This window comes from Theropithecus gelada, chromosome X (assembly GCF_003255815.1).
Source record: "Theropithecus gelada isolate Dixy chromosome X, Tgel_1.0, whole genome shotgun sequence".
NCBI classification, from domain to species: domain Eukaryota; kingdom Metazoa; phylum Chordata; class Mammalia; order Primates; family Cercopithecidae; genus Theropithecus; species Theropithecus gelada.
The window spans coordinates 99,090,558-99,234,736 of NC_037689.1; the positions used below are offsets into that span (position 1 = coordinate 99,090,558).

The following is a 144,179-nucleotide window of genomic DNA, read 5'->3' on the forward strand; positions in this document are numbered from 1 at the left end:
GTAACCTAGAGGATGATGACATAGGTGCTGCAATATTTAGCCTATACACCATTTTGTATGATTACAAAGTACTAAAGAAAGTGACTGTCATAGCATGTGATATTCGGGGGGATTTCAAACTTTTTACAGAATATATTTAAGCTGGCCCAGAGTTCACGTGTTAATGATAGCACCCTCCACTCAACACCCCCCCATCAAGAGGCAACAAGACAGTACAGTTAAGAACACGGGCTTTGGAGCCATGTTCTTTCTTTCAAAAAAAAAAAAAAAAAAGGAAGAGTCTTACTTTGTCGCCCGACTGGAGTGCAGTGGCACATTCTTGGCTCACTGCAACCTCCACTTCCTGTGTCAAGCCATTCTCCTGCCTCAGCCTCCCAAGCAGCTGGGATTATAGGCACCTCCCACTGCACCCAGCTAATTTTTGTATTTTTAGTAGAGACGGGGTTTCATCACGTTGGCCACCCTGGTCTCAAACTCCTGACCTCAAGTGACCCATCTACCTCGGCCTCCCAAAGTGCTGGCATTACAGGCATGAGCCACCGCATTCAGCTGAAGCCACGTTCCAATCCCAGCTCTACTTCTCACTGGCTACGCGGTTTTACGCAAGATATTACTACTTAAGCACTATGAATCTCAGTGTCACTGTCTATACAAATAGGACTAAGAACACCTATCTTTACGGTTTTGGTGAGAATTAAAAGCGTTCATATATATGACATGTTCAGGACTGTGCTTAAGACAGCCAGTGCTCCAAGACAGGGATGCCCTCTCTCACCGCTCCTATTCAACATAGTGTTGGAAGTTCTGGCTAGGGCAATCAGGCAAGAGAAAGAAATCAAGGTATTCAGTTAGGAAAAGAAGAAGTAAAATTGTCCCTCTTTGCAGATTACATGATTGTATATTTAGAAAACCCCATTGTCTCAGCCCAAAATCTCCTTAAGCTGATAAGCAACTTCAGCAAAGTCTCAGGATACAAAATTAATGTGCAAAAATCACAAGCATTCTTATACACCAATAATAGACAAACAGAGAGCCAAATCATGAAAGAACTTCCATTCACAATTGCTTCAAAGAGAATAAAATACCTAGGAATCCAACTTACAAGGGATGTAAAGGACCTCTTCAAGGAGAACTACAAACCACTGCTCAGTGAAATAAAAGAGGACACAAACAAATGGAAGAACATACCATGCTCATGGATAGGAAGAATCAATATCGTGAAAATGGCCATACTGCCCAAGGTTATTTATAGATTCAATGCCATCCCCATCAAGCTACCAATGAGTTTCTTCACAGAATTGGAAAAAACTGCTTTAAAGTTCCTATGGAACCAAAAAAGAGCCCGCATCTCCAAGACAATTCTAAGTCAAAAGAACAAAGCTGGAGGCATCACGCTACCTGACTTCAAACTATACTACAAGGCTACAGTAACCAAAACAGCATGGGACTGGTACCAAAACAGAGATATAGACCAATGGAACAGAACAGAGTCCTCAGAAATAATACCACACATCTACAGCCATCTGATCTTTGACAAACCTGAGAGAAACAAGAAATGGGGAAAGGATTCCCTATTTAATAAATGGTGCTGGGAAAATTGGCTAGCCATAAGTAGAAAGCTGAAACTGGATCCTTTCCTTACTCCTTATACGAAAATTAATTCAAGATGGATTAGAGACTTAAATGTTAGACCTAATACCATAAAAATCCTAGAGGAAAACCTAGGTAGTACCATTCAGGACATAGGCATGGGCAAAGACTTCATGTCTAAAACACCAAAAGCAACGGCAGCAAAAGCTAAAATTGACAAATGGGATCTAATTAAACTAAAGAGCTTCTGCACAGCAAAAGAAACTACCATCAGAGTGAACAGGCAACCTACAGAATGGGAGAAAATTTTTGCAATCTACTCATCTGACAAAGGGCTAATATCCAGAACCTACAAAGAACTCAAACAAATTTACAAGAAAAAAACAAACAACCCCATCAAAAAGTGGGCAAAGGATATGAACAGACATTTCTCAAAAGAAGACATTCATACAGCCAACAGACACATGAAAAAATGCTCATCATCACTGGCCATCAGAGAAATGCAAATTAAAACCACAATGAGATACCATCTCACACCAGTTAGAATGGCGATCATTAAAAAGTCAGGAAACAACAGATGCTGGAGAGGATGTGGAGAAATAGGAACACTTTTACACTGTTGGTGGGATTGTAAACTAGTTCAACCATTATGGAAAACAGTATGGCGATTCCTCAAGGATCTAGAACTAGATGTACCATATGACCCAGCCATCCCATTACTGGGTATATACCCAAAGGATTATAAATCATGCTGCTATAAAGACACATGCACACGTATGTTGATTGCGGCACTATTCACAATAGCAAAGACTTGGAATCAACCCAAATGTCCATCAGTGACAGACTGGATCAAGAAAATGTGGCACATATACACCATGGAATACTATGCAGCCATAAAAAAGGATGAGTTTGTGTCCTTTGTAGGGACATGGATGCAGCTGGAAACCATCATTCTTAGCAAACTATCACAAGAACACAAAACCAAACACCGCATGTTCTCACTCATAGGTGGGAACTGAACAATGAGATCACTTGGTCTCGGGAAGGGGAACATCACACACCGGGGCCTATCATGGGGAGGGGGGAGGGGTGAGGGATTGCATTGGGAGTTATACCTGATGTAAATGACGAGTTGATGGGTGCAGCACAGCAACATGGCACAAGTATACATATGTAACAAACCTGCACGTTATGCACATGTACCCTAGAACTTAAAGTATAATAATAATAAATAAATTTAAAAAAAAAAAAAAGACAGCCAGTGCTCAGCATGTGTCACTGCCCTTCCTTAGGCTCTGATTCAAAGCATATTACTTGGTTTCTTCATGCCTCAACATCTCCAACCTGCAAAACTGACAAGATGTAATAATGCATGCAAGTGCTGTGAGGATGAGTACAGTTATGTGGGAAATTTAAAAAACACCACACACACATACACACATAAGTTTTCTGACCCTCTACATGAGTGCCTGCTGGAGTGTAGTGAGGTTATGGCCTATGCTGGACTACCTGTTAATACAATCAAAAGTGTGTGGCAGCCGGGCGCAGTGGCTTACAACCATAACTCCCAGTACTTTGGGAGACCAAGGCAGGAGGATTGCTTAAGGCCAGGAGTTTGAGATCAGTCTGGGCAACACAGCGAGATCCGGTCTCTACAAAAAAATTTAAAAATTAGCCAGGTGTGGTGGCACACACCTGTGGTCCTAGCTACTTAGGAGGCTGAGGCAGAAGGATCACTTAAGTCCAGCAGTTTAAGGCTGCAGTGAGCTATGACTGTGCCACTGCATTCCAGCCTGGGAGGGAGACCTTGTCTAAAAAAAAAAAGCCAGGGTGGCTCACGCCTGTAATCCCAGCACTTTGGGAGGCCGAGATGGGCAGATCACTTGAGATTAAGAGTTTGAGACCAGCCTGGCCAACATGGTGAAACCTCGTCTCCACCAAAAATATACAAAATTAGCCGAGTGTGGTGGCACATGCCTGTAATCCGAGCTACTCAGATGGCTGAGGCAGGAGAATTGCTTGAACCCGGGAGGCAGAGGTTCAAGTGAACCAAGATCATGCCACTGCACTCCAGCCTGAGCAACAGAGACTCCTTCTCAAAAAAAAAAAAGTGTGTGGCCTATGAGAGAATGTATGTGTTTGATATGGAGAATGGCAAAAGCCAGACAAAGGAAATGAATGAAGAGGCAAGAGATATAAGGAATGACTTGGTGGGTCTGAGGAGGCCAGGGTCCTTGAAGCCCAGACTACAGGGGAAGGGAGTAGAGCTGATCCAGGAGAGGGGTCCTGTCCCTCCAGTCAGCAGGAAAGTCAGGAGGAAGGAAACTGCAGGCCCATTTGAGGATTTGCAGAGGAGGGACAAGCGAGCTGAGGAATTTGAAGACAGTTATTCCCACCCCAACGACATTTAGACTTTTTTGTGAATGTGTGGGTCCTCTGACTGGTGACTCCGCCATGACTGTAGTTCATTTGCTCTATACCCCAGCAGGAGGGTCCTTGTCCATCTAGGTCTCTTCCAAATTATCAAGTATGGTCTAAAACAGGACCTTATTATTTCAAGGTGCCAACTAGCCATCATTCTAGGTAAAAGCCTGTCATATTTAGTAACTTCTGTGGTGAAATTTCTTTTTCAAGGCAGCACACTCATACCAGTCAAGGTGAGTTCTGTTTCTTTGTTTCTTAATGTCAGGCGAGGCATTTGTTCACAGAAGATACTATTTCCTTTTTATATCTTGTCCTGTTTTAAATAAATGCTTGGGGCCGGGTGCGGTGGCTCACGCCTGTAGTCCCAGCACTTTGGGAGGCCAAGGAGGACGGATCACCTGAGCTCAGGAGTTCGAGACCAGACCGACCAACATGGAGAAACCCTGTCTCTACTAAAAATACAAAATTAGCCAGGTGTGGTGGCGCACGCCTGTAATCCCAGCTACTCGGGAGGCTGAGGCAGGAGAATTGCTTGAACCTGGGAGGCAGAGGTTGCAGTGAGGCGAGATCCCACCATTGCACTCCAGCCTGGGCAACAAGAGTGAAACTCCATCTCAAAAAAATAAAAAATACAATAAATAAACGCTTGCAGGCCAGGTGCAGTGGCTCAGGCTTGTAATCCCAGCACTTTGGGAGGCCGAGGCGGTGGATCACGAGGTCAGGAGTTCGAGACCAGCCTGACCAACACAGTGAAACCCAGTCTCTACTAAAAATACAAAAATTAGCTGGGCGTGGTGGCGGGCGCCGTAATCCCAGCAACTCCGGAGGCTGAGGCAGGAGAATCACTTGAACCTGGGAGGCGGAGGTTGCAGTGAGCTGAGATCGCGCCACTGCACTCCAGCCTGGGCGACAGAGCTAGACTCCGTCTCAAAAAAAAAATTAAAAATAAAAACAATAAATGCTTGGGCGTTTTTTTCCTTAGCAAAAGAAAAAAAAAGGTGTGTGAGCGGTTGTGCTCGACTGTTCTATACCTGCCTCAGGAATTGATCAGGAAGAGCCATGGAGTCCAGAGTAGCCCAGATAGGAAGGCAGGCTAACTCACCTGTGTTCAGAGAGGTTTAAATCAAAGAGACTATGTGGTAGGTCTGACCGCGCAGGGCCAAGGATCCCTTTTGGAGCAAAATGTTCACCCACCGACAAGGGTCCTGCTTGCACTCTCTGCTCACCCTTCCTTCAGTTGGACCGGCCCCAAACACTATTCCTTGCTAAACCAAACGAGCAAATGGGTTCTCTGCTGTATCCCAACTGCAGTCCACAGGCAGTTAGGTCCTTGTCTCCCCAACAAGACTCCACTAGCCCTTCCATTCCTTTCTTCTTTAGGCAAGTTCTGCCCACTGTGTCTGCAGGAAGGGTTAACAAAGAGGAGACGCTAGGAAAGGACACCACTAAATTTGGCCGGACTGCAGGGCCCCGGAAGGACGGAAAGTAAGGGAGTGGGAGGAGTTAGGGCACAGGCCCACGCTAGGCTGGACACGACCTTGCGCAGTCACCGTCGGGTCCCGTCCCCAGCCCCGCCTGCCGCCTCCATTCCCCGCCCCGCGGACAGTTTGGCATAGTAGGGAGTTTTCTGTAACGCAAGGGTTAAATCAGGTTTTCCGGGCTATTTATCCACCTTACCTTCCTTCGTAACCAGTAAATCCTCTTACAAACCCGAGGCGGCAAACTAAAAGGCCAGCGGATGGCCTGGTTTGCTGCGGCGGGGAAACAGTCACTTCCTGGTGCGCAAGGCGCCTCTACTCCCGCCGCAAGCGCAGCCAACCCTTGGCAAGCGCGGCGGGACGCGGGGCTCCTCCCAGCGTCGGCGAGGCAGCAGGCCCCGGCACCTCGACTCCTCTCGGGGAGTGCCCCTCCCTACTTTGCTGGGGGAACCTTCTATGGAGACCTTCCTTAAAAGCACTCATAGCCCTGATACCCGCCGCCTTCCTTCTCTAAGTTCTCCTCCCCTCCCCGCGGCCCCGCCCACCACCTGCTCTTTTCTCACCGTCCCATTGGTGGATCTACATAAGAGACTCACGAAGAAACTCAGACTACAGTGTTAACTGCGTTACCCATCCCAGGGGTGCTTGCAGTTTAAGTCTTCCAACTCAAGGAATAGTTTTCTGGTAGACTTGCAGACATCAGATCCATAATAGGTTGGAAGATTGGGAAATGAGGAGCAGGGTGGTTTCCTGAAATGGCATCCTTTGGTAAAAGTCAGACCTATTTTGAGCCGTGGGGTTTTTCAGGCATTCATTCTCTATTTTACACTGCATCAGAAAAATACTTTATAGTTTTTTCACTGGATCCCACTCAAGACTATTAAATCCTAAGCCCTCAGAAATAATTTTTTTCTTCAACTACAGAACTCAAAAAGAAGACAGATGTCTCTTTTTGCTTGATTCACTACCTCCTGGACTACATTCAGTAGCCCAGCCACATAAGTAAGAAAACTTGAGGTATACACACATCTGTGTGCTGTAAAATATTGTTGCTTTAACAAAGTAAAATTTACAGCAAAGTGGACATACCAGGCTGGGCATAGTGGCTCACACCTGTAATCCCAGCACTTTGGGAGGCTGAGGAGGAAGGATCAGCTGAGGTCAGGAGTTCGAGACCAGCCTGACTAACATGGTGAAACCCCGTCTCTACTAAAAATACAAAAATTAGCTGGGCATGGTGGCGCACACCTGTAATCCCAGCTACTTGGGAGGCTGAGACAGGAGAGTCACTTGAACCCAGGAGGTGGAGGTTGCAGTGAGCGATCACACCACTGCACTCCAGCATGGGCAAAAAGAGCGAAACTCCGTTTCAAAAAAAAAAAAAGTGAACGTACATTTAATGATACTTTATGCTTAATAATTGTGCTTAAGTGGAAAACACTTTGTAGTCAACATTTCATTTATTAATATTTATTCAAAGCATAACATGCCTATTATGTGTAAGGCAATGCGTTAGCCTTAGTGAGTACAGTAGTAAATTAAACAAGGCCCAATAGTTCAAATAGTAGCAAACATTGAGTCAGTCAGAATAGAATTAAAAGCCCAGATCTGCCACTTATTTTTTATTTTTCTGTTTTTTTGAGACGGAGCTTTGCTCTTGTTGCCAAGGCTAGAGTGCAATGGTGCGATCTCGGCTCACCGCAACCTCCATCTCCCGGGTTCAAGCGATTCTCCTGCCTCAGCCTCTCGAGTAGCTGGGATTACAGGAGTGTACCACCAAGCCCAGCTAATTTTTGTATTTTTAGTAGAAACGGGGTTTCACCATGTTGGTCAGGCTGGTCTCGATCTCCTGACCTCAGGTGATCCGCCTGCCTCAGCCTCCCAAAGTGCTAGGATTACAGGCATAAGCCACTGTCCCCAGCAGCTCTGCCACTTATAAGCTGTGTCCACTTGAGCAAGTTATTTAATTGCTCAGTGCCTCAGTTTCATCATCTGAAAAAAATGTCCAAATAATTGTACCTATTTCACAGGGTTGTGACAACGATTAAATTAGTTAATACGCACAAAGTGCTTAGAATACAGTAAGTACACAAAAAAGTTAGCTGTTATCATTCAAAATAAGTTGATACACTGTGTGTTCATACATTCTGAAGGAAATCAAAATATTTTACCCCAAAATAAATGTATTTGCCATATTTTTGAAATGGCTGCCTCAGGACCAGAGGACTGAGATGGGGGAAATTTGCGTCTGTAGAGAACCTCCTTGAATGCAGCCAAGCTTCCCATTTCTATGCCTTACCTGGATCCAGGAGAGATTCAGTCTGACATCTTTAAAAGTTTGGAAAGAAGCATTTACCACCTATTCTTTCTGAAGGAGGCTTCCTCTACATAACAAGGCCACCTTCACAAACCAAGTCCCTTCCTTTCTTCCATAACCTATCTTGCTACTAAAACCTGTTTTTGTATATACTCTGAGTCCATCCACATTCTTTCTGTAATTTCTTACTTTTTTATTTTTTATTTTTTTGAGACGGAGTCTAGCTCTGTCACCCAGGCTGGAGTGCAGTGGCGCGATCTCAGCTCACTGCAACCTCTGCCTCCCTACTAGCTGTACTACAGGCATGCACCACCACACCCAGCTAATTTTTGTATTTTTAGTAGAGACGGAGTTTCACCATGTTGGCCAGGATGGTCTCGATCTCTTGACCTCGTGATCTGCCCACCTCGGCCTCCCAAAGTGCTGGGATTACAGGCATGAGCAACCGCCCAGCCTCTTTCTGTAATTTCAAGATGATATATAAGCTTCTGTTAATTATTAGGAAGTTGGGTCTCCATGATGAAGGCTCCCATGTGTACATGTTAAATGAATTTGTATGCCTTTTCTCCTATAAATCAACCTCGTATCAGTGATATTTTAGTGAACCTTCAGGGGGCCAATGGCTGTGGCCCCCACAACACACACACACGCCCGTGCACGTATATATTTCTTGTTTTTTAAAGAGAGATTTCACTTCCATCCTAAACCCTTGAGGATGTAAATGTTTGACTCAAATTGCTACTATCCTAACTGCTCTCATGGCTCATAAACAAAATTTGAGCTCAAACCACTGCTTCAGCTTTCTAGGCCCATACAGGGCTACAAAGTGAGACCAGGCCAGAGAATTTACCTTTGGCTCTATTTTCCCTTTCTCATCTATTATCCCCTCTTATATGGATAGATAGCTCCACACCTTTTATCACCTCCTCTTCCCCTTTCTTTGCCTTCCCAAGCCCTTCTGCTCCTCTATCACTTCTCATTTTGGCCTTCTGTGTTGTGCCTAGCACAGAGTCAGGTGTCCAATATGAGCTCAATAAATATTAATATTTGATTAATTAAACTGAATTCCATCTTGTCTGCTGAAAGAGAGAAGGCATTTCCTCCCTCACCCCCACCTATTTTGAGCATCCAGGCAAATTCATTTAAAGCAGGCCTGTCATTCAAGGAGGCAAAACCCTGATGGGTAGAGAGAGAAAAGAGATTAAAGAAGCTAAAATGTAATTATTTAGCCATTAACCCCTTTATATTTATTTAATCTGGCAAAGCATGTTCTTCTATAAAAGTGAAATCATTACATTTGTAAGAGGGGAAATAAATACCCCATATTATAGGAAAGGTTAGACCCTTCAGCCAGAAAGTCAGTAAGTGGATATGTGATAGATGATAAGGAATATTGTTAACTCAAATAAGAGCTGGAACCAAGATAACCTTTTACTTAATTTTGTTATTAGCCAACCAAATCACAGCAAAGTGAAATCTCTAGGAATTTGTCAAACATTCTCATTTTGGTGCAAGGAAAAGATAGCTGAGAGGTTACAGCATTCGCTCTCAGAAATAACATGTATTAAAATTGACCGAGCAGGAGCATCACCTTCTTGGACAAGCACCGCCATTCTAAAGTTCCCCTTGATCAAAAACTTCCTGAGGCTGGGCGAGGTGGCTCACGCCTGTAATCCAAGCACTTTGGGAGGCCAAGGCGGGTGGATCACCTGAGGTCAGGAGTTCAAGACTAAACTGGCTAACATGGGGAAACCCCGTCTCTACTAAAAATACAAAAATTAAGTGGGTATAGTGGCAGGTGCCTGTAATCCCAGCTGCTTGGGAGGCTGAGGCAGGAGAATCACTTGAATCCAGCAAGCGGAGGTTGCAGTGAGCCCAGATCATGCCACTGTACTCCAGTCTGGGTGACAGAGCAAAACTCCATTTCGAATTAAAAAAAAAAAAAAAAAGTTTACTTGATGAGAGCTCAGCCACAACATGTGGGAGATGGAGTTATTACTCACATCAATCTCCCTGAAAATTTGGAGGCTAGAATTTTTCAAAGATAGTTTGGTAGGCAGTTATAGTTATATGTATAGACAACTCTATACCTTTCATCACCTCCTCTTCCCCTTTGGTTGAGGACGCAATCATAGGGGTATGGAAAATGGTCCTCTTGGACAGAGTCTGCTCCTGGGTCGGAACCACAGTAGGTGTGGGGTGGAACAATTCAGTAAGTGTGGAGTGGGGCTCAGAATCCATATGTGTTACAATCATCCAAGCGGATTATGTTGCAGATGTGCCCCTGACCATATTTTGAGAAACATTTGCAGTATGCAGTATAGCTTGCCTTAGCACAGAACCTTATGACCTCCCATCTGAATGTATGCAGCAGTCTCCCTCAGCTTCCAGGTCACTGAAACTGCCTTTGCAAAATGATGACATTAAGAGAAATCTGACATTGTTGACTCCATCTTGCCTTTAACTTCCAAGCTGTCCTTGGCCGTTCATGGGCATGGGCCACGCTAACTTTGGGAGAAAGTTAGTTTATAGTTTAAATAACAGCCTTTCCGAAAAACTAAACCACCCTTGTAAAACTAATGAAAGGGCACCAACCAGGTTAGGAGGATGAGAGGGGCCTGCATTCTACTAAGATGTAGGCATAGTTAAATGATTGCCAGCCACTATTCCAGAGGTCACAAAATATGCAACTATTCCAATTACTCCTGCAGGTAACATGACTATTGTAGAACCTAAGATTGGCCTTTTGAGATGTCTCCAGGTCTTTTGGGTGTCTGACACCCATGGCTCCACCTGTACCCACCAACCACTCCTGTGGTCCCACCCAGAAGTGACTCAGTGCAAGAGGCGAGCTTCCAATCCCTATGATTTCGTTTTCAACCCAAGCAATTAGCACCCATTGCTTAGCCACCCCTGTCCCTTCCCCCAGACTATCTTCGAAAAACCCCTAACCTTTGATACTTTGATACTTTGATACTTTGAGGAGATGGTTTGGCCGGCCTTGCGTCAATTAAACTCTTTCTCTACTGCAATGCCATGGTCTATTTTGTTTGTGCAGTGGGCAGGAAGAACCCATGGGGCAGTTATAGGGCTCAGGAATATCTAGGTTTGTAACAAGCATACCAGGTGATGTCCATTAAAATCTGAGCTCCGACTACCACACACCAACTGAAATTTCAGATGAATTAGTTGGAGATCAAAAAAATCAAACCATAGGCCAGGTGCAATGGCTCACGCCTGTAATCCCAGCACTCTGGGAGGCCGAGGCAGGCAGATCATCTGAGGTCAGGAGTTCAAGACCAGCCAGGAGTGGTGGCACGTGCCTGTAATCCCAGCTACTCAGGAGGTTGAGGCACGAGAATCGCTTAAACCTAGGAGGCAGAGGTTGCAGTGAGCCGAGATGGCACCACTGTGCTCCAGCCTGGGCAACCATCAAATCAAACCCTAAAAGCCCTAGAATAAGACGCAGATGATTATGCATCTGAACTGTGGATGGGAGAGGACATCATAAACTTAAAAGCAGCAGAAAAAAAAAAACACTAAGTAGGTAGATTTTACTACTTAACCTTAAGAACTTGACATGACAAAAATATAATTAACAAAATGAAATCATAAAAAAGAAGCAGAAAAATATATACAAGTATAGCAAAGAGTCATTATCTTTCTTGATAAAAAGCTTACATAAACTTACAAGAAGAACACGATGTCCTCAATAAAGACTTTGACAAAGGCATGGAGAGAGAATTTCCAGGAAAAGAAATCTGATTGCTCAGTAGGGTGTTTTGTTCTAACTCACTAGTAATCACAGAACATGCAAAGTATACAAACTAGATAATACTATTTTACCTGTGAAGTTAATGAAGATTTACAAAGAACTGTGCCAGGCACAATGGCTCACGCCTGTAATCCCAGCACTTTGGGAGGCCGAGGCAAGAGGATCACTTGAGCCCAGGAGTTTGAGACCAGCTTAGAGACCAAAACTCTACAAAAAGTTAAAAAATTAGCCAGGCATGGTGGTGTACGCATGTGGTCCCAGCTAGCAGGAGACTGAGGTGGGAGGATTGCTTGAGCCCAGGAGGTCAAGGCTACAGTGAGCCGTGACAGTGCTAGTGCACTCTAGCCTGGGTGACAGACAGCGAGACTCTGTCACCAAAAAAAAAAAAAAAAAAAAAAAAAAGGAACACATATTTCTCAAAGTAGACCATGAGCAGTGAGGCAGAAACCTTCATACACTGCCAGTGGGATTGTAAATTGATGCTTCCTAGAAAGCAAATAGAATCACGAGTCTTAAAAAATTCCATAGCATTTGCCCCCGAAATTCTCCCTCTAGGAATCTGTTCTACGAAAATAGAGATATGGGCCAGGTGCAGTGGCTCACGCCTGTAATCCTTACACTTTGGGAGGCTGAGGAGGGTGGATCACTCAAGGTCAGTAGTTCCACACCAGCTTGGCCAAGATGGCGAAATCTCTTCTCTACTAAAAATTTTTTTAAAAATTAGCCGGGGGTGACGGCACACACCTGTAATCCCAGCTACTCGGGAGACTGAGGTGGGAGAATTGCTTGAACCCCGAAAGTGGAGGTTACAATGAGCCGAGATCACACCACTGCACTCCAGCCTGGGTGACAGAGTGACTCCATCTGAATAAAAAGAAAAATAATAAAAGGCCCAGGCACAGTGGCTCACGCCTATAATCCCAGCACTTTGGGAGGCCAAGGCAGGTGGATCACCTGAAGTTGGGAGTTCAAGACCAGCCTGACCAACATGATGAAACCCTGTCTCTACCAAAAATACAAAGTTAGCTGGGCTTGGTGGCACATGCCTGTAATCCCAGCTACTCGGGAGGCTGAGACAGGAGAATCAGTTGAACCTAGGAGGCAGAGGTTGTGGTGAGCCGAGATAGCACCATTGCACTCCAGCCTGGGCAACAAGAGTGAAACTCTGTCTCAAAATAATAATAATAATAATAATAATAATAATAATAATAAGATATTGGCTTACAAGTCAAATAAATGCCAGTGACAAATATAGTTTCCAGTGACAGGAATTGTCTTCTCTATTATTTAGGGTCATACCTACCAGCTATTAATATACCTGAGAAACCAAACTAGTAATCAGATGGTCACTTGTAACTTGAACAAATGGAGCTGAAGGTTTTTTTTTTTTTTTTTTTTTTTTTTTTGGTTTCACTCTTGTTGCCTAGGCTATAGTGCAATGGTGCAGTCTAGTCTCACTGCAACCTCCACCTCCTGGGTTCAAGCAAGTCTTCTGCCTCAGCCTCCCAAGTAGCTGGGATTACAGGCTAGTGCCACCATGCCTGGCTAATTTTTGTATTTTTAGTAGAGATGGGGTTTTGCCATGTTGGCCAAGCTGGCCTCTAACTCCTGACCTCATGTAATCCACCCATCTCCGCCTCCCAAAGTGCTGGGATTATAGGCATGAGCCACGGTGCCTGGCCGGCCGAATGGTTTTAAGGGAGGTCTTTGACTGGGTTATTTATAACATGTGTACCAGACCAGTGTTCCTGTCACTTGAATAGTAGTGCATAAACACTTACTCTCCAATGTTCTTTATTTCACCATCTGTAATTAGTTATCAGAATCTTCTGTCATTACAATATTACCTGCCTCCTGTTCTCATTACATGTCACAGTTTCCAAGGTAACAGCTGTCTTACATGAATTACGCTCTAGGTTGGTAGCTCCCAGGTGAGATACTGGGAAGCATCTTAATCTTATTTGCATATATCTACAAATTATATTTACCAGAAGTCGCTTCTGGGAAGAGTCACAACTGGCTAGTTTCATCCACTGTGAGCCTTTTTTTTCTTTTTTAATTTTTTCAGTTGAAGAGTTTATCATTTCCCAAATTATGTGTCTGATTTTTCTCTAAACTGTGTCTCTTAAGTTTGGAGATACACATTACTTTGGGGTCCCTTCAGTTCACTGATAAACATCTAGGGTTTCTGACAACAGTATTTAGGAGAATGGCACTGCCACTAACGAAAACAGGGAAATCAGAGAGGGAGTCTTTTGGGAGAGGGAGGAAATAGTGGAATTGAGTGAAGGTCCAGTGGGCATGCAGAGAAAAAGTTAACATAACAGGAAAGCTCTTATGTTGTATGTGGCAGGAATTACCCTGGAAACTGTCACCAAACTACCTAGCTACCTTTATACTTCTGGTTTCTAGGGTAACACAGATATTTACTACCTTACATTTAAATGGCTGGTGCTGATGTTCATTTTCTCACTTTTTACAGTCCCAACGCTTTGATTTTTATAGTGTTGAAATTTGCAATTCAATGTTAATAACATTCCAGTACTGGTGGCTTATTCCTCAAAGCTAGATGTAGGGAACTATCCTGGGTCCTGCTCCACACTGGAATGTCATCAGTACATGAACCTGGGTTTCATGCCTGGGACTCAACACCAAGGGCACAAATTCTACAACTACCCAGAGGCTATAATTTCCATCCTCTCCAAATAATCATCAGTAAACTCTTAATAAAGACACTACTTTCTACTTTTCTTCCTTGTTTTCTCCCTCCTTAGACAAGTCAAGCGAAGAAGTGGGAGTAGAGAAGTATACTTACTTTCTTTTTTTTGAAACAGGATCTCCTTCTGTCACCCAGGCTGGAGTGCAGTGGTGTGATCACAGTTCATTGTAGCCTCGACCTCATGAACTCAAGTGGTCCTCTCACCTCAGCCTCCCAAGTAGCTGAGACCACAGGCACATACCACCACACCCAGCTAATTTTTTTTTTTTTTTTTTGAGACGGAGTCTCTCTCTGTCACCTAGGCTGGAGTACAGTGGCATGATCTCGGCTCACTGCAACCTCCATCTCCAAGGATCAAGCAATTCTCCCTGGCTCAGCCTCCCGAGTAGCTGGGTTTATAGGCATGCACCACCATGCCTGGCTAATTTTTGTATTTTTAGTAGAGGTGGGGTTTCACCATGTTGGCCAAGCTGGTCTTGAACTCCTGATCTCAGGTGATCCACCCACCTCGGCCCCACAAAGTGCTGGGATTACAGGCGTGAGCCACTGCACCCGGCCCCAGCTAATTTTTAAAAAAATTTTGGTAGAGACACCAAATTTGCTATGTTGCCCAGACTGGTCTCAAACTCCAGGGCTCGAGCGGTTCTCCCAGCTCGGCCTCCCAAAGTACTGGGATTACAGGCATGAACCACTTCACCTGGCCTTTTTACATTTTTTTTTAACATTTATTTTAGGTTCAGGGGTACATGTGCAGGTTTGTTATATAGATAAATTGCATGTCTCAGGGGTTTGGCGTACAGATTATTTCATCCCCCAGGTAGTAAGCATAGTCCCTGATAGGTAGTTTTCCTTTTTTCTTTTCTTTTTTTTTTGAGACGGAGTCTCGCTCTGTTGCCCAGGCTGGAATGCAGTGGCCGGATCTCAGTTCACTGCAAGCTCCGCCTCCTGGGTTTATGCCATTCTCCTGCCTCAGCCTCCTGAGTAGCTGGGACTACAGACGCTCGCCACCTCGCCTGGCTAGTTTTTTGTATTTTTTAGTAGAGACGGGGTTTCACCGTGTTAGCCAGGATGGTCTCGATCTCCTGACCTCGTGATCCGCCCGTCTCGGCCTCCCAAAGTGCTGGGATTACAGGCTTGAGCCACTGCACCCGGCCCTCTTTTTTCTTTTTTAAAATAGGATCTCCCTCTGTTGCCCAAACTGGAGTGCAATCACACAATCTCGGCTCACTACAGCCTCTGCCTCCCAAGTTCAAGAGATTCTCCTGCCTCAGCCTCCTGAGTAGCTGGGACTACAGGCACATGCTACCACGCCCGGATAATTTTTCTATTTTTGGTGGAGATGGGGTTTTACTATGTTGGCCAGGCTGGTCTCGAACTCCTGACCTCAAGTGATCTGCCTGCCTCAGCCTCCCAGAGTGCTGGGATTACAGGCATGAGCCATCGTGCCCAGCCCCACTAGGTAGTTTTTCAATCCTCCTCCCACCCTCCACCCTCTACCACCAGACCCTGGTGTTTATTGTTCCCCTCTTTGTGTCCATGTGTACTCAATGTTTAGCTCCCACTTGTAAGTAAGAACATGTGGTATTTGGTTTCCTGCATTAATTCGCTTAGGACATGATCTCGTTCTTTTTTATGGCTGCATAGAATATCATGGTGTATATGTACCACATTTTCTTGATCCAGTCTATCGTTGATGGGTATTTAGGTTTACTCTATATCTTTGCTATTATCCTCACTTTTATGTTCCATGATTCTGTAAAGAAACTGGTAGATGAGGCCGGGCTCAATGGCTCACGCTTGTAATCCCAACACTTTGGGAGGCCGAGGTGGACGGTTCACCTGAGGTCGGGAGTTCTAGATCAGCCTGACCAACATGGAGAAATCCCGTCTCTACTAAAAATACAAAATTACCTGGGCGTGGTGGCACATGCCTGTAATCCCAGCTATTCAGGAGGCTGAGGCAGGAGAATTGCTTGAACCCAGGAGGTGGCGGTTGCGGTGAGCCGAGACCGTGCCATTGCACTCCAGCCTAGGCAACAAGAGCGAAACTCCGTCTGAAAAAAAAAAAAAAAGAAAAGAAAGAAAGAAAGAAGGAAACTGGTAGATGAAATACTTTCTGCCCCATCCCCATTGCATTATTAAGATGTGTTATTTGGTTTCTGAACTTTTTTTTTTTCTTTGATACAGAGTCTCATTGTGTTGCCAGGCTGGAGTGCAGTGGTGTGATCTCAGCTCACTGCAACCTCCAACTCCTGAGTTCAAGCGATTCTCCTGCCTCAGCCTCCCGAGTAGCTGAGATTACAGGCATGTGCTAGCATGCCCAGCTAATTTTTCTGTTTTTAGAAGAGCCAGGGTTTTGCCATGTTGGCCCGGTTGGTCTTGAACCCCTGACCTCAAGTGACCCACCCCTCTCGACCTCCTAAAGTGCTAGATTAAAGGCGTGAGCCACTGCGTCTGGCTGGTTTCTGAACTTATAATTAGGACATTTGCCAAAGAAAAACAATTATGTTGGAAATGAAAATGATTATCCAGAACTACACTTGTAATAATAACGAATATTCAGTATGTATTGAATCCTTACTCTGTGCTTCACACCGTGCTAAGTGCAAAACGTGCATTATCTCATGTGGGTCCTTATTTTACACGTGAGAAAAGTTTTACCTGTATTTTACAGAGGAGGTAGCTGAGACTTAGAGAAGGATAACTAACTTGTTCAAGGCCACACAGTAATTGGTGGAACCAAAACTTGAATTCAGCTATCTGATGTCCATATCTCCACTTTTTTTTTTTTTTTTCTTCAAGACAGAGTATTGCTCTGTCGCCCAGGCTGGAGTGCAGTGGTACAATCTCAGCTCACTGCAACCTCCGCCTCCCAGGTTCAAGTGATTCTCCTGCCTCAGCCTCCCGAGTAGCTGGGATTACAGGCACACACCACCAGGCCTGGCTAATTTTTATATTCTTGGTAGAGATGGGGTTTCACCATGTTAGCCAAGCTGGTCTCGAACACTTAACCTTGTGATCTGCCCGCTTCGGCCTCCCAAAGTGCTGGGATTACAGGCGTGAGCCACCATGCCCAGCCCCATGTCTCCACTTTTTATCTTTCAACTTTTAACCAGTGATTCTCAAGCATTAGCGTGCATCAGAATTCTCTGGAGGGATAGTTAAAACACAGATTGCTGGGTCCCATCTCCAGAGTTTCCTGATTCAGTAGACCTGAGAATATGCATTTCTAAAAAATTCCCAAGTGATGCTGATATTGCTGCACTGGAGAGTACACTCAGAGGACCTCTGCTTTGTACTCCAGTGCCTCCCATCACGGACAGAAGAGCCTACCACTGTAATGAAGCTAAGAAGGAACTTGTGTGCAATAGGGAGCTTGCGCTTTTCTTAGGGCTCCATGTTCAGGGATCCTGGGGGATGTTCAGGTTTGTCTCTATCTCTCCAGGAAGACCAGACAATAGGCGAGAGATTCCACTCTGGAGGAGAACACAATACAAAGGCTGTGCTCACAGAACACAGTATTTCTGCAAAAAGCTGGGCATATCCCAGGTTTGGCTCAGTTTCTTAGTCTTGACTGCTACCAAAAGCTGATGCATGTACAATGTGATCTTAGTTCTCTTTTGGAAGAAACTCAAAGAGTTAAAATCGAAGAGCAGTATTTGCCAAGTATAGCTACCTGTCAGTTGAGATTTTTGATATATCTGACACATTCAGCCTGATCCTGTGGAGGGTCTCGATTAGCACTATCTTGTGAAGCTGAGGAAAGAGCCATTACCGTGCAAGCTCTTCTGAGAGCTGCTGTTCACACCTACCTTATAAAGAACATATATTGCCTACAGTAGACAGAGAGAGGCACATGTTGATGATAATACTCACACTACCATAACCTTGTTTCTCTTTTTATTTCAATTTTTCCACCTTATGCCTTGTATTTCCCTGAGGTACAGCTAAGGTCACTGACTTTTTAGGCAATGAAGCAAAGATCAGTGTTCATTAGGGTGACTGCACATCAGGTCATTGGGAAGCTTTTTTTTTTTTTTTTTTTTTTTTTTTTTTTTTTTGAGACGGAGTTTCATTCTTGTTGCCCAGTATAGAGTGCAGTGGCACAATCTCAGCTCACTGCAACCTCTGCCTTCCGGGTTCAAGTGATTCTCCTACCTCAGGCCTCCCATGTAGCTGGGATTATAGGAACCTGCCACCACGCTGGGCTATTTTTTGTATTTTTAGAAGACATGGGGTTTCATCATGTTGACCAGGTTGGTCTCAAACTCCTGACCTCAGGTGATCCACCCGCCTCAGCCTCCCAAAGTACAGGGATTATAGAGCCACCACGCCCGGCCGGGAAGCTTTTTCAAAATACCTGTACCAGGGACCCTACCTTAGACCAATTAAACACAAATCTTTGTGGGCAGGCCTCAGATATATGCATTAAAAACAAATTTCCAGGTGATGCTAATGCCAGTAAAGGTTAAGAACCTATAGTGGTCAAGAAAATAGGCTCTGCTCCATAAAAAAGGATGAGTTCATGTCCTTTGCAGGGACATGGATGCAGCTGGAAACCATCATTTTCAGCAAATTATCACAAGGACAGAAAACCAAACACCGCATGTTCTGACTTATAGGTGGGAATTGAACAATGAGATCACTTGGACAAAGGGCAGGGAACATCACACACCGGGGCCTGTCGTGGGGTGGGGGGTAGGGGGAGGGATAGCATTAGGAGAAATACCTAATGTAAATGACGAGTTAATGGGTGCAGCAAACCACCATGGCACATGTATACCTATGTAACAAACCTCCACATTGTGCACACGTACCCTAGAATTTAAAGTGTAATTTAAAAAAAATAGGCTCTGCTGTTGTGCAGATTTCATTTCTAGCTCTGCTACTTATGAGAAGATGACCTTGGGCAAATGGTCAAACCACCCTAAGCCCCAATTTTCCCATCTATACAAATTGGCATACTAATAGAACCCACTGGGCTTTGTTTCATGGGCTATCATGAAGGATTGAATGTACTGGCGTATGTAATGGACTGTAATTGTACAATGCCTAGCACAGAGTGATTACTCCCTAGATGATAGCTAGTGATAAAATTAAGGCATCCCGGCCAGGCACAGTGGCTCACACCTGTAATCCCAACACTTTGGGAGGCCGAGGCAGGTGGATCACCTGAGATCAGGAGTTCAAAACTACCCTGGCCAACATGGTGAAACCCTGTCTCTACTAAAAATACAAAAACTAAACAGGCATGGTGGCATGCACCTGTAAACCCAGCTACTTGGGAGGGTGAGGCAGGAGAATTGCTTGAACACGGGAGGCAGAGGTTGCAGTGAGCCGAGATGGCGCCACTGCACTCCAGCCTGGGCAACAGAGAGAGACTCCACCTCAAAAAGGAAAAAAAAAAAAAATTAAGGCATCTCCTTTCATCCTGCAGAGCAAGTCATGAAGTGACCCTATGGGAGATGTGGGTATGTTATTCTGCTATGGATCACATGGTCTTTCAATAGGGACCACCTGTGAGAAGGTAAAAGGCTATGCAGACCATCTACCTGGTACATGTCATAGGAAACCTATTTCATAACAAAAGGGGAAGACTGGGCACGATGGCTCACACCTGTAATCGCAGCACTTTGGGAGGCCAAGGCGGGTAGATCACCTGAGGTCGGGAGTTTGAGACCAGCCTGACAAACATGGAGAAACTCCATCTCTACTAAAAATACAAAATTAGCCGGGCATGGTGGTTAATCCCAGCCTGTAATCCCAGCTACTCGGGAAGGCTGAGGCAGGATAATCGCTTGAACCTGGGAGGCTGAGGTTGCGGTGAGCTGAGATTGTGCCATTGCACTCCAGCCTGGGCAACAAGAGCAAAACTCCGTCTCAAAAAAAAAAAAAGATTGGGGGGAATGATGCTTCTTTGGATAAAACACCAAGTAAAAGCAAAACAGAAATAAAGTAACACTAATATTCTTAGAGATCAGCCTATTAATTACCTTGAGGAAATAATAGACCACTTGGGGTTCTCAGACCACATTCTGAGAACCACTGAAGAGTACAGGATGGTCTGCACTATAACCGGTGGCCTAATTAGTGGTCAACCCAGAATTTCCAGAGTATTCAGGAGTCACAATCCAAAAAACTTAATATCTATTGCCCAATGTCTCACCAGATTTATGCATTTATTCCTCACCCCTTGTAGGCATGTGAATTGGTGACCCCTGGTGCACTCACCACCCAGAGACCTTTACAGTTCAAGCAAAAAACTACAAGAATCTACGCATTAAGATGTAAGGAATGAGATAGAACACAGCAGAATTTCTTAGGCCTTAACAGGCAACAAAGAAGGCCGCCCCTTTGTGGGAACCAAGTATTGGATCTCACTTCAGTTCCAAGATAAAGTAAAAACTCCAGTTCCGGCAGGGCATGGTGGCTCATGCCTGTAATCCCAGCACTTTGGGAGGCCAAGGTGGGTGGATCACCTGAGGTCAGGAGTTCAAGACCAGCCTGGCCAACATGGTGAAACCCCATCTCTACTAAAAATACAAAAATTAGCCAGGAATGGTGGTGGGTGCCTGTAATCCCAGCTATTTGGGAGGCTGAGGCAGGAGAATTGGTTGAACCAGGGAGGTGGAGGTTGCAGTGGGCCAAGATTGTGCCACTGCATTCCAGCCTGGGCAACAGAGCAAGACTCCATCTCAAAAAAAAATCCAGTATTCTACACTTGATCTTAACCAAAAGGCCGAGAAGTGATAAAAAAAAAAAAAAATCTGGTATTCTATTTTGCCTCTAGAGCCAAGTAAAGATAAAGCATATCCATCTCAAACCAATAACCAACATTACGATAAATGAGAAAAAGTAAGTTAGGAAAAATGTGGTAGTTAATAAAATGGGCTTTTGGTTTCAGACGAACCTGGGTTTAAAATCTCAGTTTATGTGTGTGTGAGGTGGCTCACACCTGTAATCCCAGCACTTTGGGAGACCCAGGTGGGAGGATCCTCCGAGCCCAGGAGTTCAAGACAAGCCTGGGCAACATGGTGAGACCCTGTCTCTATTTTTATTTAAAAAAATAAAAATCCCAGCTGAGGAATACATAGGCATGTGACTTTGAGCAAGTTACATAATAAATCAAAACCTAATAATAATAGTTCCTACTTTTGGGGGTTGCTGTATTGAATGAATGAGATTATGTAGGCAAAACACTTAGCACTTGATACATGATAAACTCTCAATAATGCTTTTTTTTTTTTTTTTTTTTTTTGAGACAGAGCCTCACTCTGTTGCCTAGGCTGGAGTATGGTGGCGTGATCTCGGCTCACTGCAACCTCTGCCTCCCGGGTTCGAGCGATTCTTCTGCCTCAGCCTCCCATGTAGTTATGATTACAGATGCCCACCACCATGCCCAGTTAATTTTTTTTTTTTTTTGTAGTTTTAGTAGAGATGGAGTTTTACCGTGTTGGAAAGTGTGGTCTCAAACTCCTGACCTCAGGTGATCCGCCTGCCTCGGCCTCCCAAAGTGCTGGAATTAAAGGCGTGAGCCACCGCACCTGGCCAAACCCTCTGTAAATTATAGCTTCCTTCTAACTAAAAGCATTCTCACTGGAGTCAAGGACGAAGCTAGGCTGCTGCCATTTACAAGTGCTTAATAGTGTTTTGAATAACCAGTATCATCCTTAGACCTGGACAAAAGGGGCTTCTGCCCTGGGGCTCATGCTTTAAAGGATATCTCATATTGTAAATACTCAAATTTATTTAAAAAGACACAGGCGCTTGTGTCACTTGGGATCTAGTACTTAGTGTTGGTACAGCTCACCACATAATGCTAAACCTCCACTCTCATGATTAACATCATCCAAACTCAAGGGGAATACTTCCTATCTCTCAATCTATATACTTGAAACAAAAGGCAAATCCATCCATAAGCCATGAAGTTTTGTGAGTTATGCTGCTGCTGATATCAGACACTGCTTAGAAGTACAAGGAAGATCTTTTTTTATTATTATTATACTTTAAGTTCTGGGGTACATGTGCACAGCATGCAGGTTTGTTACATATGTATACATGTGCCATGTTGGTGTGCTGCACCCATCAACTCGTCATTTACATTAGGTATATCTCCTAATGCTATCCCTCCCCCCTCCCCCTACGCACGACAGGCCCTGGTGTGTGATGTTCTCCTTCCTGTGTCCAAGTGATCTCACTGTTCAATTCCCACCTGTGAGTGAGAACATGCGGTGTTTGGTTTTTTGTCCTTGCAATAGTTTGCTGAGAATGATGGTTTCCAGCTGCATCCATGTCCCTACAAGGGACACGAATTCATCCTTTTTTATGGCTGCATAGTATTCCATGGTGTTTATGTGCCACTTTTTTTTTTTTTTTTTTTTTGAGACAGAGTCTCGCTCTGTCCCCCTGGCTGGAGGGCAGTGGCGCGATCTCAGCTCACTGCAAGCTCCGCCTCCCGGGTTCCTGCCATTCTCCTGGCTCAGCCTCCCGAGTAGCTGGGACTACAGGCGCCCGCAACCGCACCCCGCTAATTTTTAGTATTTTTAGTAGAGACGGGGTTTCACCGTGGTCTCGATCTCCTGACCTTGTGATCCGTCCGCCTCGGCCTCCCAAAGTGCTGGGATTACAGGCGTGAGCCACCGCGCCCGGCCAATGCCACATTTTCTTTATCCAATCTATCATTGATGGACATTTGGGTTGGTTCCAAGTCTTTGCTGTTGTGAATAGTGCCGCAATCAACATACGTGTGCATGTGTCTTTATAGCAGCATGATTTACAATCCTTTGGGTATATACCCAGTAATGGAATGGCTGGGTCAAATGGTATTTCTAGTTCTAGATCCTTGAGGAATCACCACACTGTCTTCCACAATGGTTGAACTAGTTTACAGTCCCACCAACAGTGTAAAAGTGTTCCTATTTCTCCACATCCTCTCCAGCACCTGTTATTTCCTGACTTTTTAATGATTGCCAATCTAACTGGTGTGAGATGGTATCTCATTGTGGTTTTGATTTGCATTTCTCTGATGACCACTGATGATGAGCATTTTTTCATGTGTCTGTTGGCTGCATAAATGTCTTCTTTTGAGAAATGTCTGTTCATATCCTTTGCCCATTTTTTGATGGGGTTGTTTGATTTTTTCTTGTAAATTTGTTTAAGTTCTTTGTAGATTCTGAATATTAGCCCTTTGTCAGATGAGTAGATCACAAAAATTTTCTCCCATTCTGTAGGCTGCCTGTTCACTCTGATGGTAGTTTCTTTTGCTGTGCAGAAGCTCTTTAGTTTAATTAGATTCCATTTGTCTATTTGGCTTTTGTTGCCATTGCTTGTTGTGTTTTAGACATTAAGTCCTTGCCCATGCTTATGTCCTGAATGGTATTACCTAGGTTTTCTTCTAGGGTTTTTATGGTTTTAGGTCTAACATTTAAGTCTTTAATCCATCTTGAATTAATTTTTGTATAAGGTGTAAGAAAGGGATCCAGTTTCAGCTTTCTACATATGGCTAGCCAGTTTTCCCAGCACCATTTATTAAATAGGGAATCCTTTCCCCATTTCTTGTTTTTGTCAGGTTTGTCAAAGACCAGATGGTTGTAGATGTGCAGTATTATTTCTGAGGGCTCTGTTCTGTTCCATTGGTCTATATGTCTGTTTTGGTACCAGTACCGTGTTGTTTTGGTTACTGTAGCCTTGTAGTAGAAGTACAAGGAAAATCTTAGTAGCAGATGTGCTTGGTTAGAGAAAAGACAAATTAACTAGTCAAATCCTTTCTGTCTCAATAACAATAGATTCTTCCATAACAATGATTGTTTCCCAATAGTAACAAGCATAGGTTTTCTTGCTTCTCTTTGTGTTCCAATTCATGGTTCCTTGATGTGTGGTAAGTAGGCCACCAATCGTACTCTTGGCCCAGGCCAAGTAAATATTAAAAGCTGGCTTGTAGTTAATACCATAAGATTTGAAAAAGAAATTAGGAATAACTATTGGAAGGGATACAGAAATTACCATTATTTCCAGTTCATTTGTTTATCAAGAGAACACCCAAGGGAATCAATTGAAACACTCATAAATTAAAGAAGAGAGTTCAGAAAAGTGGCCAAATAACAATCAATAGTTTTCCTGTAAGCCAGCAACAACCAGCTAGAAGATATAATGGAATAAAAATGCATTAATGATGACAAAAATGGCATGACACTCCTAAGAATAACTCGTTTGAACTCTTGGGCTCAAGGGATCCTCCCGCTTCCACCTCCCAAGTAGCTGGGACTATGAGCACATGCCCACACACCCAGCTAATTTTTCAAAATTTCATTGTAGAGACGGGGTCTCACTATGTTGCCAGGCTGGTCTGGAACTCCTGGGCTCAAGTGGTCCTCCTGCCTTGGCCTCCTAAAGTGTTGGAATTACAGGCGTGAGCCACCAGACCCAGCCAGGAATAACTCTTTAAAAAATGTATAGAGACTGGGTGCGGTGGCTCTTACAAGTGCCGAATCTTCTGTCTGTATTTATATGCAGTGTGTGTGTGTGTGTGTGTGTGTGATGTTTACATATAAAAGAACTCTGATTGCCGGGTGTTGTGGCTCATGCCTGTAATCCCTGCACTTTGGGAGGCCGAGGTGGGGGGAATCACCTGAGGTCAGGAGTTTGAGACCAGCCTGGCCAACGTGGTGAAACCCATCTCTAAGAAAAATATAAAAATTAGCCAGGCATGGTGGTGCATGCTTGTAATCCCAGCTACTCAGGAGGCTGAGGCAGGAGACTCGCTTGAACCAGGGAGGTGGAGGTTGCAGTGAGCCAAGATCGTGCCACTGCACTCCAGCCTGGGTGATGAGTGAAACTTCGTCTCAAACGAACAAACAAACAAACAAAAAACCAAGAACAACAACAAAACAAACAAAAAACCTTCTGATTAATTGACTTAGAAAAATAAGCACTTAAATATTTTGTCAGAAAAATAGGAACTTTAATGCTTTTTTGTTCACATGACTTTAGTAATCTTTTGGAAATAAAAACAGTTTTAAAGATTATTGGTAAAATCAAATGTCTTGAAAATGTAGACATTTTTCTAAATTAAGGTCAGATATCAGATGTGCTAAATGCCTTAAGGTCAAACTTTCTTTAACTTTTGAAAATTGTTCGATTTACCTACTTTGGAGCATTGGATTATAGATAAGGCCTGGAGACATATGGAGAGCTATGCCAGCTAGCTGTGCTAAAAAGAGTCAGACCTTATCTTCATTTCCGTGTGTCCTAGACTCCACCCCTAGCATCTAATTAAAATTACTTACTTATCAGGTTTTTCACTAAAAATAAAAGTTGCTAAGAGTTAACATTGTAACATGTAATTGAAAACACTGGAGAAACAGTTTTACATTCATGTAAAGAAAGGCATTGGGAATATGGCTTTTGTTAAAGGGAATGTAATTTTGTCTAGTTCAGAGGGTTTTAAAGATTGTCTTTTTTTTTTTTTTTTTGAGACAGAGTCTCCCTCTGTCTCCAGGCTGGAGTGCAGTGACACGATCTCGGCTCAAGCCTCCCGGGTTCAAGCAATTCTTCTGCCTCTGCCTCTGCCTCTGCCTCAGCCTCCGGAGTAGCTGGGACTACAGGCATGTGCCGCCATGCCCAGCTAATGTTTTGTATTTTTAGTAGAGACGGGATTTCACCATGTTGGCCAGGATGGTCTAGGTCTCTTGACCTCGTGATCCACCCACCTCAGCCTCCCAAAGTGCTGGGATTACAGGCATGAGCCACCGCGCCCGGTCTTAAGGATTGTTTTAACCTAAAAGAGTAACAGAACACGACCGAAAGTTTAAGCAAAGTGAAAAGGGTCAGCCTTATAAAAAAATTCTGTGGATATAAACAAGATGGCTAAGCTTTAAAAGAAATTATTTAGCTTTTTTCCACAGGTTAAAACATGGAAATGATACTGTTGTGGGGCCAGAATCCAGGCCCATCAATTTTCTAATTTTCTTAGAGCAGGATTTTCTTAGAAAATGGATCTATCTGATGGAAAATTGTAGAGTATTCTAAACAGTTTATGAAAACCTTACCTTATGGTCAAACTAATTAAAACTGGATAGAGATATAAAATGTTATTTAAAAAACTAGCCTTAACATTAGAGATGCACTAATGCAAACATTAAATTTGGTTTTCTCCTTTGAAGACGATTTTTATGTAATGTTAAAAGATGATGAAAGTGTTTTATTTCTTCCTTTGAGTAAACTGCAGGGAAAAAAGGGAAGAGAGAGAAGAGACTAATTTCGTTAGCCTCATGCTATCTTTATTGGGTCTTGTTTGGAAAGTTAAGTCTCCTCCATCAGAGCAAAGGTCTTCTTTTCTTTTCTTTTTTTTTGAGATGGAGTCTCCCTCTGTCACCCAGGCTGGAGTGTGGTTGTGCGATCTCAGCTCACTGCAACCTCCACCTCACTAGTTCAAGCGATTCTCCTGCCTCATCCTCCTGAGTAGCTGGGATCACAGGCGTGCACCACCACGCTTGCCTAATTTTTTGTATTTTTAGTAGAGACAGGGTTTCGCCATGTTAGCCAGGCTGGTCTCAAACTCCTGACCTCAGGTAATCCACCTGCCTCGGCTACCCAAAGTACTGGGATTACACGTGTGAGCCACCGCACCTGGCCAAGGTTTTCTTTTTTAAAAAATATTTTGGAGTTACCATTTTGGTCAAATGAATGACTTATAGTGACCTGGGATTCTATTTTGTGATATCCAGTGCTTTAAATCTTTGACAAACTTTCCAAAATCAAATTATAAATTATGTCTCTTTCTAACCTAATATTTTAGATATTAGGTCCTCTAAAGTCCAAAAATGACATTTGGCTTATTTGGTACAAAAACCATACAGGAAGTATTGTCAAATATGAAATGGTGTTTGGCTTTCTTTGGTCTGTATTTGTGTAAATGTGTCATTGGTATATATTCCAAAATTATGTAAAACTGCTGTAATTCTTTCTCTTTCTTTCTTTTTTTTTTTTTTTTTTTTTTAGAGACGGAGTCTTGCTCTGTCGCCCAGGCTGGAGTGCAGTGGCCGGATCTCAGCTCACTGCAAGCTCCGCCTCCCGGGTTTACGCCATTCTCCTGCCTCAGCCTCCGGAGTAGCTGGGACTACAGGTGCCCGCCACCACGCCCGGCTAGTTTTTTGTATATATTTTTAGTAGAGATGGGGTTTCACCGTGCTAGCCAGGATGGTCTCGATCTCCTGAACTCGTGATCCACCCATCTCGGCCTCCCAAAGTGCTGGGATTACAGGCTTGAGCCACTTAAGCCTGGCCAATTCTTTCTCTCTCTTTCTTTCTTTCTTTCTTTCTTTCTTTCTTTCTTTCTTTCTTTCTTTCTTTCTTTCTTTCTTTTTCTTTCTTTCTTTCTTTCTTTCTTTCTTTTTTTTTTTTTTGAGACAGAGTCTAGCTCTGTCACCAGGCTGGAGTGCAGTGGCGCAATCTAGGCTCACTGCAACCTCTGCCTCTCGGGTTCAAGCGAGTCTCCTGCCTCAGCCTCCCAAGTAGCTGGGATTACAGGCACATGCCGCCATGCCCAGCTAATTTTTGTATTTTCAGTAGAGACAGGGTTTCACCATGTTGGCCAGGATGGTCTCAATCTCCTGACCTTGTGATCTGCCCACCTCAGCCTCCCAAAGTGTTGGAATTATAGGCATGAGCCACCGCACCCGGCCAAAAACTGCTATAATTCTAAAATGACTTAGTATATGTTATCAGTAATAATTATAATTATTATGTTAAATGACTGTGTGCCACAGAGGTAAATTTCTTTGTCAATTGTGCCTTTAACTGTGGCTGCCCTAAAATGTTTTTGTCATCCACAGACAACTGTTGTCTCACTTTGGTCCTCTTTAAAAGATGATTTTATAATCAGCTATAAAATTTAAGAGGTGCTCCTAAATGTGAGTTTCTGATTAATTACTCTGGGAGATTGTAAAATTAGAATTGAAAAATACTTTCAAATAGAAGAGTGAATGGTGTTTGGTTTTCTTTGGACTGTATTTGTATAAATATGTTATTGGTATGTGTTCCAAAATTATGGGAAACTTCTATAATGTTGATATAATTTAGTGTACATTATCAATAATTATAATTGTTACATAAAATTATTGTATGCCACAGAAGTAACCAAAATTCCTAGTCAATTGTAGCTTTAATAGTGGTTATAGAATTTTGTCATCCACAAACATTTTGTCTTCCTTTGGTCCTTTTCAAAAGGCAGTTTATAATCAGATATAGGACTCTGAGTGCAGGTCTCAGGTAACTTTAAAAATTGAGCTATTGCAATAGAGGAAAATCCAATCTTCTAGTACTCTCATGGAGAGCTAATGTATTAAACGTTGCTAGACCCTTTGTTTTCAGAGTCAAGAGAACTTATTTCTTTAGAGCCATTTGCAACTGTTAAAGTGAGTAAAATATAGTGCTGTGAACAAATGGAGCATATTTATTCCTCTCTACCTGATTTCTCCAGAATTTGGAAACTGTGAGTATTCTCAATTTCTGGCAGTACAGTTAATTGCATAAATTCAATAAGAATTTGTTTTCTTTTGTAACAGAACACAATTGGAGAAATTGGTTATTTTACCAAGGCTTTGACTGGAATGGCATGCTTCCTTTAAATAATCAAAGTTGACTTATAGAGCAAATTAAAGCCCATTGAGGCATCTGGCCTCATACCTTGTCCACACAGAGTCCCTGTGCAAGGTTCCTGTCCTGTGGTAAGTAAAGAATGTCACTTTCTAACAGGCCCAGGAACCCCAAGTTATCTTGGGACCTCAAAAGGAAAGGAATTTGCCCAACCCATAGGTATTTGAGGATACAAACCCATGGTTGGGCTCAGCTTTTAAAACATCTTATCTGAGATTCTTCATGGAACAGAGTTGTAGCAAAGCCTATTTAAAAAGCCTAAGTGAAAAATACTCTTGCTGCACTTTATGTAAATAATCAGGCCATGGACAGTAAGACTAAAGCTTATTTTGTAAACAAATCAGTTCTATCATGATTTGCTTTTAATAAAAATGGGAACTGGAGAGAGAAAAATTATGCTTCAAAAGAAAAACTATAGTACACTGTTGTTAGCTGTTCTTGAGGTTTTTTCTGCAGTTTAGACTAAATTCTAAATTCTTTGTGGGTTAGAAGTCCCCAAACTAATGCTTTCAAATCTTTGCTTTTAAAATTGGGAATTGTACTCCTCATCCTAGGACTCATCACTTAAACACTGTAGTAAAACTATAGATGAGAGTACTAACGTTTTTGCCATACAAACCTTGGAAGCTCAACCAGGCCTGCATGAATATGCTCAGACAGTTAATTGCAAAGCAGTTCCACTCTTCTCAGCTTGGGGTTCACTCCTGTTCCCACTACATCCCCTGTCAGCAGGAAGAAGCCAGAGCGATTGATGGACTTTTCCCATCTTTATAGCGTATACCTTAAGTTTAAGGTATTATAAAACCCAAAGGGAGGGATTGAAACCGCCTTTGTAAAATTATGACTGAGACAGTGAAAGAGATCTAACTTAGCTAACTCCATCTTGCTTCTAACCTCCAAGCTGTTCTTGTTCATTCCTGGGCATAGGCTGAACTAACTTCGGGAGAAACCTAGTTTATAGTTTATAGTTTAAAAAAATATGGTAGCAGCCCTTTACCAAAGCAGAACTCCTTCCCGCCTGGGGACTAGATTGCCTTTGACAGACTAACATTAGCCACAAGATTAGAAATTATGGCTTAGGAGTCATGCAGCTGGAGGCTACAAGATTCTGAGCCTCTCTAAACTGCTCCAAAGATCAGTGTTTGAGATATTTTGCAGACCCTGCACTTGATAAATCAGCTGGGACCACCCAGATCAATAAACTGGCTCATGTGACCTTGTGGCCCCCACCCAGGAACTGACCCAGCACAAGAAAACAGCGTTGACTCTCTATGATTTCATCCTTGGCCAATCAGCACTCCTGGCTCACTGGCTTTCCCTGACCTACCAAGCTATCCTTAAAAACTCTGCTCCCTGGCCAGGCATGGTGGCTCACACCTGTAATCCCAGTACTTTGGGAGGCCGAGGCAGGCAAATCACCTGAGGTCAGGAGTTCGAGACCAGCCTGGCCAATATGGTGAAACCCTGTCTCTACTATAAATACAAAAATTAGCTAGGTGTGGTGGCACATGCCTGTAATTCCAGCTACTGGGGAGGCTGAGGCAGGAGAATCACTTGAACCCAGGAGGTGGAGGTTGCAGCGAGCCTAGATTGCACCACTGCACTCCAGCCTGGGTGACAGAGCAAGACTTTGTCTCAAAAAAACACAAACAAAACAAGCAAAAAACTCTGCTCCCTGAATGCTCAGGGAGACTGATTTAAGTAATAAAACTCTGGTCTCCCGCATAGTGGGCTCTGCATGAATTACTCTTTCTCTGTTGCAATTCCCCTGTCTTGGTGAATGGGATCTGTCTAGGCAGCGGGCAAGGTGAACCCCTTGGAAGGTTACAGTTTCACCATGTTGGTCAGGCTGGTCTTGAACTCCTGACTTCAGGTGATCCGCCTGCCTCAGCCTCCCAAAGTGCTGAGATTACAGGTATGAGCCACCACGCCGGGCCATGCATCACATTTTTATTTGTAAAAGTAAAAACCATGGAAACAACATCAATATCTAGCAATAGGATGCTAAATGAATGCGAACTATAGTACATTCAAGTGATGCTAAAGTTTTATACAATCATTAAAAATGATTCTGTAGGGCTGAGCATAGTGGCTCATGCCTATAATCTCAACGCTTTGGTAGGCCAAGGCAGGAGGATCACTGGACCCCTGGAGTTCAAGACCAGCCTGGTCGACCTAAGGTAACCCCACATCCACAGAAAACAAAAAATAAATTATCTGGGCGTGGTGACACATGACTGTAGTCCCAGCTACTTGAGAGGCTGAGGTGTGAAGACCACTTAAAGCTGCAGAAGGAGACCCTCTGCATCTCAAAAAAAAAAAAAAAAAAAAAAAAAAGGCCAGGCGCGGTGGCTCACGTCTGTAATCCCAGCACTTTGGGAGGCCAAGGCGGGCGGATCACGAGGTCAGGAGATCGAGATCATCCTGGCTAACACGGTGAAAACCCGTCTCTACTAAAAATGCAAAAAATTAGCCGGGGAGGTGGCAGGCGCTTGTAGTCCCAGCTACTTGGGAGGCTGAGGCAGGAGAATGGCATGAACCCGGGAGGCGGAGCTTGCAGTGAGCCGAGATCGTGCCACTGCACTCCAGCCTGGGCCACAGAGCAAGACTGCCTTAAAAAAAAAATGTGTCGGGCTGGGCTCCGTGGCTCATGCCTGTAATCTCAACACTTTGGGTGGCCGAGGCGGAAGGATCCCTTGAATCCAGGAGTTAGAGATCAGCCTGGACAACATCACAAGGCTCCGACTTCCCAAAAAATAAAAAAATTAGCTGGGCATGGTGGCATGTGCTTGTGATCCCAGCTACTCTGGAGGCTGAGATGGAGGATCACTTCAGTGAGACCTTGTCTCTAAACAAAACAAAACTCTGTATGTGCATGTGTGTGCGTGCACACTTACAGTGCTAAACAACTTTAAGTGCCACACTAATAGTGAAAAATATTACAGGAGAGGCAGCAGAGCAATTGTTAAGAGCCTGGGCTCTAGAAATGACTGCCTAGGTTTGAAGCCTGGCTCTCCACTTACTAGCTGTATACTCTTGGGCAAGTTACTTACCTTCCCAGCCCCTCAGTGTGCCCATTAATAACATGGGGACTCATACTTAGTCCATAGTGTTGCTGTAAAGATTAAATTAGTTAAAACAAGTAGAGGGCAGCGTCTAGCATCTAGTAAACAGTTAACAATTATTGGATATTGTTATAGAAAATTGGAGGAGGGAGAAATCATATCTAACTGAGAATGAATCAGGAAAGGCTTTATGGAGGGGGTGACATTGAAGAAAAGGTTTAATGCTAATGGAAGAGTGATGGCGGGGGGCGGGGTCAAAAGATGGGGAGTTAAAGGTAGAGGAGGTGGGAAGGCTTAGGTTGTATGAGGCCATGAGTAGATAGGTGAGTGGTGGCATGTGGCAGTGGGAGCCATTGAAAACTAAATCTCCAAAGAGAGACAGGGGTTAAAATGTGGAGGGCCTTGAATTCTAAATTTAAAACTGGAGTTAACCACTGGCTATGAGAGTCATTAAAGGTTTCTGAGCAAGAGAAAGCCTTCTTTGGCAGCATTGAAGACTGACAGCTTTGCAGTTTTAAACTTGAGTGTTACCAACTTCAGAAACAACTCTCTGAGGACCAACATTTTGATTTAGGGAAAGGAAAGGGGGACAGAAAGGAAGAGATGGAAAAAGGGAGTGAATAACTGAAGGATGATAAGTGGGAGGGGGAGATGAAAAGTGAGCCCAGTGGGAAGGTGGCAGCAAAGCCTGTCTTCCCTAATTCCTCATTCCTGGGGTCACCCGGTGACCGAACTCATACATAACCTCCCTTCTCCCCATTTAAGATTTGAAGTTTCCGTTTTTCGTTTAGGGCTTCATTTAACTTCGAGACTGTCCTTTTGGCCTGTGAGCACACGTAGGGCATTAGGACCCAGAGATTGTTGTAGTGAGAGTGGTTGAATCTCGATCTCTCAATTTTTCTCTCGAGCTCCCTCCTCTCCCTTTGTCATTCTAGCTGCCTGCTGCCTCCGCAGCGTCCCCCCAGCTCTCCCTGTGCTAACTGCCTGCGCCTTGGACAGAGCGGGTGCGCAAATCAGAAGGATTAGTTGGGACCTGCCTTGGCGGCCACATGGCATCCCCCAGAACCGTAACTATTGTGGCCCTCTCAGTGGCCCTGGGACTCTTCTTTGTTTTCATGGGGACTATCAAGTTGACCCCCAGGCTCAGCAAGGATGCCTACAGTGAGATGGTAAGTGAAGCATACGGGTGATGAGGAGCGCACTCCCATGGGATTGCGAGGACCTCTCCCCTTTTTTCCTTCTCAGTTTCTGGTACCACCCCCTTAGCCCCTATCCCCACCTGGACCCTCCCTTCTCAACAACTTTGCAGCTCGGAAGGAAGGAGCAGCTGGGCAAGAGCGATTTCTTTTGTGGGCTATGCTGTACTGGAGCCACTGAATGCCAGTTGGGGGAGGGGTTGCCCAGCAAATACCCCCCATCCCAAGTAAACCAGAAGGCTGAGACCTGCATAGTACCTGTCATTGGCAGGAGCCCTTCCCTCCTTCCAGCACACACCCAAAGTCCGGGCAACCAGTCTACAAGTCTGATTCCCTCCCTGTGAGCTAAGAGTTTAGCAAGCAGAGAGTTTATTTATTTTAGAGCAGAACAAAGAGAAAAGAGGGAAAGAGCTGGGAAAAATGGGCTACTAAAACAAGCAATTTTTAGGGACTGGCTGGTATTCCTCATCCCAGGCAGACAGCTGATAGTATTCCTCCAGCCACCTGGGTATGTATCTGGATCCTTGAGACAAAGCATTCTTGGCCCAAATAAAGGTCACTAAGCTCTTGTTTCTTCCCCTTCTCTCAAGGGAGAGCTAGATATTTTGTTTTATTTTGTTTTGTGTGTGAGGTAATCTACAAAATCTGCAAAATCTGCTTTTTCTCTCCTGCAAAACAGTCCGTAATCCCCACCTTGCCTTCTGTGGATGACCAGAGCCTGGCCCTCTGCAGGTTTTCCCCTCTGCAGAGTTGGAATCACGGAAGGTGACTGGCCAAAACATCTCCTCTGCAACCTGGGGGCTGGGCTGCTTTCCCCAGTTGGGCGTGATGAGGACTTGCTCTTATGCTGTGGAGTACTAGGAGATGGCAGGGAATGTTTCCAGCACTTTCGGATCTCTCCCCTCTTCCCCTGTCACTTTGCCTCTTCTTTTCCCCACCCCAGCTAAAGGGACCCTGCTTCTTGTCGCCTTTGCCAGACTGCCCGTAATGGGAGGGAGCACATTACTGGGCTCTCAAGGTCAAGAGAGAAAGGAGCTTAGGGGAGGAACAGAAGGGGAAAGAGAAAAGAGGCAAGCCCTGTTAGGGCTGAGGCAGGGAGGAACAGTCTCACACATTGCGAGGAATTCATAGCTCTCCTGAACCCACTGCAGAGCTTTCCAGGGCCCCTTAACGTGAGCTGCAAATGGATGGAGACTGGCAAATTATATTAATAGATGCTCAGAAAATGTTTGCAGGCAGCTCTGGCTTCTGTCTCAGGGTTTAAGCTGGAGCTTTCCATTTCTTCCTCACCGCAGGATCACCCTAGGGTGGGGGAGGGTGGCTAGGACTCAAGGGTTTAGGTCTAGCCCCAGTGGCAAATCCTTACATGCTTCTCCTTCTCCCCTCCCCTCCTCCCAGCATGTTTGACCAGATGGAATTGAAATCAGGTCAAAATGAGTACCCGAGGCAGCCTGCACTGGGAGAAGAGGGATGGGGTGGGGTAGCAGAAGCCACCAAATGACTTGAAGAGGTTGGGACAGAGGGATAGGGTGGAGGAGAAATGCCACTATATTTCTGTCTTGGTGGTAGTAGTTTGGTGTTAGATTATGAATAAATGAACATGCTCTTGCTTTACTTTTCATATGTACATATATTTATATATTTGTGCGTATGCATCATAGGTATTTGTAAGCTTTCCCTAGCCTTAGGGACACACTACCTTTTTTCAGTATGCTCCCTGCCCTCCAGACCCTAGTCAGCTGCTTCAGAGGCCCCCCAAGCTGCACCTTAAGTACAGTGTTAGGCTCTGCAGGCAATCCAACTAAGATGGAGTCACCGGGAAGCTTCCTACCAGCTTGGCAGGAGCTCACAAGGAGGACCAGCCACAAATGGGTTTACAGTATGTTTCTTCCTAGAAATGGAGCTGTCTAGCGCAGCCTAATGAAAGGCAGAAGAAACAAATATGAAGATTTCATATCATACATAGGAACATATTTAAATAGATATAGCGTAACACAGCAATATAGAACCATTGTGTGTGGGTGTGTATGCACACTTCTGCGCTTCTGTGCTAGGGGCATCTAGAGGGAATGGAAAGATTGTATCTAACTGAGAAGTAGACGTCACAATAGTTTGAAGAGGATTTTCAGACTGCCCTTTGCTGGGGTCCTCTCCTGCATTGAGCATCGTGCCATAGACTGGAGATTGCTCTCTGGCATAAAGCTTACTGCATAGTGCCTAGGCTTGGCCCAGCTTTATTCTCGTTCCCATAGGAAAGGGAGGGAAATTCAGTTCTAGTACAGAGAAGGTGCTCAATATGTATTTGTGGAGTGGATGGGTGAATGAATGAGTCATTGTAGCATTGCCTTGGCTTGTTACCACCCTTCAGATTTCTCTGGTTGGCTCTTGATTATGCAGTTCAGGAGCCATTTCTTGCCTCTTAGAGGGACTCTCTAAGAAGCCCCTGTCTCTCGGAAGGAGAGTCTCTCAGAACCCCAACCCTAGATCAGTTGGGATGATTATCCGGGATTTTTTGTTTTCCATTAAGGAGTGATTCCTCTGCATCGAGGAGGTTAGTCATGTATTGACTGCAGTGGCATTTCTTATAAGATCTCAAAGCGTTGTTGCTGCTGTTGTTGTTTTAAGATTATTTGTTCTTTAGAACATCTCTGTGAGGTAGATTTAGTGTATTCGTTATTTTTACTTTACTGATGGATAAACTGAAGCAGAACAAGTTTAATGACATATCCAAGGCAAGGAAGGTAAGCTGTTGTTGGAGCAGAGATGAGAAACCAAGTCCATGACTCAATACTCCCAATAGAAGGATCATTAATGGTTAAAACTATTGGGTTTTTATGGATGCCAGAACTGACAACCGATTCTTGAGAATACCCGGCACAGTCTTCCTCCTTTTATTGTACCAGTTTAACTGCCCAATCCATATTTTCAATTTTGTTTTACTTCAAAATCAATTTTTAAAATTTAGATTTTTGATTTGATTTGATTTGATTTCTTTTTATTTCTTTTTTTTTCTTTTTTTTTCCCTTTTTTTTTTGCTTTTCTGCCAACTATTTTTTTATTTGTTTGTTTTGCTTTAAAATTGTTTGTGTAATTCTTAGGTGTTATCTTCTCCAGGGAGAATCATTGCTAAAAAACAAACAAATAACTGTGAAATTTTCTCCTGTTTGTGCTGGAGAAGCCAGCAAGGGTTAGTGGAAAGAGTGCAGGCTTTATAGTCACACAGGCTTGGGTTCAGGTCCTGCTACTCTTGGCGTCTCAGTTTCTTTGTTCATAAAATGGGGATAAGAATGCCTACCACTTAAGAAACAAACCATCCTAAGGAAAAAAAAAAAAAAAAAAAAAAGGAATGCCTACCTCAGAAGGCTGTAAATATTAACTGAGATTATGTATAAAAGTGTCTGGTACAGTGTTTGCTATAGTGTGTGTTTGAGAAATGCTTTGGGTGAGGTGATTAAAAGAGATTCTATTTTATGCAGTGGTTTCCTAACTGATTTAAATAGCCAGTTTAAGGGACTGAAATCAAGCAAGTATTTATTTATTTATTTATTTATTTATGAGACGGAGTTTCGCTCTTGTTGCCCAGGCTGCAGTGCAATGGTGTGATCTCGGCTCACTGCAACCTCTGCCTCCTGGATTCAAGCGATTCTCCTGCCTCAGCCTCCGGAGTAGATGGGATTATAGGTGTGTGCCACCACGCCTGACTAATTTTTGTATTTTTAGTAGAGATGGGGTTTCACTGTGTTGGCCAGTCTGGTCGTGAACTCCTGACCTCAGGTGATCCACCCATCTTGGCCTCTCAAAGTGCTGGGATTACAGGCATGAGCCACCACCCCCAGCCTGAAATCAAGCATTTAGAAGAACAAGATGCTATTTTCATGTGCCCTTGTGGACAGACCTTTATGCAATCAGTTAATATTGAAAAATCCACACTTGCCGCTGTGTAATGTACAGTGGATCTCATGCAGAACTTCCAGATGCATCTCTGAATAGCCCATTTGGCATGTGTTGTCCCATACCTCCTCCAGATTTAGCAAGTATCATTATAGAGTACTCTAAATCCCACGTGAATTCAACATGACTGGCCATTCCCTTGACTAAATGCCTTTATTAGTTCACTTGAAAATGGGAGACAGCCCTTAAAAGTGCTGGGACGCAGTTTCCTGTGCAGTGACTGGGAACATATAAATAGTTGGCTTGCTTTAAATCTGGTGTTCAGCTTTTTGTAGTAGTGGCTTCATCCTGTAAGCACAGGGGACCACATATGAAAAGGTAAGAAAACACCAAAATCCTGGTGACAATAAAGCCAAGAGATTTTGGTCCTGAGGATGACTGGGCAAGTCCCTGGTTCTTTGCATCCCCTCATAGTAAAGGTTTGTTGATTTGATTTATTTGTTTATGTGTAGTTAAATGCCCTTCTGTTTATGTAATCCTGAGGAAACACTCCCAATATGTTTGGGCAGTTTATTTAATGTCCATAGGTAATCTTTTAAGCTCCCAATCACTGCTATTGTTTTCCAACTAGGTAATAAGATAGTAATTTACTGATGCTTAGACCACTCTCTGAGGTGGTACAGTACGTTTATTTTCAGAGAGGAAACAGACCCTGAGATGCGAAGCAGCTTTGCTTAGTTCACACAGTCTGCCATCACAAGCTAAACTATGTGTTAGAGTTTATGTTGGGGAGCTTGTAGCCTCTCAGTATGGACAAAAGCAGAGTTTGTTTCAGAGAGATCTTTGACTGACAGCAGGAGTCAGTCTTCTGCCCTAAGATGCAATCTGGGAAGCGTCCACTTTGACTGGTAGGATCAAGCTTGCCAGCTTCCTCTTTAGGTGGGCATTATATGACAATGGAAAGTAGAATAGGTCGGGAGTTCAAGACCAGCCTGACTAACATGGAGAAGCCCCATCTCTACTAAAAATACAAAATTAGCTGGGCGTGGTGGTGCATGACTGTAATCCCAGCTACTCTGGTGGCTGAGGCAAGAGAATCGCTTGAACCTGGGAGGCAGAGGGTGTGGTGAGCCGAGATCGCACCATTTCACTCCAGCCTGGGCAACAAGAGTGAAACTCCATCTAAAAAAAAAAAAAAAAAAAAAGATGTTTATCATTCATGTGGCAATTTGGCAATTAAATATGTAATGGCTTTTTATTACATTTAAACAATGATCTGTGATTCACACGGGCTTTATTTCTTACAGAGATTCAGAAAAATCACACATGAGTCAGTACATTTTGCAGCACTTATGTAGGCTTTATGGTTTAAGATAGCAACCAGGCTGAGATTTTTTGCCAAAATATATTTTTATCAGTGCTTTCTTCTGCTTTCATATAGTTTTTTTTTCCTTGTAAATCTTATTGAAGTATAACATATATACTGAAACATGCACATAGCATAAGTATGCAGCTCAAGGAATTTTCAGAACATTCCCGTGTAACCAAGCATTCATTTTAAGAAAAAGCACATTGCCATGTGCTGTGGCTCATGTCTGTAATCTCAGCACTTTGGGAGGCCGAGGTGGGTGGATCACCTGAGGTCAGGAGTTCGAGACCAGCCTGGGCAACACGGCAAAACCCCGTCTCTACTAAAAATACAAAAATTAGCTGGGCTTAGTGGTGGGCACCTGTAATCCCAGCTACTTGGGAGGCTGAAGCAGGATAATTGCTTAAACCCAGGAGGCAGAGGTTGCAATGAGCCAAGATTGTGCTACTGCACTATAGCCTGGGTGACAGAGTGAGACTCTATCTCAAAAAAAAAAAAAAAAAAAAGCCACAAAAAACACCACATGACCAGCACCCCAGAAACCTTCCTCATGGCCCCTTCCAGTTACTACCCCCCTCAAGGGTAATTACTATCCTGACTTCTAACAACATAAGTCAATTGTACCTGATTTTGAACTTTATATAAATGGAATTCTACAGTATATTAGCCAATTTATCTTTTCCTTTTACCTAATTGGCATGAGTGAACTGAACTGGACACTACTTGCTCAGTGTTCTCATTTTGTATTTTGTCCTGTTAGCTGGCTTGGGCTGGTTATTAATTGTAATCAAAGATTAATATTATTTGACAGTTTTGAGCTATTCAAATTTAATGTCATTAATATGAGATCATGGATCTTGCTGTGTGGTGAAGAATAAATGACAAAAAGGAAAAAAAAAAGGTATGACTAAAGAAAGGCTCTGGCTGGGCACGGTCGCTCACGCCTGTAATCCCAGCACTTTGGGAAGCTGAGTTGGGTGGATCACCCGAGGCCAGGAGTTCTAGACCAGCCTGGCCAACATGGTGAAACCCCATCTCTACTGAAAATACAAAAATTAGCTGGGCACGTCAGCGGGCGCCTGTAGTCCCAGCTGTTTGGGAGGCTGAGGCAGGAGAATTGCTTGAACCCGGGAGGTGGAGGCTACAGTGAGCTGAGATCACACAGCTGCACTCTAGCGTGGGTGACAGAATAAGAATTCATCTCAAAAAAAAGAAAAAAATAATAAATTAAAAAAATTAAAAGGCTCTACAGGCCGGGCACGTTGGCTCACGCCTGTAATCCCAGCACTTTGGGAGGCTGAGGCGGGTGGATCACGAGGTCAAGAGATCGAGACCATCCTGGCCAACATGGTGAAACCCTGTCTCTAGTAAAAATACAAAAAAAAAAAAAATTAGCTGCGCATGGTGGCACACGCCTGTAATCTCAGCTACTCAGGAGGCTGAGGCTGGAGAATCGCTTGAACCCGGGAGGCAGAGGTTGCAGTGAGCCAAGATCGCACAACTGCACTCCAGCCTGGCGAGAGTGAGACTTTGTCTCAAAAATAAAAATAAATAAAATAACAAAATAACAAAAAATAAAAGGTTCCATATGTTTTTGACTCATGTCTGAATCAGAATGTCCTCATACCACAAGAATGGACCTGCTTGATTCATCAATGATTTTGTTATTAAATTACTGTGGCTTGCAAACATATGGATTTCTAATTGTGTGGGGGGTTTTTTTGGTTTTTTTGTTTGTTTGTTTTTGACAGCGTCTGGCTCTATCACCCAGGCTGGAGTGAAGTGGCGTGGTCTCGGCTCACCGTAACCTCTACCTCCCAGGTTCAAATGATTCTCCTGCCTCAGCCTCCCAAGTAGTTGGGACTACAGACGTGTGACACCACGCTTGGCTAATTTTTGTATTTTTAGTAGAGATGGGGTTTTGCCATGTTGGCCAGGCTGGTCTCAAACTCCTGACCTCAGGTGATCCACCCGTTTTGGCCTCCCAAAGTACTGGAGTTATAGGTGTGAGCCACTGCACCCGGCCTAATTGTGTGGCTCGTTAATGATCAAATGTGTGTGTGTTGTCCTCAGCTGATGCTATGACACTTTGATTATTTACCTAAATCTCCAAAATGCTCATTTGATTTACTGAATCTGAGGGGAAACTAAGGTAATAAAATACTTAGTAATTTTCTCCAAGCAATTTAATGGCAAAACTAAAATTGGAATTCAGCTTAAGAATCCCAGTCCAAGGATATTGCTAGATGATTGCCTTTGATTGCAGGGGCTTGAAACATTTAACTAAACCCGTCTTTTTCCTGTTTTTCCTCCCCCTATATGGAAACTATGGTTTCAGAGCCTGGGTTATTGCAATGGAAAGAATACAGACCTAACAAACTGAATTGCAAGAGCCTTTTAAGAAAGTGAATCTGTCAACTCTCTTTATTATTACTATCCGTACAATTAAAGTCTTTAGAGACCTAGTTACTATAGACTCAAGACATGTGACCCTTCTATTGTTTAACTTGAGGTGGCCTGGACCAAGCATAATGAGGGGGCTCGCAATAATAGGATTCTTTATTTTTTTTTCTTTTTTGAGAAGGAGTTTTGCTCTTGTTGCACAGGCTAGAGTGCAATGGCATGGCCTCGGCTCACTGCAACCTCTGCCTCTCGGGTTCAAGCAATTCTCCTGCCTCAGCCTCCTGAGTAGCTGGGATTACAGGCATGCGCCACTACGCCCAGCTTATGTTGTACTTTTAGTAGAGATGGGGTTCCTCTATGTTTGTCAGGCTGGTTTCGAACTCCCAACCTCAGGTGATCTGCCCGCCTCAGCCTCCCAAAGTGCTGGGATTACAGGCGTGAACCACTGCGCCCGGCCAATAGGATTCTTTTGATGTCACTATCCTACTCCACAGGAGAAAGATTGATGGCTTCCTATAATGTCAAGACCCATCCAAGCTTAGTCCCATCTCCAATAAACTAAACATTCCCTCTTTGGAGTCCTAGAAAATAAATCCTATCTGTACCTACTCAGCTTTCAATGAAAGATTTGATAAAATGGCTTATCCACATGCAGTTTCCTCTTGAGAAACAGAGGAAAGAAAGAAGCAACAGTTACATAAAAATATCCACAGCTGCAGTTTAAGAGGTTAGCTAAAATAAAAAAGTAATATGCAGTTCTACTAAATGGAGAGAAAAAAGATTACTGAAGTTATAGGAACTTGATTTAAAACATGGAGTTTGGCCCCAGGCTACAGATTGCACTATAGTATAGATAAGAATTTATACCTGAATGATGGGTGGTTAAGCCCTAGTCAAAAAAGAAGTGTTTCCAGAACCCACTCAGCCAGCATCCAGAAGTCTTGGCTCCTAACTGACTATAAGAAACTCATCCTGGGCTGGGCACATCACGAGGTCAGGAGTTCAAGACCAGCCTGGCCAACATAGTGAAACCCCATCTCTACTAAAAATACAAAAATTAGCCAGGCATGGTGGCAGGCACCTCTAATCCCAGCTACTTAGGAGCCTGAGGTAGAAGAATCGCTTGAACCTAGGAGGCGGAGGTTGTGGTGAGCCGAGATCGTGCCAATGCACTCCAGCCTGGGCGACAGAGTGAGACTCCATCTCAAAATAAATAAATAAATAAATAAATAATAAAAATACAAAAATTAGCCGGGTGTGGTGGTGTGCGCCTGTAGTCGCAGCTACTTGGGAGGCTGAGGCAGAAGAATCGCTTGAACCCAGGAGGCAGAGGTTGCAGTGAGCTGAGATCATGCCACTGCACTCCAGCCTGGGTGACAGAGCGAGACTCGTCTCAAAAAACAAACAAACAAACAAAAAACTCATCCTGTCTTTTGTGTTTATCACATCAGAAGTTTACACTTAGGATTTAGGAATTGCCTCTTGAGAACCTTTGTGTTGCTAATTAGAAATGGCCCTTACTGGCCAAGCGTGGTGGCTCATGCCTGTAATCCCAACACTTTGGGAGGCTGAGGCAGGAGGATCACTTGAGCGCTGGAGTTTGAGACAGGCCTAGACAACATAGTGAGACCCAGTCTCTATAAAAAAATTTAAAAGAGATTAGCCAGGCATGGTGGCACAAGCCTGTAGGCCCAGCTACTCAGGAGGCTGAGGCGGGAGGATCACTTGAGCCTGGGAGGTCGAGGCTGCAGTGAGCCCTGATGGTGCCGCTGTACTCCCACCTGGGTGACAGCGAGACCCTCAGAAGTGTTAAGAGGCCGGGCATGGTGGCTGACGCCTGTAATCCTAACACCTGAAGTCAGGAGTTCGAGAAGAGCCTGGCCAACATGGTGAAAACCCGTCTCTACTAAAAATATAAAAATTAGCTGGACGTGGGGGTGCAGGCCTGTAATCACAGCTACTTAGGAGGCTGAGACAGGAGAATCGCTTGAGCTTGGGAAGCAGAGTTTGCAGTGAGCTGAGCCACTGTACTCCAGTCTGGGTGACAGAGTGGGACTCTGCCTCAAAAAAAAAAAAAAAGTATTATGGAAGCCTCTGGGGGCTACATTTTTTCCCCGTAACGTCCCCCTGCTACCATCACCAGAGTGCAAAGGGCAAAGGATAAGGCAGGTGGCATGTATTTAGGTTAATGAGAGGAAAGGGGTGGGCTTCTCACCACCACCAGGTACCCTAAACCTCAGCTCAGCTCTGCCCCACATAGGTCTGGCTCCTTTCAGCCCAAGGTTTTACTCTGCCTACTGGTCAACCTCTCTCCTAATTTCTCTATGAAAAATCCTTGATTTAATCTAAGATGGGAAGAGAGAGGAAGAATGACTAACACTTTGTATTTCCATATAGGCTCAGGAACAGGGTAGGGACTAGGGTGAGGTAGAATTTTAAATAAGGACAGTCTCTGACAAGGCAGGTTTAGGGAGAAGTGAGTGAAGCAGGGTCGTGCAAGTGTAACGTCAGAGCCTATTTTTATTTAAAAGTTTCATATTGTGTTCATCATGGATATTGTTTACCTTGATTAGTGAGTGTTTTTGGTGCCCCCTTAAATTTTCCACCCAAAGTAAGTAGCCTTGCTGACTTTACCCTAGTCCAGGCTTGTTCAGGACCTTTCAAATAATTTGCTCAGAGACACCCAACTAGAAAGCGGCAGGAGCACTTTGGAAAGTTAAGGCAGGCTACATAGCCAGGCGCTGTCTCTAAAAACAGCAACAACAACAAACAAAACAAAGCAAAAGAATTAGCCGGGCATGATGGTGCATACCCTGTAGTCCCAGCAACTCAGGAGGCTGAGGCAAGGTGGGAGAATTGCTTTTGAGCGCCAGAGGTAGAGGCCGCAGTGAGCTCTGATCCCACCACTGCACTCCAGCCTCAGTGACAGAGTGACAGTCCATGTAAAAAAAAAAAAAAGACTAGAAAGTGGCAGAGCTGGGATTTGACGCCAAGTCTGTTTGCATCCAAACCATGCTTTTTTCTAAACCATTAGTCTTTTAAGAGTCCTCATAGGCAATTATCTGGGGCCACTCATAATTAATCCATTACGTAAAGGTGCATTTGCTTGTTAATATTTGTTCTAAATCTAGAGTGTGTGAACACTAGTTTAAGTGCCAGATGCTTCTGAGAGGTCAAGTTGGCTTTCTGCCTCATTCTTACACTTGTCTAGCATTTGGCACTTTTGACTATTCTCTTCTTAAAACTTATCTTGGTGTCCATGACCTGATCTCTCCTGGTTTTCCTCCTGCTTTTCTGACCATACTTTCTTCTATCTGCTTTATGGACTCTCTCTTTCCATTTCTTTTCTTTCTTTCTTGTTTTTTTTTTTTTTTTTTTTTAGAGACAGAGTCTTGCTTTGTTGCCCAGGCTTGCGTCATTTTGACTCACTGAAACCTCTGCCTCCTGGGCTCAAGTGATTCTCGTGCCTCAGCCTCCCAGGTAGCTGGGATTACAGGTATGTGCCACCATGCCCAGCTAATTTTTGTATTTTTTTTTTTTTTTTAAGTATTAACAGGGTTTCGCCATATTGGCCAGGCTGGTCTTGAACTCCTGGCCTCAGGTGATCTGCCCGCCTCGGCCTCCCAAAGTGCTGAGATTACAGGCATGAGCCACCACGCCCAGCCTCACCTGCTCTACTTTTAAGATTCCACTCCAAATTTTCTGTCACTATGTAGGGAGATTTGACCACTCCCTCTGGTGTGCCTATACTGTTCCTGCTACATAATTGTATCCAGCACTTATAACACTTTATTGCACTTGTGTATTTACATATCTGCTCTTCCCCTTATAAACCTCAAACTTCAGGAAGACAGGACCTTTGAATAATTGACACTTATATCCAGAGAACCCAGTACAGTGCCTAGCACAAGGAGGCACTTAATAAATATTGAACTCAGATGAGAGCACCTCCTGGAAAGCAAAAAAAAAAAAAAAAAAAAAGAAAGAAAAAAAGAAAGAAAGAAAGAAAGAAAATAAACATTGAATGGATGAATGGATACTAAATGCAAACAAAGCAGTGGACCAACCCAATAAGACACTTGATAAAATCTCATCAATTTACTCCAAAATGGGGAACACGTTAAAATGGATAGTGAAAAATATGAATGATCTATAACTCGAAGGTCAATATAATTCTGTTACTTTGTGATCTTATATAGATCTCTATTTATGTACCACTAACTGTGCTGCTTTATGTTGTTTACATATCTGTTTCCCCCTACTAGTCTGAAAGCTTCATTACCCTGTCTTATTTATCTCTGCATCATTGATGCAAAACCCATAACAGGTGTGCAATAAATAGTTCTTGAATCAAAATTAAGGAATGAGGCCAGGCACAATGGCTCACATCTGTAATTCCAGCACTTTGGGAGGCCAAGGTGGGCGGATCACCTGAGTCAGGAGTTTGAGCCCAGCCTGGCCAATATGGCGAAACCCCATCTCTACTAAAAATACAAGAAAAAAAAAAATCAGCCAGGCGTGGTGGTGCACGCCTGTAAACCCAGCTATGCGGGAGGCTGCGGCAGGAGAATCGCTTGAACCCGGGAGGCAGAGGTTGCAGTGAGCCAAGATTCCACCACTGCACTCCAGCCTGGGCGACAGAGTGAGACTCCGTCTCAAAAGAATGAAAAATAAAATAAAATAAAAATTAAGGAATGAAGCCAGCCAAAGTAGCTTCTTATAAAGGTTTGGGGATTTATCTCAATGAAATGAGACTGATTTTGTCTTACTATACTTTAAAGATATATAAAGGGCTGACATTTGCATACATTTTTATTTTTCTATTTTCTCAGCAAACACTTTCATTTTTATAGATTCTACAAATATAAACTCCAGATTCTCTCTTTTCTGAAATATCACAGATTCCAATTTAGGGAAGTTCAAATTAGTGAAGCTTTACCATACTGTGCCTTGCCTTGTTTCATTTTGCTTAGTATTCATATGCACCTGGGTTTTGACAAAGCAGGCACTAGAAAATATGGATGTGGCTAACATGTACCAATTTTTATGGGCCTAGTGAATTTTTAAAAAATTCTTTTAATTTAATTTAATTTATTTATTTATTTATTTATTTATTTAGAGATAGAGTCTTGCTCTGTCACCCAGGCTGGAGCACAGTGGCATGATCTTGGCTCACTGCAACCTCTGCCTCATGGGTTCAAGTGATTCTCCTGCCTCAGCCTCCCGAGTAGCTGGGATTACAGGCATGCCCCACCACACCCGGCTAATTTTTGTATTTTTAGTAGAGATGAGGTTTCACCATGTTGGCCAGGCTGTTCTAGACCTCCTGACCTGAGGTGATCCGCCCGCCTTGGCCTCCCAAAATGTTGGGATTACAGGCGTGAGCCACTGTGCCTGGCTAAAAAAAATTCTTAATGCTATTTATGATTTATAATCATAAATGTTTTTAAACTATAAAATCAAATTATCCGCCCTATTACCTTTGGTGCTTGTCTTAGTCCATTCAGACTGGTATAATAAAATAGCATAAACTGGGTAGCTTATAAACAACAGAAATTTATTTCTCACAGTTCTGTAGGCTGAGAAGTCCAAGATCAAGGCAGCAGCAGTTTGGCGTCTATTGAGGACCCACTTTCTCTTCATAGATGGTGCCTTCTAACTGTGTCCTCACATGGCAGAAGGGGCAAGTCAGCTCTCTGAGGCCTCTTTTATAAAGGAATTAATCTCATTTAGGAACACTCCATCCTCATGGACATAATCATTTCCCAAAGCCCCACCTACTAATACCATCATCTTGGGGGTTATGATTTCAACATATGATTTTTGTTGGGGACACAAACATTCAGACCATAGCAAAGATGCTACTAAGGTTTAAATCATAGGGATTCCAGCAGATTGCTTGGTGTCTTTCTTCCTTTCTTCCTTTCTTCCTTCCTTCCTTCCTTCCTTCCTTCCTTCCTTCCTTCCTTCCTTCCTTCCTTCCTTCCTTCCTTCCTTTCTTTCCTTCTTTCCTTCTTTCCTTCTTTCCTTCTTTCTCTCTTTCTCTCTTTCTCTCTCTCTCTTTCTCTCTTTCTTTCTTTCTCTTTTTTTAGATGGAGTCTCACTCTGTCACCCAGGCTGGAGTGCAGTGGTGAAATCTCGGCTCATTGCAATCTCCACCTCCTGAGTTCAAACCATTCTTGTGTCTCAGACTCCCAAGTAGCTGGGATTACAGGTGTCCACCACCACTCCTGGCTAATTTTTGTATTTTTAGTAGAGATGGGGTTTCACCATGTTGGCCAGGCTGTCTCCAATTCCCGGCCTCAGGTGATCTGCCCGCCTCGGCCTCCCAAAGTGCTGGGATTACAGGTGTGAGTCACTGTGCCTGGTCTCTAAGTTTAATTACATATAATTAAGATATGAAAAATTATATATAATGGGACACCAGTGGCTAGTGTGAAAGGGGAATGGAGGTAAGGAAGGAGGACTCTGCTTGTGTTTTCTTCATTCTAATGTTAAAATCATGGTTAATGCAGTAATTTCCTTACAATATTTTCCACTCTAGAAACGTGCTTACAAGAGCTATGTTCGAGCCCTCCCTCTGCTGAAGAAAATGGGGATCAATTCCATTCTCCTCCGAAAAAGCATTGGTGCCCTTGAGGTGGCCTGTGGCATCGTCATGACCCTTGTGCCCGGGCGTCCCAAAGATGTAGCCAACTTCTTCCTACTCTTGCTGGTGTTGGCTGTGCTCTTCTTCCACCAGCTGGTCGGTGATCCTCTCAAACGCTACGCCCATGCTCTGGTGTTTGGAATCCTGCTCACCTGCCGCCTGCTGATTGCCCGCAAGCCTGAAGACCGGTCTTCTGAGAAGAAGCCTTTGCCAGGGAATGCTGAGGAGCAACCCTCCTTATATGAGAAGGCCCCTCAGGGCAAAGTGAAGGTGTCATAGGAAAGTGGAAGTACAAAGAGTGGACCTTCCAGGCAGTTGTGTCCATGACACCAAGAAGATGTCAGTGTGTGTTTTTCATTTGATTTATTTATCTTGGGGAAAGGGAAAAATGTAATCTGCAAGTTAATGACCCTATTGGCTTGTGTACATCTATATGCTAAAATGACTTCCCCACATTGACATTTGTGCACCACCTTTAATCACTCTGGGGCAACTCTCACATCTTGCTGCATGTACATGTATATGGCTACTATTGAAGTGTAATTGTGAGATGGACTCCAACAAGCATTGTGTGTGGGAAAATGTATTTAACTACTGTGTGTGTGTGTGCGCGCCCATGCATACACACACGAGCAGAGAAATCTCTGATCTTGAACTAATCCTGCACAGGCATCCTTCCCTTTATAGATTGATTCCAGCAAAGGCAGAATAAAACAAATTTCCTATAAAGAGAATTCTGATATAAAACAAGTCATGTAGTCCCATGGCCGGGAATCTCTCCATAGATGCTGAAAACTTAAACTTACTACTTTAGGAAAAAAAAAAAAATTCAATTTCGGACACTGAGTTCTATATGAAATTAATTAGGCTCTATTCCAACAGTTGTTTAAATTTTAAATAGTCCATATTGAGTTTAATTAAAACAAGGGATGCATGCAGTCAAATTGATAATTTAATTCTTCAAGTGATAATATAGGAAGTTTCACCTTGCCTTTGTCCGAGCCCCACCTATTAAACCCCTTTACTCACAGTTTGAAACTGAAGCAGTAAACTTGTTTCCAGACATCTTTTACAGATTGTCTTAAGCCCAAAGTTGCCTCACTTCCACTATTCTCAGCAGCCAACCACGATTTGGCAGCTGCTCCACTGTTAGGGTTGAGGGAACAGGGATCAGTCCTATTAGAAGTCTGTGAGTCTCAAACTCTACCTGTTCTCTGCAATCATCCAAAATTTGAAAAGGAAGCTATATCCAGTGTTTCATTACCAAACAGATTCACTACTCTTACTGATTCTTCACTGAGCTTTGCTAGTATAAGCAGAGTTCCAAGTCCCCCCTAGGGGTTGTCTCTACACTTCTTTATCATTCCAGTGGGTGGAGTTTAGCTGAGGGAAGGACATTTCATAAGGGTTAGTTGGACTGAGCAGTATGGACATTTGCTTTTTTCATTACGTACTGTTGTTTTTCCTTGTTAGATGTGCTTTGGTGGTTTTAATATTGTGCCAGGGATGGGGAAATGGGTGGGGGTTGTGTGTGTGGGAAGAGTACTTATTATTGTGTTTTCTTCAGTGTAATTGTTCTTGGTAATTGATACCTCTCTGTTTTATTTCTCTCATTCTTTCAAAATAAAACTTTTTGAAATTTGGAGGAAACTGTCTGGACAAATACTGAAAATCTGGAAAGTAAGGATCATATCAAAGGATTTAGCCTCTCTTTTTCTGAGTCTGGATGAAGGAGGAGAGGAAAGAGAAGAGGGAGTTTAATCACTTAATATGCTAATGAGGTTGCCAAATTTCCAATTTCTTTTTTTTCTTTTTCTTATTTTTTTTGAGACATGGTCTTGCTCTGTTGCCCAGGCTGTAGTGCAGTGGTGTGATCACAGTTCACTGCAGCCTCAATTTACCAGGTTCAAGTGATCCTTCCACCTCAGCCTCCCGAATAGCTGGGGCTACAGGCATACACCACCATGCCTGGCTAATTTTTTTTTGTAGAGACGGGATTTTGCCATGGTGCCCGGTCTGACCTCGGACCCCTGGGCTCAAGCAGTCTGCTTGGCCCGGTCTTCCACAGTGCTAGGATTACAGGTGTGAGCCACCTCGCCTGGCCCAACTTTCCAATTTTATTTACGTTTCCCCACACTTTTGTGATGTTAGCACGCAAGACAGAAAGCCACGTAATTAGGATCTCAATACAATTTCCAGGTTTGGGAGTTTTGCTTAATTAGGTGATGCCAAGAGAAGTTCGAAAAATGATTTCGGAGAAAATTGAAGGTGGCCGGGCGCGGTGGCTCAAGCCTGTAATCCCAGCACTTTGGGAGGCCGAGACGGGCGGATCACGAGGTCAGGAGATCGAGACCATCCTGGCTAACACGGTGAAACCCCGTCTCTACTAAAAATACAAAAACTTAGCCGGGCGTGGCGGCGGGCGCCTGTAGTCCCAGCTACTCGGGAGGCTGAGGCAGGAGAATGGCGTGAACCCAGGAGGCGGAGCTTGCAGTGAGCTGAGATCCGGCCACTGCACTCCAGCCTGGGTGACAGAGCGAGACTCCGTCTCAAAAAAAAAAAAAAAAAAAAAGAAAATTGAAGGTGTATCAAAGGTGAATCACTATCTTTCACTATATATATACACACACACACACACACATATACACATATCTATATACACACACATATATACATATATACACATATCTATATAGATACACACACATGTACACATATATCTCCACAAAGTGGTACAAGTTGCACTGCCACGGACTTTTCACATTAGGCAAGATATTTCACCACTCAGGGCTCCAGTTTCACCATCTACAAAAAGAAGGTTGTCGAAACCTTAAATTTCCTTCCAATTTGCATTTCTTTGAGCCTATGAAACATGATTAAAAACATGAAAAATTATTCAAGAAATTTTCAATTTTATTAAAGAACAGCATCTATCAGAAAAAATTGAAGAGCCTCAGTTGTCATGCATGATTAAGTAAGAGTTGGTGAAACTATTCTGAAAACCATATATGATGTGGTAAAGTTATTTTTGCTGTATCCTTTCCCAAATACATAAACTTTGATTATTCATCTCTAAGATTGCAGTCCCCCCCGCCAAGTTTGCCTAAAGTTTATAGGTATGTTTTGGTCTCAACAACTCAGTGAGAGTCATTAAATTTGTCTTTTCTCTTTTATTCCTACTCTAGTTAAGAGATTAAATTAGGGACTAAGCTGAGAGCTTAGACTAAACCCTTGTTGCTGTTTTAAAGCCAGTTTCTTTAAGGTCAATTAACTCCTCTTTGTTAGGAATAGTTACATGTTGACAGCCGGTTTCTAGAAAACTTTGGAGGATATCCATACCCATCCTCGGTAAAAGGAGGGCAGATCCAGCCTTTCTTTCCTCCCACGCCCTAGGTTCACATGGGGAAAGCGACAGGCCCTTTAACTTAAGTCTCGGCCAGGGAGAAGCCACCTTTATTGTGATATTTACGGTTTCACATTTCCTACAAAGTCCCGACATCTTGGGTCAGCCTAGGCAAAATAATCACTATAATTGATCATGTTAAATTCAAGAACCCAGACACGAATTGTCCCGCTATACGCAAAATTACGAACATGAATATTCTTAGCTCAGTGGGAACGCCAGCCAATCAGCTGACACCAGCAGCAACGGCCCACTCGCTGCGCTCCCCACAGGCTCAGGTGGGTGGGGCAAGCCGCTCTCCGTAATTGGGTCTACGTTAGCGTCATCGCGCGCGCCACCTCCCGCCACCGAGCCACCCGCCACCTCTAGCCAGTCAGGCTTCAGCTGAGTGCTTTACTCCGCCCAGCCGCCGCCTGGGTCTGCGCGGAAGCGCATGCGTGGGGTGGAGTCAGCTTCTTTGAATTCCGGAGGCGGCATTCGGTCGTCAGAGGCCTGTGCGGGTACAGGTAAAGTGTCAGGTGAGGAGGTACTGTTAAGCACCGCGCGAAATGGGAGCGAAGATAATTTTTTAACTTTTGAGGGTGGGACTATCCTGCAAGGTGTGACTGCGGTCGGGTTTTCCGTAGCCAGTTTCCCTCCAGGGATCCTTGGGAAGCCCTGGGATGGTTCAACTGGGTGGGGTCAGAAGCTGCTCCCTTGCCCTTCTTTCCTAGGAACCTAGGAAATAACTCGGAACCTGTACCTTCCCACTGGTTTGGACATATTCCTTTCCTGATCTGGCCTCATCTGTTCCAGGGAGGTGGGATTGAGTAAGTGTCATTCCGACCGTTCCTTTCGTTTTTCCTATTTGCAGCCAGAAACTTAGAAGTCATTCTTGGTTCCTCTTCCCTTTTCCCTACATCCAATTCTTTTATCACAGCCTGCTCTATCTAACTCCAAAACATTGCACGAATCCAATCATTTTCCACCTCTACACCCTAGGCCTACAGTCATCCTTCTTTTGGACTTCTGCAACAGCTTTTTATTTGGTTTCTTTTCTCTCCTTGACCTCTAACGTTTTCGTCTCTGCACTGCAACTAACATGATCTTCAAACACAAATCAGGTGGTATTGCTCCACTCTCTAACCTTTCCCCCTTCCCCAATGTTTTCCCATGACACTTAAAATCCAAACTCCTTACTCTGGCCTGCAAATCCCAATATGATCTTAGTCACTGGCTACGTTCTGATTTCATCGCTCATTACCTTTTACCTCTTTCATTCCACTCCCTCTAGACTAATGTTACTACTCTTTCTTTTCTTTCTTTCTTTCCTTCTTTCTTTCTGTCTGTCTCTGTCTCTCCCTCCCTTCCTTTCTTCCTTTCCATTCCATTCCTTTCCTTTCTTTCCTTTTCTTCTTCTTTCTTTTGACAGAGTTGGGCCAGCGTGGTGGCTCACGCCTGTAATCCCAGCACTTTGGGAGGCCGAGGCGGGTGTGGATCACTTGAGGTCAAGAGTTCGAGGCCAGCCTGGCTAACATGGTGAAACCCAGTCTCTACTAAAATACAACAATTAGTCAGGTGTGGTGGTGTGCGCCTGTAATTCCAGCTACTCGGGAGGCTGAGACAGGAGAATTGCTTGAACCCGGGAGGTGGAGGTTGTGGTGAGCCAAGATAGAGATCATTCCACTGCATTCCTGCCTGGGTGACAGAGTGAGACTGTCTCAAAAAAAAGAAACAATGTCTCACTATGTTGCCCTCAGCTTCCCAAAGTGCTGGGATTATAGGTGTGACCCACCTTGCCCTGTCAAGCTGCTGTTTCTTTGACACATAAAGCTCTTTTTGCTTTAAAGTCTTAAAGGTCTTAGCATGTCTTCCTCTTTTCCATGAAATACTGTTCCACCAGATCTTCTCATGGCTGGTTCCTTCTTGGCATTCAAATCTCAGTTCAAAGGTCACCTCAGAGAGGTTTTCTCTGAACACTTATTACAAAGTTACAATGTAGCTTCCCATCCCCAGTTCATTTCTGTCACATCACTGTGTATTATATTCATTATTGCTTACTTTTCTTCCTTTTACTTTTTATTTTTTTCAGACAAAGTCTTGCTCTGTCAACCAGGCTGGAGTGCAGTGGCGCAATCACGGCTCTTTGCAGCCTCGACCTCCCGGGCTCAAGCGAGTCTCCTGCCTCAGCCTCCTGAGTAGATAGGACTACAGGCGCGTGCCACTATGCCTAGCTAATTTTTTAAATCTTTAGTAGAGACGTCTCACTGTGTTGCCCAGACTGGTCTTGAACTCCTAGGCTGAAGGAATCTTCCAGCCTCGGCCTCCCGAAGTGCTGGTATTACAGGCGTGAACTACCATGCCCGGTCTTAGTTGTATACTTATTTATTGACTCTCACCTCGCCTTTCAGTGTAAGTGTCATGAGAGCAGGGACCTTGATTGTTTTATTATTTTATCCCTGGTAACTAGACTTGTGCTTGGCAGATAGATGACATTTAGTAATTATTTATTAAGTGAATGAATGGGAATATTTGTCTCCTGAAAGTGCGTAGTTTGGCCACCAGTTTGGCTTTTGAACTATGCAGCTTTGACTTAGCACTGACAAATTTAGGAGCATAAAGATTAAAAGCAAAATCAAGGAGAAGTGGGGAAAATAGGAGTGGAGAAAGTAAGATTGAGTTATTGAGATGGATTAGTTTTTTTGTTTGTTTTGAGACAGGGTCTCGCTCTGTCACTCAGGCTGGAGTGCAGCAGTGCAGTCTCTGCTCACTGCAACCTTCACCTCCTGGGTTCAAGCGATTCTCCTGCCTCAGCCTCCTGAGTAGCTGGGATTACAGGTGTGTGCCACCATGCCCAACTAGTTTTTGTATTTTTAGCAGGGACAGGGTTTCCTCATATTGACCAGGCTGATCTCAAACTCCTGTATGCCTGACCTCAAGTCAGGCCCACCTTAGCCTCCCAGAGTGCTGGGATTACAGGTGTGAGCCACCACGCCCGGCCGAGATGGATTAGTTTTGGACCCATTTATATGACATAGCCATTCTAAGAGAGAACTTGCATATGTTGCCTGTACTCTTACTGTTTTTTTCCACTGGAAAGCTAGTTCAGCTGATGAATGTTCCTTGGCAGGTTGTTTCTATTTCTATTTAGGGCAAGGACTTTCTGAGAAAGTCAACCTCTAGATTTTGTTTCCTGAATTGTTGTCAACTTATTTATTGCATGCCTGTTGTATGCTAGCTATTGTATACTAAATACTGGAAACACACCCTCTCTCTGTGGATAAAAAAGGACTGTTTGGCTGATTAATGATAACACTTGTTTTCTGTGTAGAACATATGCAGTAATGTCACCTCAAAAGAGAGTTAAGAACGTCAAGGCACAAAACAGGATTTCACAAGGTAGTAATAGTTTTCAGACCACGCTTTCAGCCTGGAAAGTAAAACAGGGTCCAAGCAACTCAAAGAACATCTCAAAACATGGACAAAACAATCCAGTGGGAGATTATGAGCATGCTGATGATCAAGCTGAAGATGCTTTGCAAATGGCAGTGGAATATTTTGAGAAAGGTAAAGGTGGATTGTTTTCCTTATGAAAGTCCTATTTCTGTAATAGTCTAGTCTTTTTTTCTGAAGAGTTTTTAAAGGAAAGCATAATTTTGCTCATTCATGCTTTTGTTTATTTAATAGACATTGAGCAGTTACTACATATCAGTATGCTGGGCACTAGGGACACAACAACAAAACTTACTAGTAGAGTGGTTCCCAAACTGCTGCATATTGGGATCACTTGAGAATCTTTTTTTCTTTTCTTTCTTTTCCTCCCTTTCTACCCCTTTGGCTCTGAGAATCTTTAACAAACAAACTGACGTCAGGCATCCACTCTTAGACTTTCTGATTTTATTGGTATGGAATGCAACCTGGCATAGGGATTTTTTTAAAGGCTTTGGGTGGTTCCAATGTATGGCAAAGTTTGGGAACCACTGTCCTAGTATTGAAACAGGTTGTAGTCTAAGTTCAATGCTTTTAGTTAGTTTAGAATAGAAATGTCAGGGCATAATCCAGCTTTCCTCACTGAAGGTGCTATCACTGTTAAATATTCTTTAGTTAAAAACATCTCTGAATGGTTTTTGTGAAGACACGTCTTACATAAACTCCTTTATTTATTTTTGGAGACAGGGTTTTGCTCTGTTGCCCAGGCTGGAGTGCAGTGGCATGGTCATTGTACGTTTGACCTTTCGGGCACAAGTGAGCCTCCCATCTCAGCCTCCTGAAGAGCTGGGACCACAGGCGCGTGCCAGCATGCCCAGCTAGTTTTTAATTCTTTTGTAGAGAAAGAGTCTTGTCATGTTGCCCAGGCTGGTGTCAAACTCCTGGCCTCAAGTGATCCTCTTGCTTTGGCCTCCCAAAATGCTGGAATTACAGATGTGGGTCACCACGCCTGGTCATTAAGCTATTCCTTTAAAGAGTTTCAAATTGTTATTATTGAGGCTGAAGACTGAAATAATTTTAAAGGTCTCACTATTTAATATTGTTTCTTTTTTCAGGTCCCGTTAAAACTTCACAGAATAAAGATAAAACTTTGGAAAAACACTTGAAAACTGTGGAAAATGTGGCTTGGAAGAATGGGTTAGCTTCAGAAGAAATTGACGTTCTATTAAATATTGCACTCAGTGGCAAATTTGGTATGTTGAGGAGATGCTTTTTTTTGTTCTTTTAACGCACCTAGCACCTATATTTTTTTCTTTTAAAAATATGTATATATACACATATATATATATACACACACACACACACATATATATATAGATAGGTATACACACACATTTTTTATAATAGAGACAGTGTCTGACTATATTGCCCAGGCTGGTCTGGAACTCCTAGACTCAAGTGATCCTCCCGCCTTGGCCTCCCAAATTGCTGGGATTACAGGCTTGAGCCACCGCACCTGGCTCGAGGGGGATGTTGTTTTGTTTTTTGTTTTGAGATGGAGTCTTGCTCTGTCACCCAGGCTGGAGTGCAGTGGCACGATCTCAGCTCGCTGCTACCTCTGTCTCCTGAGTTCAAGCAATTCTCCTGCCTCAGCCTCCCGAGTTCCTGGGACTATAGGCACGTGCCACGTAACCTGGCTAATTTTTTGTATTTTTGTATTTTATTTTGCTGTGTTAGCCAAGATGGTCTCCATCTCCTGACCTCGTGAGCCTCCTGCATTGGCCTCCCAAAGTGCTGGGATTACAGGTGTGAGCCACCGTGCCTGGCCAAGGGCATTTTTTTTTTTTTTTTTTTTTTTTTTTTTTGGGAGACTGGGTCTCACTCCATCGCCCGGGCTAGAGTGTAGTGGTGCAATCTCAGCTCACTACAACCTCCACCTCCCGGGTTCCACCTCTCTGCCTCAGCCTCCCGAGTAGCTGGGATTACATTGGCCTCCCAAAGTGCTGGGATTACAGGTGCCTTCCACCACGCCTGGCTAATGTTTTTGTATTTTTAGTAGAGACGGAGTTTCACCATCTTGGGCAGACTGGTCTTGAACTCCTGACCTCGTGATCCACCTGCCTCGGCCTCCCAAAGTGCTGGGATTACAGGCGTGAGCCACTGTGCCCGATCTTGGATGTTTTTGTCATCACTTTTCTATTAGTTTTTCCTTTTAGACTTTGTTTATTTATTTTTTTGAGATTGAGTTTTGCACTTGTTGCCCAGGCTAGAGTGCAATGGTGCGATCTTGGCTCACTGCAACCTCCACCTCCTGGGTTCAAGCAATTCTCCTGCCTCAGCCTCCCGAGTAGCTGGGATTACAGGCACGTGTCACCATGCCCGACTAATTTTGTATTTTTAGTAGAGATGAGGTTTCTCCATGTTGGTCAAGCTGGTCTCGAACTCCCGACCTCAGGTGATCCGCCCTCCTTGGCCTTCCAAAGCATTGGGATTACAGGCGTGACCCACTGTGCCCGATCTTCCTTTTAGACTTTGAATTAGATTGTTCATTGGAATTAGTTGCAGTTTTTTATGTTTACTGTTCTCTTCATAAGACCAATCTGTTAAGATTATACAATGGGCTTTTTTGTGTGTTTAGGCCAAAAGTTTCTGTGTGCATATGCTGAAAATGACCAGTTACCATATATCATTACAAATAAAATGCAAAATACATACTTTTGTCACCAAATACATGAGAACTGTTTTTTAGTATTTATCTTAAGCATACGTAGTAATTTCAACAATGTTGCTGGAAGGCATCTTAAAAGATCACTTAGTCTACTTCATTACCTTCATTTTCTTTATTTTATTTATTTATTTTTTGAGATGGAGTTTCGCTCTTTCACCCAGGCTGGAGTGCAATGGCGTGATCTCGGCTCACTGCAACCTCTGCTTCCCGGGTTCAAGCAATTCTCCTGCCTCAGCTTCCTGAGTAGCTGGGATTATGGACATGTGCCACCACACCCGGCTGATTTTTGTATTTTTAGTAGAGACGGGGTTTCGTCATGTTGGCCAGGCTAGTCTCAAACTTCTGACCTCAGATGATCCGCCTGCCTCAGCCTCCCAAAGTGCTGGGATTACAGGCATGAGCCACCGTGCCCAGCTAAGATGCTTTTTCTTTTGTGCAAGTGCATCTTTTCCTGTTCTAAATTCATTGGTGATGGTTGGGATGGTTGGAAGAGGTTCTTAGAAATAATACCTGGTCAATATTTTATTTACTTGAACCTTTTAACTTTTTCTCATTTAAATTCAGACTTGGAAGGTATTTTAGACTCTAAACACTCTCATTTAAAGGTGAGGAAAAAGAGGCTCAGAGTAAAGAGACTTGCTTAATGTCAGAGGTAGAACTGGGGAAATAAGATGTCCAAACTCCCATTCTAGTGCTTATACTGTACCACATTGCTGCTTTTTTTTCTACTTAAAAAAAGTTAAGGCTGGGTATAGTGGCTCATGCCTGTAATCTCAGCACTTTGGAGGGCCAAGGCAGGATGATTGCTTGAAGCCAGATTTGAGACCAGCCTGGGCAACAAAGCGAAACCTTGTCTACAAAAATGTTAAAAAAAAAAAAATAGCTAGGTGCAGTAGCATGTGCATGTAGTCCCAGCTACTTGGGAGTCTGAGGCAAGAGAATCACTTGAGCCCAGGAGTTTGAGGCTGCAATGAGCTATGATGGTGCCACTGTACTCCAGTGTGGGCCACAGAGCAAGACTCTGTCTCTGGGGAAAAAAAAGAAAGATTAAGACAGCTCTCAAAACCAAATGCTTTATATACTAAGTGTTTCTTGGCTGTCGCATGTTAGATTCCTTTGTTTATATCCTAGCAGCATATTTGCAGGGGTATGTGTATTTATTTTAAAGTAACAACACATTACTAACCGAATTCAACATATGACTGTCAGGTATTTTATTTCTCCATTTTTATCTGATTAGTTCTCTGTGTTTCCCTAGAAAGTTAAATGAGACCTAATAAAATTGTTTTTTTTCTTGTAGATGGTTTTAGATTGTTTGGTTCTAATATCTTTCCAGGAATCCGTGTTTAACTGAACAATGTCTGTCAAGATCAATTCACCCACTCCCATCTCACTTTAAAACATATATGGAGTAGGGGCTGGGCGCAATGGCTCACGCCTGTAACCCCAACACTTTGGGAGGCTGAGGTGGGTGGATCACGAGGTCAGGAGATCAAGACCACCCTGGCTAACATGGTGAAACCCCATCTCTACTAAAAATACAAAAAATTAGCCGGGCGTGGTGGTGGGCGCCTGTAGTCCCAGCTACTTGAGAGGCTGAGGCAGGAGAATGACGTGAACCCAGGAGGCAGAGCTTGCAGTGAGCGGAGATCATGCCACTGCACTCCAGCCTGGGTGACAGAGCGCGACTCCATCTCAAACAAAACAAAACAAAAAAACAACATGTGGAGTATACAGATGTTTTCTGTTTTAGAAATTTTTTTTTCGTGACAGAGTCTCACTCTGTTGTCCAGACTGCAGTGCAGTGATATGATCACGGTTCACTGCAGCCTCGACCTTCTAGATTCAAGCAGTCCTCCCATCTCAGACTCCCAAGTAGATGGGACTACAGGTGCGTGCCACTGCACCCAGCCTCCTTTCTTTATCTCAGAAATTAATGATTAGGTTATCTTGATGTCTGCCAGGACTTGAGGTGTCTCAAAATGCATGCCTCAGACTTGGGAAACTTATATAGCAATTTAAAAAATAATCTCTGGCTTTCTATTGTTACTTTTCATTTTTTTTTTTTTTCTGCTAAGCTGGAATTTGCTGAGGTCAAATGTGGCCTCCTTAATTCCTTTTCTCCCTTTTATTATAGTTATTTCTGTTATGTCCCCCATCCCTACTAAATCTTTACATGCAGCTCTTTTGGTAAGCTTCAATGCATATTCAGAGGCAAGTATGCTAGAAATGTCATCATAATTAGGTACAAAGGGACTTTAGAGTCTTTAAAAATTAAGTCACTTGGAAGTAAAAATAGAATCAGTATTGAATTCTCCCTTTGAATTTGGTGCACGTGTAATGTGTTAGTGGTGAGACTATTTTAAATTTCGAAGAGTTAGTGGATGGGAGTGAGAAAGAAAACAAGAAAAGAAACCACAAGAGTGGAAAGCAGAGATTTTTATTTTTGTGATTCATTACCTATCATCACTGCTTCCTTTCTTCTCCACAGAATGATAGTGTACAAAGTGATGAGATATATTCTAATTCTTGAAGGCTTAATTAACAGAAGTTGAGATAGGATGTATTCAAAGCCAGCCTCTGTGACTTTTTTTTTTTTTTTTTGAGACGATCTTGGCTCACTGCAAACTCCACCTCCCAGGTTCAAGCGATTCTCCTGCCTCACCCTCCTGAGTAGCTGGGATTACAGGCGCCCGCCACCATGCCTGGCTAAGTTTTGTATTTTTAGTAGAGATGGGGTTTCAGCACGTTGGCCAGGCTGGTCTCGAACTCTTGCCCTCAGGTGATCTCTGTGACATCATTTCTATTACCAGATGGGAGAACACCATAGAGGCCTGAGATCAAGTGGAAAGATTGGACTAGTGTAGAATGGTATTACTGCTAGTCAATTCCAAGAATGTCTTGTTCTAGGCCAGTCACGGTGGCTCATGCCTGTAATCCCAGCACTTTGGGAGGCCAAAGTGGGCAGATCCCTTGAGTCCAGGAGTGCGAGACCAGCCTGGGCAACATAGTGAGACCGTGTCTTTGCTAGAAATAAAAAACGTAAGCAGGTATGGTGACACATGCCTGTAGTCTCAGCTACCCTGGAGGCTGAGGTGGGAGGATTGCTTGAGCCCAGGAATTTGAGGTTGTTGTGAGCTATGATTGCACCACTGCACTCCGGCCTGGGTGACAGAGTCAGACCCTGTCTCAAAAAAAAAAAAAGAATATCTGTTCCATTCTGCTACTCTTCCTGCTTTTTTGGGGCGAGCGGATGATACAAATATATACATTTTAATTTTATATGTATGTTTTTATTTCTGGCTCACATTCTCTCATGAACAAATACATTCTTAAATGTAACACCTCATGCAAAGTGTCCATCAGTAGCTTTAAATAAATCAGTCTATGAGGCCATTAAAAAAAAATCTTTGAAATTTTCCTGTGATTGAAAGCTTTTTTGGAGATATAACTCACATACCATAAAATTCATTGTTTTTTCCTTTTGTTTTCTTTTTTTTTTTGAAACGGAGTTTCACTCTTATTGCCCAGGCTGGAGTGCAATGGTGTGATCTCGGCTCACTGCAACCTCTGCCTCCCGGTTTCAAGCGATGCTCCTGCCTCAGCCTCCTAAGTAGCTGGGATTACAGGCGCCCACCACCACGCCCAGCTAATTTTTGTATTTTTAGTAGAGATGGGGGTTTCACCATGTTGCCCAGGCTGGTCTTGAATTCCTGACCTCAGATGATCTGCCTGCTTTGGCCTTCCAAAGTGCTGGGATTACAGTTGTGAGCCACCGTGCCCTCATAACATTCATTATTTTTTTATTTTTTACTTTTTTATTTTTGAGATGGAGTTTCACTCTGGTAGCCCAGGGTGCAGTGCAATGGCGTGATCTCGGCTCACTGCAACCTCCACCTCCCATGTTCAAGTGATTCTCCTGCCTCAGCCTCCTGAGTGGCTGGGATTACAGGCGCCTACCATGACACTCGGCTAATTTTTTTTTTTTTTTTTTTTTGAGATGGAGTTTCCCTCTTGTCACCCAGCCTGGATTACAGGCGTGAGTCACCACGCCTGGCCTAATTTTGTATTTTTTAAATTAGAGATGGAGTTTCATCACCTTGGCCAAGCTGGTCTCGAACTCCTGATCTCAGGTGATCTGCCTGCCTCGGCCTCCCAAAGTGCTGGAATTACAGGCATGAGCTACCGCTCCTGGCAAAATTCACTGTTTTAAAAATTCAGCATTTTTGTTTTTGGAGACAGAGTCTCACTCTGTCACCCAGGCTGGAGTCTAGTGGTGTGATCTCAGCTCACTGCAACCTCCACCTTCTAGGTTCAAGTGATCCTCCCACCTCAGCCTACCAAGTAGCTGGGACTATAGGCATGTGCTACCACATCTGGCTAATTTTTGTATTTTTTGTAGAGATTGGGGTCTCACTATATTGCCTAGGCTAATCTCAAACTCCTAGGCTCAAGCAGTCCTCCGGCCTCAGCCGCCCAGGAGGCGCCACCATGCCCAGCTATTTTTTTTTTTTTTTTTTTTTACATAGAGACGGGGTCCTGCTATGTTGTCCAGGCTGGTCTCAAACTCCTGGGCTCAAGCAATCCATCCACCTCAGCCTCCCAAAGTGCTTAGATTATAGGCATGTGTCACCACGTTCGGCTCCAAATTCAGCATTTCTTTAAAGCATAGTCAGAGTTGTGTAATCATCACCACTATCTAATTCTTGAACATTTTCATCACCCCAAGAAGAAACCCTGTACTCATTTATATTTTTTAAATAGAAATATTTGAGCCAAATAATTTGCCTTATAGTTTTTTTTTTGTTTTTTTTTTTTTTTAGAGAGGGTCTCACTTTGTCATCCAGGCTGGAGTGCAGTGACATGATCACAGCTCACTGCAGCCTCGACCTCCCTGGGCTCGGGTGTTTCCCCCACATCAGCCTCCCAAGTTGCCGGGACTAAAGGCTTACCCCACCACCCCTGACTAATTTTTGTATTTTTAGTAGATATGGGGTTTTGGCATGTTGCCCAGGCTAGTCTTGACCTCCTGGGCTCAAGTGATCCACCTGCCTCGGCCTCCCAAAGTGTTAGGATTATAGGCATGAGCCACTGTGCCTGACCATTGCCTTATAGTTTACATCAGTAGTTAAAGGTACATTTTTGTTTTGAACAATTTATTAATAATGATAAGAGATACTGAATTTTACACACTGTTGGTTTTTATTGCCTTCAATATAATGTGAGTTTTTTTTTTTTTTTGAGATGGAGTTTTGGTCTTGTTGCCTAGGCTGGAGTGTAATGGCACGATCTCGGCTCACCATAACCTCCGCCTCCTGGGTTCAAGCGATTCTCCTGCCTTAGCCTCCCGAGTAGCTGGGCTTACAGGCATGCTCCATCACGCCTGGCTAATTTTTGTGTTTTTAGTAGAGATGGGGTTTCTCCATATTGGTCAGGCTGGTCTCGAACTCCCAACCTCAGGTGATCCACCCACCATGACCTCCCAAAGTGCTGGGATTACAGGCATGAGCCATCATGCCCAGCCTAATGTGAGATTTTTAGATCCGAGAGTGAATAATAGTAAAAGAACAATTGAGACATTAAAATGTAGTTTAATTTAGCTTGTCTCCTTTCCAGGAAATGCTGTAAACACACGGATATTGAAGTGCATGATCCCAGCAACAGTAATATCACAGGATTCTGTGGTTAAGGCAGTCTCCTGGCTTTGTGTTGACAAGTGTTCTGGTAGCACCAAGGTAATCTTTTTAAACTCTTTGATTGTAAGTCCTTCAGAACCACTTAAGGACTGACAAGGAAGAGCCACTTATCAAGTAATGGCATTGGCCTTTTGTGCAAAGCCTGTAGTTTTGGAATAATATATCTTGATGCAAGGGCTATGTTCAAACAGAAATTTTTACTGAGAAATAAAATCTATTATTCTACTTTGTGCCTGAAGCCTCTAAAATAGCCCTGGCGACGGGGGACGGGGGTGGAATTAAACTCTTCTGTACCAGTTGTATTTCTTTAAAGATAAGTATTTTGTCTCTTCAATAGGTACTTTTTTATCGTTGGCTGGTTGCAATGTTTGACTTCATTGATCGTAAGGAGCAAATTAACTTGCTCTACGGCTTCTTTTTTGCTTCATTGCAAGATGATGCACTGGTAAGTAAAAACTGGACAGCATTAGGCATCAATCAAATAGTACATGAGTGTATATTGATGCACCATATATCCTTCAGCATGCTATGCAATGTGTTTTTCCTTATTTTAAAAATATATCAGACATACAGAAATGTACCAAGATAACGTAGACATATCAAATATACAGAAAAGGGCAAATAATAACATTCTATTTTGCTCCTGTCTCTCAGATTAACAAATAGAAAGTTTTTATCATATTTACTTTATATCTTATTTTAAGGAAATAAAAATGTTACAGATAAAGTTGATTTCACATTGGAGTCTTGTTTGCTGATCTAGAGCACTTATTGCCATCTTTTCCCTTTTAAACCACTTCAACAGGGTCCTTTGAGTCATTTACTCTACATTTTCTTGATTAACACTGCAAAAGCCTCATCAAAATTAATGAGAAGGAGAGGATTACTTTTCATGAGTGCCAATGGAGTGATTTTTATTAAATAGCATAATTATTTCCCTTAAAAACATTAATAACTTTAAGAAATCAATCTACTGTCCACCTGGAAGACTTTCAAGGACCATCAGTAGTTCACAGACCGTGTGAATCACTCGTCTAACTGTATTTCTCTTGCCTTTGGGAAGGGAATTCATTTATTGATTTTATTTTTTAAAATGATGTTTCCAGTGTGTTCATTGCATTGTTCTAGGCACTGTAGAAGATTCAAAGTTTAGCATAGGGTTTCTATACTCCAGGAACTTGAAATCTAGTTGGGGAATTAAGGAAATAACATAAATTATCAAAAACAGCATATGATAGTTTGAAGATAATAATTGCTATAATATTTCCAGGAAGGAAGAAAGCACTGTAACTCAAAATGATTAGTTAAGAGCACCATAAAGTATGTGGGTGTTGAGCTAGGCCTCACAGGTTGAATAGGATTTGGGATTTGGTGACAGAAAATGATATTTGATATGATGGGAATATTTCAAGCAAAGTCGTGAGGTGTGTAAATTGTGTTTTAGGAGACCTTAAATAGACCAGCCTGTCTTAATTGGCGATGGTGTTAGGTGGTAAGGCTGAAAAAGTTGGGTGAAGACAGATTGTAGAGGTCTTCCAATGTGATGCTAAGGAATTTGAACTTTATTCAGTGGGTAAATCACTGAATATTTTTGGCTGGAATATGTTGAAAGCAGCTCTGTAGGAAGCTGTATCTAGTAGTGCCCAACAATGTGAATTAAGAGAGAGGCCGAAGGCAGGAATACTAGTTAGGAAGCTGACATGATAATCTAGGTATAACATGATGTCGTAGACAAGAAATTCTCAAATATGGTCTGTGGACCCCCTGGGGCTTCCTAAGACCCTTTTGGGAAGTCCAAGAGGTCAAAATTATTTTCATAATAAAGCCAAGGTATTATTTGCCATTTTCACTTTGTTGACCTTAGCACTGATGGTGCTAAAGCAATTCTGGGTAAAACTACTGGCCATTTAACATGAATCAAGGCAGTGGCACCAAACTGTACTAGCATGTTCTTTATTATGTTCTTCATTGTGGTAAAAAAACAAAAATGCTAATTTCACTTAAGAATGTCAAGTGAAGCATAAAAATTAACTCAATAGTTTTATTAAATCTCTGCGTCTTTAATATTCTGTGTAATGAAATGGCAAGTACAAACAAAGTCCTGCATACTAAAGTACAATGGTTATTCTGAGGAAAAGCATTTGTGTGATTGAGTTGTGAGCCAAACTAGCTCCATTTTTATTTGAAAGAATGACTGATGGCCGGGCGCAGTGGTTCACACCTGTAATCCCAGCACTTTGAGAGGCTGAGGCAGGCGGATCACAAGGTCAAGAGATTGAGACCATCCTGGCCAACATGGTGAAACCCCGTCTCTACTAAAAATAGGAAAATTAGCTGGGCATGTTGGCGCACACCTGTAGTCCCAGCTACTTGGGAGGCTGAGGCAGGAGAATTGCTTGAACCCAGGAGGCAGAGGTTGCAGTGAGACGAGATCACGCCACTGCACTCCAGCCTGGTGACAGAGTGAGACTCTGTCTCAAAAAAAAAGAATGACTGACATACGAACCATAGTTATACAGACTTGGGTACTTGGAAGATGTTTTCTTGAAAATGAACAAAACAAGCCTGTTATTCAAAGAAAACAACTGGCCGTATCTGTTGCCAGTGATAACATTTGAGCATTCAAGTGAAAAATTAAAGTTTAGAAAATTTGTATCTGCCACTATGAACCTGACAGCTTTCAGATACCTGAAAGACTTTTGTAATAATTGGTGATGGTATTAATGTTGTGATTTTTAGTTACCATATAATGAAATGTGTCAGCATTTGGAAGCTCAGTATAACTCAGTGAGCCAATATTTTCCTGATGAACAAGTATGATGTTCTAAATTCATAAATGGGTAAAAGAACCCTTTAAAATACAAGATACATCAACGAATTTTAATGAAACAGAGTACAGAGCTTTTATTGAGAGTGTTTCAGATTCCACATTACAGCTACCCCTTAAGAAACTACCACTTGTCAAGTTTTGGTGTAGTAGCAAAGACTAATATCCATAATTTTCTGAAAAGCCTTTTAAACTGTTCCTACCTTTTCCAACTATATATCTGTGTGAGGCTGGATTTTCTTCATGCAATTCAATCAAAACATAATAGAATTAATATAGAAGCACAGATTCCAACTGTATTCTCTTAAGCCAGAGACATTAAAAAGATTTGTAGAAATGGGCTGGGCGTGGTGGCTCATGCCTGTAATTCCAGCACTTTGAGGAGGCCGAGGCAGGCAGATCACTTGAGCTCAGGAGTTCGAGACCAACTTGGACAACATGGTGAAACCCCATCTCTACAAAATATACAAAAATTAGCTAGGTGTGGTGGTATGTGCCTATCGTCCCAGCTACTTAGGAGGCTGAGGCAGGAGGATCGCTTGAGTCCAGGAGGCAGAGGTTGCAGTGAGTTGAGATCATGCCATTGCATTCCAGCCTAGTGAGACCTCATCTTTACTGGGGGGGGAAAAAAAAAAGCTGGGTGTGGTGGCATGCACTTGTAGTCCCAACTGCTTGGGAGGCTGGGGGCGGGGGGCAGAAATCATTTGATCGTTTGAGCCTGGGAGTTGGAGGCAGCAGTGAGCTGTGATGGTGCCATTGTATTCCAGCATGGGTGACAGAGCAAGAACCTGTCTCAAAAAAAAATATTCTCAGTATTATTTCTAACCTGGTGAGTGTTGACAGACATTACCTAGAAAAACAAAAAGCAATTTTGGGGTCCTCTAATTTTTTTTTTTTTTTTGAAACAGAATTTTGCTCTTTTGGCCCAGGCTAGAGTACAATGGCGTGATCTCAGCTCACAGCAACCTCCACCTTCTGGGTTCAAGAGATTCTCCTGCCTCAGCCTCCCAAGTAGCTGGGATTACAGGCACCTGTCAGCACGCCTGGCTAATTTGTTTGTATTTTTAGTAAAGATGGGGTTTCACCATGTTGGCCAGGCTGGTCTTTAACTCCTGACCTCAGGTGATCCACCAGCCTCGGGCTCTCAAAGTGCTGGGATTACAGGTGTGAGCTACCACACCAGCCAAGGGGTCTTCTAATTTTTTTTTTTTTTTTTTTTTTTGAGACGGAGTCTCACTCTGTTGCCGTGCCTGGCTGATAATTAGTTTATTTACCTCGGTGTAGTGATTATAGTAGAAATAAATTCAGATATCTTATTTTGAGATATTCTAAATGAGCTTTTTTTTTTTTTTTGACCCTAGTTTTTTTCCTATTCTTGTTTGGAAGTCACCTAAGTGTTTTTGTACCTACTTAACATGTATACTTTAAGTCTAAAGGTAACTGGCATCTGTACCTTTATCTTACAGGATACAAAAACCTCAGGATGCTTTAACTCTCTTTTTCTTGTTCTTTTTTTTCTCTTCGTGTCATATGGTGCAGAAGAATGCTTTAGCTCTCATCACACTGCTCCTGGCTTATATGCTGTTGTTGTCTGGTTTTAGTTTTACCTTGTTTTTCTCCATCCCTTTACACACACACACACACACACACACACACACACACACATACACACACACACACACACAGAGTAGGTGTTTTTTTTTCCTTTTGAGACAGAGTTTCACGCTTGTTGCCCAGGCTGGAGTGCAATGGTGCGATTTTTTGTATTTTTAGTAGAGACAGGGTTTCTCTATGTTGGTCAGGCGCAGTGGCTCACGCCTGTAATCCCAACACTTTGGGAGGCCGAGGCAGGTGGATCACCTGAGTTTGAGACCAGCCTGACCAATATTATTTTTACAGTTGATAATTGTTTAGATTTGCCCACATATCTCCCAGTATCTTTGCTCATCATTTGTTTTTGCATCTCACACCTTCAAGATGAGATTATTTTCCTTTGGCTAAAAGTGTATTTTTTATTCTTTCATTGAAAATCTTTTGATGGCAAACTCTTTGTCTGAAAATGTCTCTACTTTGCCCTTGTTCTTGAAAACTGGTATTGGTGTATGTAGAATTCTAGAATGACAGTTAAATTTTTTCAGGATACTGACAATATTATTCCACTGGCTCCTTGCTTCCATCGTGTTATTGAATCAGTCTGATTGTAATCCTTTTTTTTCTTTTCTCTCTAGCTACTTTTAAAAAGCAGCTTTAGGCCAGGCGTGGTGGCTAACACCTGTAATCCCAGCACTTTGGGAGGCTGAGGGGGGCGGATCACCTGAGGTCAGGAGTTTGAGAACAGCCTGGCCAACATGGCGAAACCCCGTCTCTACTAAAAATACAAAAATTAGCCAGGCATGGTGGCAGGCACCTCTAATCCCAGCTACTTGGGAGGCTGAGGCAGGAGAATCGTGTGAACCGGAGAGGCGGAGATTGCAGTGAGCCGAGATTGCACCACTGCACCCTCCAGCCTGGGTGACGAGCGAGACTCTGTCTCAAAAAAAAAAAAAAAAAAAAAAAAAAGACAAACACAGCTTTATTGAGATTTAATTCACATACTCCACAATTCACCCATTTAAAGTATTCAATTTACTGATTTTAAGTATAGTCACAGGTATGTACAACCATTTCAGCATAGTCAATTTTAGAACATTTTCATCATTTCAGAAAGAAAAAAAAGAAACCCCATACCCTTTGCTATCACTCCCATCTCTCTATTAACCCCCTAGCTCTAAGCAACCCCTAATCTAATTTTCTGTCTTTATAAGTTTGCCTATTTTGGACATTTTATATAAATGAACTAATGTAATAATGTGGTCTTTTATGACTTGCCTCTTAGCAAAATGTTTTCAAGTTTCATCTGTGTTATAGCATGTATTAGTACTTTTTTTTTTTCCCCTCCCGAGATGGAGTTTCACTCTTGTTGCCCAGGCTGGAGTGCAGTGGCGCCATCTTGGCTCAGTGCAACCTCCGTCTCCCGGGTTCAAGCTATTCTCCTGCCTCAGCCTCCTGAGTAGCTGGGATTACAGACATGTGCTGCCACGCCTGGCTAATTTTTGGTATTTTTAGTAGAGATGAGGTTTCTCCATGTTGGTCAGACTGATCTTGAACTCCCGACCTCAGGTGATTTGCCTGCCTTGGCCTCCCAAAGTGCTGGAGTTACAGGCATGAGCCACCGTGCCTGGTGTATTAGTACTTAAATTTTTTTTTTTTTAATTTATTTTTTGAGACAGAGTTTCACTCTTGTTGCCCAGGCTGGAGTGCGATGGTGCGATCTCAGCTTACTGCAACCTCCGCCTCCCAGGTTCAAGTGATTCTCCTGCCTCATCCTCCCGAGTAGCTGGGATTATAGGCATGCGCCACCATGCCTGGCTAATTTTTGTATTTTTAGTAGAGACGGGGTTTCACCATGTCGGCCAGGCTGGTCTCAAATCCCTGACCTCAGGTGATCTGCCTTCCTTGGCCTCCCAAGGTGTTAGTATTACAGGCTTGAGCCACCAAGCCCGGCCATTTATTTTTTTTCATTATTTCTATTTTTTTTTTTTTTAATTTGGGATGGGGTCTCACTCTTGTGCAGGCTGGAGTGCAGTGGCACTATCATGGCTCTCTGCAACCTCGATTGATCAGCCTGGGTGACGAGCGAGACTCTGTCTCAAAAAAAAAAAAAAAAAAACCCAAAGACAAACACAGCTTTATTGAGATTTATTTCGCATACCATACAATGAGTCATCCACTTCATCATTCAAAGTAGCTGGGACCACAGGCATGCACTACCATGCCCAACTAATTTTTAAAGTTTTTCTAGAGACAGAGTCTCACTATGTTGCCCAGGCTGGCCTTGAACTTCTGGCCTTAAGCAATCCTCCTGCCTCGGCCTCCCAAAGTGCTGGGATTATAGATGTGAGGCACTGTGCCTGACCCTCACCATTTTAAAACTTTTTTGGTGTATATATCAGTGACATGTATTACATTCACAGTGTCGTGCAAGCATCACCACTATCTATTTCCAAAACTTTTTCATTACCCTAAACTGAAATTTTCTAACCATTACACAGTAACTCCCTATTCCCTCTTTCCCCTGTTCCTAGTAGCCTCTAATCTACTATCTGTCTCTATGAATTTGCCTATTCTAGGCACCTCATATAAGTGGAATCATACAGTATTCTTTTGTGTCTGGCTTCTTTCATTTATCATAATGTCTTTAAGGTTCATTCATTTGTACCATGTATCAGAACTTCATTCCTTTTTATGGATGAATAATATTCTACTTCATATATATGCAGTCAGCCCTCTGTGTCTGAGGGTTCTGCATCCATGGATTCATCCAATTACTGATTGAAAATATTAAAAGATATAGATAACAATAAAAAATACAAATAAAAAATGCAGTGTAATAACTATTTACATAGCATTTACATTATATTAAGTATTATAACTAATCCAGAGATGATTTAAAGCAAGCTTGTCCAACCCACAACCCAGGATTGCTCTGAATGAGGCCCAACGGAAATTCGTAAGCTTTCTCAAAACATTATGAGAGTTTTTGGGGGATTTTTTTTAAGCTCATCAGCTATCATTAGTGTATTTTATGTGTGGCTCAAGACAGTTCTTCTTTCAGTGTGGCCCGGAAAACAAAAGACTGGGCACCCCCTGATTAAAGTATACAGGAGGATGTGCATAGGTTATATGCAAGTACTACACAATTTTATATAACGAACTTGAGAATCTGTAGAGTTTGATACGGTGGCGGTGAGGGAAGTCCTGGAACCAATCCCCTGCTGATAACAAGGGATGACTATATCTCATTTTGTTTATCCATTCATCTGTTGTTGGACATTTGAGTTGTTCCCACCTTTTGGCTATTGTGAATGATGCTGTGTTGAATATTGGTATATAAATATCTGTTCAGGTTCCTGCTTTTTCAGTTTCTTTGAGTGTATACCTAAGAAAAAAATTACTGTATCATATGGCAATTCTATGTTTAGCTTTTTGAGGAATCGCCAAACTCTTTTCCACAGTGGCTGTACCATTTTTCATTCCCTCCAGCAATCTATAACAGGGTTCAAATTTCATCGCATCCTCACCAATACTGGCTATTTTATCTGACTTGATTATAGCTATGCTAGTAGGTGTAAAGTAGTCTTTCATTGTGGTTTTGATTTGCATTTCCCTGATAACTAATGATATTGAGCATCTTTTCATGTGCTTATTGACCATTTGTATACCCTCCCTGGAGAAATGTCTGTTAGGATCCTTTGCCCACTTTTAAATTGGGTTGTTCATTATCCTATAGGGTTGTAAGAGTTCTTTCTGTATTCTAGATACAAGTCCCTGGATACAAGATATATGATTTACCTGGGAGTTACAACTAAGCTAGAGCCACTTTAAGTTATTCTCTTTAGGTTTTCTAGGCCATCCCATTTGTGTAAATTCAAACTGCAGATATATATAGATATAGATATAGATATATAATTTTTTTTTTTTTTTTTTTTTTGAGACAGAGTTTTGCTCTTGTTGCCCAGGCTGGAGTGCGATGGCGCGATCTTGGCTCACTGCAACCTCTGCCTCCTGGGTTTAAGCGATTCTCCTGCCTCAGCCTCCTGAGTAGCTAGGATTACAGGCATGCACCCCCATGCCCGGCTAATTTTGTATTTTTAGTAGAGACGGGGTTTATCCATGCTGGTCAGGCTGGTCTCGAACTCTTGACCTCAGGTAATCTGCCTGCCTTGGTCTCCCAAAGTGTTGGGATTACAGGCATGAGCCACCATGCCTGGCCAAACTGCAGACATTTTTTGAGCTGGCTTGTGGTTACAAATTCTTGGGAAAGGTTTTATTTTCCTTTCACCCATTCCCAAGGTCAAGACAAGCAAGTTTACTTGCTGTCCTGTTCAACACAGTGGGGTTTTAATTTCACAACCATACACTTAGTGTGTAGCTCTTGGGGGTTCCAGTTTTTTATTATAATAGATCCTCTGCATAATCTACACATTGGGTGGGTCCTAAGCTTTATCCTCTGCCCACCCTACCCCTGCCTCCCGTTGTAGCTATTAAAGTCGTAAGTTCAAAGTTTTTAAGGTTTGGCAAGAAATATTGGTGAGAAAGCTTGTTTAATATTTAGTGTTTCTACTTTCACTTTGTTTTTGGGAACTGCAGATTCTTGCTTTCATGCCAGCTCTGAAACATGCTTCAACCGCTGGATATGATGTCAAAAACATTGCTAAGTTGGCAGGAAAGCAGTCAGGGTCATTCGGCGAATCTAATACACAATATTTCTATAGATGGTTATCAGGTCATTGGAATTGAGGTCAGTAAACTCTAAGACTACGGTGATTTGTTGATAGGGACATTAAAGTCGTCTGGCATGATATTGGGATTAGAGTTAGAGCTGAAAACTGAGTGAGATGCCCAAATCCTCATGGAATTTTGGGGAAGGTACTAGGTTAGTAGTGAGCTGACAAGGTATAGGTAAGGTAGAGGTAGTAAAGTTGGGTGAACTAAGTCTCAGAGGAGGTCTTTTTCTATACAAGGGTGAAAGAGTGGTAACCTTGGAAGTGTCGATAGAAAGTAAGGATGCAGGATGCTTATCCCTGCTGCATGTCTTGTGGTGCACAGGTGTGGTTGAATGACAAGTGGTACGTCATTGTCTCTCTCTTAACCTTTGACATCTCTCTTAACCTCATATTGTTTCTGTTCATAAACTGACCAAATTGCAATACAAATGAATTCTGTATTTAAACATACTTTGTAAAGAATAGGAAATAAGAAGATATGCTTTCTCCTTTCCTCTAATAGCTCAATGGACTGAGTTCTTCCAGGCAGGGACTAAGCCTTTTATAACCCAAGTACTTATTAAAGTACTTGCCATTGAAATAGCAAAAACTGCAATTACTTTTGCACCAACCTAAATATTTGACAGGCAATTTTAAAATAATTAATATATATGAGTTTTTCCTTTCTACATGTGATTAAAAGAGAATGTCAGATTTCCTATAATGCTGGAGTCTAGGGCAAGTGATTGTGTAACACTCATTTCATATTCAACATGATAGTGTTGCTAATAGTTCATATCCTTAAGCGTATGAGGTAACACATTTTTTATACTGAAAATTGCTATTCTCTGGGTAGCATATGGCAGACATGGTCATAACATGTATTCTTTCTTTTAAAAAAAGAGTCCAGCCAGGCATGGTAGCTCACACCTGTAATCCCAGCACTTTGGGAGGCCAAGGCGGGTAGATCACCTGAGGTCGGGAGTTTGAAACCATCCTGAACAACGTGGAGAAACCCTGTCTCAACTAAAAATACCAACTTAGCCGGGCGTGGTGGTGCATGCCTGTAATCCCAGCTACTCGGGAGGCTGAGGTAGGAGAATCGCTTGAACCCGGGAGGCGGAGGTTGCAGTGAGCCGAGATCATGCCATTGTGCTCCAACCTGGGCAACAAGAGTGAAACTCCGTCTCAAAAAAAAAAAAAAAAAAAAAAAAAATCCATATCTAAATTCATGCTTATTAAAAATATGTTTAGATTCTTTCTCAAACCATTTCTAAGTACAGAAGAGGCAATATGGAATATGCTGTAGTTTAGACTTTAAAGTTTAGAGTCATGACTACAAAAATACAAATTTTTGTTTAAAGAAAGTCTTTGCTCTTGTTGCTTTCTCTAGTACTATTAAATACTTTATTTTTTCACTTTCCTGTTATTTAGAGAAGGTGTTGGCAAACCTTTTCTTAAAGGGATAGATAATACATATTCTGAGCATGAAGGCCATATTGTCTCTGTCACAACTATTCAAGTCTGCTGGTGTGGTGTGCAAGCAACTGTGGACAATAATAAATTAATGAATGTGGCTGTGTCCCAGTAAAACTTTATTTACAAAAACAGGTAGACCATGGTTTCCTGACCCCTGATCTAGAGTAAGACCTCAACAGATGGACACTGAAAATGAAATGGTAGAAGGGAATCAGTCATTCAATAATTTAATTAGCAAATTGAGTGCATGCTATTTGCCAAACTGAAGACTAAGCTGTTAACTAAATTCTTGTATATATACTGACTGGAATATGAAGCATCATTGAAAATGATAATTTTGAAGAATAAACAACATGGGAAAATGGTTTGAAATAGGAAATCAGGATAAAAGTTTCAAGTTTATGTCTTAATAAGTATGGGCCAGGTACAGTGGCTCATGCCTATAATCCTAGTACTTTGAATCAGGAGGATCACTTGAGACCAGGAGTTAGAGACCAGCCTGCGCAACATAGTGAGACCTTGTCTCCACCAACTAACAATACATACATACATAAAAATATTGAAAGGAATAACAAAAATTCATGCATTCCTTTCAATATTTGTATGAATTTATACAAATAGATGGATAGGATAGATGGTAGAAGGATGATAGGTAATTCTGTTTTTCAAATTGTCTGCAATATCTTTACATTCCAAAAATACCTAAAAAATGACCTAATGAGATGCTGATTAAAACTATTGTTTTTTTTATCACTATATAGTAGGAAAAAGAGACTCTTCGTAAAACTATTGTTCAGTGAAGTCCTGAAGGTTTTTTACTTAATCAGTGTAAGATTGACATTTGAGGAAAATGTGTTGCCCCTCTGTTCAAGACATATTATCATTTCTCTTAATTTTTTTTTTATGTTTTAACAGTGCCCTTATGTTTGCCATTTGTTATATTTACTTACCAAAAAAGAGAATGGTGAGTATTTTCATTACAGTTGTATTGCACATTGTGGAATTAGCATTTGTATTGGCCTTTATAAAGTTAAAATAACTATTAGCATTAGTTATATGACAGAAGTCATTTTGTGGAAATTGCTTTTTAGTACTTTAAGAGCATCTGCTCAATGGCGTAACTGAACAGGGTATTTATTTTCTTGATATGTTATAAGAAGAAACTGTATGAACTGCATGGTGGTTAAATATAACCGATTTCTTTTTATTCTGAATCCAAATGCATGGTACCTCTTTCCTTTATGTTTTCTAGTCAAACCATTTCGTGTGAGAAAACTGCTTGATCTTCAGGCCAAAATGGTGAGTACTGAAAAGACCTAAGACCTGCCAATGTACTATGTACCAGGTACTGAGCCAGGCATTGGGAATACAAAATCAAATAACTGGATCTTTTTTTTTTTTTTTTTTTAAAGACAGGGTCTCACTCTGTTGCCCAGACTAGAGTGCAGTGGCACGATCTCGGCTCATTGCAACCTCTGCCTCCCAGGTTCAAGCGATTCTCCTGCCTCACCCTCCCGAGTAGCTGGGATTATAGGCACGCGTCACCACACCCGGCTAACTTTTGTATTTTTTGGTAGAGACAGGGTTTCCGCATGTTGGCCAGGCTGGTCTGAAACTCCTGGCCTCAGTGATCCATCTGCCTCAGCCTCCCAAGGTGCTGGGATTACAGGTGTAAGCCACCGCACCTGGCCTATAACTCAGTATCTTTAAGGAACTTATTTTCTGGGGAGCTCAGTCAACAAAATGAAAAATCGGAATCAGACTTGGGGTCAAGGAGGAGTGGTGATGCTTGAGAGAATTATTTTATTTTATTTTTATTTTATAGATGGAGTTTCACTCTTGTTGCCCAGGCTGGACTGCAGTCGGGCGTAAGCTCACTACAACCTCCACCTCCTGGGTTCAAGCAATTCTCCTGCCTAAGCCTCCTGAGTAGCTGAGATTACAGGTGCCCGCCACCATGCCCAGCTAATTTTTTGTATTTTTAGTAGAGACAGGGTTTCATCATGTTGGCCAGGCTGGTCTCGAACTCTTGACCTCATGTGACCCACCTGTCTCAGCCTCCCAAAGTGCAGGGATTACAGGCATGAACCACTGCACCCGCCCTGCTTGAGATAATTTTTCAGGGATGAATAGGATTTAAGTAGGCAAAGAAGGGAGAGAAGGGCATTCCTCCCAGAGGGAACAGCATGAGCAAAGACATGGAGATGTCAAACAGCAAACATTGTTTAGGGAGCTGGGTTGGTATGGCTGTAACAGTAAGTGTTAGGGAGTGGTCATAAATGAATTTATATTTTGTATGGATGTGATCTAGGAAAGCTTTTTTTTTTTTTTTTTTTTTTTTTTTTTTGAGATGGAGTCTTGCTCTGTTGCCCAGGCTGGAGTGCAGTGGTGCGATCTCAGCTCACTGCAACCTCTGCCTCCTGGGTTCAAGCAGTTCTCCTGCCTCAGCCTCCTGAGTAGCTGGGACTACAGGCGCACACCACCACGCCAGGCTAATTTGTGTATTTTTAGTAGAGACGGTGGTCTCATCATGTTCGCCAGGCTGGTCTCAAACTCCTGATCTCAGGTTATCCATCTGCCTTGGCCTCCCAAAGTGCTGGGATTACAGGTGTGAGCTGCTGAGTCTGGCCTAGGAAAGCATTTTAAGACATTATCTTCTGGAAGCTTAAACTTCAGTATATTCTCTGACTGTTATCTCTGGTCCTTACAGCTCTCTTGCATTGTTATTTCCACTTTACCTGCCAGGTCACAGAAGTCTGTGAAGCTTTGGATATGAAACAATAGGAAGTAATAGTGGCCATGCCTAACTGGAGCCTTCATGGCCTACCTATAGGCATTTATTGAATGAAAGACACAAACACAGAACACATTTGTGCTTCTGCAATGTGAGGTCTCCTCTTAGTGCAGTTCAATGATTATTCTTTTTTTATAGCCTTCTGTTTTAGTTCCATGGGTACAATTATTTTTTCTCAGTTCTCTGAAGATATTATTGGTAATATTTTTGTCCATTTTGAATTTTATTTTACATTAATAGAAATTATGAAAAAGATATACCTTTTCCCATGTTACAGCAAAACGTTTCAATGGAATAAGACAATTCTTACCATAATAAAAGATCTTAGTACCCGGGTGTGGTGGCTCACACCTGTAATCCCAGCACTTTGGGAGGCTAGGCGGGCAGATCACAAGGTCAAGAGTTCGAGATCATCTTGGCCAACATGGTGAAACCCCGTCTCCACTAAAAATACAAAAAATAGCTGGGCGTGATGGTGGGCACCTGTAATCACAGCTACTTGGGAGGCTGAGGCAGGAGAATTGTTTGAACCCGGGAGGTGGAGGTTGCAGTGAGCTGAGATCATGCCAGCCTGGGCAACGGGGCGAGACTCTATCTCCAAAAAAAAAGGTCTTGCTGATTTGTATGAGCTGAAACACAGTGTATGTTCAAGTTAAAAAATGATTTATGAGATGATTGTCTAAAAATTTATAACGGAGACACTAAATGTGTGGTTTCATTACTACCACTCTATACAGTACATCACTAAGTTATTCCATTATCAATAAGTACCCATTTATAAAGATGCATACATAACATTGTTTTGGTTAGCTGAATTTTGATGAATTTGGGTAAGTCCAACAATATCAAACCAAGAAGGCATAACCATGTTCATATGTAACCTAACATGCATGATAGTAACAGGCATAGTCAACATATGTGAGGAAATACATCGGATGTGTGAATTTCTGATACCTGCCAAGGCATATATCCCGTCTATCCCCATCCATGCTCCATAACTCCCATCTATGAAGGAAACAAAACCACAAAAGTTGTCTTTCTGGTGGCAGGCATGAATGGTAGGAAGTGGGGCATTTTCCTATATACACTAGGCCCTGTCCAGAGCAATCTTTAGAACAAGAAGGGGGAATTAGGTCTCATCCTAAGGGTTGGTTCTCCCTCTACCAGGCATGAGCCTGTGTGTATACACTTTGGGCTGTGGTTTTTTTCTGTTTCAAGCTTTGTCTCTGTTTCCTCATAGTTTCTGTTTTTAGATTGTTTGGTCTTTCATGGTACTTTTTACATTTAAATTTTATTTTAATTTTTTTTTAGAGACGGGGGTCTCACTTTGCACCCAGGCTGAAGTGCAGTGGCATGATCATGGCTCACTGACACCGTGAATTCCTGGGCTCAAGTGATCCTCCCTCCTCAGCCTCTAGAGTACCTGGGACTACAGGCATGCACCACCAGACCTGACTGATTTTTAAATTTTTTGTAGAGACAGGGTCTTTCTGTGTCACCCATGCTGGTCTCAAACTCTTGGGCTCAAGCAATTTTCCCGCCTTGGCCTCCCAAAGTGCTGGGATTACAGGTGTGAACCACTGCTCACCAATGCTTGGTAAAGCTTAATTGTTCATATTTAAAAGTAAAACAGTAACATGATGATTGGAAACTTGCGTGTATGAGCAGGACTTGTTCATTGTAGGATCTTGATGTTTTGTTGAGGATCCTCCCAGATGACTATGTTAATATTCTCAAAGCAGAATTCTCCTGTTTCCTGTCTTATGGGGTTGCATAGTTGTACGTAGAGAATCAAGTGTATATGTGTGTGTGTGTGTGTGTGTGTGTGTGTGTGTATTTATAATATTATAGGGAATTGGCTCATTTGATTATGGTGGCTGGTAAGTCCAAAATCTACAGGATGGGCCAGCAGGCTGGAGACCTAGGAGAGCTGATGTTCCAGTTTGAGTTAAGTGGCAGTCTACTATAGAACCAGGAAGAACTGCTGTTGCAGATAAAGTCTGAAGGCAGTCTGTTGGACATTTTCTTCTTCTTTTAGGACCTCTTCTATTCAGGCCATCAACTGATTGGATGACACCTATCCACATTGCAGAGGGCAGTCAATTTGCTTTACTCAAAGTCTACTGATTTAAATGTTAATCATATCCAAAAAACCCTCACGGAAACACCCAAAATAATGCTTCTCCAAATATCTAGGCAGCCTGTGGACCAGCCAAATCAAAACTTAAAATTAACCATCTGATATGGTTTGGCTGTGTCTCCACCCAAATCTCATCTTGAATTATAATTCCCATAGTCCCCACATGTCATGGGAGGGACCCGATGGGAGGTAATTGAATCATGAGGGCGGTTCCCCCATGCTATTCTTGTGATAGTGAGTTCTCACAAGATCTGATGGTTTTATGAGGGGCTTCCCCCTTTGCCCAGCTCTAATTCTTTTCCTTCCTGCCATCATGTGAAGAAGGATGTGTTTGCTTCTCCTTCCGCCATGATTGTAAGTTTCCTGAGGCCACCCTAGCCATGCGGAACTGTGAGTCAGTTAAATCTCTTTCCTTTATAAATGACCCAGTCTCGGGCAGTTCTTTATAGCGGTGTTAGAATGGGGTAATACATCATCACAGGGTATAAACCTAGCTACTGGTACTCTGAGACCTGAGCACTAGAAAGCAGTGAGAAATGGTCTTGGTATCCTCCCTTGGCTGTGCCTGGTATCCAAGTCCAGCTTCATTTTCAGAGAGTAAAGCCCTAATGTTTTGCCAGTATAGTGAAGGAATTTGGGATTCTAACTGCTTCTTATATAGCCTTTCATGCAATACTCCTGTTTTCTGGCCCTCTTGCATCCCCACTTTTTAGAGGTATCTGGTCCCTCAACTCATGATCCTTTCTGGGAGTTGTCAAGCAAGAATCTGATTTTTTTGAGGCTTTTTCTGTTTACACCTTAGATTTCATTTTATCTATTCTGCTAACTTGGTTTCTATTTGGCCATCTTCATTCTAGATTCCAAAATCTTATTTAGATTTCTTATATGCTGTTGTCTCCTCTCTTGTTCTCTTTGAACTTGTAGTTTGCTTTATCCTTTTTCATTCTTATTTAATTAATTAATTTATTTTTTTGGAGATGGAGTCTCACTCCGTCACTAGGCTGGAGTGCAGTGACGCGATCTCAGCTCCCTGCTACCTCTGCCTCCCAGGTTCAAGCCATTCTCCTGCCTTAGCTTCCCGACTAGCTAGGACTACAGGTGTGCACCGTCACACCCGGCCTAATTTTTGTATTTTTAGTAGAGATGGGGTTTCACCATGTTGGCCAGACTGGTCTCAAACTTCTGACCTTAAGTGATACACCCACTTTGGCCTTCCAAAGTGCTAGGATTACAGGCATGAGCTACTGCGCCCAGCCACCTTTTTCATTCTTTCACTGTCTTTTAAATGGGGCTTTGGGAGAGCCCAGAGTTAATCATATGTTCAATATGCCATTTTTAACTGGAAATCTCCCCCTTCCCTCTTTTAGTATTAACTTTTTAACAAAAAAGATAGTTTTAATTAACTAGACTATAAGTTCTAAAGGCCTCAGCACAACTAAGTATTCTCTAAAAAGCATTCTAGCTCAAAACAAACACTCTGATACTCATTACTAATGGGTGTACAGAGGTTAGGAGATATTTTCAACATAGATAAACTGGGTCATTTTGGTTTTTTAATACATTTAATTTCAAGAAGCTGTTATAAAATGGAAATATTGTATTTCTAAGCCTCGTTTGCTGCCTTACTTTGTACAGTACTCGATTCAATAACATTTTAGCATAATAAAACAATTTGGTTACTTCCTTAGAATTCATTTTAGTGGTATGCTTTCTCTGGATAGCTAGATGTATAAAACAGGTATCTAGCAGTAATCCCTTCTTTCATTGTGAAATTAGTGCTTTTGTTAAAACTTGTTTCAGTTATATCAAAGCTGCGTGATTATGGCATACCAATTGTAGTTTCCTAGATAATTTTCCAATAATTATAATAATCAGGTATTAGCTTCTCTTTTGGTCCTATCTCCTTGAGGTCTAAATCAAAGATGAGTAAACTTTGAGTCCTGAGTATGCTACCAGTGAGAATAAGCTATGCTATGCTAGTAAGCATGACTGGTCAGCCTAAGGTATAGGAAGAGAAGAGAGAAAATACAAGGAAGAAGTAAAGTTGGAAAAGGTCGTAAGAGAGAAGATCACAGTTTGGAGAGAGTTGTTTTATGGTGGTTGACTTAAATGTCTGGTTACTCATTCCTTGATTTTTGATAGCATCTTCCTATAGCTATATCTCATAGTGAAATTATGGTCTGAATATACTTTTTTCCTTCTTATTGGCATTTGTTTCCTCAGTTTCTTAATAGTCACAGAATTGAAAATGGAAAACTTATTTTATTTCAGGGAATGCAGCCTCATCTCCAGGCTTTGTTGTCGCTGTATAAGTTCTTTGCTCCTGCTCTGATTTCTGTATCTTTGCCTGTAAGGAAGAAGGTAAGGGATTAAGGAGAGAGAAATCATATTGAGATTGAAATATGTTATTTTTGGTAAAGTTAACTTACCGATTTCAACTAAAATACTGTTTGGGGAAAGTTTTTTTTAGGGATTGGCACTTCGTGTTGATCCCATTTGGTGTATTTAATAGATTACTAATCAGAAAAAAAAAAATAAGTGCATTTGTATGAGTGTAAAGGATTTCATAATATGTTTTCAATAACGAGGAGTTTTAGACTTTATGTTGCTCCAATTTATGGGTACCTACTCTCTTGTACTTTATATCCAAATTTATAGATATATTTTAAGAATTCAGAGAATCTGTGGAAGATGGCTCTGCTTGCCGTGAAGCAAAGAAACCGGGGACCTTCTCCAGAACCTCTGAAGTTGATGTTGGGTCCAGCTAATGTTCGTCCTCTAAAAAGAGTAAGTATCTAAAGCTGAAACAACTTGCATTACTTTCTTTTATTAAATCCAAGTAATAACCATTCAGATCTTAGAGGAGATTATAGATATTTAAGTACATGTCAGTTACCCAGGATTCTGTGTAAGCCATATTCAGATTCCTTTAATTGAAACACCTTAACAACTGCTTTTATATTTATGGTTTGTAGTCTGTTTAGTCCATTGATAGATTGTTTTATTATCTTTCTTCAGAAGTGGAATTCTCTCTCAATTATACCAGTGCTCAATTCCAGTAGCTACACTAAAGAATGTGGAAAAAAAGAGATGAGTCTTTCTGATTGTCTGAATAGAAGTGGATCATTTCCACTAGAACAACTTAAAAGCTTCCCCCAACTTTTACAGAATATCCATTGCTTAGAGGTATGTGACTGGACCATGTGCTTCTTTGCATTTTCTATTTGAATTTCATAGCCTTTTTTTTTTTTTTTTGAGATAGGGTCTTACTCTGTCACCCAGGCAGTGGCGTGATCTTGGCTCACTGTTACCTTGAACTCCTGGGCTTATGTGATCCTCCCACCTCAACCTTCCAAGTAGCTAGGACTATAGATGTGCATCACCATGCCTGGCTAATTTTTAAAACAATTTATATCAGGCTGGGCATGGTGGCTCACGCCAGTAATCCTAGCACTTTGGGAGGCCGAGGTGGGCAGATCACTTGAGGTCAGGAGTTCGAGACCAGCCTGGCCAAAATGGTGAAACCCCATCTCTATTAAAAATACAAAAATTGGGCTGGGTGCGGTGGCTCATACCTGTAATCCCAGCACTTTGGGAGACTGAGGCAGGCAGATCACCTGAGGTCAGGAGTTCGAGACCAGTCTGACCAACCTGGAGAAACCCCACCTGTACTAAAAATACAAATTTAGCTGGGCGTGGTGGTGCATGCCTGTAATCCCAGCCATTTCGGAGGCTGAGCAGGAGAATCACTTGAACCCGGGAGGCGGAGGTTGCAGTGAGCCGAGATCACGCCATTGCACTCCAGCCTGGGCAACAAGAGCGAAAGTCCATCTCAAAAAAAAAAAAAAAATTAGCCTGGCTTGGTGGTGCATGCCTGTGGTTCCAGCTACTCAGGAGGCTGAGGCACGAGAATCGCTTGAACCTGGGAGGCAGAGGTTGCAGTGAGCTGAGATGGCGCAACTGCTCTCCAGCCTGGGTGACAGAGTGAGACTCCATCTCAGAACAAACAAACAAAAAAATTATTTTAAAAATATGTTGCTCAATCTGACCTCAAACTCCTGGGCCCAAGTGACCCTCCTGCCTCAGCCTCCCAAAATTTTGGGATTATAGACATGAGCCACCATGCCCAGCCTATTTTTGTTATATATTTTCTATATGACGATTCCCTTAGCCACTTTTCAGATACTTAACTGTTGATCGGTTGTTCTGTCATTGCAGCTGCCTTCTCAGATGGGCTCAGTGCTAAACAACTCTCTGCTGCTTCACTATATTAACTGTGTCAGAGATGAGCCAGTCTTGCTGAGATTTTATTACTGGTTGAGTCAAACATTACAAGAAGGTAAGAATTGAGTGAGGATGAACCAAGACAGTTAAGAAATGGGTTTCTTTTATAAGGGTGCCAAATTCTAGACAACAGGAGTCTTCATATGCTGTAATTATGTCTGTGGTAATCTTATATTTAGAGCATGAATGTTTCTGTTGTTGTAATTTTATTTTATTTTATTTATTTTTTTTTTTTTTGAGACTGAGTCTGGCTCTGTCGCCCAGGCTGGAGTGCGGTGGCCGGATCTCAGCTCACTGCAAGCTCCGCCTCCCGGGTTCACACCATTCTCCTGCCTCAGCCTCCCGAGTAGCTGGGACCACAGGCGCCCGCCACTTCGCCCGGCTAGTTTTTTGTATTTTTTAGTAGAGGTGGGGTTTCACCGTGTTAGCCAGGATGGTCTCGATCTCCTGACCTCGTGATCCGCCCGTCTCGGCCTCCCAAAGTGCTGGGATTACAGGCTTGAGCCACCGCGCCCGGCCTGTTGTAATTTTAAGGCAGTAAGAAGGTGGAGGGATTTTGTTAAGGAAACACTGCTGGATGGCCACCAAAACTCACTGGGTGGCTCCACTTTGATGACTATCACAATCCAAGGATTCTTCATTTTTGTATATTCAGTAACTTGCTGTTAGGGCCCCAGAGTCATCCCGTTAATGGTAACGAAACTCAAAAGAGACAAATGTATAAGCCAGAATGTCAGCTTATTATAAAATTAATTATTTCTGGTAAACAAAATGCTCATATCTGCCAACCAGAATATCCCCTCTCTGCTGTCAGCATATATGGGAGTCAAATTTGTCATTAGAAGATTTCTTAATTATAGAATTAAAGGAAAGGGCAGTGAGAAGTCTTTCATCCGGCCATAGTAAAGCCTGAGCATTTCATTCCTCCAATGGTGGGGGGCGGTGGGGAGGGGCAGGTATATTTCTCTAGAGAGAGTATTTCTTTTGACCAAATTTGAGTGTTTCTTTACTGGATACTGGATAAGCAACTCCTGATTCTTCTGGTGGTTAAAGTTGCTTTTAGTTGGTTCCAGTCCAATTCTCCTTCTTCTGCTCTGAAGAATATGATATAGGTTATTAGATTTCCACCTACTAAATTTCTGTCACTCTTACATTATACCCAGCCTACTCTAATTGAAGTTTAGGGTATTCTAAAACTTTTAATTCAGATGTTTATACTTTCTTCGATTGATTGCTATGTGATATAAAGCTTATCATATTCGTTATATGTGAATTCTCTCCATTTCTATAACCTTTTCCCTATATTTACACTATAAACTTTTCCCTATATTACTAAGTTGTTGAGGAATATCTCACTATCATCTCCATGTATCTGTTCCAGTCTGCATCATGAGTTAGCTAGGATGTATGAGACTTATGGCTTTTTTACTTTGTCACTTGTCACTTTAGTGATAATTATGTTTTGTGCACTTTTTTATTGTGGTACAACTAGATGCTTATATTTACTGTTTCTGCTCTAGAATGTATTTGGTATAAGGTGAATAATTATGAACATGGAAAAGAATTTACCAACTTCCTGGATACTATCATCAGGGCAGAGTGCTTCTTACAAGTAAGATTTCACTTGCTTCTTCCACTCTCCACCACTCTTTACTAAAATTTATTTAGATATCCATTGAAAACTTTTTCTTGCCTGGCTGCAGTGGCTCACACCTGTAATCTCAGCACTTTGGAGGCCAAGGCAGGTGGATCACTTGAGCCCAAGAGTTCAAGACCAGCTTGGGCAACACAGCAAAACCCCATCTCTACAAAGAATACAAAAATTAGCCAGGCATGGTGGCATGCATCTGTAGTCCCAGCTACTCAGGAGGATTAGGTGGGAGGATCACTTGAGCTCAGGAGGTCAAGGCTGCAGTGAGCCATAATTGTGCCACTGCACTGCAGCCTGGATCACAGAGTGAGATCCTGTCTCAAAAACAACAACAAAAAACCTTTTTTTTTAGTATCTGACATCTTTTGTAAATAATATTTGTTCAGTTTGAAGCTCATTATAGATAAAACTGAGTTGGACTTTTATCTTTGCACTGTTAGATTTAAAGAAAGAATATGTTGTATTATGCAAATAAAAGGGGAAAGCCTGTAATTTAAGAGAACAAACTGAAGATGTAATTAAATGTATTCAGTTAATTGAATTAGCCAGTAATGTAAATTTCATAGGGTCACTACTTATATCCTTATAATCAACAAACATTTTTTGAGCACCAAATATGTTCCAGCCAATGGACTATTTGGTCTGGGTAACCCTGAGTTGTATTTTAAGCTGCAGCTTAGGTATCAGCACCATCAAGAAACCTTCACTTATTGCCCAGTGTGGGTTAGCTCCTCGTTCTATGTGCTCCCATGGCTCCCTGTGCTTGCCTCTATCGTGACACTTTTAGCATCCATTTTTTCCACTCATTATGAGCTCCCAGCAGGCAGAAACCATGTCTAACTTTTCTTCATGTATAGATGTTCAGCTTGATTGATAAATGTTTGTGGAATAATTCTTTGTTTTTTTGTTTTTTTTTGAGACAAGGTCTTGTTCTGTTGCCCAGGCTGGAGTGTACTGGCACAATCATGGCTTACTGCAGCCTTGACCTCCTGGGCTCAATTGATCCTCCCCGCTCAGTCTAGTTAGTAGTTAGGACTACAGGTGTGCACCACCACTCCTGGCTATATTTTGTTTGTTTGTTGTATTTTTTTTTTTTTTTAATAAAAACGGGGATTTACCACGTTGCCCAGGCTGGTCTCAAGCTCCTGGGCTTAAGCGTTTCTTCTGCCTTGGCGTCCCAAAGTGCTGAGATTACAGGTGTGAGCCATCACACCCAACCCAAGTTTTAGGGATTTGGTGTGAAACCATTTAATTGGAAGCTGGGTGCAGATGATGGTAGTGAGTATAGCAATTTAGGTTGATGTTTACGTTTCCTACTTGGGAAGATGGATGGCATTCACTGAGAAAAGAAATATAGTAGGAGCAGGCTTGGAAGGAAAGATGTTTCACTTAAGAGAGTCCTAATAGGACATCAAAGCGGTAATATCCAGTACACAGTAAAATGATGAGTCTAGAGCTCAGGAATGAGATTTGGGCTAGAGATACAGATTTAGGAACCCTCATGTTAAAAGTGGCTTTAGCTATGATATGGATGAGATTGTACAGAGAATTCATGTCATGAAAAGAAGGTCTGAGGATAGAGTCCTGGTGCATGTCACTGTGAAAAGCTTAGGTGACAAAGGGAAAAAGGGAAGTCCCAGATCCTCACTCTGGTGGAAATATAAGCAACCTAGACATTTGAGCCTCTAAAGATGGAGCTGCCCAGAGTTAGGATTTGGTCTATGGCCTCTAATGAAATTCTAGCCCTATTACATAATATTGTATACATTTTATTGACTGTTCAAATTACTGCATGTATCCCAAGATAGTACATTTTATTTTTTAAAAAAAATTCTATAACTTTTAACCTTCTTTCCAATTGATGAACTTTTATGGTGTTTGATAACTATATTGATAAAGATGGTAATGTATGCAAATACTAATCATCTCATCCTTTTTCTGAGGAAGTCTGGCACCTAACCTAAGGCTTTTATTATATTCATGACAAAAAAATTAGTCTAAGAGTGAAGCAACTATAACACAAAATAAACTGGTTGTTTAGAGTGTAATTTTATGACTGAAGAGTTCCATATAAGGATTTACTATTCACTTGTGTTACAGGAGGGGTTTTATTCCTGTGAAGCATTCCTGTATAAGAGCCTTCCTCTCTGGGATGGCCTTTGTTGTCGGTCACAGTTCCTTCAGCTTGTGAGCTGGATTCCTTTTAGTAGCTTCTCTGGTATGTATTATGAAAATTTGGAGTCATTTAATTCAATGTACTAAGATTGAAAGGATTTTGAATAATCTTTTTTTTTTTTATTCCTAGAGGTGAAACCACTTCTTTTTGACCATCTAGCACAGCTCTTCTTTACATCAACCATTTATTTCAAGGTAACAAAAACTTGCCTTGCTTAGATTCAATAGGATGTATTATTCTATTGCTAGTGGTACACAATTCCAAACTGACATTACAGCAATGGTTTTATAACAGGATTTTCTTGGACCTGGGCTTTGAGGTGCTGCATCACTCAACTCAAAGTTAATGCATAGAATGTTCCTTTTTTAAGGCTGTGTTGCATACAGTTTTCCTGACCTGTTTCCACTTGTAGCAAATGACATAGTGAACGAACAAGTGGCAGACGCATATTAATAAAAACAAATGAACTGAGAAATACTTAGTTTGATTGTTGTAGTTTATATTTTTGTAGATACATTTATTCATTTCACAAATATTTTTTGAGCACCTACTATATACCCTTCTTGACACTGGGAATATAGTAGTGACCAAAGCAAACAAAACTCCCCTTGACATTCATATTTTATATTTATAGTAATCGTCGTTTTCTGCTAATAAAATTGTTCCAACCTTATATATAATATGTTACTATTTTGGGGTGGTCTCCAAGAAGACCAGTATGGCTTCCAGAAGTTCTACCTGAATGAGTTTGAGAGCCACTTTCTTATAGAATGGTTATTCCTATTCTAAAAGAGGGGCAATTAAGTAATGTTTCTTTTATAACTTTTTTTTTTTTTTTTTTTACCTTAAATCACTTACTGTTGGCCACATTGACAGGAAACATGTTGTCCTGGTTAGTGTTTGTCATAATTGAATGGCACTTGCTTAATTACCTATCACATTAAGTTGGATTTGAGGTCTATTTATGTTAATTGTAACTTTTACATCCTGACCAATATCATCATTCACATGATATCCACACCAATTCTCCCAGCTAATAAATTTTCAGAGACTTCAGTTTGAAATTTTTTTTTTTTTTTGCAATTCTCTCTCAGTCTTCTAATTGGGTCATTCTTTGTTTCTTCTCTTATTCTTCCACGCTAAAGAACAGTTTAAACATTAGGCTGGACCTTAGGAAATTGCCACTTCTTGTACGTCAGAGGTGGTTAATGATTGGCAGTTTGCTGTGGTTCAACCTAATATGCATATACACATTCATACACATATATGTGAGAGTGAGAGGAGTGGGGAGAGGAAGGAAGGAAGGGAGGGAACAGACAGCAGGCTAAAAGCAGAACTCAGGGGAATGCACAGTATTTAATTCTCAGGCCAAGAAGGAGGACAGTCTGAAGGAATCTTTTTTTTTTTTTTTTTTGAGACGGAGTCTCACTCTGTCGCCCAGGCTGGAGTGCAGTGGCCAGATCTCAGCTCGCTGCAAGCTCCGCCTCCCGGGTTCACGCCATTCTCCGGCCTCAGCCTCCCGAGTAGCTGGGACTACAGGCGCCCGCCACCTCGCCCGGCTAGTTTTTTGTATTTCTTAATAGAGACGGGGTTTCACCGTGTTAGCCAGGATGGTCTCGATCTCCTGACCTCGTGATCCGCCCGTCTCGGCCTCCCAAAGTGCTGGGATTACAGGCTTGAGCCACCGCGCCCGGCCTGAAGGAATCTTAAGAAATTGCCAGAGGTATAAAAATAACCAGGAGAATAATAGTTCCAAGGAAACAAAGGGAATATAGGATATCAAAAAAGAATGAAGGAATGATGTTGCTAAGTATCCCAGGAAGGTTCAGAAGGATACGGACAAAAAAAGTTTCTTTTAGAATTGACAATACAGAGGTTTTGGCTTCCTTAGTGAGTAGTTCCAATGGAACAACTTCTAGTTGTTAAGGTGGGATATGGAAATGTATTCAGAGGAGGTAGAAGTCAGATTGTGTGGGTTGAGGAGTGAGTGAAAAGTCAAGTCAAGACAATGAGTATAGAATATATTTCAAAATGTTTGACCAAAAAAAAAGTTGTAGAGAGAGCTATAGGGGGACTATGAACCAGGGGAAGTTGTTTGTTTGTTCGTTTGTTTGTTTTGCCTCTAAAATGAGAGAAACGTGAGTGTGTTTATAGATGGAGTCAAAGGAGCCAGTGGAGAAGAGGGAGAGGTTGAAAATGGAGAAAAGATTGGGGATAATTGATGGTACAAGGTTCCAGAAGAAATATGAAGGTATTGGGTTAAAACTAGGTAGTGAGATTTACTTGAATGGGTGGTTAGGAATTGGGAGGCACCATTTATCCTCTAAGACTGGAGCGAGGATGCATGGATAGGTGTATATATAGATATATTTGTAAAGTTAGAAGAAAGGGCAAGACAAAGTACTTTGTGGCTAAGAATGTTAAATTTCTCAAAATAAGAAGCATGATTTACAGAATAGAATTAAGTAGGACACTCCAGGAGGGCGTTAGCTGCTTAGGACAGCCAGGAAGAAAAAAGAACTGGTTAAAGACAAGTAAAAGGATTATTGAGCGTCATTAAGAGCCCAGCAGAAGTTGGTGATCATAAATTTGGAATGGCGCCAATCTTTGCAGTTGTGTGTTTTCTTCCACTTAGATATTGGAGAAGAGAAAGCAAATTATGAGATTGAATCAGTTTGGGTTTTGCTGGTTGAATGGAGTACAAAAGAGTTGTCATCAGCTGTGTGGTCTAGTCTAGATAGGAAAGTAAGGCCAGGAGAAGGCTGATAAACCTGAAAAAAGAGGTTAAAAATTAAGGAATTGGCTGGGTGCGGTGGCTTGCGCCTGTAATCCCAGCACTTTGGGAGGCTGAGGTGGGCGGATCACTTGAGGTCAGGAGTTTGAGACCAACCTGGCCAACGTGGTGAAACCCATCTCTACTAAAAATATAAAAATTAGCCGGGCGTGGTGGTGCGTGTCTGTAATCCCAACTACTCAGGAGGCTGAGGCAGGAGAATCGCTTGAACCCGGGAGGTGGAGGTTGCAGTGAGCTGAGAGTGCACCACTGCACTCCAGTCTGGGCAACAGAACAAGACTCCGTCTCAAAAAAAAAAAAAAAAAAAAGGAATTAAGGGGCTGAATGTCTCTGATGTTGAGAAACAAGAGTAGCTATAGTTGGAGTTGAGTCTGTGAGAAAGCTGAAATAGGAAGTTATAACAAAGAAAAAAATAATAGATTTTGGTGTGGTTCAGTTCAGGTTATGACAGAATCTAGTGTGTGGCTGTGAGAGTGGGTAACTAAGGTGGAGTGAAGGTGAAGGTTATTTGATTCAAAGTCAAGGAACTGTGAAGCTGAAATGTTAGGGGGATCATTTGCATGGTCACTGGTGTAACTGAGGTATTGATGGCAGGACACAATGCAGAGTTCTAAGGTCCTCAATGAATCTGGATAAGATTCCAAGTGATAGACAGCAGAGATATGAGAAGATAAAAAAATAGAGGGTAGTGTAGCTGGATAATACGAACAAAGGAGAAAGGGTTTTTTACACAAGGAAGGAGGAATAATGGTTTGGAAATAGGGTTGAAGATAACCTTTTGTGTTGTGTTCAGAAAAGCAAGGGATAGCAGACTCATGAGAAAAACTGACTGTAGCAAAATGCAATCAAATATTTAGCCTAACAAATTCAGCTTTTAGTAGTAGTTTGACTAATAAGATTCTTTCTGTAGCTCACAAATTATTTGTAAACAATCTTAAGGCAATGGAAAAATAAAACCATAATATACAAAAATCAAATGGATCCATTTCTTAGATGGAGTCTCACTCTGTTGCCCAGGCTGGAGTGCAGTGGCGTGATCTTGGCTTACTGCAACCTCCGCCTAGTGGGTTCAAGTGATTCTCTTGCCTCAGCCTCCCCAGTAGCTGGGATTGTAGGTGCCCTCCACCACATCCAGCTAATGTTTTGTATTTTTTTTTTTTTTTTTAAGACGGAGTCTCGCTCTGTCACCCAGGCTGGAGTGCAGTGGCCGGATGTCAGCTCACTGCAAGCTCTGCCTCCTGGATTTACGCCATTCTCCTCCCTCAGCCTCCGGAGTAGCTGGGACTACAGGTGCCCGCCACCTCGCCCGGCTAGTTTTTTGTATTTTTTAGTAGAGACGGGGTTTCACCGTGTTAGCCAGGATGGTCTCGATCTCCTGACCTCGTGATCCGCCCATCTCAGCCTCCCAAGGTGCTGGGATTACAGGCTTGAGCCACTACGCCCGGCCTGTTTTGTATTTTTTAGTAGAGACGGGGTTTCACCATGTTGTCCAGGCTGGTCACGAACTCCTGACCTCAGGTGATCCACCTGCCTTGGCCTCCCAGAGTGCTGGGATTATAGGCGTGAGCCACCGTGCCCAGCCTGTATATTATCTTTTAAATTAAATCTAATTTCCTTCTTAAAGTAGGATTTATTTCTGATTTTATATTTACCTTCTCAAAGAGGGGGCTTATATTCTGTTCCACATTAGCACTGGGAAGCTTAGTATAGGGCACTGCTTACTTCTAGTTGTTAAAGTGGGATAGATATGGAAATGTATTCAGAGGAAACAGTGTCCTGGTTTGGTGGTGAAGGAGAGCTAGGATATGATTAAGGTAAGAAGACAGAAAAAGCATACTTTGTAGAATATGAAGGAGTATGTTTAGGTTACCACAGAACAGAGGTTCTGGATACTGCAGTTGAGAGATTTGGCAAGGATGGGATCAATGAAAGAGGACAAGAAGCATAGAGACAAGGAAGAATAAGTGACTAAAGGGGCTTACATATTGGGAGGTGACTAAGAGTAACAGGAATGTGAAATATGGTAGAATTAGCTAAACAGTAGTTTCTGAGGCCTGTAGTAACTAGTTATTGCCTTGTTATTGTATAACTTGATTACCCAGCTTAGTCTAATAAATGAATAGTATTTTTAAAACCTATTAAAATATTTTCACATTTTCAGTGTGTTTTGTTTGGGTCTAGTCAGTTATGCCTATCAGCAAATAACTTATTTTCACCGAAGAATTTTGCATGGGAAAGGCCCCACACATCCACACTAATGTTGTTATATTTGTTTAGAGTGTTAATTTTTCAATATCTGTCCTTATTGATTTATCATTTTCCATAGAGTTGCAAACAGTGGACATAAATTAAAAAATCGGAATACATAATTAACATTGCATAATACTTTTCATGTTTCCACATAGTCGTCATAATGTTGTTAATAGTGGCACTGTAGTCCTTAGTACCATAATTTATTTAGTAATTTATTATTATTTCTCTCTTTTTAGAGACAGGATCTTGTTCTGTTGCCCAGGCTGGAGGGCAGTGGTATCACTGTAACCTTGAACTCCTGGGCTCAAGGGATTCTCCCACCTCAGCCTCCCAAGTAGCTGAGACTACAGGCATGTGCCACCAAACCTGGCTAATTTTTAAAGTTTTTGTAGAGACACGGTCTCACTATGTTGCCCAGGCTGGTCTCGAACTTCTGGCTTCAAATGATCCTTTCATCTCAGCCTCCCAAAGTGTTGGGATTACAGGTGTGAGCCACCATACCTGGCCTCTATTATTATTTCTAATTTGTTTCTTTTGTCGGAATAGATAACAGTCTTGAGCATCTTCATAATATAGGTTTTTTTCTTAAACTCTTCCCTTGGCATACATTTATAGAAGTGAGATTACTGGATGAAAAGTAAGGTGCTGTTCCTTAGCTAATGGGATGTACACTGCAAGTTCTTGGAAAGAAGGAGGATGCAGTGAATGGAGTGCTTAAATAACAAGAGTCTAGCAGCCATGGGGAAAGAATTGGGGTTTGGGAGATGATACTAGAATAAGGTAGACTAGCTAGGAGGATAAAGTGACCTCAAAGGTGTGAAGGCCTGGTCTTCATAGTTACAGTGGGATTGGGAAGGAAATGAACAAGTAGGACATTTTGAAGAAAAAAAAAATTGATAGAATATGGTGACTGAAGATAAAGTGTAAAGGATGCACGATGACTTGAAACTATCCAACTTGAGATAGTAAATGAACTAGGGATATTTTGCCTGGAGGAGAAAAGGCTAAGATTTTCTGGTTCCCTTCCAATATTTGAAGGATTGTCACATGAAAGGAGATCTCTGTGGCTTCAAGAAACAGAGGTAGATATATGGCAGTATCTTGTAACAGTTAGAGCAGACTTATGATGGAATAAAGGACTTTCAGAGGTGATATATTTCTTGACAGTGAAGTAGGTCAGGCAGAGGTTTAATGGCTGTCTATTCAGGATATTTATGTAGAAAAGGTTCACATGTAGGGTAGAGCTGTGTTTCTCAACCTTGTTTGTTTGTTCGTTTGTGTGTATGCGTGTGTGTGTGTTTTTAGATGGAGTCTTGCTGTGTTGCCAGGCTGGAGTGCAGTGACACGATCTCGGCTAATTGCAACCTCCGCCTCCCTGGTTGTAGCAATTCTGCCTCAGCCTCCCAAGTAGCTGGGAGTACAGGCACGTGCCACCACGCCCAGCTAATTTTTTTGGTATTTTTAGTAGAGACGGGGTTTCACCGTGTTAGCCAGGAAACCCATGTCTCAATCTCCTGACATGATCAGCCCGCCTTGGCCTTCCGAAGTGCTGGGATTATAAGCATGAGCCACCGCGCCCGGCTCAACCTTGTTTTTAAAAAGAAAACCGGCCGTAGGGCGGTGGCTCATGCCTGTAATCCCAGTACTTTGGGAGACTGAGGCGGGTGGATCATTTGAGGTCAGGAATTCGAGACCAGCCTGGCCAACATGGTGAAACCCCGCCTCTACTAAAAATACAAAAATTAGCCCGGCGTGGTGGCACATGCCTGTAATCCCAGCTACTCAAGAGGGTGAGGCCAGAGAATTGCTTGAGCCTGGGAGGCAGAGGTTGCAGTGAGCTGAGATCATGCCACTGTACTCCAGTTTGGGCGATGGAGTGAGATCCTGTCTCAAAAAAAAAAAAGACAAAACCTGTGTCCCCTTATCGTCATGAACATAAAAACCTCATATCTTTTTTTTTTTATTTATTAAGATGGAGTTTTGCCCTTGTTGCCCAGGCTGGAGTGCAATGGCAGGATCTCCACTCACTGCAACCTCTGCCTCCCAGGTTCAAGTAATTCTCCTGCCTCAGCCTCCCGAGTAGCTGGGATTACAGGTGCCTGCCACCACGCCTGGCTACTTTTTGTATTTTTAGTAGAGATGGGATTTTGCCATGTTGGCCAGGCTGGTCTCGAACTCCTGGCCTCAAGTGATCCTCCCACCTCAGACTCCCAAAGTTCTGGGATTACAAGTGTGGCCACTGCAACTGGCCCCTCATGCCTTTCTTTAATGTGGTGACAGGGGTAGGGTAGGTGGGGAATTAAAGATTTTTTTTTTTTTTTTTTTTGAGATGGAGTCACACTCTGTCACCAGGATGGAGTGCAGTGGCGTGATCTCGGCTCACTGCAACCTTTGACTCCCTGGTTCAAGTGAGTAGCCTCAGCCTCCCGAGTAGCTGGGATTACAGGCACATACCACCACATCCACCTAATTTTTGTATTTTTATTAGAGACGGGGTTTCTCCATGTTAGCCAGGATAGTCTTGATCTCCTGACCTTGTGATCCGCCCGCCTCAGCCTCACGAAGTGCTGGGATTACAGGTGTGAGCCACCACACCCGGCCAAGATTTTTTTTTTCTTTTCCTGAGATGGGATCTCATTCTGTTGCTCAGGCTGGTGTGCAGTGGTGCAATCTTGGCTCACTGCAACCTCTGCTTCCTTGAGCTCAAGTGATCCTCCTGGCTCCGCCTCCTAAGTAGTTGGGACTACAGGCACGTGCCACCATGCTTGGCTAATTTTTATATTTTTAGTAGAGACAGGGTTTCACCATGTTGCCCAGGCTGATTTCGAACTCCTTGACTCAAGGGATCTGCCCACCTTAGCCTCCCAAAGTGCTAGGATTACAGGCGTGAGCCACTGTGCACGGCCAAGATTTTTGTTTTCTTTTTGAGACAGCATCTCGCTGTGTCGGCCAAGCTGTAATGCAGTGCCATGGTCTCAGCTCACTGCAAACTCTGCTTCCCAGGCTCAAGCAATTCTCCTGCCTCAACATTCTGAGTAGCTGGGATTACAAGCATGTGCCACCACGCCCAGCTAATTTTTGTATTTTTAGTAGAGACGGGGTTTCACCATGTTGGCCAGGCTGATCTCGAACTCCTGACCTCAGGTAATCTGCCCGCCTCAGCCTCCCAAAGTGCTGGTATTACAGGCGTGAGCCACCACGCCCGGTCAAGATTTTTGTTTTCTAAATATAACATTGTATATACATACCTACCGTGTACCCACAAAAATTAAAAATAAAATATTTAAAAAATGATAATATACATTGTAATTTTGAATATCTTCAAATGATAAAATTCCTTGGTTGACACTGAAGTAGACTATTGTCTTAGATGATTCCAGAGTTACTTTCAACTAGAACATACTTCTAACCTGAATGTGAGTTGTCAAAAAGAATATTAATTGAACTGTACTCTGAGGTAGCAGTGAGCACTCTGTTACTGGAAACACTCAAATGATTAGTAGGCCATTATTTAGTAAGAATTTTTAAGAAAGGTTTGCTGTATTAGACTTTGGGATGGTATGGATTGCTTTCAAATTTATAGATATTATGGTTTATCATCATAAATGCCCTGGACAAATTTATGTCATCATTGTATGTTTTTGTATGTGATTGAGGCTTGGGAAATCGAGGCAAGGCCTGAGAAAAGAAAGACTAGAATTGCTTTTTTTTTTCAAAGTCACAGAAGGTATGATAAATTTTTATGACCGTCAAAAAGGTGGCAAATTGTAAGTGTAGACCACAAGGTAAAAAGGGAGAGGAATTCATATCTGTAGCAACTTCAAAAGTTCTCTGAGGGGGGATGATATAGATGCTGTTTTTATTTGATGATGTAATAGTTGTTATAAATGGAAGTAATTTAGAGAAAAGTCTGTTCTAGGCTGATAAGTTAGGCAGTCCTGTTGAGGTATGTTTCTTGTAGAGAAAATAGCAAAATAAAGTTGTACGTGGCATTCGTCTGTCTTCTGAAGACTAATCATGTTGTAGAAGCAGCTGTTGGGTTCGAAATTGGATGTGGTCATCTCCATGGTCCTTTTCATCTCTAAGCCTCTGTTAGTTCTGAACACTGTTATGTCTGAATGATTTCATGAATCTTTTTTCGTTTTGTCCCCCTCAGTGTAGTGTTCTTCAGAGTCTGAAAGAGCTATTGCAGAATTGGCTGTTGTGGCTTTCTATGGACATTGACATGAAACCTGTTACAAACAGTCCTCTGTGAGTTATCTAACGGTCTTCCACAAGAGACGATCTGTATACAAATGTTTGCATATGTTTAATAGTGTGGCATGAAACCTAATTTTTTCATGTAAATGCTTAGTAGTACTTTTCTGGAAGACTTTTTTTGTGACTTTTCACTCTTCTTCCCCCACAATCCTGAAAGGAAGACTAATTCTCTAAGTTCCTATTATATAAATCAGAAGGCAACCCCTTATCTGCTAAGTGACTTCTTTCAAGAGTTAATACAAGAAAACACTAGAGAGCTGAGATTAGAATTTGCAACTTTGACTTTCATTCAGTTTAACTCATTTTATAAAATATATTCTTACATTTAAAGCCAATTTACATGACAGCTAGAAAAATCTGTAACGTAATTTTGCGTACAACTTTGTTTTTATGTTTCTGTGCTGTATTTTGGTTATGTGTGTTAATTTATCTTAACTTTGGCGTTTAAAATAAGAGCCCTAAGTTTTTGTTAAATGTGTGCTTTACCTTCGAAGTAAAAAAGACTAAATTTCAAGGAACGGCATAATCAGGTTGTTTTGACTCTTTCTACTTAAAATCTTTGCCTTCTCTTATATTCTTTTTTTTTTTTTTTTTTTTTTTTTTTGAGATAGAGTCTTGCTCTGTCACCTAGGCTGGAGTGCAGAGGCGCAATATCGGCTCACCTCAACCTCCACCTCCCAGCTTCAAATGATTCTTCTGCCTCAGCCTCCCAAGTAGCTGGGATTACAGGCATGTGCCACCATATCCAGCTACGTTTTTTTTGTGTATTTAGTAGAGATGGGGTTTTGCCATGTTGACCAGGCTGGTCTCGAACTCCTGACCTCAGGTAATCCGCCTGCCTCGGCCTCCCAAAGTGCCGGGATTACAGGTGTGAGCCACTGCGCCCGGCCGCTTCTTCTAAATTCTATCATCAGTCACATTTTTTGACATTTGACAGACTACATTATAGAAAATTGCAAATATAATCAGAAGTAGAGAAAACACTGCAGTGTTACCCTTCTGTGTCCATTACCCATCTTCAACAGTTATCAACTCTTGGTTAACCTTTTTTCATCTATAATACCTTTCACCTTTCTCTTCAATTATTTTTAAGCAAAACTCAGCTCCCATTTCAACTGTAAAAAATGGTACTATTATGACACCTAAAAAATTAGCAGTTCTTTATTTTTCCCCCTTTAAGATAGAGTCTCACTGTTGCCCAGGCTGGAGTGCAGTGGGGTGATGATAGTTCACTGCAACTTCCGCCTCCTGGGTTCAAACAATTCTCCTGTTTTAGCCTCCCAAGTAGCTGGGACTGCAGGCGCATGCCACCATGCCTGGCTAATTTTTGTGTTTTTAGTAGAGATGGGGTTTCACCATGTTGGCCAGGCTGGTCTTGAACTCGTGACCTCAAGTGATCCACCCACCTTGGCCTCCCAAAGTGCTGGGATTACAAGCGTGAGTCACTGTGCCTGGCCAGTAGTTCTTAGTATCTTTAAATATCTAACCAATGTTCAAATTCCCCTTAGCTTCAGTTATAAATAGCTGGTGGTTAGCTTGGCTAAAAGATGAGCCCAGACTAATTTTTCTGTATGTTCTTATCCCCATAGTAGTTTCCTATTTTGGTAGGAGAATAGAGAATAGAAGCTTCTTAAGACCTGGAAAATTGTTTTTAATTCTTCATATTCATTATTACATTGTTTCCATATACACCTGATCACTTTTAGAAGGAAATGGAGCATTAGTGGGTAGTAAACATCTTGTAAAGCTGTGCTTCTCAAAATATGGTCCTTGGATCATCACCATAACCTGGAAACTTGTTAGAGATGCAAATCTCAGGTCTTGCCCTAGATCTACTGAATTAAATCCTGGAGTTGGGGCCCAGTAATCTGTTTTAACACTACCATAATTCTGGTGCAAGCTGAAGTTTGAGAACCACTATCTTATCTTATCTTATCTTATATCTTATCTTATCTTATGTTTGTGGTAGGGTCTCTGTTTCCAGGCTGAAGTGCAGTGGCACAATCTTGGCTCACTGCAACCTCCGCTTCCCGGGTTCGAGCTCTTCTCCTGCCCCGGCCTCCCGAGTAGCTGGGAGTACAGGTGCTCTCCACCATGCCTAGCTAATTTTTGCATTTTTAGCAGAGATGGGGTTCCACCATGCTGGCCAGGATGGTCTCGATCTCTTGACCTCGTGATCTACCTGCCTCAGCTTTCCAAAGTGCTGGGATTACAGGTGTGAGCCACTGTGCCTGGCCAAGAACCACTATTATAAAGAAATTCCACTTAAACTTTTAATCTCTTCTATCTAAATTACATTAAGAATAGTATGTTTGAAATTGCCTCCACCTTCCCCCCCTCCCCACTATTTTTTTTGACACAGGGTTTTGCTCTGTCTCCCAGGAGTACAGTGACGCAGTCTTAGCTCACTGCAGCCTCGACCTCCCAGGCTCAAGCGATCCTCCCACCTCAGCCCCTGAGCTCTGACCACAAGCATGCACCACCACGTCTGGCTAATTTTTTTTTTTGTAGAGACAAGGTCTCACTGTGTTGTCCAGGTTGGTCTTGAACTTCTAGGCTCAAGCTATCCTCCTGCCTTGGCCTCCCAAAGTATTGGGATCACAGGCGTGAGCTACCACATCCAGTCCGAAATTCCTCTCTTTTACTTGTGGTTCTGCCTAACCTGCATTCCCCTCTGTGGGCTGCTGAGCCTGGACCCATATTTATTCATTCTCTATTCCCCCAGATAGGCAAGAGATTTGACAAAATAGTATGTTTGCATCTATAATCTTTGGCCGACTTGCAATGTAAGTCTCTGGTACCCCTGAAATAGCTGCCTTACAATTTCTGTATTATCTTTTCAAAAATCTTAGGATTCCTCTTTTATTAGTGTCATAAGTTAAGGTAGACAATTTAAAAAGGAATTCTGTTTTCTAAAATTCTTATATAAATGGAGATACATGTGGATAATTTTGCTTGCCATATCAATATTTGGCATTATATAGTATAGCTCAAGTTTTCAATAATTCTTTTTATTTAGTAAATATAGGTATAATGCCCTATTTTTGTCATGTAACCATATGCCATATCACTGTCAAAAAGGGAGTAAATTGTAGTTATATATCATAAAAAGAGAAGGGTAGAAAACTTCTCAACAGTGGTTCTCAAAGGGGGCCATTTCTGGTTGTCACAGTGACTGGGAAGAGGTTGCAACCATCATTTAGTATGTGGAAGATGGGGATGCTCAATGTGCTCCAGTGGGTGGGAAGTAGGAGGCAGTCCTGAACAGTGAATTGTTTCATCCAAAATGCCAATAGTGTCTTGTGGAGAAACACTTCAAAAGAGGCTGTGCTGAGCAATTGTCATTGTTTCAAATTATTTCAGACACAGTTGCCAAGTGCTACCAAAAATCATAGTTAAGATACAGTTATGCCTGTAATCCCAGCACTTTGAAAGACTGAGGCCAGCGGATCACTTGAGGTCAGGAGTTCCAGACCAGCCTGGCCAATGTGGTGAAACCTTGTCTCTAGTAAAAATACAAAAGTTAGCTGGGTGTGGTGGTGCATGCCTGTAATCCCAGCTACTCAGACTGAGGCACGAGAATTGCTTGAACCTGGGAGAAGGAGGTTGCAGTGAGCTGAGATTGCGCCACTGCACTCCAGCCTGGGCGACAGAGTGAGACTCCATCTCAAAAAAAAAAAAAAAAAAAGGATATAGTTTTGCAAATAGCCAGCTGGCTATGTGTAGTTGCTCACCTATTTGAATGGTCTCCTGATCCTTCCTTGATTGCCTTGGCACTGAATTATCGTGGTGGGCAGTAGTAGAGTTATCATCATCTCTGAAACTCTAAGCTTATACATGTTCTTTTCCTTATGCATAACCATTGTTAACTACCTAGATAGGAGGGCAAAGCTATGAATTCAAATTTGTAAGTCTTTTCCTAATCCATTTAACATTGTCAAAGATTGAAGGACAGTGGTGAGTAGATGGATGGATTGAACTAATACCCATATGTGCTGTAAGAGACTCCATTCATTGATCCGGGGATAATATAAAATAGCCAGATCTGCTTTTTTACTAGAAGAATAAAAGATGCCAAAAATTTTGCTAATTCCCTTTTAGGGTTGAATTGAATTCAAGTGAAAAAATATATATATATATATATAATGTATTTTTTTTTTTTTGAGATGGGAGTCTCACTCTGTCGCCCAGGCCAGGCTGGAGTGCAATGGCATGATCTTGGCTCACTGCAACCTCCACCTCCTGGGTTCAAGGGATTCTCCTGCCTCAGCCTCCCTAGTAACTGGGATTATAGCACCACCATACCTGGCTAATTTTTGTATTTTTAGTAGAGGTGGCGTTTCACCATGTTGGCCAGGCTGGTCTTAAACTCTCGACCTCAGGTGATCCGCCTGCCTCGGCCTCCCAAAGTGCTGGGATTACAGGCGTGGGCCACTGACCCCAGCCAAATTCAAGTGAAAATATGTTTAATAGCATTTTAGCTCAGGAATTAAGGCAAAACTGAGTTTTGATTTGTGTACTGTAGTTTTCCTTCGATCTGTGTTGCAGTGTTACTGACAGTATAGGAAATGATTCCTAAAGTCATTTTAATGTTTATTCCTTTAAATCACTTTTGATTTGGTTGGGATAAATTAGTTCTCATTTTTTCTAGTTTACTGTATCATTTTGTTCATTTTCACATTTTATCCTGAATTTTTTTTTTGAGACAGAGTCTTGCTCTGTTGCTCAGGCTGGAGTGCAGTGGCATGATCTTGGCTTACTGCAACCTCCACCTCCCGAAGCGATTCTCCTGGCCCAACTTCCCGAGTAACTGGGATTATAGGCACCCACCATTACACCTGGCTAATTTTTGTATTTTTAGTAGAGACAGGGTTTCACCATGTTGGCTAGGCTGGTCTCGAACTCCTGACCTCAAGTGATCCAACTGCCTTGGCCTCCCAAAGTGCTGGAATTACAGGTGTGAGCCACTGCACCTGGCTTGAATTTTTTTTTTTTTTTTTAAAACAGAGCCTTGCTCTGTTGCTCAGGCTAGAGTGCGGTGGTGCAATCTCGCTTACTGCAACCTTTGCTTCCCAGGCTCAAGTGATCCTCCCACCTCAGCCTCTTGAGTAGTTGGAACTAGAGGCATGCGCCACCACCTCACTTAATTTTTGTATTTTTTGTAAAGACGGGGTTTTTGCCATGTTGCCCAGGATGGTCTCAAACCCCTGTATTCAAGAGAGCCCCCAACCTTCGCCTCCCTAAGTGCTGGAATTATAGGCGTGAGCCACTGTGCCCGGCCCTGAATTTTTCATGTCACTTTTATGTGAACTTTTTTTCCCCACTTAACTTTTAATGGAATACCTATTTTTCTAATGGTTTTTATATATCTCACTTGAGAATTTTCATATCTGCTTGGCGCTTAATACTTTATTTCTCTGGTATTTACTAGTAGAGTCTGATTGCTTAGAATGTTCTATGAATTCATCTTAATGGTTCCCTGGAGGGCTAAGTGTAGTTTTGTGATTAATCACTGTGATTTTTTTAAAAAGTGAATTATACATTGGAGCACTGATAGTTTTTAAAATCTTCACCAACTTTTTGCTTTATATTATTTAGCTTTAGCTTGGAAATTGTGAACACTATTGCTACTCTGTATCTGAATGTTATGGTTTCTTATTGCAGAGAGACAACTTTGGGTGGATCCATGAACTCTGTGTCTAAACTGATCCACTATGTAGGGTGGTTATCCACTACTGCAATGCGCTTGGAGAGCAACAGTACTTTCTTGCTGCACTTTATTTTGGATTTCTATGAGAAGGTAGTACACATTACATTTTCCCCATTTGGATTTTTGTGAAGGCTGTCCACTTTACTGGCTTATTGTTTAAATTTTATGTACAACCATTAAGGTGGGCTATGATCTTATTAGCATCATTAAAATAACCTCACATTTTGAAGTTCATGATTATTTTCTCCCCAGAATAACTCACTTTCATAAACAAAGTGGAAAAACAAATGCCTTTATTTAGGGCCAGGTACCACTACATTGACCTGTGTTAATACTGGCCCTAGAGAGAAGTCTATCGTTAGCATTATTTTTTGTTCATCCCGTTCCCAACCCTGGCAGAAACCAAAAATATCTTGTTGTTTCTTCAGATCTCAATTTCTACCTTTCAACTGCCTTACTTCTCTTGCTACCTAGTACCCTTTTATTGTTTTATAGTATATGACCTGGACAGAACTATAGGTTGGTGCAAAAGTAATTGCAGTTTTTGCCATTGAAAACAATAGCAATAACCACAATTACTTTTGCACCAATTTAATATTATCCATGAAGTATCCATTATAGTCTCACTTTTCCCAGCTTCCTCTCTTTACTAATACCTAGTTGTCTTGTGTTATGCATTTGCTTAGAAGCATGCTCCTTTGTTTTCTAGGTTGACAGCTAACTCATATGATAAGTAAGTATTATGGGACTTAAGGAGAAAGAAATACTTCCTTAATCTACCCTGTCCCCCTAACTTTAAGACCTTTCCCTGCCAAAAAATGAAAGATTTGAGTAATGGCCTTCTGGAAATAATCCTCTATAGTGTGGTTGATGTTTGGTGAAGTATATTTTAAGCAAGCTTGTAGTTACTTGTTTATTTAGGAGTTAGGCATGTCCAAAGCTAATGTTATATTATTGCTTATCTTATACTGATGATTCTTTGGGTGAACTTAGTTGAGGAGTTCTGGGGAATACTCTATATACTGATGTTATCATTCTTCCTTCAAGGTGTGTGACATATATATAAATTATAACCTTCCGTTAGTGGTGTTGTTTCCTCCTGGGATCTTCTATTCTGCACTCCTCAGCCTGGATACCAGCATCCTGAACCAGCTGTGTTTTATTATGCACAGGTACAAAGCCTTTTTACCATTTTATGAAACAATGTATTATAATTCTCTCTTCCTCTTTCAGCTATAATACAATAAATATTCCTACTCGTCTTCTGCCAGGGCCTCTGGAAATCGGAAATGTGGCTTGCTTTTGGACATGACCTTCCGATATGAGGCCATGGTAGCCGTGTTGTTTTTAACTCCTCCACTGCTGTGGCTACGGAATAAAAAAAAAAATTCATAGTTAAGGACTTGTTGTGCAATGGTACTGTTGCACTCAGCGTTGTTCATTCTAATTGCTGTGTCTTCAGGAAAAATTAGTCATTTGGTGATAATTGCTTTGAGTGTTTGTAGGTTCTCTGGTAAAAATAACATTTTCTGGGAGATAAGGGGAGCTATTGCCAATTATGTGAAACTATAAGTATTATTTCTGGTCTCCTCTAATTCTTTCACTTGTGGACTGAAATTAGTTTCTTCAGTCCATAAGTGTGGACTTTTTTTTTTGAGACAGAGTTTCGCTCTTATCACTCGAGTGCAGTGACATAATCTTGGCTCACTGCAACCTCTGCTTCCCGGGTTCAAGCGATTCTCCCCCTCAGCCTCCCGAGTAGCTAGGATTACAGGCGACTGCCACCACGCCTGGCTAATTTTTTGTATTTTTCGTAGAGCAGGGTTTCACCATGTTGGCCAGGCTCGTCTTGAACTCCTGACCTCAGGTGATCCACCCACCTTGGCCTCCCAAAGTGCTGGGGTTACAGGCATGAGCCACCATGCTCAGCTTAGTGTAGACCTTGTTGGCATAACTTGTAGGACTGTGTCAAGGTTAAAATGTTTAAAAACTAATTAGTTGTTAATAGTTCTCAGACAAGAATTTCCCCTTTATCCTTTCTGCTGCAGCTTTTTTTTTTTACATTAGGAAAATATATTCTATATCAGTGACTGCTTTTGAGCCTCTATTAATTTTTTTTTTATTATTTTACTTTAAGTTCTGGGATACATGTGCAGAACGTGCAGGTTGGTTACGTAGGTATACATGTGCCATGGTGGTTTGCTGCACCTATGAACCCATCATCTAGGTTTTAAGACCTGCATGCATTAGGTATTTGTCTTAATGCTCTTCCTCCCCTTGCCCCCCACCCCCTGGCAGGCCCCAGTGTGTGATGTTCTCCTCCCTGTGTCCATGTGTTCTCATCATTCAACTCCCATTTATGAGTGAGAATTCTATTAGATTTTTAATAGTGAAACATTGAAAGCATTTTTCATTGCTTATTTTTTATTTAGTCAAGTATACAACTTAAGTATACAATTTATTGAGCCTCTGTTAATTTTCACTTGAGGAGAATGTACCACAAAAGGATAAAATCCTTAACTACACGACTGGATATTTGTGTATATGCACATTTGCATATATTTACATTTAAAATGTATTTTTTTTTTAATTTTACCATTTCAAAGGCATTATATTCAAAGTCATGTTAAATGTTTCATTCTGTTTGTTTTTTCTGTTAGGTATCGTAAAAATTTGACTGCTGCAAAGAAAAATGAGTTGGTACAAAAGGTATGAATAAGAAAGCTCTGTGTTAAATCACTTTTGTTTAAAAATTAAGTCTAGATATTTATGACCTGATGGGAATAAGAAGGAAAGGGAAAATAGGTGATAGTGACAATTTTTTATTTCTTTCCCGTTAGACAAAATCAGAGTTCAATTTCAGCAGCAAGACTTATCAAGAATTTAATCACTATTTGACATCAATGGTTGGTTGCCTGTGGACGTCTAAACCCTTTGGGAAAGGAATATATATTGACCCTGAAATCCTAGAAAGAACTGGAGTGACTGAATATAAAAACAGTTTAAATGTAATCCATCATCCTTCTTTCTTGAGTTATGCTGTTTCCTTTTTGCTGCAGGTAAGGGTATTTAAAGAATTTTTAGATTTTGTATTGTAATACTGTGATGGCGTATATAGGAAATGCCATAAATTTAATGTGTCTGAATTGTAAGACACGTGTTTAGTAATTTTTTTTTTAAGTAACAACTGAATTTTGGGCATTGTGCTAGGCTCTGAGATTCCAGTTAATTTAAGTAAGTTTCTGTCCTCTAAGAGAGCTTGGGCTTGTAGCAGAGATAGGCTTGTAAACAAATTACTCTAATACAGTGTGGCAAAATGAGAAAAGGTTCAGTTGTAAGAAGGATGGGGGAGTGATTAGTCCAGTCCTGCCTGGGTAGAGGTGGTGCTATGTAAGGAAAGGCTTCATAGATGTGGAAGCTCTCATAAAATCCTTCTAGACAAGATAGAAAATACAGGCTAGATGATAGTACAATTAGAGTTAGAATCTTAGTCAAAGACTGCTGATTTAATGGATTGATATCAATGGAGGAGGGTTTATGTTTGTGTGTGTCCTTTTAGGACTTAATTCTCAGCCCTGTCACTTTCAACATTATGTGTGTGTGACATGGAGAAGAACTCAAATGGTAGTATCTGAAATGCATGGATGAGACAACAGGGTGGAATTACAAATAACCTGAAAGAAGTTGGACTCAGGATTCCCTTAACAGACTGGAACATTGAGAAATCTAACAAAATGAAAAAAAAGTGTGCAGGGTGCGGGAGATATTCATTGAATAAATTTTAATATACGTATACAATGAACCAGGCACTATAGTGAGTAAGACCCTCTGAGTGTTGTCGTCAGAGAGCTTAACATCTAGTCAGGGAAGCAGTCATTAAACAGACATCTTAGAAAAAACAATAATGAGTGATACAATAGGAGAAAGTACAGAGATGAAAAAATATAAAGGGGCGCTAAGTTCAGGATTTGCAGAAATGATGCTGATTGAAATTTTGAAGCGTGAACATGAGCTTGTCAAGATAGGAACAGAGTTTGAGGAAAAGTGCAAAGATGCAGAGCAAATATAGAACAGAAGTCAGCAAACTTTTCTTGTAGAGGGCCAGATTGTAAATATTTTAGATTTTACAGGCCACATGGTCTGTGTCAAGAGTACTCAACTTTATCATTGTAGCATGAAAGCAACTGTAGACAAAGCATAAACAAATGGTTATAGTTGTATTCCAGTAAAAAATTTATTTACAAAGCCAGGTGTTGAGCTAGAGTTTTGGTCTTGGGCTGTGGTTGGATGACCCCTATGTTAGAGCCTGTCATGTTTGAGGAACATGAGGTAGAATTGTAGGGCTAGAGCGGTGATTCTACTCTGACTGAGCAGCAGAGTTGTCAGTGGTGCTTTTTTTTTTTTTTTTTTGCTTTTTTTTTTTTTGAGATGGAGTCTCGCTCTTTCGCCCAGGCTAGAGTACAGTGGTGCGATCTTGGCTCACTGCAACCTCTGCCTCCCACGATCAAGCGATTCTCCTGCCTCAGCCTTCCGAATAGCTGGGATTACAAGTGCCCGCCACCATGCCCGGCTAATTTTTATATTTTTAGTAGAGACAGGGTTTCACCATGTTAGCCAGGGTGGTCTTGAACTCCTGACTTCAGGTGATCTGCCTGCCTCGGTCTCCCAAAGTGCTGAGATTATAGGCATGAGCCACCACGCCCAGCCAGTGGTGCTTTTTCAAAGTGTACATCCTTAGCTGCTCCCATGCTGAGACTCTGATTTAATAACTCTAGGGTGACATTCAGGACCCACCTTTTAAATAGTTCTGATATACAACAAGAGTTGAGAGCCACTGGGCTAGACTATAACATGGTAGGAGATGAGGTTTTGAAATGTAGTCAAGGACTAGATGCTGAGGAAAATAATACATAAGCCTCTGAAACCATATTGATTGATTTGAATATTTGAGTAAGAATTATATTTTTTAACTACATAGAAGAATTTCAGAGACTATAGTATAGTGATTTTCTGATATTTCTTCTTGTCTTTTTCTCTTTTCTTGCCTTCATAATAACTTATCATACAATATACAAAAACCTGTGTCAAATTAATAATATTCATATTACTACTAACATGAGGCTACTAGATGAAATTTTAAATGTTTGCAGGTCTTTTTCCCGCTGGACTAAATCCTTCTGCAAATGTAAGGTGCACATACTGTATTTTACATGCAGTTAGGTATATTTGTTATTTCTGTTTGTTTTCGTGTTTTACAGATTGCCTTATTTTTCTTTTTAAGACAAGGTGTCATTCTCACTCTCTGTCCCCCAGGATGGAGTGCACTGTCACAATCTTGGCTCACTACAGCCTTGACCTCGGGGGCTCAAGTGATCCTCCCATCTCTGCCTCCTGAGTAGCTGGGACTACAGGCGTGTGCCAACGCTCCTGGCTAGTTTTTTCATATTTGTAGGGATGGAGTTTCGCCATGTTGCCCAGGCTGGTCTCAAACTCCTGAGTTCAAGCGAGATGCCTGCCTCAGTCTCCCAAAGTGCTGGAATTAAAGGTGTGCACCACTGTGCCTGGCTACTTTTTGTTTTTAGATTTTATTTTGAAATATGTAAAAATGTACATAATTCTGTACTATGAAAATCTCTCTTCTGTCCTTTCCTCTTCCATCTTTTACCATCTTCTGCCTTGAGATAACCATTTCTATTGCTTTTTGTTTTTTCCATCCAGTGTTTCCTTTCTTTAAACTTAGTAAGCATTGTTTTATAATCTGTATTTGATAATTCCATCGTCTGAAGTTTTTGAATGTCTGTTTCTGTTCCCCGCTTTTTTTTTTTTTTTTTTTTTTAACCTCTTTTGTGCTTCTTCCTCATACTGCTTTGTTTCTTTGTGTGCCCGGTTATCTTTGACCATGTGCTGGATACTTGGACTATTATTTTGTAGAAATAATTTGAACACTGAAATGATATCTTTCTGCACAGAGGACTTGCCTTTGCTTCTTACTGGTACCCAGTGGTGCTCTTTGTCTGGCACTACCCTAATCCAAGTTCTGTGTCTGAGATTCCCTGAACTATAGGAGGTCAGACTGCAAGCTTGTAAGAGGACTAATTTACTTCTGGTTATGTCTTACCTTGAAAGTATAGCCCATTGGGTTTCCAAGTTTAAAGTGGGGCATGATTTATAAGAGTTCCCAATTTTGGAAAACCCTGTGCTCTGAATTTAATTACCTTAGTTCTTTGAGGCCGTGGAAGTACAGTTCACTTTGGTAGCAAATTCCTCTGGATTGGCAAATTCCCTCAGGCCAAAAGTGATTTTGAGTATTAGACTGACTTCTTTGGGTTATCATCTTCTATATTTTGGCCTTGTAACTCCTTACCGTAGCATTAGCACCTTGTTACTTAAAAAAAAAAAAAATCTACCTTTTGTTATGGAAAAGTGTCAAACATAACAAAGGTAGAATAGCATGATGAGGCCAGGCACGGGGTGGCTCACACCTGTAATTGTAGCAGTTTGGGAGGCCAAGGCAGGCAGATCACTTGAGGTCAGTAGTTTGAGACCAGCCTGGCCAACATGGCAAAACCCCATCTCTACTAAAAGTACAAAAAATTAGCCAGGCGTTGTGGCACGTGCCTGTAGTCCCAGCTACTCAGGAAGCTGAGACAGGAGAATCACTTGAACCCAGGAGGCAGAGGTTGCAGTGAGCCGAGATGGCATCACTGCATTCCAGCCCAGGTGACAGAGCAAGACTCCATCTCAAAAAAAACAAAAAACAAAACACAAGAACAACAAAAAACAAATACACAGTTCAATGGCTTTTAGTTTAGTCATAGAACTGTGCATCCATCACTATCATCAATTTTAGAACATTTTCATTATTCCCAAAAGAAACATCACACCCCTTAGCTATCATTCCCCATGGCCTCCCACCTCCCAGTCTTAAGCAAACACTAATCTACTTTATATATCTATGTATTTGCCTGTTCTAGAAGTTCCTTTTTTTTTTTGAGACGGAGTCTCGCTCTGCTGCCCAGGCTGGAGTGCAATGACGCAATCTCGGCTCACTGCAACCTCTGCCTCCCGGGTTCAAGCTATTCTCCTGCCTCAGCCCCCCAATAGCTGGGATGACAGGCGTGTGCCACCATGCCTGGCTAATTTTTTTGTATTTTTAGTAGAGATGGGGTTTCACCATGTTGGTCAGGCTGGTCTCGAACTCCTGACCTCGTGATCCGCCCACCTCGGCCTCCCAAAGTGCTGGGATTACAGGCGTGACCCACCCGGCCCGGCCTCTAGAAGTTTCAAATCAATGAAATCATACGATATGTGGTCTTCTGTGACTGGCTTCTTTCTTTTTCTTTTTTGAGACAGAGTCTTGCTCTGTCGCCTGGACTGGAGTGCAGTTGTACCATTCCGGCTCACTGCAACCTCTGCCTCCTCGGTTCAAGCGATTCTCCTGCCTTAGCCTCCTGAGGCACTTGCCACCATGCCCAGCTAATTTTTTGTATTTTTAGTAGAGACAGGGTTTCACCATGTTGGCCAGGCTGGTCTCTTAACTCCTGACCTCAGGTAATCTGCTCAGCCTCCCATAGTATTGGGATTACAGGCATGAGCCACAGTGCCCTGCCTGGCTTCTTTCACTTAGCATAATGTTTTCAGCATTCAGCTGTCTTATGGCATGTATCAGTACTTTGTTTTTACTGATAAATAATATTCCTTTGATAGATATGACACATTTTATTCATTTATCAATTGATGGACATTTTTATTGTTTTCACTTTTTGGTGATTGTGAATAAGTATTCTTGTAAAAGGTTTTGTGTGGACATATGTTTTCATTTCTCTTGGGTGTATATACCTTGGGTATATATACTTAAGAGTGGGAATACTAGATCATATGGTAACTCTATGTTTAACCACTGCAAGAACTTCCAGACTGTTTTCCAAAGTGGCAGCACCATTTCACATTCCCATCAGCAGTATGTGAGAGTTCCATTTTCTCCACCTCTTTCCTAACACTTTTTATCTTTTTTTTTTTTTTGGTTCTAGCCATCCTGGATGTGTGAAGTGGTATTTCATTGTGGTATTGATTTGCATTTCCATGGTAGCTATTGATGTTTAACATCTTTTCATGTGCTTATTGATCATTTATATATTTTCTTTGGAGAAATTCTATTCAGAATAGAAATGTTTAAATTTTTTTTTTTTTAAGTTTTTTAGTTTCTTACTTTTTTTTTTTTTGAGATGGTCGTTCGGTAGCTCAGGATGGAGGGTAGTGGCACAATCACAACTTACTGCAGCCTCGAACTCCAGAGCTCAATTGATCCTCCCACTTCAGCCTCCTGAGTAGCTGGGACTATAAGTGCACACCACCACTCCTGACTCATTTTTTGTAGACAGGGTTTCACCATATTGCCCAGGCTGGTCTGGAACTCCTGGGCTCAAATGGTCCATCCGGGTTGGCCTCCCAGAGTGCTGGGATTACAGGTGTGAGCCACCACACCTGGCCCTTTGCTCATTTTTTAATGAGTTTATTTGTGATTTTATTATCAAGTTATAATAGTTCTTTTACATTCTAGATACAAATCCTTTATCAAATATGTAATTTGCAAAAGTTGTCTCCAATTTTGTGGGTTGTCTTTACTTTTTTGTTAATGTCTTTTGATTTACAAAAGTTTTTAATTTTGATGAAATGAAATTTCACTTTTTTTTCCTATTGCTTATGCTTTTGTTGTCAGAGCTTAAGAAATCACTGCCTAACCCAAGGTTATAAAGATTTACTCCTGTTTTGTCTGAGAATTTTATAGTTTTAACTCTTATATTTGGGTTTTTAAAATCGATTTTATCTCTTGTATATGTTGTGATTTAAGTATACAACTTCATTTTTGTGTGTGTGAGTACACAAATGTACCCACACCATTTGTTGAAAAGGCTACTCTTTCCCATTAAAATGTCTTGGCACCCTTGTCTAAAATCAATGGACCATAGATGTATGGACTCTTAATTCTATTTTATGGATCTATATGTCTATCCTTATGCCAGTAAATGCTGTCTTGATTAGTATAGCTTTGTAGTAAGATTTGAAATCAGGAAATATGAGTTCCCCAACTTGTTCTTCTTTTTCAAGATTGTTTTGGCTATTCTTGGTTCCTTGAAATTCCATATGAATTTTAGAACCAGCTTATTAATTTCTATAAAGAATCCAGGCCAGGCACAGTGGCTCACACCTGTAATCCTAGCACTTTGGGAGACTGAGATGGGTGGACCACCTGTGGTCAAGAGTTTGGGACCAGACTGGCCAACATGGTGAAATGTTGGCCATTTCTCTACTAAAAGTACAAAAATTAGCCAGGCGTAGTGGCACATGCCTGTAATCCCAGCTGCCAGCTACTCGAGAGGCTGAGGTGGGAGAATCGCTTGAACCCGGGGAGCGGAGGTTGCAGTGAGCTGAGATTGTGCCACTTCACTCCAGCCTGGGTGAAAGAGCAAAACTCTGTCTCAAAAAAAAAAAAAGAATCCAGCTGCTATTCTGATAGATAATAGCTTGTAATCTGTAGAAATTTGGGTAGTATTGCCATCCTAATAATATTCTTCCAATGCATGAACATCATATGTTGTTCCATTTATGTAGGTCTTCAGTTTTTTTCAACAATATTTTGCAGTTTTCAGATTATAAATTTTATACTTCTTTGGTTAAATTTATTCCTAAGTATTGTGTTTTTTGATGTTATCATAAATGGAATATTTTTCTTGATTTCAGTTTTGGATTGCTTATTGCTATTATATAGAAATGCAATTGATCTGCATCCATATATTGATCTTATATCTCATAATGTTGTTGAACTCATTTATTAGTTTTTATAGCTTTTTGGTATATTCCTTAGGATTTTCCACATACAAGATTATGTCTTCTGCAAATAGAGATAGTTTTGTTTTTTCCTTTTAAATTTGAATGCCTTTTCTTTGTCTTGCCTAATTGTACTGCCTAGAACCTCAGGTACTATGTCGAATAAAATGGCAAGAATGGCCACTTAATCGTAGGGAGAAACATTTCACTTTGTCGTTTGTCAGGTTGGGGAACTGCCCTTCTATTTCTAGTTTGTTGAATGGTGTTTTTTGGTGGAATCTCATTCTTCTTGCCCAGGCTGGAGTGCAGTGGTGCAGTCTTGGCTCACTGCAACTTCCACCTCCTGGGTTCAAGCAATTCTCTTGCCTCAGTGTCCCAAGTAGCTGGGATTATAGGCACCTGCCACTACGCCCGGCTAATTTTTGTATTTTTAGTAGAGATGGGGTTTTACCATGTTGGCCAGGCTGGTCTTGAACTCCTGACCTCAGGTGATCTGCCCACCTCGGCCTCCCAAAGTGCTGGGATTACAGACGTGAGCCACCACGCCTGGCCGAATGTTTTTTTTTTTTATTATGAATGGGTGTTAGATGTTGTGAAACGATTTTTCTGCATCTATAAACATGGTTTTGTGGTTTTTGTCCTCTATTCTACTGATATGGTATATTATATTAATTGAGGTTCAGATGTTTAACCAACCTTGCGTTCTTAGAATAAATCCTGTTTGGTGATGGATAACAATTCCCTTTTACACATTACTGGGTACTTTTTTTTTTGTAACCCTCTATAGCACACAGGCTTACTAAATTCAGGAAGGGCAACCAAAAACTCTTTTTACAAGTCTTATAGATTCTTGGAAACAAACAGATTTGACTATTGAATAAAAAATGTTAAAGCATATAAGTGACCAGTTTAGTTTGGAAAATAGCTCAGGCTAGATTGTCATGTAAGACTTTTATGAGGTAATGTTGAACTTCATAAAGACAAGTGAGTCAAGTGCAGCCGTAAATGATTGTAATGATAATAATTATTATGATGGTACTAATGTTTTGCCTTGCCTTTGTTTAATAACTTACCCTCTTTTTTTTTTTTTTTTTTGAGACAGAGTTTCACTCTTGTCACCCAGGCTGGAGTGGAATGGCACGATCTTGGCTTACTGCAACCTCTGCCTCCTGGGTTCAAGTAATTCTCCTGTCTCAGCCTCCTGAGTAGCTGGGATTATAGGTACCCGCCACCACACCCAGCCAATTTTTGTGTTTTTAGTAGAGATGGGTTTCACCATGTTGGTTAGGCTGGTCTCGAACTCTTGACCTCAGGTGGTCCTCCCTCCTCGGCCTCCCTAAGTGCTGGGATTACAGGTGTGAGCCACCGCTCCTGCCTTATCCTCTTTTTTTAAGTACCACAATATACATTGACTCTTTGATTATCAAAGCAGTCCTGTAAGGTTGTAAGTTTAGGCACCATTATTCCCATCTGAAAGGGGAAGGAATAGCCTCAGGAAGATTGATTTATTGCTAAAAGGGAAAAATAATTAACAATTATTTATTTGTTTATTTATTTATTTATTATTTTTCAGTGTTTTATTTCCATAGGTTTTTGGGGGACAGGTGGTATTTGGTTACATGAGTAAGTTATTTAGTGGTGATTTGTGAGATTTTGGTGCACACATCACCCGAGCAGTATACACTGAACCCAATTTGTAGTCTTTTATCCCTCACTCCCTTCCCACCCTTTCCCCGAGTCCCCAGAGTCCATTGTGTCATTCTTATGCCCTTGCATCCTCATAGCTTAGCTCCCACTTATGAGTGAGAACATACGATGTTTTTTTTTTCCATTCCTGAGTTACTTCACTTAGAATAATGGTCTCCAATCCCATCTAGATTGCTGCAAATGCCATTAATTCATTCATTTTTATGGCTGAGTAGTATTTCATCATATATATATGCCACAGTTTATTTACCCACTCATTGATTGATGGGTGTTTGGGTTAGTTCCACATTTTTGCAATTGCAAATTCTGCTGCTATAAACATGCATGCACAAGTGCCTTTTTTTTGTATAATGACTTCTTTTCCTCTGGGTAGATACCCAGTAGTGGGATTGCTGGATCAAATGGTAGTTCTACTTTTAGTTCTTTAAGGAATCTCCACACTGTTTTCCATAGTAGTTGTACTAGTTTACATTCCCATCAGCAGTGTAGAAGGGTTCCCTTTTCACCGCATCCATGCCAACATCTATTATTTTTTTATTTTATTTTTATTATGGCCAGGAATTAACAATTATTGAAGACTTGTGACTCGCCAGACTTGGCCTATAATGTACATATATGTATTAGGCCTCAAAACTAGGTATCACCATCCCTGTTTTACAGGAGAGGAAGCTGAACTCAAAGAGGTGGAGTAAATTGACCCTGGATCAGTGACAAGCAAGAGAGGACACTGGGGCCATGCACTGTGATTCATGCTTGTAATCCCAGCACTTTGGGAGGCTAAGGTGGGAGGATTGCTTGAGCCCAGGAGTTTGAGACCAGCCTTGGCAATATAGTGTGATGCTGTCTTTACATAAAAACTTAGCTTGGTTTGGTGGCATGCACCTGTGCTCTCAGTTACTTGGGAAGTTGAGGTGGGAGAATCACATGAGCCTAGGAAGTCAAGGTTGCTGTGAGCTGTGATTGCTCCATTGAACTCTAGCCTGGGTGACAGAGTGAGACCTTGTCTCAAAAACAGAAAGGGACATTGTTTTTCTTTTTCTTTTTTTTTTTTATTTTTTTATTTTTTTTTAAATTTGGGGTATTTATATGATATTTTGATACAGCATACAATATGTAATGATCAAGTTAGAGTAAATGGGATATCTATCAATTCAAACACTTACCATTTTTCCATGTTAAGAATATCCCAAATCTCTTCTAGCCACTTTGAAATATACAATAAATTACTACTTATAGTCACACTACTGTGATATTAAACACTAGAACGTATTCCTTCTATCTAACGTATTTTGGACCCATTAACCAACCTCTCTTCACACCTGTCCCCCACCCCCTTCTCCTAGCCTCCGGTGACCATCATTCTACTCTCTACCTCCATGAGATCCACTTTTTTAGCTCCCACATATGTGTGAGAACATGCAATGTTTGTCTTTCTGTGCTTGGCTTATTTCATTTACCATAATGTACTCCACTTCCAACCACATAGCCACAAATGACAGAATTTCATTATTTTGTATGGTTGAATAATATCCCATTGTATATATCTACCACATTATCCATTCATCTGTCGATGGATACATTATTGGTAGTTTAATAGGAATAGCATTGAATCTGTAAATTGCTTTGGGCAGTGTGGCTTTTTTTTTTTTTTTTTTCTTCCGGGAAAAAAAAAAAAGTGTCTCGCTCTGTCACCCAGGCTGGAGTGCAATGGCGCAATCTCAGCTCACCACACCCTCCTCCTCCCAGGTTCTAGCGATTATCCTGCCTCCGCCTCCCGAGTAGCTGGGATTACAGGCATGTGCCACCACCCCCGGCTGATTTTTGTATTTTTAGTAGGGATGGGGTTTCGCCATGTTGGTCAGACTGGTCTTGAACTCCTGACCTCAAGCGATCCACCCGCCTAGGCCTCCCAAAAGTGCTGGGATTATAGGCATGAGCCACTGTGCCCTGCCAATAGAGATCACTTTGGCTTCTTTTTGGAGTATGGGGTTTTAAGAAGAAGCCCGAGGGGGAACAGGAACACCCATTAGGTGGCTATTGCTGAAGTCTAGACAACAGATATTGATAGTGATTTGTATCCAAGGGGTAGTAATGGAAATTGACAGAAATGGACTGATTTGAGGTATATTGCAGTGGTAGAACAGATGGGACTTGATGATAGTTTGATTGGAAGTGGGAATGAGAAAATGACTTTTTTTTTTTTTTTCTTGAGACGGAGTATCCCTCTGTCGCTCAGGCTGGAGTGCAGTGTGTGATCTCGGCTCACTGCAAGCTCTGCCTCCTGGGTTCACGCCATTTCTCCTGCCTCAGCCTCCCGAGTAGCTGGGACTACAGGTGCCCGCCACCACGACTGGCTAATTTTTTGTATTTTTTAGTAGAGATGGGGTTTCACCGTGTTAGCCAGGATGGTCTTGATCTCCTGACCTCGTGATCTGCCTTCCTCGGCCTCCCAAAGTGCTAAGATTACAGGCGTGAGCCACCGCGCCTGGCCTTTTTTTTCTTTGTAAGACAGAGTTTCGCTCTTGTTGCCCAGGTTGAAGTGCAATGACATGATTTTGGCTCTCTGAAACCTCCGCCTCCCGAGTTCAAGTGATTTTCCTGCCTCAGCCTCCCAAGTAGCTGGAATTACAGGCGCCTACCGTGCCCAACTAATTTTTTTGTATTTTTAGTAGAGACGGGTTTTCACCATGTTAACCAGGCTGGTCTTGAACTCCTGACCTCCGGTGATCCGCCTGCCTCGGCCTCCCAAAGTGTTGGGATTACAGGCGTGAGCCACCGCGCCCGGCTGACTTTTTGGTTTTTTGACTTGAACAGTTGAGTTGGTGGTAGTTCCATTTATTATTAAGAGGAATACTGATGAGAGAACAGGAGAGGTTATTTTGTTTTGTGAGGAGGACAATTTGAGAATCAAGTTCTGTTTGACCTGCTTAAATTTGAGATGCTTGTTAGACATCCAAGAAAAAAATGTAAGTAGACAGTTGGAGCTTGGTGTTCAGAAGAAATGTTCAAGCTAGAGAAATAAATAGAATATGGAATTCATCAGTGAGTAGTATATTCATCAATTTCAAAAACTTTTTTTTTCATTTTCCTGCTCCTAAAAGATCAGATACATCGTGTGATCATTGTCAGTCAGGTAGGAATAATGGCATATTTGTCATTTGCTATTGGAGTGTGCACAGGCAGACTGCCAGAATCAGACTTTGCAGGATGAATGTCAGCAGCTTGGGGAAAAAATCTGGAGACAATATTGGAGCATTGTTGTAATCCTCAAAAACCCAATGATTTGGAGGGAGGGAGGGCAGAAGCAGTGATTCATACTTGTTATGGACTTTCCTGAAGCAGAAGCCGAAAGTAGTTAGCTTTATATAATTGAGACCCCAGCACCATTAGCTTTTAGTTCTTTTTTTTTTTGATGGAGTCTTGCTCTGTTGCCCAGGCTGGGGTTCAGTGGCATGATCTCGGCTCACTGCAACCTCCGCCTCCCAGGTTCAAGCAATTCTCCCGCCTCAGCCTCCCGAGTAGCTGGAATTACAGGTGCATGCCACCATGCCCGGCTAATTTTTGTATTTTTTTTTTTTTTTTTTTTAGTAGAGACGGGGCTTCACCACGTTGGCCCGGCTGGTCTCAAACTTCTGACCTTGTGATCCACCTTCCTCGGCCTCCCAAAGTGCTGGGATTACAGGCATAAGCCACCATGCCCGGCCTAGCTTTTAGTTCTTCTAAGAAATGCGTTGTATGTTTCCAGTAGCCAAGAGAGGACTTTGAATGTTCCCACAGCAAAGAAATAATGTTTACAGTGATAGATATGCTAATTACCATGGTTTGATCATTAAACAATGTATACACATATTGAAACATTGCATTGTACCACATAGATATGTACAATTATTATGTGTCAGTGAAAAGAAAAAAGAAATGGTACGTAACCAACACTATGGCACAGAGGATGATGTGGTGTGAAAAAATATAGACATCCCACAACTCAGAGGAGTTGTACTCTGAATAGAGGGATTGTACTCCGAATATGAAGTTTTAGAAGTACTTTCACCAGTTTATTTTGTTTATATTTACTATCTTATGTTTATAAAATGATATATGATACAAACCTGCCTACATCTAAAACAACTATTTTAATCATTCTAACAATTCTGTTAAAAAAGCATTGTGTTATACATAGTTTATTTATTTGAATAGAGACAAGGTCTCATGTTGACCAGGCTGATCTCGAACTCCTGGTCTCAAGAGATCTGCCCGGCTTGGCCTCCCAAAGTGTTGAGATTACAGGTGTGAGCCACTGTACCCGGCCTGTTATACATAGTTTAGGAGTTTTAACTTAGCAATAATTTTTAAAATGTTATTTCTTAAAGCTGATGGATATTTGAAAGGAATCCAAAAGTGATGGTAGGAATAGAACTTTGCAAATGAGCAAGTGAAGTGCCATCTTAATTTTCTGATGATTTGTACTAACCAAGTATTTCTATCCCCATATCTCCCCACTTCTTTTTTGTTTTGTTTTGTTTTTTGTTTGTTTGTTTTTAAGGAAAGCCCAGAAGAAAGGACAGTAAACGTGAGCTCTATTCAGGTAAATAAATTTACTTTCATCATGTTGAGGGATTTCATACAGCTTAATTTCATCAAGAGAATTTATGCCTTTCCTTTTTTCCAAACCTTAAGCCTGCTGCCTCCACAAAGTCAAAATGAAGTGTTTGCCTTCCAAATTCATTCCAATGACTTTAATGTGAATTTATTGGCACTTATTCTTTCTAGTCTTATCTAGGATATAACTCTTGATAGTTACAGTTGCATATATATAAAGTGTGACTGTAATGAGACTGGTGTAACAAAACCGTACATAGGCCGGGCATTGTGGCTCATGCCTGCAATCCCAGCACTTGGGGAGGTCGAGGCAGGAGGATCCCTTGAGGCCTGGATTTTTTTTTTTTTTTTTTTTTTTTTTTGAGAAGGAGTCTTCCTCTGTCCCCCAGGCTGGAGTGCGGTGGTGTAATCTCAGCTCACTGCAACCACTGCCTCCCGGGTTCAAGTGATTCTCCTGCCTCAGCCTCCCGAGAAGCTGGGATTACAGGTGTGTACCACCATGCCTGGCTAATTTTTGTTTTTTCAGTAGAGAAGATGTTTCTCCCTGTTGGCCAGCTGGTCTCAAACTCCAGACCTCAAGTGATCTACCCGCCTTGGCCTCCCAAAGTGCTGGGATTATGGACATGAGCCCCCGCACCCGGAGTCCTGGAATTTGAGATCATCCTGGGCAATGTAGCAAGACCATGCCTGTACTAAAATTTTAAAAAATTAGCCAGGCATAGTGGCTTATGCCTGTGGTCCCAGCTACTCGGGAGGCTGAGGCAGGAGGATTGCTTGAGGCTGGGAAGTCGGGGCTACAGCGAGCTGTGATCACTGCTGCATTCCAGCTTGGGCAACAAACAGAGCAAAACCCTATCTCAAAAAATAAAAAAACAAACCATATATAATTATCTCATTATCAAAAACTGCTATTTACATATTTAATATAGGCAGTAATGTAGTAATATTGGCTCCTATGTTATCTCCTAGAGTGTGAGAATGATGACACATTTCCATTGCGTAGTACTTAAATTTTTTTGCCAACATAATAAAATGGATGTTTAGCCCTTGGAATTGGGTACTTTCTGGTTTAAATGTTACTTAGTGACTGAGCTCATTTTCCCCCGGAACTAATTTTGATATGTGCATGCAGGATGCTGCAAACTCTTCCTAGAGAAAGAGAAGGAAATAGAGAAAAAGCATAGTAAAATATTTGATAAGTAATTTTCCTTTTTCTGTGCCTGCAGGGAAAGAAATGGAGCTGGTATTTGGACTATTTATTTTCACAGGGGTTACAAGGCTTGAAACTTTTTATAAGAAGTAGTGTTCATCATTCTTCCATTCCCAGAGCAGAGGGCATAAACTACAACAATCAATATTAAATGAATGTTGAGATAAACTGAGCATACTGGACAAAACTCCCTCCTCATTGCTAGAGCAAAATGGCTCACCTTGAGTTCCCATTTTCATTTTACTAACAGATTGCCATCCTCAAGGAGTACTCAGACTGGCCTTCTGTTCATGGCTTAGGAGAGCCTTGGTGTGGCTAACTGATTTTTAAAGATTTAGATTTTTTTTAGCCTACCAGTGAAAAATGGACCCCTTCATCATCAGGCTCTGCCTTCTACCAAATTATACATGAAAAGACACATCTGTTTTGTGGTAGGATTTTTTCACATTTTGGGGTACTATGAGCTGCATTGATGGAAGACAGCAGGCAATATGTGGTGACAGTTAATTCACAGGCATAAACATGCAAAATACTTTGCTGCCTCTGGGGATATTGTCATTTCTCTTACTGTGAACAACAGCACTAGCACCAAGTTAACAGGATGCAACATGTATGACTCTAAAAGCCCTAAGTAGTTGGTAACTTCCTGGGCCTTCAATCATAGCAATTTGATGAGGGAAGGAAGGAAAGAGGATTTGTTGGGTAATCAAGACATTCCTGTATATGTCTGATTTCATGGAACTGGTCTATTTTGTTTGTGTGTATTGTATATGTATATGTGTATGTGTGTGTCTATAGCTTCAGTTTTTAAGTGTTAAGGACTAAATAAACTAACTGAAATTTTACTTTTAGAAGGAATTCTGAAGTTTAAAAAAAATAATAGCTAGAATATCTTGCTGAAAATGTACTATAAAATTTTGCCTGCTGGGCGTGGTGGCTTACGCCTATAATCCCAGCACTTTGGGAGGCCAAGTTGGGTGGATCATGAGGTCAGGAGTTTGAGATGAGGCTGACCAATATGGTAAAACCCCGTCTCTACTAAAAATACAAAAAATTGGCCGGGCATGGTGGCATGTGCCTGTAGCCCCAGCTACTCAGGAGGCTGAGGCAGGAGAATTGCTTGAACCTGGGAGGCGGAGGTTGCAGTGAGCCAAGATCGTGCCACTGCACTCCGGCCTGGGCGACAGTGCGAGACTCTGTCTCAAAAAAAAAAAAAAATTTACCTCAATTTGAGAAGAATCAAGCTGAATTAATTTTTGTCTTTAAGGATGCATACTTGGGGTTCCTTTTTTTCCCCATTAAAAAAAAAAAAAAACCCTAAACTATATTATTGGATGGTGTTCAGACTAGAAATCCCATTCATCCATTGACTCATTTATTGATTCAATAAATATTTATTGAGCTCCTTACTCTGTGCCAGGTACTCTTCTGTGTGCTGGTTATGCAGTTGTGACCAATACAAAGTACTTGGGGCTTTTTTTGTTTTTGTTTTTTGAGATGGAGTCTCACTCTGTTGCCCAGTCTGGAGTGCAGTGGCATGATCTTGGCTCACTGCAACCTCTACTTTCTGGTTCAAGCGATTCTCCTGCCTCAGCCTCACGAATAGCTGGGATTACAGGTGCCAGCCACCACGCCCAGCTAAGTTTTGTATTTTTAGTAGAGACAGGGTTCCGTCATGTTGATCAGGCTGGTCTTGAACTCTTGATCTCAAGTGATCCACCGGCCTTGGCTTCCCAAAGTGTTGGGATTAGAGGTGTGAGCCATTGCACCCAGCCCAAAGTACCTGTTTTTATGGAGTTTACATTCCAATGGAGAAGACAGACAATAACATATATCAAATGCTATAAAGAAAGGGCAGGGAATAGGGATAGAATGTGTTGAATTTTGTCAAATGCTTTTTTTGTATCTTTTGAGATTATCATATGGCTTTTGCCCTTCATTCTGTTAACATGATATATCATGTTTACTGATTTGTGTATATTGAATCATCTTTGTATCCCGGGATGAATCCCATTGGGACAGAATGTGGAGAGGGTTGAAACTTTAGATAAGATGGTTTGGGAAAGCCTGTTTGAAGAGGTGACATATGCAGAGGCCCCAATGAAGGAAGTTTATGAGCCATATAAATATTTGGGGAAAGAGCATTCTGGACAAAGGTAAAAAACAAGTGGAAAGGCCCTAAAATGTTAACTTACTTGGCATGTTTGAGGAACAACAAAGAGGCCAGTAAGGTTACAGCATAGTGATTAAGAGAGAAGAATGGTAAGAAGTGACATAAGGAAGAAAGCCAGGTCCTTATAGCCTGGCGTGGATATGTAAATGGGAAGCAATTAGATTGAGAAGAGGAGTGACATAATTTGATTTACCTTTATGAAATATGGCGATACAATGCTAAGGTTAGAGTGAAGAAGATTAAAGAGAAAAGCAGAGACTGTTTAGGTTATTATAGTGTTCTAGGTAACAGTTTTGGACTAGTGTGATAAATGTTGAGGTGGGAGGGGTTAGAGGTTGGATTCAGACTCTGTTTTGTAAATAGAGAAGATAATGTCTGCTGATAGCTTGGATAGGAGGAGGAAGAAGGAGAGGAGTAAAGGATGACTCAGATTTTTGACCTGTCAATTGGGTGAACTCTGAAATTCTGAGAAGTGTACTGGAGAAGGGACAGGTTTGGAGGAATGTGGAATCAAATTCTGTTTTGGCTGTGTTAGGTTGGAAATGCCGTGTAGGCAATTGGATATCCAAGTCTGGACTTCACAGTACTATTTGGGACTGGAAAATTAATTTGAGAGTCATTAGGGAATAACCATGACTTTGGATGAGATCACCTAGTACATCTAGAGAAGAGAAGGTGGCAAAAGACAGAGACCTAAGGTATGCCAGCATTGAGAAGCAGAGAAGAAGAGGAACCAGCAAAAGACTGAGAAGGACCCACCAGTGACCTAGAAGAAAAATCAGGAGGCTGGTATTCTGGAAGCCACCAGAAGAAAATGTTTCACAAAAGGAAGGTAGTATTGAATGGTGTGGAATGTTGCCTGTATACCTGGAAAAAAGCAACTTTGGCTGCTTTTTTAAGTAAATGTGATAGTTTGTACTGCAAATAACTTTCCATATTGCTTTTCAATCATGATATTTTGATCCTTAAAATCATGTAGAACTTTCCATTGTGAGAAGGAATTTGATTATTTTATCATTAAAGAAACTTTTATAAACTTAAATTTATGAAAAATAATTTTTCCCTTAGGTTTGTCTTTTTGTTCAATAATGATTCCCTGGATACCTCTTTTTGTGCATATTTCTCTTTTAACTTTTGTTTGTTTGTTTTTGTTGTTGTTGAGATGGAGTCTCACTCTGTCACCAGGCTGGAGTACAGCGGTGCGATCTCAGCTTACTGCAACCTCTGCCTCCCGGGTTCAAGCGATTCTCCTGCCTCAGCCTCCCGAGTAGCCGGGACTACAGGCACGTGCCACCATGCCCAGCTAATTTTTGTATTTTTGGTAGAGATGGGGTTTCATCATGTTGGCCAGGATGGTCTTGATCTCTTGACCTTGGGATCCGCCCGTCTCGGCCTCCTGAAGTGCTGGGATTACAGGCATGAGCCACCGCTCCCAGCCCTCTTTTAATTTTTTAACTCACTTAAGATTATATGGCAGTGCAAATAAGCCAAATATAGTTATCTGAAAAAATATTTTTTGAAGATTCTTCATGGCAAAAACCGTAATAGTTAAATAAAGAATAGCTATTTTGCTTTGGTACAAAACATGTCGAGAAGATAAAAGAAATGGAAAATTTGGTTTATTATTGCAGTTGTAAAAAAGTATTTTCTTTACCCAGTGTTTGTGTAGAATTGGTGACATTATTATTGACCTAATGTTGAATATTAAAGAATACTAAAGTTGCTATTAGAGATCTAACATTTTTTTCCTTTTTTTTCCTTTTTTTTTGAAACGGAGTCTTACTCTGTCACCAGGCTGGAGTGCAGTGGTGCGATCTCGGCTAACTGCAACCTCTGATCCTGGTTCAAGTGATTCTCCTGCCTCAGCCTCCTAAAGCTGGGATTACAGGCACATGCCACCACACCCAGCTAATTTTTGTGTTTTTAGTAGAGACGGGGTTCCACCATGTTGGCCAGGATGGTCTCAATCTCATGACCTTGTGATCCGCCCGCCATGGCCTCCCAAAGTGCTGGGATTACAGGCGTGAGCCACCGCACCCAGCCCATTTTTTTCCTTTTTATTATACTTCCTCCTTCCTTTTGATCTTGGGGTTGATCTGGAAAGAAAAGTAAGGCTATGGTGTCACACATAACTTTTATTAGCATAGTAGAATTGTTTACTAGAAAAGTTATTCTCTGTAATTCTTTCTTTTTTTTTTTTTTTTTTTCAGACGGAGTCTCGCTCTGTCGCCCAGGCTGGAGTGCAGTGGCCGGATCTCAGCTCACTGCAAGCTCCGCCTCCCGGGTTCACGCCATTCTCCTGCCTCAGCCTCCCGAGTAGCTGGGACTACAGGCGCCCGCCACCTCGCCCGGCTAGTTTTTTGTATTTCTTAATAGAGACGGGGTTTCACCGTGTTAGCCAGGATGGTCTCGATCTCCTGACCTCGTGATCCGCCCGTCTCGGCCTCCCAAAGTGCTGGGATTACAGGCTTGAGCCACCGCGCCCGGCCTATTCTCTGTAATTCTTACTGAGATAATTTGCATTTATTATAATTTACCTTCATGGGCAAACAGATTGCTTGAGCCTTTTTGGACAAAATGCAAAAAGTATGAATGAATGAGCACGTATTTAATAGACTGACATCCTGGCCATTTATGAGTACTCCAGCTTTGGATATAATGACACCTACGAAATTGAACAGGACTGATTTTTTTGCGTTGTATGTTGCCCTTGCATCCGTTTGTATGCAACTTACTGTTACCTGGGGTAATAAGGTTAAACATAGTATATATTTTTTTAAAATTAACCATTAATTCCAGCTTTTAAAAATTAGAAATGAATCATTTTTGCATTTATAATCAGCTTCATGGACTAAGTTAAATTCCCAAACTTGATTACCACTTTCTGCATAATCAATTGAAAATTGGAATGTGGGGGACCTCTGGGTGGCACTGCGAATAATTCAGTGGAACTTCTTCTCAGGGAAATACCTGTTTCATTGGTTAAAATTAGCAAAGGCAATCATTCAAAGTATCTGGAGAGTGATCAGAAGATTCACAAAATTGAAACTCAACTTATTCAAAATTGACAGAACTCAATAATAGTGGAAGTCATAACAACTGAACTAGAGACTGCACTCATTTTCCCACCCAAATTCATGTTGCAGAAGAGCTATTGTTATGCAAGAAGTATTCCAGTGGGCATGGTCCAAGGTAGAACTCCCATCTCCTCCAGATACTGCTCCATAATACAGAGGCTCTGCCAAGGGAGGGGGTCAGTGCAAGCCTTAAAAACTGGCAAGACCCTGGCCCTTCCTGAGAGGCCTGACTTTATTTGGCCTGTGGAGCAACTTATGGCTAAGAATTGCCCAAAAGAATAGGATAACCAGTTAGCAATATGTGGAGACTAACAGCATGGTACAATACCTGTAGAGGAAGACAAGCCAGAAGTTTAAAAGGGAGATCAGAAAAAGAGCAAAGGAGGCCTTGCTAAAATCATGGTCATATTTGGTGATATGGAAAAGTGTACACATACATAAATCTGCATTCTCTCAGAAGCAACTGAAGAAGGCATTGCTTTGCTATTAGTTCCTGACTAAATGTGAGACAAAATTATAAATTCCCTGAAGTGTAAAAGCAGTCTCCAAGCTACAGAGCAAACAGTAAAGAATGGAAACCTTATTGGGGCCGGGCATGGTGGCTCACGCCTGTAATCCCAGCACTTTGGGAGGCTGAGGCAGGTGGATCCCTTAGGGCAGGAGTTCGAGACCAGCCTAGCTAACATGGCAAAACCCCGTCTCTACTAAAAATGCAAAAATTAGCTGAGCGTGGTGGTGTGTGCCTGTAATCCCAGCTACTAGGGAGGCTGAGGCAGGAGAATTGCTTGAACCCAGGAGGCGGAAGTTGCAGTGAGCCAAGATTGCCCACTGCAGTCCAGCCTGGGCAACAGAGCAAGACTGTCTCAGAAACAAAACATAACAAAAAAATCTTATTGACTCAAGGGGCTTAAGCACAACTTCTGATCTATCAGTGACTGACTGCTAAACTGTACTGACCTAAGGATGACCCTTAGGGAGCCAGATTTAAGGATAAAAACAAATTAACAAAAAATCTAAATGGGGTAATTAGAGGCTATACACTGGGGGAATGGACTTCACAGGATTAGTCTAGCCACATCACCAAATAAGTGAACAAACAACAGCGACAAATCCTCGAGTAGAGAGTATCGTTATCCAGAGCTACAACAATGTAGTACCTAAGGTGTTCAGTGCAATAAAAATGAGACGTGCAAAGAAATAAGAACATGTGATTCATACACAGGAAAAAAGACTAGAAATTACCTTGATGAGGACCAGATATTGAACTTAGTGAACAATGACTTCAAAGCAGCTATTATAAGTAGCTTCAAAGAAATTAAAGAAACTGTGTTTAAATAATTAAAGGGAGATATGATGACAATGACTATATCAATAAAGTATAGAATACACACATACACCATTTCTATACACAGAAATGGAAATTCTGGACTTGGAAAAAAGTGAAGAAAAATAAATGGAGCCTTAGAGAAATGTGGGACACAGATACGCTCATAATGGGAATACCAGAAGAGGAGAGAAGGGGACAGAAAAAATATTTAAGCAAATAATGGCTAATAATGCCCCAAACTTGATGAAAAACAATCTACACATCCAACAAGCCCAAGGAAATATAAGCAAATCAAATCCGGCAATATACAGTCATGTACCACCACATAACATTTTGATCGATGATTGACAACATGTATGATGGTGGTCCCATAAGATTATAGTGCAGCTGAAAAGTTCCCATCACCTAGTGATGTCATAGTGCAACGTGTTACATGTTTGTGGTGATGCTGGTGTAAACAAACCTGTGTTGCCACTCACATAAAAACAGCATATACAGTTATGTACAGTAGATAATACTTGATGAGAATAAATGTGTCACTGGTTTATGTATTTACTGTACTTTTATCATTATTTTGGAGCATCTACTCATACTTACTTTTAAAAAGGTAACTGTAAAACAACCTCAGGCAGGTCCTTCAGGAGGTATTCTAGAAGAAAGCATTGTTATCATCAGAGATGACAGCTCCATGCTTGTTAGTGCCCCTGAAGACCTTCCAGTAGAATGAGATGTGGAGGTGGAAGACAGTGATATTGATGATCCTGCCCTGGTGTTGGCCTAGCCTAATGTGTGCTTCTGTGACTTAATTTTTAACAAAAAAAGTGAAAAATTAGAAAAAAGCTTATAAAATAAAGATATAAAGAAAACATTTTGTACAGCTGTGCAATGTGTGTTCTAAGTGTTATTACAAAAGAGTAAAGTTAAAAATTTTAAGTATATAAAGTAAAAAGTTACACTAAGCTAAGGCTAATTTATTGAAGAAAAGCTTTTTATAGAGTTAGCCTAAGTGTACAGTGTTTATAAGGTCTACAGTATTGTTCAGTAATGTGCTAGGCATTCACAGTCACTCACTGATTCACCCAGAGCAACTTCTAGTCTTGTAAATTTCATTCATGTTAAGTGCTCTATAGAGGTGTACTGCTTTGTACCTTTTATATTGTATTTTTACTGTACTTTTTCTGTGTTTAGATGTGTTTAGATACACAAATACATTGTGTTTCAGTTGCCTACAGTATTCTATTCAGTACAGTAACATGCTGTTCAGATTTGTAGCCAAGGAGTAATAGGCTATGCCATAGACTTGTGTAAGTATACTCTATGATGTTCATACAATAAAATCACTTAACACATTTCTCAGGACATGGCACTGTTGTTCAGAGATGCAGGACTACATAAAAAGGATTATACTTCATGACAAACTGGGATTTATCCCAGGAATGCAAGGTTGATTTAACATCCAAAAGGTAGTTAATATCATACACCATATCAAAACATTGTTTTTAAAAAGTAGACAATCTAATAAATGCAAATATATCCTATGTTCATAGATTAGAAGACAATATTGTTAAGATAGCAATACGCCCCAAACTGATCTACATTTCCAATGTGGTCTTTTTTTTTTTTTTTTTTTTTTGGGAGAGGGTGTTTTTCCGTTGCCCAGGGTGGAGTGCAGTGGTGCAGTCATGCCTCACTGTATCCTCAGCCTGGGCACAAACAAGCCTCCCACCTCAGCCTCCCAAGTAGCTGGGACTACAGGCATGTGCCATCATGCCCAGCTTATTTTTGTATTTTTTGTAAAGACAGGGTTTTGCCGTGTTGCCCAGGCTGGTCTTGAACTCCTGGGCTCAAGCAGTCTGCGTGCCTCAGACTCCCAAAGTTCTGGGATTACAGATGTGAGCCACTGCACCTGGCCTCCAATGCAGTCTCTTGATATCTCATCTGGCATTTTACAGAAGTTGACAAGGTGAACCAAAAATTCAAATGGAACTGAGGGACCGACCCCAGAACAATATATTTTTCAATATTATTTCAATAATCAAAACAATATTGAAAAAACTCGGAAAACTCACATTTCTTGATTTCAAAGACCACAACGGTGTATTAATCAAGACAGTGTGATACTGGCATAAGGGTAGACATAGGTCAATGGGATGAAATTGAGAGTTGAGGAATAAACGCATACATTTAGGGCCAATGTGATTTTCCACAAGGAGCCAACACAGTTCAGTGGGAAGAATAGTCCCCCATTGTACTGGAACAATACAATACTTGAAAAGATTATAGTATTTCATTATGGTACTGTGACAACTGAGTATCTCCATGCAGAAGAATCCAGTTGGGCCTCTGTGTCACACCATATGTAAAAATTAAAATGGATTTAAAAACCTAAATATAAAGCCCCAAACCAGAAAACTTTTTTATTTTTTATTTTTGGAGACAGGGTGACACTCTCACCCAGGCTGGAGGGCAGTGGCGCAAACACGGCTCATTGCAGCCTTGACCTTCCAGGCTCACTCAATCCTGCTTCAGCCTCCTGAGCAGCTGGGACCACAGGCATGCACCACCATGCCTGGCTAAATTTTTGAGTTTTTGTGGAAACCGAGTCTGTGGCTCAGACTGGTCTTAAACTCCTGGGCTCAAACAGTCCTCCCACCTCAGCTTCTCAAAGTGCTGGGATTACAGGTGTGTGCCACTATGCCTGGCCTTATAAAACTTTTAGATAAAACATAGGAGTATATCTTTGTGACATGGGGTGACATGGGGTTGGGCAGTGATAGCTATGACAGCAAAGGCATACATAACAGAAAAAAATGAACTTGATCGTAGCTAAAAACATTCGTGCTTCAAATGACACCATTAAGTGAGATGGAAACAAAATGAGAGGAAAATTTGCAAATCATATACCTGATAAAACTTTTATTCTGAATATATTAATAAATAATGATGACCCAATTAAAAAATGGCCCAAAGATCTGAATATTTCTCCCCAGAAAGATATGCGAATGGATAATAAGAACATGGAACAATGCTGAACATTATGAGTCATTAGGTAAATTCAAATCAAAACCACAATGGTCTACACCGTCATACCCTGTAGGATACACAGGCATAATAAGACAGATAATAACTAGTGTTGGGGGGATGCAGAGGAATTGAAATAGTCATACATTGCTGGTTGGAATGTAAATGTTGCAGCCAGTTTGGAATAGAGTTTGGTAGTTACTCAAAATTTCAAACATAGAGTAGTCATATGAGCCTGCAGTTCCACTGGGTGTATCCCCAAGAGAAATGAAACTATGTCCCCACAAAAGCTTGAACACAGATTGTTCATGCAGCATTATTTTTAATAGCCAAAAGGTGAAATAATGCAAATGTCCAACTGATGAATGAGTCAAGTATGCTATACCCATTTAACAGAATACTATTTGGCAGGAAAAAAAACATTATGACATGGACAAAGCTCAAAGACACTATGCTATATGAAATAATCCAATCACAAAACACATATTTTATGGTTCTATTTATATGAAAATGTCCACAATATGTAAATGTATAAAGACATAAGTAGTTGCCTAGGGCTGATTGGGATAGTTGGCCGGTAATGGGGAGTGACTCTTAACGGATAAGACGTTTCTTTTTGAGGTAATGAAAGTGTTTTGCCGGGTGCGGTGGCTCACGCCTTTAATCCCAGCACTTTGGGAGGCCGAGGCGGGCAGATCACGAGGGTCAGGAGATCGAGACCATCCTATCTAACACGGTGAAACCCTGTCTCTACTAAAAATACAAAAACTTAGCCAGGCGTGGTGGCGGGCGCCTGTAGTCCCAGCTACTCGGGAGGCTGAGGCAGGAAAATGGCGTGAACCTGGGAGGCAGAGCTTGCAGTGAGCCAAGATCGCACCACTGCACTAGAGCCTGGGTGACAGAGTGAGACTCCGTATCAAAAAAAAAAAAAAAAAAGTTTTAAACTATGTAAATATAAAAACCACTGAATTGTACATTTTAAATGGATAAATTGTGATGTAAATTATATCAATGTTTAAAAATGTATAAGGACTATTTTAAGTCCTTTGGAAATGGATGAGTAATCTTAAAGATCTTACATTTGCATAGTGATCATCTTAATTGTATAATAATACATTTAGAAAAATTATACTCATAAAATCATTATTTGCTTATCTGCTGTCCCTGACCACTTCCAGTCCAGGAAGTTAGGAATATGCAAAGACAATTGTATATGATCATTGTGCACCTATTAAGTAGTTGTAGGAATTTTTTTTTTTTTTTGGGGGGGGGATGGAGTCTCGCTTTGTTGCCAGGCTGGACCTGGCAGTGGTGTGACCTCCACTCACTGCAACCTCCACCTCCCGGGTTCAAGCGATTCTCCTGCCTTAGCCTCCCAAGTAGCTGGGACTACAGGCATGCTCCACCACGCCCAGCTAATTTTTTTATTTTTAGTAGAGATGGGGTTTCACCATGTTGGCCAGGATGGTCTTGATCTCCTGACCTCGTGATCTGCCCACCTAGGCCTCCCAAAGTGCTGGGATTACAGCGTGAGCCACCGCGCCTGGCCTCTTTTTTTTTTTTTTTTTTTTTAAGGCAGGGTCTCACTCTGTCACCCAGGCTGGAGTGCAGTGGTGTGATCTCAACTCACTGCAGCCTCTATCTCCTGGGCTCAAGTGATACTTCCACCTCAGCCTCTCAAGTAGCTGAGACTAAAGGCATACAGAATTTCCACAGTTCTGAATGAGGATGCAACTAGAGTGATGATGTTTTAAATAGAATTGGGAAGCTTTCTCATGTGTTTAAATGGTAATTTATGTAGATAAATGTATTAATCTAAGCACAATCAGAAATGACAAAGATGACATTACAACGAATCCCATAGAAATACAAAAGATCCTCAGGGACCATTATGAACACCTCTATGCACACAAACAAGAAAAGCTAGACGAAATGGATAAATTACTGAAAACACAACCTCCCAAGATTGAATCCAGAAAGAAATTAAAACCCTGAACAGACCAATATCAAGTTCCAAAACTGAATCTGTTATAAAAAAATCTACCAACCAAAAAAAATCCTGGACCAGATAGATTCACAGCCAAATTCTATCAGACAAACGTCTAATATCCAGAATCTATAAGGAACTTAAGCAAAAAACAAATAACCCCATTAAAAATGGGCAAAAAAAATATGAACAGATGCTTCTCAAATGAAGACATACAAGTGGCCAGAAAACATATGAAAAAATGCTCAACATCACTAGTCATCAGAGAAGTGCAGATCAAAACTACAAAGAGATACCATGTCACACCAGTTGGAATGACTATTATAAAAAAGTCAAAAAACTAGATGTTACTGAGACTGCAGAGAAAAGGGAATGCTTATACACTGTTGGTGGGAATATAAATTAGTTCACCCACTGTGGAAATTAGTTTAGAGATTTCTCAAGGAACTTAAAACCATTTGACCTAGCAATTCATTTGACCTATCAATCCCATGACTGGGTGTATCTATATCTATATTCATATCTCTATCTCCCATGAGATACCATTTGACCTAGCAATCCCATGACTGGGTATATATCCAAAAGAAAATAAATTATTCTACCAAAAAAACACATGCACTCGTGTGTTCATTGCAGCACTATTCACAATGGCAAAATATGAAATCAACCTAGGTGACCATCAATGGTGGATTGGATGAAGAAAATATGGCACATACATACCATGGAATACTACATAGCCATAAAAGACAACTTTATATCCTTTGCAGCAACATAGATACAGCTGGAGACCATTATTCTTAGCAAATTAATGCAGGAACAGAAAACCAAATACCACGTGTTCGCCCTTATAAGTGGAAGCTAAACATTCTGTACTCGTGGACATAAAGATGGTGACTGGGGACTACTAGAGGAGGGAGGGAGGGGAGCAAGAGTTGAAAAACTATTGGTTACTATGCTCAGTACCTGGGTAATGGGGTCAATCATACCCCAAACCTCAGCATCACACAATATACCCAGGTAACAAACTTGCACATGTACCACCTGAATGTAAAATAAAAGTTGAAATTTTAGGCCGGGTGCAGTGGCTCGCGCCTGTAATCCCAGCACTTTGGGAGGCCAAGGCAGGCGGATCACCTGAGGTAAGGAGTTTGAGACCAGCCTGACCAACATGGAGAAACCCCATCTTTACTAAAAATACAAAATTAGCCGGGCGTGGTGGCACATGCCTGTAATCCCAGCTACTGGGGAGGCTCAGGCAGGAGAATCACTTGAACCCGGGAGGTGGAGGTTGCGGTGAGCCAAGATCAGCCATTGCACTCCAGCCTGGGCAACAGGAGCAAAACTCTGTCTCAAAAAAAAAAAAAAAAAAAAAAGTTGAAATATTTTTAAAAATTTATTAATCTATTTAATTTCAGGTGAGGATTGTAACAATTAGGCTATTTCAATAACTTAACCCCATTTTTAAATTATTTTACGTTAAGTTCTAGGGTACATGTGCATAACGTGCAGGTTTGTTACCCCATTTTTAAGATACTCTGTGTGAAAAAATCTTAGCAATGTTTAGAATCCCATGTTATTGCTTTACTGTTGATTGTTTCCTTTGCTGTGCAACAGCTTTTTAGTTTACATAGATCTACCACCTAACCCAGCTGGATATTTACCCCACTATAAGGAAGTAAGAATTCTACCTCTGCAACTTAGCCTCTACAGTTGCAGTGAAAGCTAAAGTAAAGAAAATGATCCTACTACTTCCATGGATGGGAAGAAAGAAAATAAGAAAATGAGCATGTTATGCTGAATGGGGGTTAGAATAAAATTGTAGTTTCTTGTCCTAACTTCAAATACTATTCCCCTTGTGTTTGGAAATGAATTGAGCTGAAGGAAAGAGCTGAAGGCTTCTTGGACTATAACTTAGCTCCTAGAGGTTAGACAGTAATTGAGCCTTTCTAGTATCTATACTTCTATTTTTAATTGATGTATAATATTTGTACAAATTTATGGGGTGCATGGGATACATTATTACATGTGTAGACTGTATAATGATCAAGTCAGGGTACTTGGGATACACCTTGAGTATTTATTATTTCTGTGTTGGAAACATTTCAAGTCCTCTATTCTAGCTATCGAAATATACAATACATTGTTAACTATAGTTACCCTCTTGTGCTGTCAAGCATTAGAGCTTATTCCTTCTATCTAACTGAATGTACTCATTAACTAATCACTCTTTATCCTCCCCCAACCCCCACCAAACCCACACCCTTTCCAGCCTTTGGTATCTATCATTCTATTCTCTACCTCCATAAGGTCAGCTTTATTAGCTCTCACATATGAGTGAGAATATGTGATATTTGTTTTTGTGTGCCTGGCTTATTTCACTTAACATAATGACCTCCAGTTCCATCCATGTTGCTTCAAATGACAAGATTTTATTCTTTATAGATTATAGTATTTCATTGTATGTGTGTATGTATGTGCATTTTTAATCCATTAGTCCATGGATAGGCACTGAGGTTTATTCCACGTCTTTCTATTGTGAATAATGCTGCAGTAAGCTCACAGGTGTCCCTTTGATATACTGATCTATTTTCCTTTGGATAAATACAGAGTAGTGGGATTCCTGGAACATAATGTAGTTCTATTTTTAGTTTTTTGAACCTCCCATACTGTTCTCCGTGGTGGCTATACTAATTTACAATCCTACCAACAGAGTATAAGCATTCCCTTCACACCCTTGCCAGCATGTTATTTTTTCTTTTTAATAGCCATTCTAACTGGGGTGAGATGATATCTTACTATAGTTTTGATTTGCATTCCCTGATGATTAGTGATGTTCTGCATTTTTATTCATATACCTATTGGGAAATTGTGTGTATTCTTTTAAGAACTGTCTATTCATGTCCTTTGTCCACTTTTTAATGGGTTTGTTTGTTTTATCTTGTTAAGTTGTTTGAGTTCCTTGTATATTGGGGATATTAGTTCTTTGTAGGATGATTCATTTGCACGTATTTTCTTCAGTTCAATGATGTTACTCTGTTGGTTGTTTCCTTTGCTGTGCAAAAGGTTTTTATTTATATAGTCCCATTTGTCTGTTTTTGTTTCTGTGCTTTCCAGGTCTTAGCCATAAGTGATTTGCATAGACCAATGTTTTATAATTTCAGGTCTTATGTTTCAGTCGTTACCATGCTGAGTTGATTTAGTATATGGTGATGTTTGTGATTTCCTCAGTGGCTTAGGATGCTATTATTGGTGGAGGCTGTGGTGAAGTTTTCCTGGGGACAGGGACACCACATGGGCCTGTCCTTGGTCCCTTGATTCCAGTGGCGGGCTGAATGTACCTGTCCTTGGGTCTCAGTGTGGTGTATGTTGATACCAGTGTTATTTTAGATCTGGGGGGTGGCTGTCTTTTGGGCTCCTAGGTGGCTTGCTTGGGTGCTAATAGTGGCAGTGGCAAGCTGGGAAGGTGGGTAGGTTTTTGGGCACCTGGATGCAGGTATGGTGTGGGCAATGATAGTTGCAGTGGTGGTATAAGCCTTTTGCTCCCAAGCTATCCACACTGGTATTTCTGATGGCTGTAATGGGTTATGCAAGATAGTCCTGAGGCCTGCAAGTGGCACGTGCGGGTGAGTACCAGCTGCAGGTGGGTACCTGCAGTGGCAGGTTGGGTGGGCCCAACCTCAGGCCTTCAAGATGAATGCCCATGTGCCACCAGTGGTGGTCTTTGCTGGGCAGCCTCTAGGCCCTTGGATGGCATGGTAGGTCACAGCGAGGGTTGAGCCAGGCTGGGTGGACCTGTTCTCAGTTCCCCAGGTGGTGCATTTAGGCATTGGCTGTGTTAGGTAGAGGCAGGGCGCTCCTCAAGCTCAAGGCAGAATGTTTGAGTGGGGACAGCAGCAACTGTGCAACAGCCCTGCTACTATAGAGGACAGGGTTGCTTTCCGTTGGTAGCAGTTATATGCAGGTGGGTGCTCACACTTTGGGCCTGGTGGAGGCAATCTGATGTGGTAGCTACTGCTGGTAAGGGAGTTTGTCCTCAGGCCATGTGAAGGTGTGCTGCAGCTTCACTGCTGGGGGCAGCAGGATTCTTGCCAATGCCTTCTCTTGCGCTGTAGCCCTGGTGGCACAGTCAGCTGCAATGGTGGCTGTGGGTGTGAAATGTCAATGGGGCTCCAAAGATATGGAGATGCAGGGGCTATTGGGCCCCCAGGCAGGATGCAGTCTGGTGAGTCTTAGCAACCAATATGGTGCCTTGCTGTAGCTGCTTAGGGCTTGGAGTATGTGTGGGACCCAGTGTGAGCCCCCTCTCTGGAGCCATGTCATTATGCATTCTTCAGGCAGCTTATTCTCAGGGCCTGAAAGGGTCTAGGGGCTTTCCTGTGGCCTGGAAGGAGTCTGCAATGGAAATGTGGACACTGGGGGCCACTCACATATCCTTTCCCCTGGATAGGGGCTCTCCTGGAGCCTCTCCAGGTTCCCAGCTGATCCCAGGTAGCAGGCTGCTTCGCTTCCCTCCCTCTCTTTAGGTGTTTCCTGTCACTTCTCTAATTCCAGTGTTCTCTGTTAAATGATCTGTTTGAAATATGATTATCTACTTGCTACTTTGGTTCTTTGTGGAGGTGAGTACCAGATGCCTCTAGTCAGCTGTCTCAAAGCCCCTCCCTTAGGATCTATGCTTCTTCTTCTTCTTCTTCTTCTTTTTTTTTTTTTTGAGACAAAGAGTTTTGCTCTTGTTGCCCAGGCTGGAGTGCAATGGCATGATCTCGGCTCACTGCAACCTCCACCTCCCGGGTTCAAGCGATTCTCTTGCCTCAGCCTCCCAAGTACCTGTACCTGGGATTACAGGTGCCTGCCACCACGCCCAGCTAATTTTTGTATTTTTAGTAGAAATGGGGTTTCCATGTTGGCCAGGCTGGTCTCGAACTTCTGACCTCAGGTGATCCACCTGCTTCAGCTTCCCAAAGTGCTGGGATTACAGGCATGAGCCACCGCACCCGGTCAGATCTATGCTGCTTAAAGAACTTTCACCCTATAAGCCACTTCACATAAGAATACTCACATTGGTTAATAACTACAGTAGCTCTTCTTACCCTAAATTTCAGAATTTCCTTGCCATCAGTCAGCATTACATTTTTTCTTCTTAGCATTTTGTTTTATTCTGTCACCAACAGATTTAACTTTGATTTCTTAAACATTTCATAATTCATGTTTTAGAATTATTAGATTTCTTTAAGCATTTTAAAGGCTAGTTTTGATAAGATAACTGATTTGCATTTTACTACTTTTTCTTATTCTAGTAAAATATGCATTGCATAATATTTACCATTTGAACCATGTTAAAGTCCAATTCAGTGGCATTAAGTATATTCATAATGTTGTGCAAGTACCACCAGTATTAGTTTCAGAACTTTTTCATCACCCAAAAAGGAAACCTTGTACCCATTAAGTATTTTCTCCTCATTCCTTCCCTTTTCCCAGCCTCAGGCAACCACCAATATGCATTCTGGTCTCTATGAATTCACCTGTGCCGGATATTTCATATAAATGGAATCATGCAATATGTGGCCTTTTGTGTCTGGCTTATTTCACTTAGCATGATGTTTCCAAAGTTCATGCATGTTATAACTTGTATCAGAACTTCATTCCTTTTTATGACTGAATAATATTCTTTTGTATTAATATAGCATATTTTGTTAGTCCTTCATCAATGATGGACATTTGAATTGTTTCCATTTTTGACTGATGTGAATAGTGCTGCTGTGAATATTCACATATACAAATGTTTATTTGAACGCCTGTTTTTTTTTTTTCGTTTTTTTTTTTTTGAGACGGAGTCTCACTCTGTCGCCCAGGCTGGAGTGCAGTGGCACGATCTCGGCTCACTGCAAGCTCCACCTCCTGGGTTCACACCATTCTCCTGCCTCAGCCTCCCAAATAGCTGTTACTACAGGCGCCCGCCACCACGCCCAGCTAATTTTTTGTATTTTTTACTAGAGACGGGGTTTCACCATGTTAGCCAGGATGGTATCGATCTCCTGACCTCATGATCTGCCCATCTTGGCCTCCCAAAGTGCTGGGATTACAGGCATGAGCCACCACGCCCGGCCTGAATGCCTGTTTTTCAATTCTTGTGGGTTTGGAGTGGGTTTACTAGACCTTATGGTAATTCTATGTTTAAATTATTGAGGAATCACCAAACTTTTTCAGTATGGCTGTACCATTTTACATTCCTATCAGTAATGTTTGAGGCTTCTATTTTCTCCACATCCTTGCCAACTATTGTTATTTTTTATTGTAGTCATGCCAGTAGGTAGGAAGTAATATAGCTTCATTTGCATTTACCTAATAACTAGTGGTGTTGAACATAATTTTCATGTCTTGTTGGCCATTGTGTATCTTTTCTGGAAAAATGCCTAATTACGTTTTTTGACCTTTTTTTTTTGAGACAGGGTCTTGCTCCACCACCCAGGCTGGAGTGCAGTGGCGTGATTGTGGCTCACTGTAACCTCAACCTTCTGGGCTAAAGTGATCCTTCTGCCTCAGCCTCCTGAGTAGCTGGGACCACAGCTGTGCACCACTGCACCTAGCTAATTTTTTTATTTTTTGTAGATCTGAGGTCTCACTGTGTTGCCCAGGCTGTTCTTGAACTCCTGGGCTCAAGTGATCCTCCCACCTCTGCCTCCCAAAGTGCTGGGATTACAGGCATGAGCAACCACAGCCGGCCTTTGCCCATTTTTAAATTGGGTTATTTGTCTTTTGGTTGTCGAGTTGTAAGACATCTTTATATATTCCGAATATAAGACACTTCTCAGATATATGATTTGCAAATAGCAGGTTATCTGTATACTTTATTCATAGTGCCCTTTAATGCACAAAATATTTAGATTTTGATGAAGTCCAACTAATTTTTTTGTTGACTGTTTGTACTTTAGGTGTAATGTCTGAAAAACTGTTGCCTAGTCCAGGGTCATGAAGATTTACATCATTGTCTTCTTCTGAGAATTTTCTAGTTTTAGCTCTTATATTTAGGTATTTTATCCATGTTAAGTTAATGGTTTTGTTTTTTGTTTTAGAGAGAGGGTCTTGCTCTGCTGCCCAAACTGGAGTGCAGTGATGTGATCATGGCTCACTGCAGCCTTGCCCTCCTGGGCTTAAGCAATCCTCCCACCGCATCTCCCCAAGTAGCTTGGACTATGGGGGTATGCCACCACACATAGCTAATTTTTATTTTTTTGTAAGATGGGATCAAGCTAATTTTTAATATGGTATGAGGTGGTCTAAATTTATTTCTTTTTAATGGTGATATCAATTTGTTGCAACACAGTTTGTTGAAAAGGCTATTCTTACCTTCTATTGAATTTTCTTAGGATCTTTGTCAAAAATCAATTGACTATAGAAGTATGAAGCTATTTTTTTTCTGGACTTTCTTTTTTTTTTTTTTTTTTTTTGAGACGGAGTCTCGCTCTGTCACCCAGGCTGGAGTGCAGTGGCCGGATCTCAGCTCACTGCAAGCTCCGCCTCCCGGGTTTACGCCATTCTCCTGCCTCAGCCTCCTGAGTAGCTGGGACTACAGGCGCCCACCACCTCACCTGGCTAGTTTTTTGTATTTTTTAGTAGAGACAGGGTTTCACCATGTTCGCCAGGATGGTCTCGATCTCCTGACCTCGTGATCCGCCCGTCTCGGCCTCCCAAAGTGCTGGGATTACAGGCTTGAGCCACCGCGCCCGGCCTTCTGGACTTTCAATTCTACTGCAGTGATCTATATGTCTCTTCTTAGGTCAGTACCACAGTGTCTTTGTTGTTGTACCTTTGTGATAAATTTTGAAACAGGGAAGAATGAGACTTTCAAATTTTATTCTTCTTCAATATTGCTTTTGACGTTTCTGGGTCCCTTACATTTCCATATGAAGTTTAGGATTAGCTTGTCAATTTCTGCAAAGAAAGGCAGTTGGAATTTTGATAGGAATTACATTGAAACTGTAGATCACTTTGGAAAGTACTGACTTAAAAAATTTTAAGTTTTCTAATACATGAATACCAGATGTCTTTCCATTTATTTAGGTATGGTTTTCAACAACGTTTTGTAGTTCTAGTGTACAAGTCTTATACTTACTTTATTGAATTTATTCCTCAGTGTTTTATTATTTTTGATGCTATTACAGATGAAATATTTTTATGTCTGCATTTTTTATTAAAGCATATAGAAACACAACTAATTTTAGTAATTTGATCTTGATTCTTACAACCTTGCTGGCTCATTTGATGGCCTTAATAGTTTTTGAGTGGATTTATTTGAATTATCTATATACAAGATCATGTCATCTGTGAATAGAGATGTTTTTGCTTCCTTTTTAATCTGAATGTGTTTTATTTCATTTTCCTGACTAATTATCCTGGCTGGAACCTCCAGTACAATGGTGAATGGAAATGAGGAGAGTGAACATCCCTTTATTGTTCCTGAACTCAGGGAGAAAGCTTTCAGTCTTTTAATAGTGAGTATGATATCAGCTGTTGGGTTTTGGTAGATGCTGTTTATAGGTTTAAGAAAGTTCTTCTATTTATTTGTTTATTTTTGATACAGCGTCTCACTTTGTTACCTAGGCTGGAGTGCAGTGTCACCATCATGGCTCACTGCAGCCTTGACCTCATGGGCTCAAGTGATCCTCCCACCTCAGCTACCCACCCAGGTAGCTGGGATTACAGGCATGTGCCACTAGGCCTGGCTAATTAAAAAAATTTTTTTGTTGAGATGGGGGTCTCATTATATTGCCCAGGCTGGTCTTGAACTCAAGTAATCCTCCTGCCTTGGCCTCCCAAAGTGCTAGGAGTGCTGTCCCGGCCCTTTTTTTTTTTGAGATGGAGTCTCACTGTGCAGTGATGCAGTCTCAGCTCACTGCAACCTCCACCACCCAGGTTCAAGTGATCCTCCCACCTCAGCCTACCAAGTAGCTGAGATTACAAGCGTGGGCTGCCACGCCCAGCTAATTTTTGTATTTTTAGTGGAACCGAAGTTTCACCATGTTTACCAGGCTGGTCTCGAACTCCTGACCTCAAGTGATCTGCCCACCTCGGCCTCCCAAAGTGCTGGAATTATGGGTGTGAGCCATGGCACCCGGTCCTAGTTTCCTTTTATTCTTTGTTTGCTGAGTGCTTTTGTTGTGAAAGGATATTGAATTTTGTGAAATGGTTTTTCTGTGTCTATTGACATGTGATGATTTGATTTTATCCTTTATTAATATGATGTATTACATTAATTATTATATGTTGACTCAACATTACATTTCCGGGATAAATGCCACTTGGTCATGGCATGTAGTACTGTTTATATGTGACTGGATTTGATTTGCTAGTTTTTTGTTGAGAATTTACTATGTCTATATTCATAAGTGATATTAATCTGTAGTTTTCTTTGCTTGTGATTATTTTGTCTGGTTTTAGTATTGAGATAATGTTGGCCTCAGAGAATTAGTTAGGAAGTGCTCCCTCTTCTGTTTTTTTTTTGTTTTGTTTTGTTTTGTTTTTTTTTGAGACAGAGTCTGGCTCTGCCGCCCAGGCTGGAGTGCAGTGGCCGGATCTCAGCTCACTGCAAGCTCCGCCTCCCGGGTTCACGCCATTCTCCTGCCTCAGCCTCCCGAGTAGCTGGGACTACAGGCGCCCGCCACCTCGCCTGGCTAATTTTTTTTGTATTTTTTAGTAGAGACGGGGTTTCACCGTGTCAGCCAGGATGGTCTCGATCTCCTGACCTCGTGATCCGCCCGTCTCGGCCTCCCAAAGTGCTGGGATTACAGGCTTGAGCCACCGCGCCCGGCCTTCCCTCTTCTGTTTTTGGAAAGCTGTTTGTGAAGGCTGGCATCAGTTCTTTAAATATTTTGTAGAATTCATCAGTGAAGCCATCTGGTTCTAGACTTTTAATTGTGGGAAGGTTTTTTAAAAATAATTCAATATCTTTAGTTGTTATATATTTATTCACATGTTCTCGTTTTTCTTGAGTCAGTTTTTGTAGTTTGTGTCTTTCTAGGTTGTTTTTTTTTTTTTTTTTTTTTTTTGAGACAATGTCTCGCTCTGTCCCCTAGGCTGGAGTGCAGTGGTGCGATATCGGCTCACTGCAACCTCTGCCTCCCAGGTTCAAGCTATTCTCTTGCCTCAGTCTCCTTGGGATGATCAGACCCAACACCAGGTCGTAGGGGCGACAAAGTCTGGCGGAGTCCAAGGAATGAGAAAAAGACAGTTTGAGAGAGAAAGTGTGACTGGGAGGCCATTGCAAGTGTGGAGGCTGCAAAGGCCCCTGAGCTCTGGAAGCCCACACTATTTATTGGTGCTCAAACAAAGAAACAGGTGGTGAGGATGTGGGGGTTAAAAGGAAACAGTGTATCAAGTGAACGAGAAGCATATGGCTGCTTGAGATACTGGGAATGCTAGAAGCAAGGAGTCAGTAAGTCTAGCAGACATGCAAGCCCTGCCTTAGCTTCTCTCCCAACACTCAGCTTTTCTCCCAACATGCTCCCTTCCTCTTTTTTGTAAAAACCACCACAGCTATCATTATTAGCATAAGGTGACTTTTTTAAAAGAAAGTTAATTGAGTAAGGCAATTGCAGGCTGTGCAGCCCTTAATTGCCGGTTGGTGATCCAGCTTCATTTTTTTTTTAGCCCTTATTCAAAATGGAGTCACTCTGGTTTGAATGCTTCCTACATATCTCCCCTTTCCGTTTTACAAGAGGACTCTTAATTCTAGGGGCTGCAGAAGGATGAAGGTCTGTCTTCTGCAACTTCTTCATGCTGAATAGGGGTGATGATACTCCTGCCTATTATACAGCGTCTCACTTTGTTACCTAGGCTGGAGTGCAGTGTCATCATCATGGCTCACTGCAGCCTTGACCTCATGGGCTCAAGTGATCCTCCCACCTCAGCTACCCACCCAGGTAGCTGGGATTACAGACATGTGCCACTAGGCCTGGCTAATTTTAAAATTTTTTTGTTGAGATGGGGGTCTCTTTGTATTCAGGGTAGAGAGGAGTTCAGTCAGAAAGCATTGGTCCGTTAAGCATCTATAGGTAAAACCCTGGCACTCCAGCAGTTTCTCAGCATGGCTCGTACTCGGGGAACCCAGTCCATGGTTGGGATCCATGGGTCCTTCCAGTCTGTTTCATGGTCATACACATCTTGAGGGCACCTACACGGTTTGTTCATCTCCTGCAAAAACACAAGCATACCCTCACCCCCACGTTAGTAAATCTACTGAAACAGAAGCAAAAACTTTTGTGGCTGTAGCCGGGAGGCATGCCATTGCTGAAGCATTTGTAACTCAGCTTCTGCCTCTTTGGTTAATTACCACGGGTTAAAACTTACCGTTGATAACAAGAAGCAGGCCCCTTCTAACAGAAGGCACAGAGAAAGCAAATTGAGGCTTAAAAGCAATCCTTAAACCTTCAATTTGCACTGTACAGGTGGGTCCACTAGATGCTGTGGCTCATGATAGATTTTCAGATGTTTTGTGGGCACCCACACAGGCACCTGATTGTCACTTGGAGAAACACAAGCAAACCCTCTTCCCCATAAAATTATCTTTCCTTTTCCCCAGCTCTTTGTATGTGCATCCCTCCACCATATATCTTGTCCAGCCTTTTAATTTTCCTTTTGTCCTGTCAGGTGTTGTTCAGCTGCAGTCATGGGTTGATCTTTTTGTAAATTTAAAAAATTAAATGTTAATAAAGCTAAATGCAATTGCATATGCCGTGTCTTATATTCCTAGTCTCCTCCCTTTTGCTTTTGTATTTGAGTTTTTAAAGTACAATTAGTTCTTTCCAGTATTGCTTGTCTTTGTGAGTTATATGGAATACCCGCAGTATGGGTAATATTCCATTGTTGAAAAAATGTAGCCATGGCTTTACTACAGTATCCTGGGCCGTTATCAGTTTTGATTTTTTTCTGGGATTCCCATAACTGAAAAGCAAGATAAAAGATGTCTTTTAACATGAGCTATGGCTTCCCCTGTTTGACATGTGGCCCAAATAAAATGAGAATAGTTATCTAATGAAACATGGACAAAGGACAATTTTCCAAAAGCAGGAATATGTGTTACATCCATCTGCCAGATGGAATTTGGAGATAAACCTCTAGGGTTAACTCCTGTTCCTTGATGTGGCAGATGCAGGACGTGGCAGGCAGAACAATGTTGCACAATTCTTTAGCTTGTTTCCATGATAGACCATATCGTTTTCTAAGGTCCGTGGCATTAAGATGGATTAAAGAATGAAATGTTTGTGCATCAGCAAAGGCTGCAGACACCAATGCATCCGCCCTTTGATTAAGTTTAGTTAAAGGGCCAGGGAGGTTAGTATGTGCTCTCATATGAGTGATACAGAAAGGTGAATGCCTTTGTTGTACTGCTTACTGTAAAGAATGAAAAAATTAAGTTGTTCATCAGTCATATTTTGAATTAAGGCACATTCAATCTTTTGTGTGGCTTATACTACATAGGCTGAATCAGAAACAATGTTTACTGGCTGCTTAAAAGTTTTTAACACTGTTATCACAGCCATAAGTTCAGCCCTTTGAGAAGAAGCAAAGTCAGTTTGAAAAACTTGCTGTTGAGGTCCTGCAAATGAGGCTTTTCCATTACTAGATCCATCAGTGAAAACAGTAATGGCCCCATAAATAGGGGCTTATTGAGTAATAGAAGGCAATATCCAGGATGTTAATTTTAGAAACTGGAAGATTTTAGACTTAGGATAATGATTATCAAGAATGCCAACAAAACCAGCCAAATTAACTTGCCATTCTTGGGAATTAATATAGGCTTGTTGAATTTGTTGTTTTGTTAATGGAACTATAATCTTATTTGGATCATATCCCATTAACTTGGTTGTACACAGCCCTGCTTGTCCTACTAGCACAACAATTTGATCTAAGTACAGAGTGAGTGTTTTGGTTGTATTGTGAGGTAGAAAAAGCCACTCAACCAGATCATCCTGTTGAACTAGAACTCCTGTAGGCGAATGCTTAGGAGGAAAAACTAAAAACTGTAATGGCTGTATTGGATTAATCTGTTCTACTTGTGCTTGCTGAATTTTTTCCTCAATTAATTGAAGTTCCTCCAATGCTTCTTTGGACATGGAGCGTTTACTGTTAAGGTTAGAATCACCTCATAAAGCAGAAAAGAGGTGAGACATAGCATAGGTAGGAATGCCTAAAGTTGGACGAATCCAATTAATGTCTCCTAATAATTTTTGGAAATCATTTAAGGTTTCTAAATTATCTCTTCGAATTTGAACCTTTTGAGGCTTCATAGCCCTTTGCTCTACCTTTATTACCAGATATTGAAAGGGAGTAGAAGTTTGGATTTTATCGGGGGCTATAACCAACCCTGCCGCATTTACAGACTTTTCTAACTGCTTGTAGCACATCAATTCTTCCCTAGTTTCAGCTGCACACAGAATATCATCCATGTAATGGATGATATAACATTTTTTAAACTGTTATCTAACTGGCTTAATAGCTTTCCTGACATAAGTTTGACAAACAGTTGGGCTATTTAGCATGCCTTGTGGTAGTACTTTCCAATGGTATTTGTCTGCTGGTTCTTTATTATTTATGGCAGGAACAGTAAAAGCAAAATTTTCATAATCTTGGGCAGCTAAAGGAATGGTAAAAAAGCAATCCTTTAGATCTATCATGAGGAGAGGCCAGTATTTGGGGATCTTTGTTGGGGAGGGAAGCCCTGGTTGTAGCACACCCATGGGTTGAATCACAGCATTAACAGCCCTTAAGTCTGTTAACATTCTCCATTTCCCTGATTTTTTCTTAATGACAAATACAGG

General features: G+C 41.7%; 3 protein-coding genes across 6 annotated transcripts in view; 2 read left to right on the forward strand and 1 right to left on the reverse strand.

Moving 5' to 3' along the window:
• Positions 1-6,023, reverse strand: part of TRMT2B (tRNA methyltransferase 2 homolog B) — a 40,484-nt gene extending 34,461 nt beyond the window's left edge. Inside the window, exons 1-2 of one of the 2 annotated variants that reach the window (XM_025373350.1) lie at positions 5,725-6,023; positions 5,552-5,641 (exon numbers count right to left, since the gene is read on the reverse strand). The gene's annotated coding sequence lies outside the window, so the exon portion shown is untranslated. Of the gene's footprint in view, positions 1-5,551; positions 5,642-5,691 lie in introns of both variants that reach the window. The other variant, XM_025373349.1, reaches the window with a different exon arrangement.
• A 26,887-nt stretch (positions 6,024-32,910) lies between these two features.
• On the forward strand, positions 32,911-49,181 carry TMEM35A (transmembrane protein 35A). Of its 2 annotated transcripts, none has more exons than XM_025373133.1 (2): positions 32,911-33,192; positions 47,427-49,181. In XM_025373133.1, exons 1-2 carry the CDS (start codon positions 33,073-33,075, stop codon positions 47,808-47,810), a joined length of 504 nt encoding a protein of 167 aa, XP_025228918.1. In that variant the 5' UTR covers positions 32,911-33,072; the 3' UTR covers positions 47,811-49,181. The 2 variants fall into 2 exon arrangements, with proteins under 2 accessions (XP_025228918.1, XP_025228919.1); XM_025373134.1 differs by lacking the exon at positions 32,911-33,192 and adding an exon at positions 35,586-35,960 and having other exon boundaries at positions 47,427-48,134.
• A 2,234-nt stretch (positions 49,182-51,415) lies between these two features.
• CENPI (centromere protein I) lies at positions 51,416-119,629 on the forward strand. Of its 2 annotated transcripts, XM_025372650.1 has the most exons (22): positions 51,416-51,440; positions 51,648-51,743; positions 54,245-54,480; positions 55,458-55,595; positions 62,687-62,805; positions 63,104-63,211; positions 74,293-74,341; positions 74,630-74,676; positions 80,583-80,672; positions 80,970-81,098; positions 81,330-81,497; positions 82,530-82,650; positions 84,116-84,207; positions 86,347-86,464; positions 86,552-86,616; positions 95,626-95,720; positions 101,394-101,529; positions 102,487-102,611; positions 104,100-104,148; positions 104,280-104,498; positions 117,515-117,556; positions 118,797-119,629. In XM_025372650.1, the coding sequence occupies exons 3-22, from the start codon at positions 54,258-54,260 to the stop codon at positions 118,929-118,931; spliced, it is 2,268 nt and encodes a 755-aa protein (XP_025228435.1). In that variant the 5' UTR covers positions 51,416-51,440; positions 51,648-51,743; positions 54,245-54,257; the 3' UTR covers positions 118,932-119,629. The 2 variants fall into 2 exon arrangements, with proteins under 2 accessions (XP_025228435.1, XP_025228434.1); XM_025372649.1 differs by lacking the exons at positions 51,416-51,440; positions 51,648-51,743 and adding an exon at positions 53,006-53,260.
• Positions 119,630-144,179: the final 24,550 nt, after the last annotated feature.

Coding starts and splice junctions, on each gene's coding strand:
- TMEM35A (XM_025373133.1), top strand. CDS start 33,073: ATGGCATCCCCCAGAACCGTAACTATTGTGGCCCTCTCAGTGGCCCTG. Junction 33,193..47,426: donor AGGATGCCTACAGTGAGATG/GTAAGTGAAGCA, acceptor TTTCCACTCTAG/AAACGTGCTTACAAGAGCTA.
- CENPI (XM_025372650.1), top strand. CDS start 54,258: ATGTCACCTCAAAAGAGAGTTAAGAACGTCAAGGCACAAAACAGGATT. Junction 74,677..80,582: donor TTGATCTTCAGGCCAAAATG/GTGAGTACTGAA, acceptor ATTTTATTTCAG/GGAATGCAGCCTCATCTCCA. Junction 80,673..80,969: donor CTTTGCCTGTAAGGAAGAAG/GTAAGGGATTAA, acceptor CCAAATTTATAG/ATATATTTTAAGAATTCAGA.